At 39.5% G+C, this 144,179-nt stretch overlaps 9 protein-coding genes and 1 pseudogene across 9 annotated transcripts; 1 reads left to right on the top strand and 9 right to left on the bottom strand.

The window, feature by feature from the left end:
* Positions 1 to 9,139: 9,139 nt before the first annotated feature.
* On the top strand, positions 9,140 to 23,366 carry star.L (steroidogenic acute regulatory protein L homeolog). Its single transcript, NM_001174031.1, is given in 12 exon segments — positions 9,140 to 9,423; positions 12,823 to 12,936; positions 14,691 to 14,818; positions 14,925 to 15,083; positions 15,814 to 15,998; positions 16,216 to 16,309; positions 19,898 to 20,794; positions 20,928 to 21,088; positions 21,217 to 21,715; positions 22,142 to 22,294; positions 22,645 to 23,022; positions 23,165 to 23,366. Coding segments are annotated over 7 exon segments (858 nt in total). The 5' UTR covers positions 9,140 to 9,359; the 3' UTR covers positions 20,012 to 20,794; positions 20,928 to 21,088; positions 21,217 to 21,715; positions 22,142 to 22,294; positions 22,645 to 23,022; positions 23,165 to 23,366.
* A 6,162-nt stretch (positions 23,367 to 29,528) lies between these two features.
* On the bottom strand, positions 29,529 to 52,697 carry ash2l.L (ASH2 like, histone lysine methyltransferase complex subunit L homeolog). The gene is made up of 16 exons (XM_018253593.2): positions 52,548 to 52,697; positions 51,523 to 51,586; positions 49,349 to 49,491; positions 46,598 to 46,686; positions 44,245 to 44,339; positions 42,580 to 42,675; positions 41,642 to 41,737; positions 40,633 to 40,708; positions 36,990 to 37,083; positions 36,661 to 36,878; positions 35,618 to 35,785; positions 34,621 to 34,814; positions 33,380 to 33,472; positions 32,752 to 32,850; positions 31,696 to 31,755; positions 29,529 to 29,662 (listed from the first exon to the last, which is right to left on the bottom strand). The coding sequence occupies exons 1-16, from the start codon at positions 52,631 to 52,633 to the stop codon at positions 29,555 to 29,557; spliced, it is 1,779 nt and encodes a 592-aa protein (XP_018109082.1). The 5' UTR covers positions 52,634 to 52,697; the 3' UTR covers positions 29,529 to 29,554.
* Positions 52,698 to 68,475: 15,778 nt separating this feature from the next.
* On the bottom strand, positions 68,476 to 71,007 carry nodal1.L (nodal homolog 1 L homeolog). The gene is given in 3 exon segments (NM_001085796.1): positions 68,476 to 68,875; positions 69,265 to 70,046; positions 70,675 to 71,007. Coding segments are annotated over 3 exon segments (1,221 nt in total). The 5' UTR covers positions 70,961 to 71,007; the 3' UTR covers positions 68,476 to 68,722.
* Positions 71,008 to 72,408: 1,401 nt separating this feature from the next.
* Positions 72,409 to 77,084, bottom strand: nodal2.L (nodal homolog 2 L homeolog). The gene is given in 3 exon segments (NM_001087967.1): positions 72,409 to 72,755; positions 73,219 to 73,997; positions 76,752 to 77,084. Coding segments are annotated over 3 exon segments (1,218 nt in total). The 5' UTR covers positions 77,038 to 77,084; the 3' UTR covers positions 72,409 to 72,602.
* A 19,548-nt stretch (positions 77,085 to 96,632) lies between these two features.
* LOC121401279 lies at positions 96,633 to 98,350 on the bottom strand (annotated as a pseudogene).
* Positions 98,351 to 101,253: 2,903 nt separating this feature from the next.
* LOC108711650 (nodal homolog 3-B-like) lies at positions 101,254 to 103,639 on the bottom strand. The gene is made up of 3 exons (XM_018253592.2): positions 103,299 to 103,639; positions 102,148 to 102,920; positions 101,254 to 101,775 (listed from the first exon to the last, which is right to left on the bottom strand). The coding sequence occupies exons 1-3, from the start codon at positions 103,570 to 103,572 to the stop codon at positions 101,617 to 101,619; spliced, it is 1,206 nt and encodes a 401-aa protein (XP_018109081.1). The 5' UTR covers positions 103,573 to 103,639; the 3' UTR covers positions 101,254 to 101,616.
* A 3,887-nt stretch (positions 103,640 to 107,526) lies between these two features.
* Positions 107,527 to 109,912, bottom strand: LOC108711649 (nodal homolog 3-B-like). Its single transcript, XM_018253591.2, has 3 exons — positions 109,557 to 109,912; positions 108,402 to 109,174; positions 107,527 to 108,043 (listed from the first exon to the last, which is right to left on the bottom strand). Exons 1-3 carry the CDS (start codon positions 109,828 to 109,830, stop codon positions 107,885 to 107,887), a joined length of 1,206 nt encoding a protein of 401 aa, XP_018109080.1. The 5' UTR covers positions 109,831 to 109,912; the 3' UTR covers positions 107,527 to 107,884.
* Positions 109,913 to 114,157: 4,245 nt separating this feature from the next.
* Positions 114,158 to 116,389, bottom strand: nodal3.2.L (nodal homolog 3, gene 2 L homeolog; the record flags this gene model as incomplete). Its single annotated transcript, NM_001085596.1, is given in 6 exon segments — positions 114,158 to 114,623; positions 114,845 to 115,606; positions 115,608 to 115,611; positions 115,613 to 115,617; positions 116,111 to 116,147; positions 116,149 to 116,389. Coding segments are annotated over 6 exon segments (1,203 nt in total). The 5' UTR covers positions 116,385 to 116,389.
* Positions 116,390 to 120,039: 3,650 nt separating this feature from the next.
* Positions 120,040 to 121,798, bottom strand: LOC108710348 (nodal homolog 3-A-like). Its single transcript, XM_018251486.2, has 3 exons — positions 121,693 to 121,798; positions 120,444 to 121,216; positions 120,040 to 120,222 (listed from the first exon to the last, which is right to left on the bottom strand). Exons 1-3 carry the CDS (start codon positions 121,796 to 121,798, stop codon positions 120,055 to 120,057), a joined length of 1,047 nt encoding a protein of 348 aa, XP_018106975.2. The 3' UTR covers positions 120,040 to 120,054.
* A 2,959-nt stretch (positions 121,799 to 124,757) lies between these two features.
* nodal3.1.L (nodal homolog 3, gene 1 L homeolog) lies at positions 124,758 to 127,137 on the bottom strand. Its single transcript, NM_001085790.1, is given in 3 exon segments — positions 124,758 to 125,266; positions 125,488 to 126,260; positions 126,802 to 127,137. Coding segments are annotated over 3 exon segments (1,206 nt in total). The 5' UTR covers positions 127,076 to 127,137; the 3' UTR covers positions 124,758 to 125,107.
* Between the last annotated feature and the right edge of the window lie 17,042 nt (positions 127,138 to 144,179).

The following is a 144,179-nucleotide window of genomic DNA, read 5'->3' as shown; positions in this document are numbered from 1 at the left end:
TAAAACATGCTATTACATCAAGTTTAACCTTTCGCTGTATCCAATAGCATCACTAGCACAATCGGTCAAGGACAGCGTAGATCCGCGCCTTTATTCCGCCTGAGGCGGCCTTCCGTTGTCGCCCCGACCCCTCCTCACGGCACTCACATTTTCTGCGCAGGAGGGGGTCGGAGCAATGCACGATGCTAGTGCAATTGCGTTCTCTGCACTAGAAGAGCCGAATTTCCGGGTTGAAAACCGGAAATTCGGCTCTTAGTTACCAGGAGCGGCATTTTTGCCGCCCCTTGTAACCAGGGGGACGCTGCCGCCCGAGGCGAGTGTCTCAACTCGCCTCATTGGTGGAGCGCCCCTGGTCAAGGAGTTCTGCTGCTTTGAAGCCATTGAGGAGGAGCTTAACTTTGGGGTCAGGTGTGTGTCTGGGCATAACTAGAGGTGGCTGGGGAATATCAGAATATAGCAGTGCAAATAGTGTTGTAACTAGAGTGAGCAAGGCCCCTTGCAAAACAAATCTTCAGAGGGGCCCGGCGCACTCCGGTCCCCATACTTCCGCCCACTTCCCATCCTGCCTCCACTCTACCCACATCCTGCCTCTGCCCCACCCACTCAACACCCTGACCCCACCCACTCCCGCCTGACCTGTGTCCCTCTTTCTCACTGCAGGTAAGAGAACAGCTGGGGAGGATGGGAAAGAGGCTGGAAAGATTTGAGAAAGGTTTCAATTTTTTTCCTAACTAGAAGAACATCAGAGCATTCTTTTTCTTTCTCCTGACAACTTCCTTGACTACTTGGTGGTCAGACTGGTGGGAAAATGACCAGCAGGTGGTGCTGTTGTAACAAAATAAATAATGAATGGAAATTGCAAAATTTTACATTCACTTATTTTTAAGGTTTACTTATCCTTTAATCCATAGAGCTGCCTCATACAGCATGCTGGGCTTTAGAACTGACCCTAAGGGGCAGATTTAAGTTAACTTTAAGGATTTTGTAGAGAGTGAGATTCTGAGACAATTTGCAATTGATTTTTTATTATTATTAACCTGGTTGCTAGGGTACAAATTACCCTTCCATGCATTGATTTGAATAAGAGACTGGAAAATGAATAGAAGAGGAGTAATAAAAAGTAGCAATAACAATACATTTGAAGCTTTACAGAGCACTTGTTTTTTTAGATGGGGTCAGTGACCCCTATTTGAAAAAAGGCAAATAATTTTTTTTAAAAAAAACTATACAAAAAGGAAAAATTGATCAACGCACATTCCCTAGTCCCCCGTTTCACAAATTAATTTAGTAACTAAGCGAATGCATGTATTTTGCAAAACAGGATTTTTAGTTACAAAATTATGATCATAAAATTGATAAGCCACCATAGCACAACAAGGTAAACCCTTTATGGAGGTCCTAACTGTTACCTCTGGTCAAGATTTTTCTGGGTTAGCACCTCCCTGTACAGGGTTGGACTGGGGGGGCTTGGGGCCCACCGGGGCTATTGCCCTAGGGCCCCCCTCCGGCCCCTGCTGCTGCTCTAGCGTGCCGCATCGTGCTAGTGCGCATGCGTGCAGTGCCGTGTTTGCGTGCACGCCCGTGGCGCTGCGTTTGTGCGCATGCGCAGATCTTTTATTCTACCGCGACCCCTGACAAAGTGGGGTCTCGCCGCCCCACTAAGTAGCAGATCTGGGCCCACAAGAGCCCGGGGCCCACTGGGTTTTTTCCCGGTGTCCCGCCGGCCCAGTCCGACACTGTCCCTGTATAACTGTATATCTCAGGGTCAGTGTCTCCGGACCAAGGCATCAGCTCTTATGCAGAGATATGTTGGCTAAAATAAATACACGGACACTGAACTGGGAATTTTTTTTATCTGAATACATTTTATTTAATATATAGAGTGATGTAGTAAATATGTTTACTCGATAAACCCACAAAAGATGCAATAATATTAATTATTTTAATAGTGTGGTTAGGGTGTGCTTCCTATAGTTCTGTCTGGCCTGGGCCTATGATCCTCTCCATACATATACATCTGGAGTCAGGGTTTTCGCAGGTCCCAACCAGCCCCCACAGTCCTTGGTTTTGCTCCCCCTGCTGTAATGCCACAGGCTATGAGTTCCAGTCACTAGCATATGGCATATATTTCTACTGGAATGCGCACGGTTTATAAAAAGGAACAAGATGAAGTAACAGGGTTTAAAAGTTTCCAGCTAACCTCATTACACATCTGATGCCTGTCACTCGGAGTAAAAGTCATTCAAAGGGCAAGAATTGACGTCATGGAAAGTGCTGGTGATTTACACGGTCTGGGAACCATAACTCACCATGCAAATATTTTCTTATCCTTGAATTTTATCTCACAATGTCAGTCTACTCCTTCACCGGGATGTTGAATTTGCTGTACATTGGGCACATCTCATCATAAAGTAGTGAAACTGACATTTCAAATGTACTCATAATATATTCTAAATCTATATATCTTTATTTTTATCTATCTATCTATCTATCTATCCCTCTATCTATCCAGGGTTGGACTGGGCCGGCAGGACACCAGGAAAAACCCTGGTGGGCCAGACCCCCCCCCAATGGGCTTCCCTCCCCAAAATGAAATGCATCCGGCGGTTGCACATGCGGGGCCCCGGAAGTTTTGAACCCGCTGGGCCCCTAATGGTCCAGTCCAACTCTGTATCTATCTATCTATCCCTCTAGCAATCTATCTATTTATCTATCTATGTATCTATCATCTTTCTATCTATCATCTATCTATCTATCTCATCTTCTATCTATCTATATCTATCTATTATCTATCTATCTATCTATCTATCTATCTATCCCTCTAGCAATCTATCTATTTATATATCTATGTATCTATCATCTATCTATCTATCTATCTATCTATCTATCCCTCTAGCAATCTATCTATTTATCTATCTATGTATCTATCATCTATCTATCTATCTATCTATCTATCTATCTATCTATTTATCTATCTATGTATCTATCATCTATCTATCTATCTATCTATCTATCTATCTATCTATTTATCTATCTATCTATCTATCTGTATATATGTCTGTCTGTCTGTCTGTCTGTCTGTCTGTCTGTCTGTCTGTCTGTCTATCTATCTATCTATCTATCTATCCCCTCTAGCAATCTATCTATTTATCTATCTATGTATCTATCATCTTTCTATCTATCTATCTATCTATCTATCTATCTATCTATCTATCTATCTATCTATCTATCTGTATATATGTCTGTCTGTCTGTCTGTCTGTCTATCATCTGTATCTATCTATCTATCTATCTATCTATCTATCTATCTATCTATCTATCTATCTATCTATCTATCTCATCTATCTATCTGTATATATGTCTGTCTGTCTGTCTGTCTGTCTGTCTGTCTGTCTGTCTGTCTATCTATCTATCTATCTATCTATCTATCTATCTATCTATCTGTATATATGTCTGTCTGTCTGTCTGTCTGTCTGTCTGTCTGTCTGTCTATCTATCTATCTATCTATCCCCTCTAGCAATCTATCTATTTATCTATCTATGTATCTATCATCTTTCTATCTATCTATCTATCTATCTGTATATATGTCTGTCTGTCTATCTATCTATCTATCTATCTATCTATGTATCTATCATCTATCTATCTATCTATCTATCTATCTATCTAATCTTCTATCTATCTATCTATCTATCTATTTATCTATCTATGTATCTATCATCTATCTATCTATCTATCTATCTATCTATCTATCTATCTATCTATCATCACTTATCCTGTGAAATCCAGAACTGTGGAATCTAAAGTGCTGGCAACTGGGGATTGCTGGGGACCTGGGGTTTTCCAGATATGGAAAATTGTAATCTCTAAATCTGCTACAAAAATAATTTAATCAATGAATAAACCCAATAGGTTGGTTTTGCTTTCAACAAGGATCAATTATATCTTAGTTGGGATCAAGGAAAGGGTACTGTTTTATTATTACAGAAAATCAGAAAATCATTTTAATAAAAAAACAAATCTGAAAGGGGGACCAGGCCACGTTTTGCAAATTGCCAAAGTATGTAAAGCAAGAATTAGGGAAAAACTTATGTTACATATGCAAAAATGTACTTTACATAAGACACTTACATAACTTATGTATCAAGCAATGACAGGGCAGATAGGTGGGTAGGGTTTAATTTAGGCAAGCTCCACTGACCCCCCCCCATTCACCCCCCCCGGGCATGTACCTTCCTCTGCTAGTGGCCACAATCAGGGCTGGGCAGGAGGTCAGGTGTGGTCTTCAGGAGGGGAGAGGGTCTGAGTCAGCAGGACACACCCCCTGCCTGAAAACCCTGGCCAGTCCCAAAGGGTTTTTTCTGTGTCCCACTAGCCCAGAATGACACTGTTTACAGGTGGTATATGTAATAGCACTTTCTAGATAAGTGAGATAGATCTAGCTAGAAAGCACAGTCTGTGCTCTAACATGGATTGACAACTGGAAGTTGCTCTTCCATAGGCTTTGCTGGCCTAGATGATGTAACTACATTAGTATAGAGGAATTTAGTCTACAGTCTTCTCCTTGATCCACATTTCTTTCCTTCTATTGTGTACACATGGGCTTCTGTAGCAGACTTCCTGTTTTCAGCATAAACCTCCAGGGCACAGGCTTGAGCATGCTCAGTTTGCTCCTCTCCCCCTCCCATCTCCCCTCTCCCCCTCCCCAGGACCAGATTTACATAGCAGACACCCCTAGGCCCGCTGCCGTTCATCAACCCTGTTCAGTCCCCTTCATTTGGGCACATGAACAAATTTTCATCATTAGGTCGAGAGTACTGGTGATTGGTGCATGGGAAATTTAAAAAACAATTGTATCTTATGATCAGCCCTAGAGCTTCCAAACCAATGCAGGTGTGGTTGGGCTTCATGCCGCCCCCTAAAATCCTCCCTCCCTAAGCCCGGGCCTTGGTGGCCTTTCCACAAATCCGGGCCTGTTGTTAAGCCCAGAGCTAAGAGTGAGCAGAAAGGGACTAAGGCAGGAAATGATGTCACACCGAGTTAATACGGCAGCTGCTATCCTGAAAACAACAGAGAGAGTTTCTAGAGTTGTTTACTCAGGTATGGTAAAGTATTCTGTATAATAAATATAGTGTTATAGCTTGTACTATTGTGGCTAATCTATTGGCAATAAACTGCTTCAGTAGCTTTCCTTCTCCTTTAAGCCACTAAAAATATTTTCCATGTTCAGAAACAGATGAAAATGGTTTCGCAACAAAAAGCAACCTTTCACACACACTCGTATCATAATGTCAAAAAGTCTGTGCAAAACATTGATTTTGGTAAACTTGTCAGGCCTCCTGGGGATGCTTCCCTTAGAATATAATGGTTAGGCCCACCTTCAGGCAAGCAAGCGGGGTAGGTAGAAAATGGGAGTGTAGGTGCACAGATGAACTAATAGCAAATAATGGGATAATAACTAATAAAAAGTTATTGAGATTATAAAAAAAATGGTACTTTATTATTGTAAAGACAAAGGAGCTGACATTCTGCCCCACAAGCTTTTAGGTTATAAATATCATTCCCAGCTCTATTTGGGCCTTGTGTCAGTGTCTCAGCGAATAAATGGCCCTGCGCTGCAGCTGGTGTAGATAAATCCTGCACACTTGCCCTTTACTGGAACATGTACAGACTCACTGATTTTTATATGTTTTGCAGCAGGGAAACACAGCATTGCCTTCACTTATAGGGTCATCTACCCCCTATTTTCCTTGGACATCTATCATACAGGGCTGCTAACAGGCCGACATTTGCATTTTATCCCTTAAAGGTGTTATTCACCTTTGAGTTAAAGTTTAGTATGATGTAGAGAGTGATATTCTGAGACCATTTGCAATTGGTTTTCCTTTTTTATTATTTATGGTTTTTGAGTTATTTAGCATTTTATTCAGCAGCTCTCCAGTTTGCAGGTCCAGCAATCTGGTTTCCAGGGTCCAAATTACCGTAGCAACCATGCACTGATTTGAATAAGAGACTGGAATATGAATCAAAGAGGCCTGAATAGCAAGGTGAGTAATTAAAAGTAGCAATAACAATACATTTGTAGCCTTACAGAGTATTTGTTTTTAGATGGGGTCTTTGACCCCCCGTTTGAAAGCTGGAAGTCAGAAGAAAAAGGCTAATAATTAAAAAACTACACAAAATAAACAATGAAGACCAATTGAAAAGTGACTTAGAATATGCCATTCTATAACATACTAAAAGTTAGTTTGAAGGTGAACCACTTTTTTTTTTTTTTATAGATGACTTTCTTGATTTTAAGAATGAACTCTTTCTGGAAGCAGGCCAGGCTGACACACCACTAAAAAGACTAATTTTGGATAATCATTAAACACAGTTAAAAAAAATACATATATAGGTTCATTATTAACCTTGCGGGCACAAGTACAGGAGCACTAAGGGGAACAAGAGCACCTAATACTAACGCAGTGGGAGCTGTATTAGTGAAGGGACCCGCAGGTCTGTGCGCATCCATCGCCTGTAGGAATTTGCACATACACAATGCAGCATGCACAGTACAAAACAATATCACAATGCTGCATTCTTTGCACTTTGAATGCTTCACTTGGGTTCACTAATTAACCCTATTATCTTGGTGGGTGATTTCTGGACTATTTTGGACCCCTTTTGATTTCCAACATTTAGTAAAGGTGTTATATTAGCCATTTAGCCGTAAACAATTCCAAGAATATGTAAGGCAGGAACTAATGATGTGCGGGCCGGCCCGAGACCCGTGGGACCTGTGGGTCTGGCGGGTTCGGGCAGACCTTGCACACTCCTTTTCAGATCACGGGTTGAGCTCTTCTGACTGCTCTCCCTGCCCGCGACCTTCCAAATGCCGGCCTCCGACTTCTGGGTTGAGCTTTTATAGATGCGCATCTCTAGCACCGCCCCTTTAGTGATATCATCGACGGGTTGGGTCGACGCGGGTCTATTAAAAGAACCTGGAAGTCGCGCGGGTGATGGGAGGGCGTTTGGCGGGCGGGAGCGGGTCTGGAAAAGCCTGACCCACACATCAATAGCAGGAACCCATGAGACCAGGCTAGATGATTTTCAAAGCAGGCTTCTAGACAGCGTTGGACTGACCCACCTAGATACCAGGAACATTCCTGGTGGGCACAGCTGGGACCTCCTGCTGACACAACTTTTTGGCCTTTTATGACTATCCCAATGCCATTCCCCTTTTATGTACGAGAACAAAGAGGAGAAATGGAGGGAAGCACAGATAACATATAAAGTAGTGATGTTGAGTTTCCCTTGATCCGCCCCCTCCCAATACGAACCTGGCCCAGCCTTCTCCTTCTCCTCTATTGATAGACCCGCGCCTGCATCGCAGTGATGTCATACCTCCCAACATTTTGGAAATAAAAAGAGGGACAAAAAAGTTGCCGCACATAGCGTGGACATTTTTGACCACACCCATTTTTGTGGCCACACCCCCTAATTACCATGTTAATTTTACAAAATTTGACAGGTTTTAACATTTGTCTGTATTTTTTTTCAGTTATTACAGTTTTGCTAATGAAGATGCATTGCCCTTTAAGCTGTGAGTCTAACTTCTCCCAAGTGACCTGTTATCTTATATTGTTACAATTACTCATTTGCTTATCTCAAAATTGTTACAAAAGTATGTTATCTGCAGCTGTGGCTGTTCTGGACTCTCTGCCAAAAGTCAATGAAGTTAGAAACGTTGTTTCTTTTTCTGGCTGTTCAGTGCAGAGAAAAACAGGACTTTCCAGTACAAATGATTGACTGCAGGTTGAGCTGTCAAAAGAGGGACTGTCCCTCTAAAAACGGGACAGTTGGGAGGTATGTGTCACGAAATGGGCAGGGCAGGCACAAGTCTATAAATTCAGTGTGAGGACGACCAGAAGATTTTTTGCTGTAGCTGGCCCAAACCTGCCCGACCCCTGGGTTACATGCCGGCCTGCACATCACTAATATAAAGTGAAAATAGAAAATAAAATCTGGAGACAGGGCTGGTGGTCCGACACTGCTTCTAGGACTATCTAGGCATAAGCATTTTCAAATATCATCCTAACCAGCCTAGGCTGCCCCTTCCCCCTCCCACCAATGCTACAGCCCAACTGTTTAAAAGCAATGCTTTAAGGGCTAGTCCACACGAGGAGATTCGACTAATCACCTCGTCTTCTGAGCGACTATCTCCCGGAAATGCATGGCCGCGTGTGCATTAGCGCAGGCGACTTTTCATTGTAGTCTATGGGAAAACACGCTGAGGCAGTTCGGGGAGATAGTCGCTCAGAAGATGAGGCGATTAGTCGCCAGGCGACAAAATCTCCTCGTGTGGCCTTACCCTAAAGGGGTGGTTCACCTTTAAGTTAACTTTTAGAATGTTATACAATGGACCAATTCTAACCAACCTTTCAACTGGTCTTCATTTTTTATCTTCTATAGTTTTTTTTCATTATTTGCTTTCTTCTTCTCTTTTTTCAACTTCCAAATGGGGGTCACTGACCCCATCTGAAAAATCAAATGCCCTGTAAGGCTACAAATGTATTGCTATCGCTACTTTGTATTATTTATCTTTCTGTTCAGGCCTCTCCTATTCATATTCCAGTCTCTTATTCATATCAATGCATGGTTGCTGGGGTCATTTAGAACCTAGCAGCACAGATTGCTGAAATTGCAAATTGAAGAGCTGCTGAATAAAAAACTAAAAAACTAAAAAAACATAAATAATAAAAAATGAAAACCAATTTCAAATTGTCTCATCATACTAAACGTTAACTTAAAGGCGAACAAGCGATTTAATTAGCTCCTCCCATCAGCTGCTAATTATATTGTTAGACATTTTGCCTTCATGGAGTTGTATTCTGGGGGGTTAATGTACAAACTGGCTGTTGCCACATCTTTGCCTTGATATGTAACATCAGCAACTAATCACTGCTGACATATTTGTGCAACGCTTGTCCTTGCACCCCTCCGGCCTCCAGTGAATGATGAGGTTCCTTATCAGAGTCATTACAGCAGAGAATCCTTCGGGAAGGAGGATATAAGCAGAAGGCTGGACCCAGACCAAGTACAGAGATCAGATAAAGAGGGAGCTCAGGGTCCTTAGCAGCCACACACATCGGCTAGAGAACGAGCTTAGAGACCCAGATACAAAAGGAGCCCAAAGACCTGACCATCCTGAGGATATAAACTGAGCTGAAAGACACAAACCTGCCCGGGACATTGGGATAAGGATATAAGTTGGACACAGTCTTGTGCTTGAGGACAACAACAGATTTTGGAGTTTCTCATTGGCTGGAGACCACCGACCCACATATTGCTGCCAGCTCCCAACTCCTATACATCAAGCGATGCTGCCTGCCACCTTCAAGCTCTGTGCCGGAATATCCTACAGGCACCTGCGCAACATGACAGGTACAGTATGGTCTCCAGAGGGGGGACGAGTGTCACCTATAAGGGTTCATTTATCATCATCATCATCATTTATTTATATAGCGCTGTCAAGATCCGCAGTGCTTTATCAATATTGGTGCTAAATTGCTTCACTTGATGTTGCACTTTGTCCACGTGTTGCTCATATAGTGATACACTTTGCCTTGCAGGTAGGGTTGCCCCCTGGTCAGTATTTTATTGGCCTGGCCGGTAAAAATGATGGTTGACCCCAATGTTATTAATAGGAAAAAAAGCTAAATATATAGGAAGGCCCGTATTTTTTCCAGAAAAGGTGGAAACCCTAGTTGCAGGCATTCATATAGGTTCCAGGTCCTTGATGGACTTGCTTAATTGCTATACAGGTTTGGGATCCACTCTCCGGAAACCCGTTATCCAAATTACGGGAAGGCTGTCTCCCATAGACTTCATTTTATCCAAATCCTGAAAAAATGATTTCCTTTTCTTTGTCATAATAAAACAGTACCTTGCACTAAATCCAATGTAAGATATAATTAATCCTTATTGGAAGCAAAACCAGCCTATTGGGTTTATTTAAAGGGGAACTATCTGGAAAATAAAAATTGAATATAAGCTCCAGCATACCGAAATAAGAAGTTTTCTAAATATACACTTGAGAAAGGGTATGTAATGACCCGAAACATGTCGTGTAGTATCCTTGAATAAACACAACCGCAGCATTTTTTTTGCTGCTTTGGAGTGCTCTCCTCATTTGTAAATTAACACTTTTTCTAAATATAATCAATTATAAATTCTGTACAGTTTCTGGAATAATCAAGTTTATCTTCACTATTCCTCTCTCAGCATCTGTTTTTCTTCATTCTCTCTTCATGCAGCAGTTGGGTGTCAGATATTCATGGACAGTTAGATCCAATATATCTTATATGATTAACATGTATATATAGAGCACTTATAGGGGGGTTCTTTTTGCCTAGAAGATGTATTAGAGCTCACTCTATTAAAATCACCAGACATCATGTCTCTCTACATGCAGAATTTGTGCAAAAGGCAGTTATTTTGTTTAGATTTTGTTTGTACTGGAATCAGTTTTTTGAGTGAGCTCTAATACATCTGCTAGGAAAGGAGCCCCCCTATAAGATATATTGGATCTACAGTAACTGTCAATGAATATCCGACACCCAACTGCTGCATGAAGACAGAATGATGAGAAACAGATGCTGAGAGAGGAATAGTGAAGATAAACTTGATTATTTCAGAAACGATGCAGAATATTTAATTCTTATTTTAGTATGCTGAAGCTTATATTAAATTTTAATTTTTCCGGTAGTTTCTCTTTAATGTTTGCATTATTTTCTAGTAGACTTAAGGTATAAAGATCCAAATTACAGAAAGATCCATTATCCGAAAAAACCCTGGTCCCAAGTATTCTGAAATAATATTATTAACTTGTATTTATATGGGCAAACATTAAAGAACTTCATTCTGTCTTCATTCAGCAGTACAAACAAAATCTAACAAAATAACTGCCTTTTGCACAAATTCTGCATGTAGAGAGACATGATGTCTGGTGATTTTAATAGAGTGACCTCTAATACATCTTCTAGGCAAAAGGAGCCCCCCTATAAGATATATTGTATCTAACTGTCAATGAATATCTGACACCCAACTGCTGCATGAAGACAGAATGAGGAGAAACAGATGCTGAAGGAATAGTGAAGATAAACTTGATTATTTCAGAAACAATGCAGAATATTCTATTCTTATTTTAGTATGCTGAAGCTTATATTAAATTTTCATTTTTGCGGTAGTTCCTGTTTACATTATTTTCTAGTAGACTTAAGGTATAAAGATCCAAATTACAGAAAGATCCATTATCCGGAAAACCTCTGGTCCTGAGCATTCTGGATAACAGGTCCCATACCTGTTCTAGGGATATTACTGCAAAAAACATAGTTTCTACATCCTACTTGTCACCCCCAGCCCTGCAGTCCAAAACCACCTTTTAGTTCTCAGGTTCCGGGAGGGGGGGGGCTGGTTATAGGCGAGCAGGACGCAGAATTGTGTGAACAGTTGTAATGCAGATTTTGTCAAGGGGACACATTTTACAGCTCTGCAGTTGCCACTAGCAACCAATTAGCAGTTTTTTCTACCAGACGTCTACACATTAGAGAATGAAAACATTGGTTAATTGGGTTTATTTAATGTTTCCATGATTTTCTAGTAGACTTAATCATACGAAGATTACGGAAAGATCCGTTATCTGGAAAACTCCAGGTCTGGAGCATTCTGGATAACAGGTCCCATACCTGTACTTTGATCTAAGCTTCACCTACTGTGTGCAAGTTAAAAAAAACAGTTGGGCATTCAATCCTGCCATTTATTTGCCCATTGCAAACCAAAATACTTTTCGCCTTTTATTAGAATATTCTTTTTTTTGCGATGATCATCCCAAAAAATGTTTTTTTTAATTAGAGGTTGGCAAATTTCTGTTACTTAATATGTCTAATACGTGCAAAGTTCTTTCATTTGCCATGAAAAGTGTTTTTTTTTATCAGGTAAGACAAAGTTTTTCTGGTACCAGCGTATTAATTCCAAAATTCTGTAGATTCCAGGAGTTTGTGTCACACTCCCAAAGTAATCAAGGGTCTAACCCTAAACATGTAGGGGCAGATTTATCAAGGGGCAAATTTCGAGGGTTAAAAAACCCTCAAAGTAAAATACTTCGCATTAGAATATCGAATTCGAAGGATTTTAGCGCAAAAGCTTCGATTGAATGATCAAATAAAAATCATTTAAGCGATCGATTGAAGGATTTTTATTTGACCCAAAAAAAATTAGAAAAGTGCTGGGGAAGGTCCCCATAGGCTAATATTGGACTTCGGTAGGTTTAAAGTGGCGAAGTATGAAGTCGAAGGATTTTTTTAAATAGACAGTACTTCGGTTATCGAATGATCGACCGATTTTTACTTCGAATCATTCGATTCAATCGAATTAGACCAATTCGATGGTCGAAGTACCCAAAAAATTACTTCGAAATTCGAATATTTTTTTCATTCGAATTATTCACTCGGGTTTAGTAAATCTTAAGTTTACACTGCTAAATAAAGAAAGCACTTGCAGTTTGAAATTACTGCCTTTGAAGCTGTTTATTCCATACATATGTTTTCCTTTTTTTTATCTCAATCGCTCCGCTAATTAATTCTGTTTCTGGCTCAGAATCCTGCAGTGATGTAAATCATGGGCTTTAGATGGGAGCTGGGAATACTGTAGTCTGAAGGCTCTGGTAAAATATAGCTGCAATCTCAGCCATAAAGTGTGGCAGAAATGCTGCACTGTGACAGGACGGCTTTACACTTTACAATTCCCGAGCTTCCTGAATGTATATATTGCCTCTTTTTTTAGGACTCAGAAGAACAGCCGCTGTGGCACTCACCCATGAACTGGAAAAACTTGCCCTTGTGGGACCAGGGCCCGGCAAATGGATAAATCAGATTCGAAGGAAAAGCATTTTATTGAGTATGTTTATGTTTAATAAACCAAAATGTGAATATCTGCATTATATAAAATATTTCCTGTATTAACATATATGATACAATTTTGGAAGCTGCTACAAGAAGTATAATAACCCGTAATATACATGTCTAGTCGTTTCTCTCTTCCTCCTTCCTGTGACAACTGCCATATTGATCTTTATGGCTACTAAACACATATATGCAATCAATATGAATACTAATGGCATTCAGAATGTGGGACCAGATTATTTAACCTTGGGGAGACTAAATCTCTTAAAGTGATGATTCACCTTTAAATTAGGGATGCACCGAATCCACTATTTTGGATTCGGCCGAACCCCCGAATCCTTTGGGAAAGATTTGGCCGAATCTGAATTTGCATGCGCAAATTAGGGGTAGGAAGGGGGAAACATTTTTTACTTCCTTCTTTTGCGACAAAAAGTCTAGCGATTTCCCTCCCCGCCCCTAATTTGCATATGCAAATTAGGATTCGGATTCGGTTCGGCCGAATCCGAATACTGCTGAAAAAGGCTGAATCCTGGCCGAATCCCGAATTGAATCCTGGATTCGGTGCATCCCTACTTTAAATTACTTTATATGATATGATTAGACAAGTTACAGTTTGTCTTCATATTTTAATTATTAAGCTATTTTTTCAGCAGCTCTCCAGCCTGGAATATCAGCAGCTGTTTGATTGCTAAGGTCCAAATTACCCTACGAATCAGACAATGGTTCAAAGGAGAACTAAACTCCTCCCAATTAGTGATGGGGCGAATTTGTCCAAAAAAATCAGCGAAACGCATTGAAGTCAATGGGCATCAAGATTATTTTGCCAAATGCATTAAAGTCAACGGACGTCCAAATAATTTTGACGTGCGACAATGTTAATGCGCACAACTATTCTGATGCGCTCCCAATTTTTTTTTTGCTAGGCAGATTTTTCGCTGGCGACTTTTCGCCAAACTTTCGCAAATTTATTTGCCCACGGCAAAACGTGGAAATTCGTTGCAAATTCTCTCCTGGCGAATTTATTCGCCCATCACTACTCCCAATAAGAAAAGCCCCATCGACTACCCTAGATAGTACCCCCTCCCTACCTACCCTCATAATGTATTATTCCAGAAAGTGCCCCTGGACAGCATGCTCAATTATTTATGCAGAGTAGCGCAGTGTAGTTCATTTCGCTCTCCTTTAAGACTGTAAGATGTTTAGGAGAGAGGCCTGGAAGATAAGTAATAAAATTATCAATAACCAACACAGAACAATAGGTTTGTTGATTGCCAGGGCCTGTGACCCCCAACAACCAAACACCATTTTGCAAGCTGTAAAGAGGCAGAAGAAGAAGGTAAATCCTTCAACAACTATTAAAGTTAAAAAGACCAATTGAAAAGCTGCTAAGAATATGTTTATATAATAACATACTAAAAGTGAGGTCAAAGGTTAACTTCTCCTTTAATGTGTGTGGCCAGTGGCAGCAGACTGAAATTTAGAACAGAAAAATAGGTTCAGGTTCAAGAGAGAACTTAAGGGCAAGGGTCAACATATCTTCTTTACTATAAGGCTTATATGGATTAGTTGTTGCATACAAAGTTCTGCAAAGCTAGAGCTATTTATCATCTTGTATTTCATAAAATGAATTAGTACTGGCTTATAGGACAGGGCTATAACCATTTCCCAATAATATAGATATAGGCTTTTGTGCCATTTCTAAAGGCTGATTTATTCGAGAGTTATTCAGCTGATATCTTTTTAATCCAGGTTCAAGGCTTGAAGAGAAAACCTTGAATGACGTAGAGATGTCGTATATCAAACAGGGTGAAGAGGCTTTAAAAAAGTCCTTGAACATTCTGGGAGACCAAGATGGATGGAAGACTGAAATTGTGATGGTATTACTATTTGTTATATAAATTGTATCTGAAGTGTATCCCTATCCATCCTACCCTTTTGTATCCTCTCCCACCTACTCTTTGTGACACATGCCCTTGATCTTAGGAGAACGGAGATAAGGTTCTAAGTAAAGTTCTCCCAGACATCGGGAAGGTCTTCAAGTTGGAGGCAGTTGTGGAAAAGCCCCTGGACAACGTGTACGGAGAACTGGTGGACAACATGGAAAAAATGGGAGAGTGGAACCCAAATGTCAAGGAAGTCAAGGTAAACCTGGAATCTGTCCCCACTGAACTTTTTATTCTGACCATTTATTTTCTAGTTTAAAAGTTAGTAAGGGTATCAAAATATGTCTAAATGCCTGAACTGTTTTTGGTTTTTGCTGCATTCAACTCACTGTTTCCTTCTGGTCGTTTTTTTTCTGTTGTGCTCATGGAGTCTTGTTCTTTTGATACGCGGTCCCCAACCTTTTAACCCATGAGCCACATTTAAATATAAAAAAGTTGGGGAGCTGCACAAGCATGAAAAAAGCCCCAATAAGGGCTGTGATTGGTTATTTGGTAGCCTTCATGTGGACTAGCAGCCTACAGGTGGCTCTGTTTGGCAGTGAACATGGTCTTTATGCCTCCAAGTCAGAAATCCAAAAATGAGCACCAGCTTTGAGTCCAATGGGAGCAACATCAAAGGGCTCAGTGGTTGGAGATCACTGTTTTAATATATTTACACTGACATTGGCCTCTACTTTAAAGAATGCCTAAGAATTTCTTTAAAAAAATTATCCAACCCATTAGGGATTGGAGAAACAGTAGAAAGGGATTAAAACAAATTAGGTTGCTGGTGCAAATAGAGATAATAAGCATTACATAATGGACTCCTCCGTCACATCTCTACCTGTGCTCTCAGTGCCAAAGTCTGAGGTTGCCACTCGCTTATTTAATTGCCCAGGAAAGTGCGGATACATTAGAATGGCCTCCTCTAATCTTTGCTTTCTCTTTAGATCCTGCAGAAGATTGGGAAGGACACTATGATAACACACGAGAAAGCAGCAGAGACTCCCGGGAATATTGTAGGGGCCCGGGATTTTGTCAGTGTGAGGTGCAGCAAGAGGAGAGGATCCACCTGCATCCTAGCTGGAATGTCAACGAGATTTGGTGGAATGCCGGAACAGAAGGGATTTGTTAGGTAAAGGCACCTCGCCAGAATCAACAGATGGAGATCACTGAAAGCCTTGTGCATAGTATAAGTGTAGAGGAATGTATATAATATAATATTGCGACATTGTATATACCATTAAGTTTAGCCACCAGGATGTAGGGCACTCCCCTTTATTAAACCTATCAACAGTTAATCACACACGTGTTCTTATGCTAAGACTACTTCTCTGTTATGTTTATCTCAGGGGAGAGAATGGTCCCACCTGTATGGTCCTACGGCCCCTGGCAGAAGACATATCTAAGACCAAATTAACTTGGCTTCTCAGCATTGACTTGAAGGTGGGTACCTATAACTTTATTTACTCAACAATTTTGCTTAATGGAGACATTAAGGAGCAGATGTATCAAAATCCAAGTAACGTTCTCATTTGTTCTCTATTCATCTCACACATGAGACATTCAGAATTTTTTTTTGTTTTTTTTTTTGCATTTTTTCTTTCTTACTGAGAAGATGCCAGGGACAATTTTCAATTCAAGGGACATTCCTACAGGTTTCCTATTGAATGGATTATTAATTCACTAATTCTTCAATTAAGGAGATGCTGGTGGATAGATATACATTCCATCCAGTAGAATTTTCTTGGCCCCTCTGATCTCAAGTTGTTTACGTGAGAAAATGTTGGCGAAATAGCTCTGCCAAGGAAAATTATATATTTCAGAGAAATCTCCATCTGTGGGAGAAATGCATTTTTAGGGAGAGGTCTCAGTCTTTGATAAATCTACCCCTTGGAATTGAAGTGAAAATTACATAGTTACATAGGTGAGTTGGGTTTAAAACAGATCAAAGTCCATCAAGTTAAACCCTTCCAAATGAAATCCAATGCACATATATACTGTACACACACACTCACAAACTATATATATACCAAAGTTAGTGATGGGCGAATTTGCGCCGTTCGAAAAATTCGTGAATTTCGCGAAACGGCGAAAAATTTGTGAAATGTCGCCCGTTTTTTACGGTGAATTTTTGCCGGCGAATTTTCACGGGCATTTCGCAAATTTATTTGCTGGCGGCGAATCACGCTAATTCGCCGTGAATTCGCGCATGGCGAATAAATTCGCCCATCACTAACCAAAATCTATATTAAAGGAGAAGGAAAGTCTTCTTCCGCTTGGGGGTGCTAAATGTTAGTGTATAAAAATAGGGGTGTGGAAGCACTCTAAAGGCTTAGTAATAGTATATTTAAGTATAATGGAAGTGATAGTTTTAATGCACATTCCCTGGGCCCCTGTCTCAAAAGTAAGTTTACAAAACAGGGGTTTTTAGTTACAAAGTTATGATCATAAAGTTGAAAAGCCACCATACCACGTCAAGGTAAACCCCACATGGCGGTCCCTAACTTGTTTGCCTTTCGGCCATAGTATAAAAAGTCTTACTGCATAGTAGCATTCAGTGTAATCAGTGTCTGTTGAACCTTGGTTTCAGTGAAAAGGATCTATCCTCCCCCGCCAGTATGCGGCTTTTAAGGGAGAGGCATTGTCCAACCAACGCCCATTTTTAAAAGTATAGGGCCCCATTAGTTTAAGGGGGGTATGGGGTGCTATTAAAAACCACATGAAGCTCAGCCACAGCTTCTGGCTTTTCAACCCATACCCCCTTAAACTAATGGGGTCCTATACTTTTAAAAATGGGCGTTGGTTGGACAATGCCTCTCCCTTAAAAGCCGCATACTGGCGGGGGAGGATAGATCCTTTTCACTGAAACCAAGGTTCAACAGACACTGATTACACTGAATGCTACTATGCAGCAAGACTTTTTATACTATGGCCGAAAGGCAAACAAGTTAGGGACCGCCATGTGGGGTTTACCTTGACGTGGTATGGTGGCTTTTCAACTTTATGATCATAACTTTGTAACTAAGAACCCCTGTTTTGTAAACTTACTTTTGAGACAGGGGCCCAGGGAATGTGCATTAAAACTAGCACTTCCATTATACTTAAATATACTATTACTTAGCCTTTAGAGTGCTTCCACACCCCTATTTTTATACAGTGCTAAATGTTAGGCTGGGGTTTCAGGTAAGTATATACAATCACTTAGAGGTACCTAACATTTGGCACCCCCAAGTGGAAAAATACTTTCCTTCTCCTTTAATATAGGGTTATAATATTAAAATAGACTTGGATATTATGTTTGTCCAAGAAATCACCACCTAAGGTGCTTCAAATGAAAGTTCTTTTCTTCTAGTCTGAAGGGGAGGCCTCTGGTACGGTGATCCACTTTATGGGTAAAAAGGTCCCCTGCTATTTGTCTATAATGTCCTCTAATGTACTTGTAAAGTGTAATCATGTCCCCTTTACAAGCGCCTTTTTTCCAGAGAAAACAACCCCAACCTTGACAGTCTCCCCTCATAATTTAACTCTTCCCTCCCTCTAACCAATTTAGTTGCACTTAGTCTCTGCACTCCCTCCAGCTCATTTATATCCCTCTTAAGGACTGGAGTCCAAAATTTATAGACACAGAATGACACTGCCTAGAATTAGATAACTTGTTATCTACTTGTTATCTATAAATTAAGGAAACCCTCAACAGACAGACAATAAGGGGGTTATTTATCAAAAGTCAAGTTTGTGAGGTTTGTGAGTTTATTTCTACTCAAAATAAATCACAACTCAAATGTTTGCTTATTTATGAAAAACCCAAATGTAAAAAAGTCGATTGAATGCCATTGACTTCTATATGACCTCTATGAGTTTTAGCTGGAGTATTTTTAGATTCTGGCTTTTAGCAGCTTCAGGGCATAATAAATCTCCAAAAGTTCTATTTTTTTTATCCCGAAAAATTCCTGTTTTTAGTGAAACAGCCCTCGAAAAGCTCAGGAAAACACAACTCTACTTTTAATAAATAACCCCCTTGGTGTATAACTTGCATTCATATTATTTCTGCCAAAGTGCATAACCTGCATTTATCAACATTGAACCTCATTTTCCAGTTTGCTGCCCAGTTTTCCAACTTAGACAAATCACTGTGCAAAGTGGCAGCATCCTGCATGGAACCTATAGTTCTGCACAATTTATAATCATCAGCAAAAATAGAAACAGTACTTTCAATGCCCACCTCCAGGTCATTAATAAACAAGTTGAAAAGCAAAGGATCAAGTACAGAGCCCTGCGGTACTCCACTAACAACACTGGTCCAATTAGAAAATGTTCCATTTACCACCACTATTTGTAATACTGTATATCCTTCAGCCAGTTCTCTGTCCAAGTACAAATACTAATTTCCAGGCCAACATTCCTTAATTTAACCATTAGCCTTCTGTGTGGCACTGTATCAAATGCTTTAGGAAAGTCTAAGTAAATCACATCCACTGCCATCCCAGAGTTGAGGTTCCTGCTCACCTCCCCATAAAAGGCACTTAAATGAGTCTGGCAAGATCTATTACGCATAAAACCACACTGACACAAACTCATAGTATTATGATTTGCAATGAAGTCAAGTTTCTTATCCCTTAATACCCCTTCAAAATGCTTTCCTACTACTGACGTCAGACCAACCGGCCTATAGTTATAAGGATGAGAATGGGATCTCATTTTGAATAGCGGCAACATATTAGCAATTCACCAGTCTCTGGGCACCATGCCACACCTTAATGAATCCTGGTTTGGCAATCACAGAGCTAATCTCGTATAGTACCCTGGGGTGAATATCATCTGGTTCTTTGTTTAGTTTAAATGTTCTAGTCTCTTTTGAATTTCCTCATGTGTGAACCATATATCATTTGTTGTATTATTATTATTTGCTGAACAATTGCTCTTCAGCTGATGAATACTTCTCTTGATCAGTATCTGATGGTATTTGATATAAAAACATTGGTTTGTTTTCCAGTGTATGGTTACTAATTACTTGTGTTGTTTGTATATCAGGGATGGCTGCCAAAATCAATTATCAACCAAGTTCTGTCTCAGACACAAGTGGATTTTGCCAAACATCTCCGAAGCAGAATGACTTCTTCAAGCAACGCCCTGTCCCTCTGCTAAAATCTACATCGAATGCTACTACTGAACTCCCCAATAGTATATTCCCTATATTGTGGGCTGTGCCATGGACATCTGTCTCTGAACAACAAGGTGACCTATATTTACTCAGAACATCTTCAGGATTCTGGACCACGTAGGGACACTTCAAAGCACCATAAATCTCATGTAGAATATGATTCAATTTGATTATCTGTTGCAAAAAGCAAAACACACTGTTAATATCCTGGGATGACTTGGCAACCTATTCATGTTACGTTGGAGCCCACCACAGTGGAGAGAAGCAAAAGTTAGAACTGCTGTCTCTAGTTAGCCTACAGAGATGTTCTGCTGAAGACAACTGCAGGGTTGTTTTTCAAAATATAGGCTGCAAAAAACTGCATGTTGGGTAAATTCACTGGTCTGCTTTAAAGCCTTGGTGAACTCCAAACAGATGCATCCATACTCACAAAGGGATCTCTCGTCATTCCAAGAGCAGAGCAATTGAAGATAGCTTTGAACTTAACTTTTAATTGGACTTCATTTATATATGATTTCTAAATTATCTGCCCTCTTCTTCTGCTACTTGGTACATTATCCCTTATAAAACTCAGAATTATAATCCCTGTATTCCCTGTATAACTCAGCCTTCAGCCTTGTGCCTTTATATGGTCAAAGAACACCTCAGCGGGTTCTAATATCCTTATAATATACAGTCGGGGGTTACATTATCTCTTATAATACATGAGTGATACTCAGAGTCCCCTGTATAACGCAGCCTGCAGCCTTGTGCCTTTATATGGTCATAGAACCCCTCAATGACTTCTAATATCCTTATAATATACAGTCGGGGGTACATTATTCCTTATAAAACTCAGAATTATAATCCCTGTATTCCCTGTATAACTCAGCCTTCAGCCTTGTGCCTTTATATGGTCAAAGAACACCTCAGCGGGTTCTAATATCCTTATAATATACAGTCGGGGGGTACATTATCTCTTATAATACATGAGTGATACTCAGAGTCCCCTGTATAACTCAGCCTGCAGCCTTGTGCCTTTATATGGTCATAGAACCCCTCAATGACTTCTAATATCCTTATAATATACAGTCGGGGGTACATTATTTCTTATAATACGAGTGATACTCAGAGTTCCCTGTATAACTCAGCCTGCAGCCTTGTGTCTTTATATGGTCACAGAACAACCCCTCAGTGACTTCTAATATCCTCATTTACAGTAGGGGAATTCCTGGAAAAAAGTTACTGAAGATACTTTTTTGAAATTTACAGAATGTTCTGCTTTGGCTTTTGTACTTAAATGAATTTATATGTATTCCATTATTAACATTCAAATAACGTTACAAATAGAACGGAGTTTTGTATTTGCGCTGTGATATTTATGGAGTGATTTGAAAAGTATTTATTCATGACCAAAGTCTTGCCTGAATTAATGTTATTTTGTGTTATTTATTATTTATTCTGCCTAAAATAATAATAATAATGTAATTTATTTGTGTGAATAAGTTATTCAATTGATTTATTTCTTCTCGTTAAACTTTAGAGCTGATGTGCAAAAGACACAGCATATTGGCAACAGCTATTTATAATGATGCAGAGTATTTACTAGGTCCAAATAATAAATAAACCATAATAAACAATAAAGTTATTATATTTATACTTATTATGAAGATTCTACTCTATGATTATTACTCTCTCTATATAATAATGAGCATCTCTATACACTGATAATGACCAGGCTGCTGTGTATAATGATGCTGAGTATCTCTATACACTGATAATAACCAGGCTGCTGTGTATAATGATACTGAGTATCTCTATACACTGATAATGACCAGGCTGCTGTGTATAATAATACTGAGTATTTCTATACACTGATAATGACCAGGCTGCTGTGTATAATGATGCTGAGTATCTCTATACACTGATAATGACCAGGCTGCTCTATATAATGATGCTGAGTATCTCTATACACTGATAGTTACCAGGCTGCTCTGTATAATGATGCTGAGTATCTCTATACACTGATAATGACCAGGCTGCTCTGTATAATGATGTTGAGTATCTCTATACAATGATAATGACCAGGCTACTGTGTATAATGATGCTGAGTATCTCTATACACTGATAATGACCAGGCTGCTGTGTATAATGATGCTGAGTATCTCTATACACTGATAATAACCAGGCTGCTGTGTATAATGATACTGAGTATCTCTATACACTGATAATGACCAGGCTGCTGTGTATAATGATGCTGAGTATCTCTATACACTGATAATGACCAGGCTGCTGTGTATAATAATACTGAGTATTTCTATACACTGATAATGACCAGGCTGCTGTGTATAATGATGCTGAGTATCTCTATACACTGATAATGACCAGGCTGCTCTATATAATGATGCTGAGTATCTCTATACACTGATAATGACCAGACTGCTGTGTATAATGATGCTGAGTATCTCTATACACTGATAATGACCAGGCTGCTCTATATAATGATGCTGAGTATCTCTATATACTGATAGTTACCAGGCTGCTCTGTATAATGATGCTGAGTATCTCTATACACTGATAATGACCAGGCTGCTCTATATAATGATGCTGAGTATCTCTATACACTGATAGTTACCAGGCTGCTCTGTATAATGATGCTGAGTATCTCTATACACTGATAATGACCAGGCTGCTCTGTATAATGATGTTGAGTATCTCTATACAATGATAATGACCAGGCTACTGTGTATAATGATGCTGAGTATCTCTATACACTGATAATGACCAGGCTGCTGTGTATAATGATGCTGAGTATCTCTATACACTGATAATGACCAGGCTGCTCTGTATAATGATGCTGAGTATCTCTATACACTGATAATGACCAGGCTGCTGTGTATAATGATGCTGAGTATTTCTATACACTGATAATGACCAGGCTGCTGTGTATAATGATGCTGAGTATCTCTATACACTGATAATGACCAGGCTGCTGTGTATAATGATGCTGAGTATTTCTATATACTGATAATGACCAGGCTGCTGTGTATAATGATGCTGAGTATCTCTATACACTGATAATGACCAGACTGCTGTGTATAATTATGCTGAGTATCTCTATACACTGATAATGACCAGGCTGCTCTGTATAATGATGAGAAGATCAAGGCAGGCAGAGCAGACAGAGGTGGGTCCATATGTTTATTATACAGTTTGTTATACATGGTACTGATCATTAACCCAAAATCTACTTAAGGGAATCCCTAGCACCCAGAATGTAATTTCTGACATGTTTTTCTAGTTCTGCCCAGTAAATATTTGTATGAAAAAGCTATTGAAATAAACAGTGGTTCTGCAGTGTGTGTGTGTGCCGCTATCTTCCTTCTGTGTTTAAAGTGGAGAGAAAATGTTGCACAGGATTCTGGGATATTTCATTATGCCTAATTAGAGCCTTTTAAGGTTCCTTATACCTCTGCTGCCATCTGGTGGGAAAGAGTTAAACCACCCCGCTACCTGGCCCTGTTGCTAATACAGCTCAATAAGAAGTGACAGTTGCGAGCCACAGGGACTGCTGCTTGACAGGTATCCAATTAAAGGCAATATAAACCCTTAAATCCTATTAATGTTGTTGAATTGTTCAGAGCACTTGTCTCTCCCCTGTTTTCAAGATAGTAGCAGTTTTTACCATCTAATATAATGAACTTGAAACAACAGCTGCCTCCTGCTGGTCATTTTGGGCGACTCACTCAATTCTTCTTTGCTACAATTGTGACCTGCTGGGAGCCATTGTGTGTCCTAATAACAGTCTTAAGGTTAAAGCCACAGGGCGGCATGTTTCTGCCAGGAGATAATCCCCTGAAACTGCCCATACTGTCCTCCATAAAGCACCTAGAACTGCTGCTTTGCTCTGTCTCACACTGATATTACCATGGCAACACATAGCACGATAGTCTACTTCTGACAGACATAGGGTTAACGTTAATGGAAGACAGCAGGGCAGTTATGGGTGTTTTTCAGATAAAGAACCCACAGGGTGTGATGGCAGCCTTAAAGGGACTGAAGCAAAAAAATAAAATCCCATTTTTTACTTTCTTCAATGAAAAAGAAACCTATCTCCAATATCCTTTAATTAAAAAATGTGTACCATTTTTATAAGAAACCTGACTGTATGCAGTGAAATTCCCCCTTCATTTACTGCAGTGGATAGGAATTGTCAGACGGTCCCTAACTGCTGAGCAGGGAAACAATCATACTTATGTACAGCAGGGGGAGCCCCCGCCTTACTTCCCAGCCATGCAGAACTCAAGCAGCTTTGTTTGTTTCCCTGTAGAGTAGTCGGCGACTGTGTAGAGATTTCTATTGGATTTTATTTTTGCCTTTACATCCCCTTTACTGTTTCCAACTCCAGCTGCAGGGACAAAGATCATGGAGCCAGATTTAAACAGATCAACTCAGATTCTGTTTGGAGGATTATTTTGCTGCAGCCACTGGTTCTGCAGAGTTGGAGAAAGTTCGTATTTAATAATACAAAAACTATAAAATCCAGAGATGTTCATAATTCCCCTGTAATAAGGCGCACTGCTCACAATTCACAGCAGGGTGGATGCTGTGGCTCCCGGCACAGCTATTTTGAAGTGGAGTCCTGCGTGGAACGAATATGTTATACCCAACCCGAGACCCGCACCCGGACCCGCAAACTTACCTGCTTGGACTTGCTACCCTACCCGCAAGTACCTTATCCGCAACCCGCTCCGCCACCCATCAAGAAACAGGAAGTGCTGTCATTGTAAACCGGAAGTGCCATCATTAGAAGTAGGCGTAATCAGAAAAAAAAAGGAGTAAAACAGGAAGTGATGTCAATGTAAACTGGAAGTGACATCATTAGAAGTAGGCGTGATCAGAAAAAAAGGAGTAAAACTCTCTATCGAGTAGACCTGACCCACAAACCCGGAGAACCTTGACCCACGTCTATACCCATTCCCGAAACTTCTACATGCAACCTGCAGGTTACCTGACCGCGGGTACCCGACCCGTTGAAGGACTCTATGTTGAAGTGCAAGGACTGAGGTGAGTCACCTTTAAAGGGCACCTGTTGCCCAGAAATATTTTACGCAGCCAAAGGTGCAGGCTAATAGAGCCCTCACTCCAGTTGGGGGTAACAGTAGTTTTTTTGTTTTTTAAATTTCCCCCACCAGCGCTAGGACACTGATACAGGGAGGGAGCTCCTAGTTCGAGAGGCCATGTTGGGGCATAATCAGTGAATTCTGCAACTTGCTTTTAATTTTAAAAATGACTGTGACCCTCAGCTGGACCCTCAGCTATTGTTCATTTTATTTGGACTTTTCTATTCAGTCTCTCTCATGTTCATCTTCCAGTTTCCTAATCTTGACCCTGCCTGGTTGCTAGAGTAAATTGGAACCTAGCAACCAGATAGCTGCTGAACTAAAACTAAATAAATTTAAAAAAAAAATTAAAACCAATTTAGAATTTGTCTCAGAATACCACAGACTACACCACGCCGAGATTCATTTTAAGGTGATCTACCCCTTTAACGAATACAATGGACTGCGGAAAACTTGTGCAACCACAGCTGCAGTAGTAAATGGGTTATTTATTGTTTATGTTGTAGCAGCTTTGGCCATTTTTCCCAAATAAATTTGCCCCAGGCGGTTGATCCAATTATACTTGTGCACTTCATATTGTTAGTTGGGACCGTGACTAGAGCTGTGATTGGCCCAGAGACTAGAGCGGTGATTGGCCCAGAGACTAGAGCGGTGATTGGCCCAGAGACTAGAGCGGTGATTGGACCAGTGTAGCACATTCATGTTCTTGAGCCTCCAGTGATCCTTGAGTTTGGGATCATTACCCATGAAAGATCCTGCTTCTGGAACTCCTGGGCAGTATTTTCCTCCAATGTTTGTCCAACACGATGTCCCCTCTATAGTGATGAAATGCAGCCCTATCATGAAAGATTCCGCCAAATACCGAAGCAAATCGAAGCGAAAACGGAAAGGGAAAAAGTGTAAAAATCATTTTGTGACAAAAAGTTATTTCCCTTCCTGCACACCCAATTTACATATGCAAATTAGGATTCAGTTCACCCAGGGACAAGGATTTGGGCAAATCCCAGATTTGGTGCATCTCTACTCTATATACTTATATAGAAAGATGGTACTGATTGGTTTACTGGGAATCAATGGGCGAGTCTAGATGGAAATAAGGAAAGAGCACTGCACACTCTAACTCAAAAAATACCCTTAGAAATTAGCCCTGGCATCGAAAAAATTAGCCCAAGCTGGAAGAGCTGAACTAGAGTTCTGTTTGCACGTCTAACAATATAACTTAGTAGATCGGACGACTAACACTTAGGGGCAGATTTATCAAAGGTTCAAAAATTCAAATCAAAAAAATTCGAATTTCGAGCTAATTTCGACTATGGAATAGTCCAAATTTGAATTTAAATTTTTTTTTTACATTTATCATGTACAGTCTCTTTAAAAATTCAACTTCGACCATTCACCTTTTAAAACCTGCCAAATTGCCATTTTCGCCTATGGGGGACCTCCTAGAACCTATCTGGGGTCAATTGGTGGACTTCGATCAAATGTGATGTTATTTCGATTCGAACGAAAACTGACCTATTTGATAGAAAATGGACCTATTCCATCAAAAACGGACCTATTCGGCCAAAAAAAAAGAAGATATTTTTAATAAATTTATTTTTTAATTCGAATATCAAAGTTATGGGAGTTAAAAACAAAAAACTCCCATTACTTTGAAATTCGACCCTTGATAAATCTTTATGACCCTTTTTCACCTATTTCTCAGCACAATACCAGATTGATGCATTGTTCCTTGAGGAGTAACACAGAACACCAGCACAAAGATCACACGTGACTAGTGATGGGCGAATAAATTCGTCTGGCACTAATTCACAGCGAATTTCTGTGTTTCGCCGCAGGCGAATAAGTGCACAAATCTCCCGCCAAAATGTGCCGGTGAAAATTTGCTGGCGTCAATTTCCGATTTTCCCTTTTTTCCCGTGAAAACGTTCGAATTGCTTGATTTTTTTTTGTGAATTGCTTGATTTTTTTGTGAAAATGTTCGAATTGCTAGATTTTTTGTGAAATTTTTCAAATTGCACTATTTTTTTGTGAAAACGTTTGAATTTCACAATTTTTTCCCCAACTTTCTGATTTCACGAAAAAATGTGCCCTTTCGCGAATTTTGCGGGAAATTCGCTAATTTTTTAGAGGGAAGCGAAACGGGAGAAATTCGCCTACACGGGACAAAACAAACCAGGAACTACAACGTATTTATATATATTTTTTTATTTAAAAACAAAAATGGAGTCGTAGAAGATTAACAATATCTTACATCTAAGAACAACATACAATCCCGGCAAATGTCTGACCGGCCGCCCAGTGACCAAATGCTTCAATAATCCTGCGGTTTTGGACAAAAAGTGGTCACAATCTGTCACAAATGTGGGAGGCTGATTGGTTTCCAATCCTAGAATATTAGAGATCCCTGGGAGAGGGATGTCCCAAAGCAACCACTGTCATGTACATAGAGCAGGATGGGACAATTCTCTGCATGATACTCTGGGCGGCCATACCAAGGCAAATAAATGCTGCTGACAGATTGGGCAGCTTATTGGCCATGTTTTTCTTTCTAATGACCTTCCCAAAGGATATCTGGAATAAACAAGCCACATTAGATAATACGACTGGATGAAGGCTGAGCTTTGCTCCACATCTGGGACTTCAGACTCACAGTATGATTGGCTCATTTTGGCCGGAGGTAAAACAACGAGATCAGACAGATTTTGCCCGGTGCATAGGTTTTTTTGAATGGGGCAAACAATTTATTGACCTCATTAATGCCGAGCAAACTGCTATTTATTAAACTGGTTGTTCACCTTTAGATTAACTTGTAGTATGATGTAGAGAGTGATATTCGGAGACAATTTGCAATTGGTTTTCATTTTTTATTATTTGTGGTTTTTGAGTTATTTAGCTTTTTATTCAGCAGCCCTTCAATTTGCATCTTAAGCAATCTGGTAACTAGGGTCCCAATTCCCCTAGCAACCGTGCATTGATTTGAATAAGAGACTGGAATATGAATAGGAAAGGCCTGAATAGAAAGCAATAAAAAGTAGCAATAGCAACACAGGTGTAGCCTTAGCGTTTGTTTTCTAGACCCCCCCCCCATATTTGAAAGCTGGAAAGAGTCAGGAGGAGGCAAATCATTTAAAAACTATACAAAAGAAAAAATTAAGACCAATTGAAAAATTGCTTAGAAATAGCCACACTGTAACATACTAAAAGAAAACAAAGGTGAACGACCCCTTTAAAGGACCAGTAACAGCAAAGATTTTCTAAAAAAAAAATGGTTAGCATGCTATGAAAAAAAAGACGCCAACACATATTTAAACGTTAAAATTGCTAAGTCATTATTAAGAAATAACTTACCGAAACTCTGCTTGCGCTCCTCTTCAGAAACGGCGATGATCCATTGTGCCGCGTTCGATTTCTACTCCCTGGCTATCTCCTATAAGGAAGGCAGGGAGGAGAAATCGAGCGCCACACGATGGATTGTCGCCTTTTCTGAAGCGGAGTTTCGGTAACTTATTTCTTAATAAAGACTTATCGACTTTAAAGTTTAATATGTGTTGGTGTATTTTTTTCGTTGCATACTAACAAATTTTTTTTGCTGTTACTAAGATTGCCAGCTTGGCCTTCCTATATATTTATCATTTTTCCCTATTAACATTGGGATCAACAATCATTTGTACTGGCCAGGCTGGTATAATACTGGCCAGGTGGCAACCCTAGCTGTTACTGGTCCTTTAGGGTAAGGACACACGAGGAGATTGTCGCCTGGCGACTAATCGGCGATGCGTTTTCTATAGTCGCCCGAAGTTGCCTCGCAACTTTGGGCGACTATTGAAAACGCATCGCCGCATGTGCATTAGCGCAGGCGACTTTTCTTTCTAGCCTATGGGGAAAAACGCTGAGGCAGTTCGGGGAGATAGTCGCTCAAAAGACGAGGCGATTAGTCGCCAGGCCACAAAATCTCCCCGAATCTTCTCGTGTGGACTAGCCCTTAAAGAACAGCATTAGAGAGAGGGTGAGGAATTAGCATTTGCTAATACAGTTTAGTTGACAGTTGGGAGAGGAGATCATGTGACGGCAACATGAGAGAGAGGTCTCAGGTCCTGTGCATGTTGGGGGGGGCACTAAGACAATTTGGGGGGCTCCAGTATAGCCCTCAGGTAAGTAGAAGTTCAGGGCTAGAAGGCTCATGGTGTGACAGATTTGCAATAATGAGTAACTAGGTTAGTTTTTGGATTATTTAGACCCATACTGAGTCCAGTGCTGTTGCACTTAATATAAACAACTGCTGCTGCTGCTGCCAATACTGGAAGATGAAAAGAGGAGAAGACTTTTCCCAGAATCCAAGTTTCCTCTCTTTATGGCAAAAATTGCATCATAGTTATAAAACATTTTTTTTTTTTTAAACTAAAACTAAAGGGTCGGGCTCCGTTAAGGCTCCCAGGGAGGACTTCTCCTTCCATCGACTTCAGTCTCGACATGGTAAAGCGCATCAGCGAGAGTGTGTTCCACCACTGCTTCCCACGCCATGTCGCTCATCTGGGAGAGAAAATAAACAACACAGTGTGTTTGGTGTCACTGCTGTTATGAGACATTTAAAGTGGACCCGTCACCCAAAAAAATTATTTCAAATCCTATTTTATCATGTTAGTCAAGCAAAATTAACTTTAATTACACTGTATAAATTATTTGAATCTTTTTTCCTTCAGTCTGGGAATTCATAATTATAACAAGCAGGCAGGAGCCATTTTGTGGAGACTGTTATTAAGACAAGCCTTGTATCATCTCAGAATAATGTTTGTGCACCAGAATGTGGGACCTAATGTCCATCCCCATGTCCTGGCTACACAATTAAATGGTTAAGAGAACTGGGGGAATGTAGGGAGAGCAGTGACATCTAGAAAGTGCCTAATGGAAAGTGAAAGTAATTGCTTGACCCGCCTCTATGCCTAGGCATAGAGGAGGGGCAGGCAATATTTGATTGACAGCTGAGATTTTTAAATGAGTTTATAACAGCTATGAACGCTTTAATAAAAAAAAGAAATTGGATTTAATATTTAATTTGAAAAGGACTTTTATTATACAGATTTTTATGTCTGGGTGACGGGTCCACTTTAAAGGAGAGTTTAAAATGAAGTAAGTTTTATCAGAAAGGTCTATATAAATACACCAGTAAACCTTTAAATGAATGCTGCTCTGGGTCAAAAGAAACACCACATTTCTTTCCTTCTCTTGTGTACTCATGGGCTTCTCTATCAGACTTCCTGTTTTCAGCTTAAACCTCCAGGGCTAGGGCTTGAGCATGCTCAGTTTGTTCCTCTCCCCTCCCTGCTGTAATCTGAGCCCAGAGCTATGAGTGAGCAGGGAGAGACTCAGGCAGGAAGTGATGTCAGGACACTTCAAAATGAGGCTGGCACAAGCCTGGACCCACGAAGTAGTGAAGCCGGAGTCAGATTTGTAAAAGAGTTAAAAAAGCTTACATTTTATTTTTCATAATTAAGAACCAAGGCCTGACGCGTTTTGTGTCTACCAGGGACACAGTCATAGGCTGTGTCCCTGGTAGACACGAAACGCATCAGGCCTTGGTTCTTAATTATGGAAAATAAAATGTAAGCTTTTTTAACTCTTTTACAAATCTGACTCCGGCTTTACTTAGGATTACCCAATGAAAATGGTTTATTTACATGAAGCTGTTTTGTGCAATATCTTTTTATGGAGACCTACATTATTTAAGGGCTATAGTTTTCCTTTAAAGGAGAAACAAACCCTTAATAAAAAAAACCCCTACCCTACATAGACCCTCCTACCGCCTAGCTTAAGTCTTACCCCGGGCAAATACTCCTAACTCTTTACTTACTCCTCCGTACAAATTCTGTCCAGCGAAGTTCATGGTAGCCATCTTCTTCTCTTCAGTAATCTTCGGAATGAGACCGGCGAAGCGGCGCATGCACAGTTGGAGCAATTTTCTGTTTCTGCGACATCTGCGACATCTGCGCATGCTCCGAAACTCATGAAAATTGCTGAATCGCCGGTCTCATTCCAAAGGATACCAAAGAGGCTGAAGATGGCGCCTGTGAACTCCACTGGATAGAATCTGCACGGAGGGATAAGTAAAGAGTTAGGGGCACTTGCCCATGGGGGCAGCTAGGCTGGGGAGGAGGACGGGGGTCTATGTAGGGTAGGTTTTTTCTCCTATTAAGCATTTGTTTCTCCTTTAAGGCTCTGGCATTCAAGGTGCCTTATGGGCGAATGCAAGTGGGTCCCATCAGAATCCAATAGGCCCGAGCTCCTAACTAATGTGTGAAGTGTAGCAGCAGGGATTCCCTCCTAGTGCACTAAGCAAATACGGACGTGGCACAGCCTCAATACAGATAATGATAATCAAGTGCTTGATTTCCAATCTGTAGTCCGTTTTTGGTAGGAAATGTAATAACAGAGACACAGACTTGACCCCCCCACCCAGTCCCCACATATAACGACTCTCAGCTGCCACACAGGTAAGACTTCTGAAGTCCCTGCTTTTCAGGATAACTGCAGCGCTTTCCATGTGCGGGTGCTGATCGCTTACTTACAGGAAGGAAAGACACGTCTTTCGGTGGGTACTTGAAATGTGGTCCAAAATTTATGGACACCTGGGAGGAATAAGACAATAAATGTAAATTTGAGATTCGACATGCTCACAAGAAGATTTGGGTTCAGATTTGCATTAACAGCAATTGCCTGTTGACAAACTTATTACAAAGGATAAGCAGCAAAATCTGGGTTCAAAGACTTTTCAGCCAGCAGAACCCCCCCCCCCCAAATGTATGAGCCCTAAACTTTGGTGGTTCACTTTTAAGTTAACGTTTAGTATGTTATAGAATAGCCAGTTCTATGCAACTTTAAAATTGTTCATTTTTTTTTTAGTTTTTTAATTATTTGGCTTCTTCCGACTCTTAACAGCTTTCAAATGGGGGTCACTGACCCCTATCTGAAAACCAATACTCTGCAATAGTGATGTGTGGGTCAGGGTTTCCCCGACCCGCACCCGACCCTAACCCTCCCTGCTAATACCCGCCCGCACCAGCTTCCGGAGGTCCTTTTATAGACCCGCGCTGACCCACCTCGCCGATGACGTCACAAAAGGGGCGGGGCGAGCAGACGCGGCACTATATAACTGGAAGTCGGATGCCGGCATTTGAAGGTGGCGGGCGGGGAGAGCAGAAGAAGAGCTCAACCAGAACTGTGAGGTCGACCAGAACCCGCCCGCATCGGGTCGGCCCGCACATCACTACTCGTCTACAAATGAACTGTTATTGCTACATTTTATTACTCATATTTCTATTCAAACCCTCTCCTATTCATATTCCAATATCTTATTCAAATCAATGCATGGTTGCTAGGGTAATTTGCACCATAGCAACCAGATAGCTGAAACTAAAAACTGGAGAGCTGCTGCATAAAAAGCTAAATAACTCAAAAACCACAAAAAATAAAAAATGAAAACCAATTACAAATTGTCTCAGAATATCACTCTACACGTCATATTAAAGTTAAATTAAAGGTGAACATTCCCTTTAAGAGCAGATAATTTCTTTAGTTTCAGGGCTTTCAATAAACACAGGTGACGTCCTGTAGTAGTCAATTACCGTGCAGCCTCTGTACAGGGATATGGCAGGATAATACACTCCTTCAAACAGATCTTTATAGGCCACGCCTTTGTTTACACCATTTTTGTAGAACACAATCTGAAAGTTGGAGCAGAAAATAAAGAGAATGTCAATAGAAATACAAACCCACAACACAGGACAGTACAGCAGTAAAGAGTGACTGAATTTTATCAGAGCACAAGTCACATGACTGGGGGCAGCTGGGAAACTGACAATGTCTAGCCGCATGTCAGATTTCAAAATTAAATATAACAAAAAAAAATCTGTTTGCTCTTTTGAGAAATGGATTTCAGTGCAGAATTCTGCTTGAGCAGCACTATTAACGGATGTATTTTGGGGAAAGAAAAACAAAAAAATTCCCATGACAGTAACCCTTTAAATTACAGTGACACAAGTGGTATCTGTGGATAATGTTCTGCACAGCTCTTTTCCTAGAATTTTGATACAAAACGAGAGGGAGAACATTGTACAGAGTTGTCCCCAGGAACACCATCTGCACCAGTCAAAAGCTAAAAAGGAAAGAAATTGAAGGTACATTGCAGTAGTGCTCAGCATTGTGTTGGCAACGGCACGACAGATTACTGAAGAATTCCAAGATCTCACCTACCTCGCTACTAGGAGTCTGTTTTAAGCTCTTCTCAGCTTTGTCCACAAAATCCTTCTCTTCAAAATACAAGTAACTTTTAAATTTGATCAGTGCCTGAAGGGAAAAACAATATTTATTAGAACATCATAATTCAACATCAGTATATGAGCATGCAGAACTATAGCTTGCTTTGCCTGTCTCTCACTGGTCGGTGTGAATTCAGTACAGGGCTTTATATTCAGTGATATCAGGAGCAGTTTCAGGCAAAAAGGGTGTTTGACCCCCCACTGTTCCCCTTTGGGTGACAGCAGCAGTAAAAACACCCACGTGCCATAGCCATAGGAACCCTTTCCATATTACTACTATAAATTTATCATCTCTAGTTTGGTGCCAGAAATAACTGCTTAAAGGAAACGTAAACGTTAAAAATAAGTGAATGTGAAATTGATGAGGGGGCTATTCTAAGCACTTTTGTAATGTACATTCATAATTTATTTTTTTATTTAAATTCCAATATATTAAAGGATACATGTGCTGTTCATATGAATGAATTTTGTTACAGCAGCGCCACCTGCTGGTCATTTTCAGTCCAGTCTGACCACCAAGTAGTCAAGGAAATTGTCAGGAGAAAGAAAGAGGCTGCTCTGTTTTTCTGGTTAGGAAAAACAATTAGGGATGCACCGAATACAGGATTCGGCCTTTATCAGCAGGATTCAGGTTTCGCAGAATCCTTCTGCCCAGCCGAACTGAATCCTAATTTGCATATGCCAATTAGGGGCGGGGAGGGAAATCACGTGACTTTTTGTCACAAAAGTAAAAAATGTTTTCCGCTTCCAACCCCTTAATTTGCATATGAAAATTAAGATTCAGTTTGGTATTCGGCCGAATCTTTTGCAAAGGATTCAGGGCTTTGGCCGAATCCAAAATAGTGGATTCGGTGCATCCCTAAAAACAATAAGAAACCTTTCTCAAATCTTTCCTAAGCAGAAGAAGCCTCTTTCATCCTACTGACAACTTCCTTGACTACTTGGTGGTCAGACTGGTGGGAAAATGACCAGCAGGTGGAGCTGTTATAACAAAATTCATTCATATTAACAGGACATGTATCCCTTAATATCTTGCAATTAAAAAAAAAAAAAATAATGAATGTACATTGCAAATGTGATTAGAATAGCCTCCTCATCAATATTACATTCACTTATTTTTAAGGTCATTCCCTGTACGGAAATGTGTAACTTGTAGGTGACAAAGTTGCATTGTACCTTGTCTTTGTAGGTGTCGGGCAAAGCCTGTGCAGTCTCTGTAAGATCTGGGAGGTTAATATAGAAGCCCAAGGTATCGCCCTGTCCGTAGGACTCAGAGTAGTGTTTTCCAATGGACTGGTGGAACTTAGTGCCCTTCTTGCTTCGCCATGAGTAGCTGAACTTGTCATAACCGAGCGGAGCCTGGAGATTCCCTGGAGATTCGAGGTGAGTGAATTAGGCAGTGCTTAGAATATTAGTACCGGTATAGGATCTGTTATCCGGAAACCCGTTATCTAGAAGGCTCCAAATTACAGAAAGGCTGTCTCATAGACTCCATTATATTTAAATAATTCCGATTTTTAAAAATGATTTCTTTTTACTCTGTAATAACAGACGGTAGCTTGTACTTGATCCAAACTAAGATGTAATAAATCCTTATTGGAAGCAAAACCAGCATATTGGGTTTATTTCATGTTCAAAGGAGAACTAAACCCTAAAAATTATTATGGCTAAAAATGCCATTTTTTAAATAATGACCTTATTGCACGAGGCTAAAGTTTCAGCTTGTCAATAGAAGCAATGATCCAGGACTTCAAACTTGTCACAGGGGGTCACCATCTTGGAAAGTGTCTGTGACACTCACATGCTCAGTGGGCTCTGATTGGCTGTTGAGAAGCTAAGCTTAGGGCTCGTCACTAATTATCCAGCAGAAAATGAGCTTCCCCTGTAATATAAGCTGATGCTACAGGTTTGCTGATTATTAAATTCTGATGCTAATTGCACTGGTTTCTGTGCTGCCATGTAGTAATTATATGTATTAATTACTAATCAGCCTTATATTGTGACATTTCTATTCTATGTGTACTGTATATTGTGAGTGGGTCCCTAAGCTCAGTAAGTGACAGCAGCACAGAGCATGTGCAGTGAATCAGCAGAAAAGAAGATGGGGAGCTACTGGGGCATCTTTGGAGACACAGATCTTTACTGCTAAGATTTTAGGCTAAGCAATCCTTACCTAGGGCCTGAGACCAGCCCAGCCTGGCAGCTGTCTCTGGGGGCATTTCATCGACAAAGATCTCAAAGTACCAGGCTCCCTTCCGCACGCCGTGAGATGCCCTCACCATGGAGTATCCCTTCTCTCCCAGCACAGTCAGCCGGTCATCCGAGATCTTTAACTGAGGAGCTGTGAAAGGTTCCCTTATTAATGGAAATGCAATGAACTCAAACAGACGAGGGCTCGCTCGGCTACATACAGGGAGGGCTACACCAAATTCATTAGCATGAGATATGGAGATAAATGAACATTAAGCCCGAATTTAACACAAGAAGGAAGTACAGTTACTAACAATTCTATTTCTCAGGGGAGCATAAATTAAAGATGGGGAATGTGACAGCTTATGAATATGTAAAGGGGAACTCCACAAAAACATAACCTTTTTGAAAAGTAAACATAATTTCAAGCAACTTTGCAATATACATCATTTAAAAAATATGCAGACTTTTCATGATTTTTAATGGTTTCTGACAGTTCCCTAAGCCTAGCCAACTGCTCTCCTGCTGATCTACTTTGCTGAGCTGGCTGACTACTGTTACTTTGTATCAACAGCCACCTGTCCTCAGCCTGCATCCTCCAACCCCCACAATTCCCTGCACATGTGATTTCAATAAGGAACAGATCACAGTGCAATGCATTGTGGGTTATGTAGTTCCTGCATGCTGTCTGTAAGCTGTGGCGAAGTTTTTACAATTTGCTCCTTCCCTGCCAGGATTTCAAATGATGCAGAAAGAGAAGAACGGTTAAACAGCTGGATTTCAGCATAGAAAATGGCATTTATTCATACTTTTTGAAGAAACTAATTAATTTAAAAATTTAAAAATTAATTTAATACGAGCTTCAGAATACTGAAATAAGAAACAGAATATTTAATTGATTGTATTTAGAAAGTTTCTTATTTCAGTATGCTGAAGCTTATATTAAATAGTTCCCCTTTAAATAAACCGTGACTCAGAACCATGAGAATATAAAAAAGATTAAATCCAAGTGTCACACGTTCTTACCACGGTCATGCAGAGCAAGCAGGACCCTTTCATAGAGGCAGGCTCTGTACAGGTCCCCAGGGATGGGCTTCCCAGCCCAGCAGTCCAGCTCCAGCTTTTCTGGGTCAGGAGCATGAGGGTCGGGTTCTGCCAGGATGTATCTGTAACCATCTTTGTTAAACGGGTGCTCCAAAGGATAGCCATGCGGGGGGAGACGCTGGGCTGAAAACAGCGGATCACTAATATAAGAGCAAGAAAAAAAAAAAAAAAAAAAAAAAAGTAATTGTTCACAATTATCGTAATAATTAGGAATCCTGTCTGTAAATAAATTCAAGCAGAGACTTCATTACCTTCGCGTTCTTTTGGCAGTGCTGGTGGATCCGCCATCTTGCTGCTTACGTTTGGCTCCTCTCCCTTTAGCAGAGCTGCTGGCAGCAGCAGAACCTACAAAATAAGCAATTACTTAAACATTTAGTATGATGTAGAGAGGGATATTCTGAGACAATTTGCAATTGGTTTTAATTTTTTATTATTTGTGTGTTTTTTTATTTTTTTATATTTAGCTTTTTATTCAGCAGCTCTCCAATTTGCAATTTCAGCAATCTGGTTGCTCAGGTCCAATGTCCCCTGGCAACCATGCATTGATATGAATTAGAGACTGGAATATGAATAGGGAAGGGTCTAAATATAAAGAGGAGTAATAAAAAGTAGCGATAATCATTAGCCTTACAGAGCTTTTGTTTTTTTAGATGGGGTCAGTGACCCCTATTTGAAAAGAATCAGAAGATTAAAAGAATACTATAAAAAAATAAATAAATAGTGAAGACTGATTGAAAAGTTGCTTAAAACGGGCCATGTTATAACATACTAAAAGTTACATCAAGGGGCAGATTTATCAAGGGTCGAATTTCGAAGTGGAAAATACTTCGAAATTCGACCATCGAATAGAATCCTCCGAAATTCGAAGTCGGATGACTTTATTCATCGTACGATCGCATTCAGATCGTAGTACGATCGTACTTCGAATCGTACGATTCGAATGATTTTATCGTATCATCGTACGATTTTCCTTCGAATATAAAAAAACTTTGAAAATTGCTCTGGAAGGTCCCTATAGGCCAACATAGCACTTCGGCAGGTTTAAGTTGGCAAAGTATTGAAGTCTAATTTTTTTTTTTTAAAGAGGCAGTACTTCGATTATCGAATGGTTGAATAGTCGAACGATTTTTACTTCGAATCTAAGTCGAAGTAAATTCAAAGTCGTAGTAGCCTATTCGATGGTTGAAGTATTCAAAAAAAATTACTTCGAATTTCGAATTTTTTAACTTCGAAAATTCCCTCGAATTCACTTCGACCCTTGATAAATCTGCCCCTTAATGTGAACCACACCTTTAACAGAGGAAACAAATAGCAATGCATTTTGAAGGCTGGTGATTCAATAAGAATCCAAGATGGCCACAGTCTAGATCAAACTCCTGTGTTTCTAAGGGACAGAATTTTTCAGAGCTAAGTGATGGAGGCTGATAACGAACACCAATGATCCATTCTGAGGCACTTGATTTCTTCATCCTGACAGAGTGTCCCCCGAGAAGCCCAGCCTCATCTGTCGGGGGAAGCGTGGCTGCTGGCATATTCGTGAAGACCATGGAAAATTAAGTGGCCCGTGGTGTCAGCATGGGCTCCGGCAAAGTCCCCCGCGGCGGAGGCGAAAATACTGTACTGGCGGCCTCCCTGAAGCACCGGTTGCGGAAGAGAAAGTCCCGCAACTTTGAGACATCCAGTAGGAAGGTGCCGCTTCATCCAACTCTCCATGAAGGGCTGCTCCACCTGGATTTGGTTAGAGGCGCGGAAGGAGTAGGTCCCTGGGTGGGGGTGCTGCAGCTGAATGATGCCCCTATGGATGTCAGCCCCGTGTCCCCCGTGAGAGGAAGGATTGTGCTGCCCGTGTGCACCATGCTCTTCCTTCTACATGTTCTACTCGTGCCCCTCTAACCAAATCCAGGTGGAGCAGCCCTTCCGCACACAGCTGGGCACCTCTGGGCACAGGAAGGGGGCGAGAACCTGCCCCGGTGGTCTCTCCATAGATCTGGGGACATGGGCACCCCAATAGCTCATCCTGGGAGGTAATTGCACCCCAATTCCAGTTCTGTACCGGCGCAGACTTATCCATAGGCACTGGCGATTGGAAGTATTTACTGTTGGATCCCGGCAATCATAGTCTGATGCGCAAGCGATTTCCCTGCGACCTCCACGAGCTACAGTGGCAGCGGTGCGGCCTTTGAAAGGGGGTCCTGTCAGTCAGTCACTGTCATTTTCTCGGGTCCCGGGGGAGTTGAAGGCAACTCTGGAGTAGGAGCTGACATGGCCCGGTGATGATGGTGCCCCAGAGCGGCTGCCCTTTGGCCGCTTGACAGGCAATTCAAGGAATGCCCCTCTAAGTGACTGACAGGACCCCCTTTCAAAGGCTGCACCCCTGCCATTGAAGAGATAGCAGCACTCACTTGTACTAGGAAAGCCCAATTGTATGCATAGCAGTGTCGAGAAGCAGCGTCACGTTAGCACAATGGCACTTTGATGTGTTTAGCCTTACACCTTGGCTGGTATCACCTGTGGTACCAGGTAGATGGACCATGCTGGGGAAGGAGACTTTATGAAAGAAAATTCTAATTAGCAGGACATTTCCTAATATCCTGCGAGATGCAAATGAACATTCGGGTAATGAGCATTACATGATCATTGACCAAAATTCCCTTATGAAAACAAGTGACACAATCTCAGCCTGGGGACATGTATTTCGTTTCTTGACCTCAACATCGTACCTTTTAATATCATAAAAATGAGGTCACTTCTCAACCCAACATATGATTTGTGGAGCTGCCGGATACACGATAGCGATGTGACCCGATGTGAGACACATTTCAGGGAGAGTCGGATGAAGCGGCACCTTCCTGCGTCCTCATTTGGCTGGATGTCGGAAAGTTGCGGGACTTTCTCTTCCGCAACTGGTGCTTCGGGGAGGCTGCCAGCGCTCAGCACAGTCTTTTCGCTTCCGCCGTGGGGGCTTTGCCGGAGCCCACGCTGACACCACGGGCCACTTGATTTTCCCTGGTCTTCACGAGTATGCTGCCAGCCACACTTCCCCCAACAGACAGATGAGGCTGGGCTTCTCGGGGGACACTATCAGTGGAATAGCCAGGATGGAGAAATCAAGCGCCGCAGAATGGTCGCCCTGTCGCCTTTTCTGAAGAGGACCGTAAGTGGCGTTTCTGCGAGTTATTTCCTAATGAAGACTTTGCTATTTTAAATTTTAATTTGTCTTGGTTTTTTTTTCGATCTATACTAACGATTTTTTAATTTTTTTTTTTTGATGTTACTGTTCCTTTAAAGGGTTTGTTAACCATTGAGTTAACTTTTAGTATAATGTAGAAAGTGATATTCTGAGACATTTTGTAATTAAATTATTTAGCAGCTCTTCAGTTTGCACTCTGGTTGCTAGGGTCCAAATAATCCTAGCAACCCTGCATTGATTTGAACAAGAGACTGGAATATGAATAAGAGAGGATCTGAAAAGAAAGAGTAATAAAAAGTAGCAATACGAATACATGTGTAGCCTTAAAAAAAATTGTTTTAGATGGGGTCAGTGAGCTCCATTTGAAAGCTGGAACGAGTCAGAAGAAGGCGGCAAATAATTTAAAAATTATGAAATACATAATGAAGACCAAGTGAAACGTTGCTTAGTACTGGCGATTCTATAACATACCAAACGTTTAGTGTTTAATCACAGGCTAGTGCAGTTTTTTCCCAACAAGAGCACTGGGGCCAAAGATTAGAGCAATCTATTTCACTGGATGAGTCCTTACATTCTGGCATCCTTCAGTGAAATAGACTTTACATGTCCTCATTCTGCTGTTAGATGCCAAGCATCGTCCTTGAGAAAGACAAAGTTGTACTAAAGTAAATAGCAAGGCGGCACAAATGAAAAGAATTCCTTACCGTTCAGGCCTCCTCCAACAGAGACAGTGTTGCTTTGTTTCTGGTTATCATAAGCTGGCCCAACGTTACCCAGGTCCTACAAGCAGAAAGTTATTCAGTACTGGGATTTCCACTACACCTACTATAAAAACACAGATTATGTAAAAGCAGTCATTTACTCTCAGCTTTGCTGCGTATAATACTAATTTACTAAAGGGCGAAAGGACTAACGCTGGTGAAAATTCGCCAGCGTGACGTTATTTCAGAAATTCGCCGATTTACCAACGGTCGCCGTCGTAACTTCGCTAGCGGAGGAGATAGACTCTAGAGGTACTTCACTCCCTAACGCCTGGCGAATTTGCGTTCTGGCGAATGGACGTTACTCTGCAAATTCACGAAGGTGCGGATTTTACTGAACGTTTACCTCTTGCACCAAACTTGCCTTCACCACCTCAGACCAGGCGAAGTGCAATAGAGTAGATAGGAGTTCCTCAAAAAATAGTTGAAAAAACGCTAGCGTCTTTTCCTTTTTTCAGGGTGATAGGCTGCAAAAGAGCGTACATTTTTTTGGGGGTAACCGGCTTCCCCCCTACATTTCCTAACATATGGCACATAAACTATACACTGGGCTCATGTGTAGGGCAATATAACAACTCTATTTTCTTTTATTAAGGTTCCCTGGACTAATGTATTTGCTGCAACATATATGTCCATTCAACTTTAACGTCCCGCCGAATGCAAATTAGGCATTGCTAGTGCAACTTCGCTTCGCGCAATAACACTAGCGCAACTTCGCCAAGCGGCCGGCGCTCTGGACACAACTTAAGATTTTAGTGAATTAGCGTTGTCCTGGCGAATCTACGCCTGGCAAAGTGTTGCACTGTGAGCGAAGATGTCGCTGGCGAATTTTGAGAGGTTAATGAATTTGCCCCTGGGAATCATATTGGTAGCCCCAGTAAATGCGACTTTCCATTAAATTCAAAAGTCAAAGCTATGGAAGAATTAGGAAATGTACTATTTCCCTCGTTACCTGGTCAAGGAGGCCAAACCTTGGATAATCTTCCTCTGGATCTTTACTGCCTGGATCTGGGTGCTCCTTTACCAGAAACACGTCCCTTTCCTTTGTCTGTGGGTGACATATATAATGATGAACTACCAAACTGCTGACATTTTAATACAGCACATGCTGAAGCAGGGCCGTCCTTAGGCCTATTGGACCAATTGGGCCCCGCACCTCTGGGGGCCCCGCACCACAGATAATATTTCCCTCAGCACATGATGCTGCCTGGCCTGCCCCCAACTTTGAGAGTCCAGCCCACCCCCAACTCTGATAAGCCAGCCTATCCCCCAACTCCATAGGTCTAGCCTGCCCCCAACTCTCATAGGCCCAGCTTTCCTCCAACCTTGATAGGCCCTGCCTGCCCCCAATCCAACCAAGCCTGCTCCCAAGCTGAATCGGCCCAGTCTGCCCCAAACTAATTGGCCCAGTCCACTCTCCTATTTCCTCCCTCTCTCTCTTACCCTGTGTGCCCCTATTATGTGCCCCTATTTCATCCCTCTCACTCGCTTACCTTGTCTGCCCCTTTCCTTTCTATTTTGTGCCTGTATGCCCTTATTTTCCTAAATACTTGGTGTGTCAGTAGCCAGCAACACTTTGTCTAGGGGCCCCGCCAACATGGTCCCAATTGGGCCCCACATTTGATAGGATCAGCCCTGTGCTGAAGTATGATTGTTAAGTGTGGCAATAGCCATACACCAATCACAAATGTTCATATCCGCCAATATCCACAAGCCTTTGCATTGCTCGTGGAACTGTTAATCAGCGCTAGCTCCGTCAGACAGGGAGGCACTGGATGAACTTGTCACATATCTGGTCTGAGAAGCCTATGGAGAAATCTACTAATATTTGATCCAGACATAAGAGATATAATTACTAAGGGAGCGCTTGGTTCACAGCACAGTTCTTACCATGGTTTTCACAATACTATTGGGCCAGGTCATTTTCCCAGGTCTCTGCCTTGTGGTCAGACTCTCCCAGTACTTGTCAATGAATGGAATAATATCCTGCAAATGCAAACGTACATCCTTGTAATAAATGATGCTAAGATTGAGAACCAATTATTTGCACAATTATTTGCACCTTAAAAAAAAAAAAGCTAGAGGAACCACAAATGTGTTTATACAGAGTTAAAGTGGACCTGTCACCCAGACATAAAAAAAAAATGTATAATAAAAGTCCTTTTCAAATTTTTATTAAAGCATTCATAGCTGCTGTAAGCTCATTTAAAAATCTCAGCTGTCAATCAAATATTGCTTGCCCCTCCTCTATGCCTTAGGCAGACAATTACTTTCACTTTCCATTCAGCACTTCCTAGATGTCACTGCTCTCCCCACATTCCCCCGTTCTCTTCACCATTTAATTGTGTAACCAGGACATGGGGATGGACATCAGGTCCCCCATTCTGGTGCACAAACAACATTCTGAGATGATACAAGGCTTGCCTTAATAACAGTGTCCATAAAATGGCTGCTGCCTGCTTGTTATAAATAGGACATAACAGACTGAAGGAAACAAAATTCAAATATTTTATACAGTGTCATTTAAGTTCATTTCGCTTGATTAAAGTGATAAAATAGGATTTGGAATGGTTTTTTTTGGGTGACGGGTCCCCTTTAATGTTATACTAAGAGAATGCTGTATCAGTTACTGATGGAAAAACCTTGAGAGCATTGTGTGAAGGGTCGCATGCTGCTGTCAGTATTAGTACTCTACTAGTGGTCAAAGGCATATGCCTCTGTGTTGCATTAATTAAGCTATAATGTGAATTAAAACCCTAAAAATGAATGTGGCTAAAATTGTCATTTTACATACTGAACGTATTGCACCAGCCTTAAGTTTCAGCTTGTCAATAGCAGCAATGATCCAGGACTTCAAACTTGTCACAGGGGGTCACCATCTTGGAAAGTGTCTGTGACACTCACATGCTCAGTGGGCTCTGAGCAGCTGTTGAGAAGCTAAGCTTAGGGCTCGTCACTAATTATCCAGCAGAAAATGAGGTTGGTCTGTAATATAAGCTGATACTACAGGGCTGATTATTAAATTCTGATGCTAATTGCACTGGTTTCTGTGCTGCCATGTAGTAATTATCTGTATTAATTACTAATTAGCCTTATATTGTGACATTTCTATTCTATGTGTACTGTATATTGTGAGTGGGTCCCTAAGCTCAGTAAGTGACAGCAGCACAGAGCATGTGCAGTGAATCAGCAGAAAAGAAGATGGGGAGCTACTGGGGCATCTTTGGAGACAGAGATCTTTACTGCTAAAGGGATGTGGTTGGCTTGGGCTGGTACAGAAGCACAAAACATAATGTACAACATTTCTACCCTACTTCTTTAGTTAAGCTTTAGTTCTCTTTTAAAGGTGTCTTTTTTTCTATCAAATAAGTAAAATTGCTCTTCGTCTCTTAAAGCAGGCAAATCCCAAAAGTGTATTATTAGAGCTTAGAATTGTCCAAGATTTCTCACTTAGTGCAGTGACGGACATCTGTAGCCAGGAACAATACGACATATAGTGCCTTAGGCCAGTTACAAGACAAAGGGTCCCAGATGTGAATCAGCAGTGCATTTTACCTTGTCTTTCGAGAACATAGTCTTGGGGTGCTCGTCTTGGTTTCGAGACTGCCACGTTAAGTTCGCTAGAGCAGTAAGACACATTTCCTTCAGGTCTAAAGGAAAGAATATTGACTTTAATTGTTTAGTTCATCAAAAACAACAGACACCTCTGAATGAATCCATAGAGTATTTGTCACGCTCACAACAAACCAAGCTGCAGCATGCTGGCCCAAGTAGCCACTGACTTGCCTTATTCACAGCCCACAGGCAGGAGGCTCTGATAGCTGATCACAGCAATGCCTCCTGTCTGTTACATCTGAGAAAAAAACAAAAACAAAGCCCTGCTCCCTGTGTGACCAAATATAACAAAGGGATTTCTAATTAGTTCATTCAAAATGAAAACATGACATCATAGATGAGAGTTGAAGTGATTTTAAATGGATTCTCTATTGTACAGGGCTGCAGAATGTCGGCATGAGTTACAGTGTGTGGCTCTATTAGCATCAAGGCTTTTACTAGGCAGAGGCACAGACTATTCTGAAATATAGGAAGTCTCTGTCTAGGATGAATATCTGAATATATATTTAAAATAGTCACTTTGGAGCAAACTTTGTTTTTTTTTCTTTTTAATGGGATACAGCCCAGTAACTCAGTACGTAAGTTACTAAATCACCTGTGTATGTCAAACCAACCCAAAGCATATTGGAAGTTGAATTTCTTTAGGCTCATGGGAATTCTTTTTTAACAGCCCTTCACTTCTCTGCTCCTCACTAAATTTCTTCTCCTGTCTCACTATACGTTCCTTGTCTTCTCTGCTCCTCTCAGAGTCACCTTCTCTTCACACCATCCACTCTCATGTCAAACCCTTCTATCTTGCTGCTCCTTACCTCTGGAATTCCATCCCTGAATTCCTCCGTAAAGAATCCTCTTCAAGAAAAACTAAGGGGGGAATTCACCAAAGTGTCAGGAACAAAAAAAAAAAAAAAATGTCTTTTAAATGTCGTAGTAACAGCCGACAAATTAACAGAGCATTTACCTGACAATTTTCCACCGTGCACAATACTTTCGAAATAGTCTTGTTAAAAGTGGGCGTTGTATTTTCCGGCGCCACTTTTCCCGATATTTTTATGAATTGCTCGTAAACTCATGCGTTTTGCCGACAATTTTTCCAACACATTAGGCTCTCCAAAATGAAAATATCGGTCAAATTGTCTCTTGAAAACGCTCAGTAAAATGTCTGTCCGACAAAAAGATATACGACATTTTATAAAATTGTCGGACTTACGAGACATTCAGGGACGGTAACATCTGCCTTTGTGAATTTGCCGTTCGTACGGCATTTTAGAAATTTGTCGACCACCACTTCTGGGTTACTTATTTTACCGACACTTTTGTGAATTCCCCCCTAAGAGCCTACCTTTTGGAGCACTAGAACAATAGCCTAGTCCTGTACCTATTGAACAATGTCTTATCTTGTGCACTTTTTCATCTCCAATTTGTACCTGTATGTTAGCCTCCCATCCACTTAAGACTGTAAGCTCTACAGGCAGGGACCTCCTTCCCACTAGGTCTCTTACCACCTGCGGCTCCGTAACAGCACTTTACAAATAAAGTTATACATACATAAAAACACATAAAAAGCTCTGACACAGCACTTGCTCAGATTTCAGTACTGAGCCATACCTTTAAGTGTAGGACCCGGGACCCAATTTAAAAATCAGGGAAATTAAGAAAAAAAATTAAGTCCAGAGTCAGTTACCCCCCCCCTTACTTGAATTCATGTAAATAAAAATTATTAAGGGGAAGGGAGACCTAACCCACAGGTTAAGAATCTTTGCTTAAAACCCTCCCCGTATCCCATTATCTGTGATAAGCGCTTGCAAACTAGACAAGCTGATCATTCATAGTTTGAACACTTGATCTAGATTTATGATTAGTGAGGACTCTAGTGGACTGGCTCCCAAACAGTGAGTCTGATTCAATGCATGAGCAGGGTGGTATGGAAGTCAACAACATGGAAGTTAGGGGACAACAGCTTATTTACTGTGTTGGATGACCTTTAAATAATAGAAAGATGGCTGGTACTAGTAAAGCATGGATCACAAATGGAAGCTTGAATGCAAACTGTAAACATTAGGTATAGTAGCTTAAAAAGGTCATAGGTTTTCACCGTCATATTTAAGAAGAGTTTATATGCCGAGAACTTCCCACACCAGTCAGTTGAACTGAAGAAGCTGCTCGGATGAGTAGTGAAACGTCTTCATTGATTACTCAGCAAGTTCAGTTGTTTTGAGTTTACCTATACTAGATATACCATGACCTGGATGAATGAAAATCTTCATAGTCACACCGTCATATTTAGCTCACTCACTTGCTTGCTTCCTGAGAAAGTAGGTATTTCCACTATGATGGCACATGTTGCAGTGAAAGCTGTAGTTTGTCATGAAAGGCAGGCACAACCTAGAAAACAGAAGAAAGTACCATTGTTTCTCCTTGTGTTCGGCTACCATGATATTTTTAAATTACCATATTCATTAATTTAAAATGGTTTCATTCCCAGATATGCTCCTGGCTGCATATTCATTAGCACGCATTGGATGGGAGGCAGTGTGTGTTGTACAACCGAGAGACTGTGTCACATTATTGGGAATCAGGGCTGTGGAGTCGGTACAGAAATCCTTCGACTGACTCCTCGGTTTATGGTACCTCTGGCTCCTCTGTTTTTAGTATCAAAGTAATTAACTATAAAGTACTGTTGCCCTGCACTGGTAAAACTAGTGTCTTTGCTTCAGAAACACTACTATAGTTTATATAAACAAGCTGCTGTGTAGCCATGGGGGCAGCCATTCAAATCTGAAAAAAGAGAAAAGGCACAGGTTACTTAGCAGATAACAGATAAAACACCATTGTATTGGACAGGTCTTATCTTGTCCAATTAATGTGTATGTAACCTGTGCCTTTTCTCCTTTTTTCCAGCAGCTTGAATGGCTGCCCCCATGGTTACACAGCAGCTTGTTTATATCAACTATAGTAGTACTTATCTGTTATCTAATGTCTATCCTGTGCTTGAATGGCTGCCCAGTAGCTCGTTTATATAAACTATAGTAGTGTTTCTGAAGCAAACATACAGCTTTTACCAATGCATGCCATGCAATTACATGTTTGGTATTGCTGTTAATATACCAATGCATTTTACATGTTGAATAAAAGAAGTTAAAAGGCAACTTAAGTCTAAAATAGAATAATGTTAGAAATGCTGTAGTCTGTATACTAAAGATAAACTTATTGCACCAGAAGCCCAATTAAACAAATGTTTTATGCTTTTAAAGTAGGGGGCTGTCTTCTTGTAACTTTGTTAAACATCTTAAACAAGACTGTGCACATGCTCAGTGTGGTCTGGCCTTCAGTTTGGAGGTTAAGCTTAGGGATCGTCATAAACGATCAAAACAGCACAAGTCAAATAATTTCTGCCAGAAGCCGATACAGCAAGACTGATTAATAATCAGAATATACAGACTGCACTGGGTCTGTGGATACAAATCGACACAGTTGTTACAGGGAAACAAACAAAGCTGCTCCAGTTCTGGGAAGTAAGTGGGGGGCTCCTCCCTGTGGTTTGAAAGTATGATCGTTTCCCTGCACAGCAGTTAGGGACCTTCTGAAGTTTCCTAACTGCAGCTGTCAGAGCAAGTAAAACGAAGGGGGAATTTCACTGCGTACAGTCAGATTCCTTAACATCCCCTTTAAAGGGATCCTGTCATCGGAAAACTTGTTTTTTTCAAAACACATCAGTTAATAGTGCTACTCCAGCAGAATTCTGCACTAAAATCCATTTCTCAAAAGAGCAAACAGATTTTTTTATATTCAATTTTGAAATCTGACATGGAACTAGACATTTTGTCAATTTCCCAGCTGCCCCTGGTCATGTGACTTGTGCCTGCACTTCAGGAGAGAAATGCTTTCTGGCAGGCTGCTGTTTTTCCTTCTCAATGTAACTGAAAGTGTCTCAGTGAGACATGGGTTTTTATTATTGAGTGTTGTTCTTAGATCTACCAGGCAGCTGTTATCTTGTGTTAAGGAGCCGTTATCTGGTTACCTTCCCATTGTTCTTTTGTTTTGCTGCTGGGGGGGGGGGGAAGGGAGGGGGGTGATATCACTCCAACTTGCAGTACAGCAGTAAAGAGTGATTGAAGTTTATCAGAGCACAAGTCACATGACTTAGGGCAGCTGGGAAATTGACAAAATGTCTAGCCCCATATCAGATTTCAAAATTGAATTTAAAAAAATCTGTTTGCTCTTTTGAGAAATGGATTTCAGCACAGAATTCTGCTGGAGCAGCACTATTAACTGATTCATTTTGAAAAAAATGTTTTTTCCCATGACAGTATCCCTTTAAGTACGCAACATACAAGGTATTTTATCAGTGCCAAAGCTGAAAAATATAACCCATATCCTCTGGTAATTCTACACCAAAATAAAAGTTAAACTGCATTTTGGAAAACCTAAAAAAAACTTGTATATGAATTGAACCTGGCCTATAGCTGTAGAATAGCTATTAAATACAATCCAAAATAAACTAAAGTATTGTCCTTAGAAACAAAATTGTTTCTGCCATATCCTCCTTCATAGAAAGGCTTAAATCTGATTTGATTATCTTCATTGCTTGTATTTAAAGTTATGAGTCGGAGTCGGTACATTTTTGGCAAACGACTCCAAAATTGCTTCCAACTCCACAGCTCTGCTGGGAATGTAGGTATATGGTATGAGACAACCAGATTGCTGGGGATTGTGAAGTTTGGCAGATCTTGAGCAAATTGATTGATATTCATCGCATTTATGGCAGGTTTCTAGAAAATGCTGCCATCTTATGAGATCTCGGAGGATTTGTTAATGTGCCAAGTTAGTGGGTGTCTACACACCAAACAAACACAACTGAAAGTGGCCATAAACTTGTATTGCTACTTCTCTGGTATCTGCCTGCTGGCTGATAGCGGCAAATTAGAAACCACATAATGAAAAGGCAGAATCAACTTTACATAAGGTCAGTACATAGAAGACAAACATTGTGCGGTTTATTTAAGCATCATCTCACACCGTTCACATGAAAGATATGGATACCTACGTGGTGTCAAGTGCAAATGTATCTGCCCCGAACCACTTCATGCAGATGCCGCACTGAAGCTCGACGTCCCCAAGTTGCCGGCCATTCTCTTCATCAACCGAGCCAGTCTGAGTGTCCATTGCGTCACCCTCTCCTGCTGGATCCTGGGACAGTCACATACCAACACATAAATACCTTTAATACTAAGTACACTTCAACAAGAATAAGAGGGGATGTAAACCTAAAAAAAAACAATTGTTTGCCTAATAAAAGAAAAGCATAAAGCTGAGAAACTTTGTAATATACATTCATTACATTTTTTCTATGGTTATTTGTATATGTATTGCTATTGAAAGCAGTATTTGTCCCTTTTTATTCTCTGATGGCTCAGACTGTTGATACAATGTAAGAAAAGGCATCTGATTAACAGACCTGTCTTTGCTGGGGAACGAAGACCTTTGCAACATTGTTTAACAAGTATCAACCAGGGGGTAGTTCATCATCAAACACTTTTTCCAGTACAGTCAGTTTGAGATTGTTCACCAGAAATAAAGACAAATTAATCTCTATTTTTTGTGACCGTTTTTTCAATACTGAAGTGTAAAGTTTCATTTTTCACCTTCTGAAGCAGCTCTGGTAGGATGGGGTCACCATCTCTTTTGAGTTAACTTTTAGTATGATATAAAGAGTGATATTCTGAGGCTATTTGCAATTGGTTTTAATTTTTTTATTATTTAAGGTTTTTGAATTATTTAGCTTTTAATTCAGCAGCTCTTCAATCTTCATTATTAACAATCTGGTAGCTAGGGTCCAAATTACCCTAGCAACCATGCATTGATTTGAATAAGAGACTGGAATATGAATAGGAGAGGACTGTAGTAGAAAGATGAGAAATAAAAAGTAGCAATAATAATAAGTGTGTAGCCTTACAGGGCATTTGCTTTTAGAGGGGGTCAGCGACACCCATTTGAATGCTGGAAAGAGTCAGAAGAAAAAAACAACTAACTATAAAACTAAAAAAATAAATATTGAAAACAATGTTAAAGTTGCTTAGAATTGGCTATTATATTACATACTAAAAGTTTACTTAAAGGCGAACCACCCCTTTAACCGTTTTAAATGGATACATTTAGTTAATACGTTTGATATCTTTGTCCCTGCTGAGCAGAATCTCTGGGTTTCATTACAGGCAGCTGTTAGACTTGATACAATAGTTGCTAATACTCCAGAGATGCTGCTGAGAAATGGATCAACTAATTGTATCAACTGATAGAGCAACTAATTGTAACAGTTCAGAATGCTCCGGAGTAACTAAGCCACCCGAGACTCAAACAATAGGGACAGGAATAATACAATTTTAACGTAAAATTTGGGAGAAAGGTAAAAAAATTAAAGCTGAAAAGCAATTGAAAAAAAATCTTTGTTTATGGTGAATAATCTGAAAACAACTCAACTAAAAAAAGTGTTTGGAAGGTGAACAACCCCTTTAAGCAAATGCTGTTTTTAAAAGCAAATTACAAATAACTTTCAAAGCACTGAATATAATATGATGTATATTGAAATTAATAATAATAATATTAATAATTATATTATTATTAATAGTATGCTTAGAATTAGGTTTTCTTTTATAAGGGAAAACTTGCCCTTTAACAATCAGTGCCTTGGTTCCATGCAACCAAAGGGTAAAAAATAGCTCCTGCGCTTTATAATGGAAAGATATAATGCTAATGTTCACTCTAGACCAGACCACAACCTTTTTTTTCCACATGTGAGCAGCATTCAGAGATAAAAAGAGTTGGGGAGCAACACAAGCATGAAAAATGTTCCTGGGTGGTGCAAAATAAGGGCTGTGATTGGCTATTTGCTAGCTCCTATGTGGACTGGCAGCCTACAGGAGACTGTATTTGTCAGTATATCGGTTTTTATGGAACCAAAACTTGCCTCCAAGCCTGGAATTCAAAAATAAGCACCTGCTTTGAGGCCACTGGGAGCAACATCCAAGGGGTTGTTGACCAAAATGTTGCTCACAGGTCACTGGTTGGGGTTCACTGGTGCAGACAATGGCAGATGTGGCTGTACGTAGGGTAATATATGGTGCCCTGCTTTCTTTTGGGCCAAGTGCATTTATCGGAGTTGGGTGCAAGTATCCCGGTGCTGAAAGTGTTCAAGGGGCACAGCCTACCCAAGTAACATACCAAGGTCTCCTTTTCGTTAGAAGATTCGGGATCCAGAGATCCTGCGGTCAGCTGAAGTGTGTCTCTGAAATGAAAGAATAAAGGAGACAAACATTATTGCCATATTATTCACTTATTTTGGAGGAGCGTTTAGTATTGGCCATTTGGTTCCCTGCACCTACACTACCCCCCCTGCACCCACACTAACCCCCCCTGCACCCACACTAACCCCCCCTGCACCCACACTTATCCCCCTGCACCCACACTTATCCCCCTGCACCCACACTTACCCCCCCTGCACCCACACTTACCCCCCTGCACCCACACTTACCCCCCCTGCACCCACACTTATCCCCCTGCACCCACACTTATCCCCCTGCACCCACACTTACCCCCCCTGCACCCACACTAACCCCCCCTGCACCCACACTTACCCCCCTGCACCCACACTTACCCCCCCTGCACCCACACTAACCGCCCTGCACCCACACTAACCCCCCTGCACCCACACTTACCCCCCTGCACCCACACTAACCCCCCTGCACCCACACTTACCCCACCTGCACCCACACTTACAACCCCTGCACCCACACTTACAACCCCTGCACTCACACTAACCCCCCCTGCACCCACACTTACCCCCCCTGCACCCACACTTACCCCCCCTGCACCCACACTTACCCCCCCTGCACCCACACTTACCCCCCTGCACCCACACTTACCCCACCTGCACCCACACTTACAACCCCTGCACTCACACTAACCCCCCCTTGCACCCACACTAACCCTGCCTGCACCCACACTAACCCTGCCTGCACCCACACTAACCCTGCCTGCACCCACACTAACCCCCCTGCACCCACACTAACCCTCCTGCCCATTGTCCCACAGTAAGAGATACAGAGAAGCAGGTGCTGAGGCTACAGCTGGGGAAGCCCATGATATCCAGTATAAAACATTCCATTTCACGCTCCGCTCCATTCATTGAACACTATCGGTCCCCTTCAGTAAAAAAATTTAAAAACAAATACACTCCTTTCTCTCACCCGCTGCCGTTACCACCGGACCCTCCCGGACTGCTCCCACTCCCAGATCCAAATCCCGCTCCAGCATCTTTAGCCGCTGCCGCCATCTTCAAATAGAAAGTACGCGCAGGCGCGGTGGGCGCGCCGCGGTGAGCGGGAGGGGACGACGCAGTCGTATAAAAAGGCCATTTTTGTTGTGGGCGAAACTTACTCTATTGGAAAAATCATGCGGTGTAGCTCTGTAGTCAGACTATATATGTCTGCTTCTATTGTGTTGGACTATGCTTGTTTTTATATATATCCGTTTATTTAGTTTACTATACTATATGTTTAGGATAGTATATTGGGCATTGCTATTGATCCCAGTGTATTAGTGCTCCTTACATTTTACTATGAAGAACAAAGATGTCCTTGCACTGCAGCTCCCAGTAGTTGATGCCTGGACTGTCACAGACTGTACATACCTCAGCACTAACACTACTTTACCCTCAAATTGGGAAATCCTTTACTTTTTACTATGAAGAACAAAGAAGTCCAACTTGCAACCCTCCTCATTTGTCCTTCCTTGTACTGTATCTCCCAAAATAAGCACCTCAGTCACTTTAGTTGATGCCTGGACTCACAGGTTGGACATCCCTGATCTCTAACACTATTCTTCCCTCAAATTGGGGGCCCAGCTGCTTTCTGAGTGCCTCTTAACACTATTTTCCCTCAAATTGGGAAACCCTTCACTTTTTACTATGAAGAACAAAGAAGCCCAACTTGCAGCCCTCCTCATTTGTCCTTGTACTGTATCTCCCAAAATGAGCACCTCAGTCACTTTAGTTGATGCCTGGACTGTCACAGGTTGGATGTCTCTGAGCATAGGGATGTCCAACCTGTGACAGTCCAGGCTTGGAATGTGGTGGCACATGGGGAGCTTTAGTCGTCTGCAATAAATCTTCACTACTGTGGGCAATTAATCTCCCGAAAATTCCTTCCCACCTACAAGAATGTGAATATCCAGCAGGATGGCATACGTGTTGCTTCGGTTTTTTCGAAGTTTCCTTGTGAGGCACATTCAGGCGACTTCAGAAAATCGAAGCAACGCTTATGCCATCCCACCGACAATTCACATTCTTGCCGGTGGGAAGGCATTTCAGGGAGGTTAGTTGAGGCAAAAATAGTGTTAGGGGATTTTTATTGCATGCGATAAATCTTCACTACTGCAGGCGACTAAATCTCCCCTAACACTATTTTTGCCTCAAATTCAGACCCCAGCTTTCTGGGCTTTGTGTTGTTGGTGAGGTCAGTTGTGGCCATTCAGGAACTGCTGGAGGGCTCCAGGCTACAAAAGCCTGAAGTAAGAAAAAAAAAAGATTACGCTAATGCACAAAATGGCCCATCGCAGACTTTATGGAGCATGCCTGGACCTGTGACAACATTTTACAGGGCCACCACCTCCCTTCCAATGATCCAAGAAGGCTTAAAGTGATACTGACACTAAAAAAATTATTTTCTAAATATTTATCAAAGTTACCTATAGGTCATGTTGATTGTTTTTCGCTGATTGTTTTGCTTTTGTCACAAATTTTTACTTGAAGTTCCTAAACCTGACTGTTTTGCCAACCTGACTGTCCCTTCTTCAGTGCCGGGCTAAGTCAACCTGCCACCTTAGGCAATCCGGTCGACTACATGGCCCCCTAATGTTCACACATGCGCAGAAGAGCAGAATTGCAGATAAATCGTGAGTTCGCATGCACGGAAGAGCCAAGCCGCCAGTGCGCATCTGTGAAACAGCGCACACTCTGCATTCAGAAAGAAACAGCCACAACTTAAGGTCACGAGGGTCAGAAATAGGCGAAGGCGTCAGAAGAGCTTCTGCCTTTGCGCCCTAGGCACATGCCTCTTCTGCCTACCCCTAGTTCAGGCCCTGCCTGCTCACATAGCAGTGAACTTACCAGTATGTTGTTAGGCTGTTAGAGGAAATTCACAAACACAAGGGGAATATGCAAACGATACACAGATAGTAGTGCCCTCCCTGGAATCAAACCAAAGGTCCTAAGACTGGGAGGCAGCTAACCATCGGACCAACATGATCTTTTAAAAAGGTCGATTCAATTTTTGGATAGGACTTTTTTTTTGGAAAAAATGTGCAAAGACAGTTGTTTAAGGGTTGGGGTAGACTTGTTTGTTTATTCTCTTTGGCATCTTTAGAACACCAGCATGCTAATAAATTTGTAACTTTTGTAGTTAATGTGCAGCCTTTCTTTGGTTTAAGGGAAATGGTAATACATTTGCTCAATGTGAAAATGAAACTGGGGGTGGAACAATTCATTCTTGCCGTCCAGTAAAAATTCCAAGAAGTAAGTTCCAGGGGAAATGAGGGCAGTGTATATTTTGCTAACCCATCTGTTCCCAGCTGCACCATTGCCCACAATCCACATCCCTGATGTCTGGAGACAGGGGTCACAAAAACAAAACATGTCTGGTTTCTCTCTAGGAAATCCCAATTCTTCAGAATCCACTATGCCTGTTGTTTGGAATCCAGCCTGTAGGATGTGCTAGAGGTGCTAATGAGTCAAAGCCAAAGGAAGATTAAGCAAACAAATTGACTTTACTTCATATTATTTCCTCTTGGCCCACTCAGACAAACACAGTATAATTACTAGGTAATGGCACCGCTACTGTTCCCTACCCAGAAAGGTTTGCAAGAGCAGAAATAAGAATAATATTCTGAAGAAATATTATTCATCAGACACAGGGATTCTACATTTGGTCGGATTCAGAAGAGAGCTATTTTGTTACGTCTGTCAATGGTATTTAGTAGTTAGCAAAGCTGCCTTGCAAAGAGTTTGTATTTTTAGTGTTTTATGTAGAGAATAAAGGAGAATAACATAAACCTCCATGCAGAAAGGCTGGGGCTGAAATAAAAATGAATTGGGGCTGTCCAGCTGTCAGGGTATGTTGAGAGACGTAATTCAGAAAGCCTTTTTATTATGGTACCGGAATTAGGCTGAATCCCAAAACTTTCATAAAGGATTCAATAGAATCCCAAACCGAATCTGAAAGCGTGGGAAAAAATATGACAATTTTCTTGTCTAATAATTTTGAGATACCAGTGGTCGTTAACAAAGACTTGAGGCAAAGAGCACCCCGTAATACTAATTAAGGTCACAATTGTGCCAGTTCTCTGCACCATGCGGCAGATAAAAAATGCCCTCCTTTTTTAATGAAAAGGTATCTTTGGAATGCGTTGTTGCTAGTGATGTGCGAATTTATTCGGCAGGCATGGATTCGCGGCAAATTTCCACATTTGCGAATGCGTGCTGGCGAAAAATTTGGCAAAAAAATCGTCGCACACGTAAAAATTGTCACGCTTCAAAGTTATTCGGACACCCATTGACTTTAATGCATTTGGACAAATGGATAAAAGTTGTCTCTCGCATCAAAATAATTTTGACGCCAGTTGACTTCAATGCGATTCAGGAATTTTTTCGCCGTTTCTCGAGACAGATTCGCCCCTCACTATGTTACCTGCAGAAAAGGTGACCTTGTGCAGTCAACAAAGCTCGGTGTATGCCATTGCATTTTTTTTACAGCAGCTTTTCAGGCAGGTCTGAGTTAAGTGTCTATGTATTTGATCACCTGCTAATGGGAGAACTATACAGACATACCATTTTGCACCGCATGGGACACCTAACAGCTGAGTTAGGCCTGGGGGCTATGTTTAACTTGAACTAGTGTTGGTTTCGCCAACTGTGTGTCTGAACCTATCAACCTGGCTGAGAGTTCTAGTTTCATGAAGAGCTGTGTCAAAGCTTATCCATGATAACAGTGCTATTCACCTAGAGGTTGTCTCTGTCTGTAGAAGGACATGTGTTAAGGCAGGTAGTGCTTCAGATATATATAGTGATATTATGTAGAAGCCAATCAAAAGCAGAAGTGCCTGTTACAATAATAAAATATATATTGTTATTTTAATCGCATATTTATAAAGTTTCAACATATTATGTAATGATGAACATCAGAAAGGCATATCAAACATACAAATTGTGTGCAAATGTTTCCAACAGTTTTCCGTATAATGGCAGAATTTTAGATGCTGATATTTTTTTGGAGGGTGGAATCCATTTTGTAAAGCAATTGTCATTTCCTTACCGGTAGGGTGTAATCTACCAAGGCTTCCATGATTTTGGGTGTTTTACGGAGCATCATGGCATTTGCAGTTGCAATTGTGAAAATACCAGAAGCTCATACACACACGTATGAATCACATCACGCTGATTGTTGCACAAATTTCTTATTGTGAGGAATGGGGGAGATTTTGGAATTCTGATGCCACATTTCTAACTGAGAAAAAACACCCAAAAAAAGTGCCACAAACCTTAAGGCGGCCACACAATAACATTTGTGTGGCCCTTTCAGACCAAGTAGGCATCTTATTGGACTTGTATTGAATGGGTCTGTCCAATTAATGTTTGCCTGAAAATTACCCAGATATCTATCGGACAGTTTTTATTTTGCCGTCCAATGAGGATGGAATTGGCAAATTAATGCAATCTACATCCAGTGGGTCAGTAGGCCCTATATAATCCAATCATTGGGCCCCAGGTAGGGTTGTCACCTGGCCGGTAAAAATTATGGGTGATCCCAATGTTATTAATAGGGAAAAAAGATAAATTTATAGGAAGGCCGGTATTTTTTTCCAGGAAAGGTGGCAACCCTAGCCCCAGGCAAACAAACGGATCAGCCTGATTTGGCCCAGCCTGTGGGTGGCCAGCAGAGCCGCCATTAAAAATCACGGGGCCCCGTACAACAAAATTTTCTGGGCCCCCTTGGTCCCGGCCAGCCCCAGCCCCCAAGTCCCACTCCAGATTCTACTCCACACCACAGTTAAAAGACCACACAGACATCAGCGCTGATAAGGTTAACCCCACATACACAAGTTATAAAAAGCCATTGATGGTATAAGTTTAAAAAAACCGGTGGCACCAGTGCCCCCCATAAAGTTTTTTTAAAAAAACATTTATGGTCAGGGCACAAATACAAGTTAAAAAAAATAATTTGACCAAAATGACCAGGGCCCCCCATAAGTTAAAAAAAAAAAAAACATTGGTGCCAGGGCCCCCCATAAAAGTTTTGTTTTTAAAAAACATTGGCACTAGAGCCACCCCTAACAAGTTAAAAAGAAATATTGGGGACCCAGGCCTATAGAGTATTAAAATAATACTTTGGTGGCCACAGGTTTAATAAAATAAAAATAACACATTGGTTTTCAGTAGAACTGAACTTGTGGCTTCAGGACTTCAACTTCGGGTCTTTTTTTTGGGTCAGCTCCTTTTATAGCTTCAGGTCTTTTTGCGGCTTCGAGACTTCCGCTCTTTCCATGCCTTCTGGTCTTTTCACAGCACTTTGGCTCTTCAGGACTTCGGTGGTTCCGGCCTTCGGCGGCTTAAGCACGGCTTCGACGCTATCAAGGGGACCCGGCAAAAAGTGCAGCACAGCCGGGCCCCCTTTAGTCCCGGGCCTGGTACAATAGTATGCCCTGTGCCCCCTGATGGCGGCCCTGGTAGACTGAACCACCCTTAGGCCTCATGCAGAGGTGTATCCATGGACCAATCCATTCCTGCGCCAATAGAGTCCAGTATCAGTACACAAATGAGCTCTGTTCCGATTTTAATCATGAATAGATTATTTTTTGGCCTAAAAACAGCCAACTTGATCAGGAGTGACGACTTGCTCCCCTGTGTATATGCACGGTTACAATATAGTAAAGGTATGGGACCTGTTATCCAGAATGCTCGGGACCACAGAGACATCAGCGCTAAAATGGGTAACCCCACATACACAAGTTATAAAAAGCCATTGATGGTATAAGTTTTAAAAAAACGGTGGCGCCAATGCCCCCCATAAAAGTTTTTTTAAAAAAACATTTATGGTCAGGGCACAAGTTAAAAAAAATAATTTGACCAAAATGACCAGGGCCACTCTATAAGTTAAAAAAAAACATTGGTGCCAGGGCCCCCCAAAGTTTTCTTTTTAAAAAACATTGGCGCTAGGGGGTATCAATGGACCAATCCATTCCTGCGCCAATAGAGTCCAGTATCAGTACACAAATGAGCTCTGTTCCGATTTTAATCATGAATAGATTATTTTTTGGCCTATAAACAGCACAATAGTGACTATTTTGTGCAGACGGTCGGGGACAGCCGATAACCAGCGCTTATAAAATACAAGATTTCAGTAAAAACTTCTGCTCCCAATTTAGCATTGATGACTGTTTCACTTTCACTCCATCTTCAACAGAAAGTCTCCTACTACTTTAAAAATAGTTCTCTAGGAATTTATTATCACTTTATTTATCATTCTTACAGCTGCCTGATTCCTACCTGGGCTGGCCATTTCACACATACACAGTTCTGGCCCAGGTGTTGTACATCTCTGTGTTATTTGCCACACGTTTACATCCTTTTCAATGAGGTCTGAGCGAAACCAACTGTCTGAAGAGCCCAGTCACAGCAGCTGATGAATAGCCATAGTTATAGACCTGATACTTGCTATTTTTTTTTTTTTTTGGTGAATATTTTCCCCAATGCTTTATTGCATTGGGGGGAATTTCATATGTCTCTATGAACAGTAAAAGATGATACAGACAGTGGTTATACTGAGAAATAAGTATGTGAAAGATTAGCAAGAGGTGTGGATTCTGAAGAGGGGCAATAATGTGTAATCCAGCAGTATGTTATAGGGAGGGGATGTATGGAACAGTAGGACGGGGAAAAGAGAGCAATTAAAATGGAGGGTGGATTAAAGAAGAACGAAAAAAATTCACTTGGGGGGTGCCTATTTGTCAGGCACCCCCTAGTGACTATAATGGCTAACATACAAGTAGTGGTGTGTGGCTCTGTCATTGGAATGAAGAAATAATAAGTCTAAAGTAAAAAAGAAAAAGTAAGAAAAATCATGAATAGTTCCTCACCAGGACAATTCCCCAGTCCATGGGTTGTCAATCAATTTTCAATATGTAGGATTCCAAGTGGGGTGAGGTCCATTTGTGTTTCGTGCCTGAATGAAACACAATTCAGGCACAAAACGCATTAGGCAAATGTGCCTCACCCCACTTTGAATCCTGTGTAATCCTGTATAATCTCCCACCCTCTGCAGTTGCACCTCTTTCTTATAAAAAGCTCCGGTCTGGGGGACCTTTACGTAGGCTGCGCAGCCCCTATTCCTTTCCTGCTTCTAGGCACCCTCCGCTTTGATTCAGTTGGACACAGCACAGCAGTTGCCAATTAAAGTCTCTATTGTGCATGTGCCACCCAGGTCAACACAGGGGGACTCCTAGGAGCCTTGAGTAGACAATGGCTGCATGTTCTCGAACATCTTGAGAAAATCCAGCTTGTCTCTTTCACACCAATACATCAGGTGTATTTTAGGATTGACATTGCCTGTTTACTTGGGGCCCGATTTATTAATGTTTGATTTGAAAGTTTAAACTTTTTAACACTAAGGGGCAGATTTACTAAGCTCGAGTGAATAGTTCGAATCCAAAAATATTAGAATTTCGAAGTAATTTTTTGGGTACATCGACCATCGAATTGGTCAACTTCGATCGAATAGAATGATTCGAACTATTCGAAGTAAAAATCGTCCGACCATTCGACCATTCGATAATCGAAGTACTGTCTCTTTAAAAAATCCTTCGACTCAATACTTCGCCAAATAAAAGCTACTGAATTGAATGTTAGCCTATGGGGACATTGTAGATAGGTTTTGGGCACTTTATATGATCGAATAAAAATCATTCAATCAATCGCTTAAAATCGCTCGAACCGTTCAATTCGAACAATTTTATTGTTCGATCGAACGATTTTTATTCGATCAAACCTTTTGTGCTAAAAGGATTTTACTTTGATGGTCGACTTTGAAGGTTTTTTAACCCTCGAAATTCGACCCTTGATAAATCTGCCCCCAAATATCTTGTGATGTGCATGTAAAGAATGGTTTTAAAACGCAACATTTTCTATATCTTTTAAAGAGGTAGTTCATTTTTAAGTAAACTTTTAGTATGTTATAAAATGGTGAATTCTAAGCAACTTTTCAATTAGTCTTCCTTTTTTATTATTTGTAGTTTATTTATCTTTTTCTTCTGACTGTTTTTCAGCTTTAACTGACCCCATCTAAAAAACAAATGCTCTGTAAGGCTACAAATTTATTGTTATTGTTACTTTTTATTACTCATCATTCTATTCAGGCCTCTCCTATTTATATTCCAGTCTTTTATTCATATCAATGCATGGTTGCTAGGGTCATTTGGACCTTAACAACCAGCCTGCTGAAATTACAAACTGGAGAGCTGCTGAATAAAAAGCTAAATAAAACCACAAATAATACAAAATGAAAACCAATTGCAAATTGTCTTTACATCATACCAAAAGTTAATTTAAAGGTGAACAACCCCTTTAAGGGTAAAGACCATGAAAAACGAAAAGCCGTTGAGTTCATGTAAAAGTCAAGGGAATCTGTCTGTAGAATATTGTAAATTAGTTAATTAAAGGCTTTGCAGTTTTTCAACATTTTTCTCACATGTACATAAACGAAAAACGAGGATTTCAAGGTTTTCATATTCTTATATACATATTCTTAGATCCAATAAAGATTAAAATGGGCATTTAGTCAAGGTTACAAAAACCTCAAAAATGCCACAAATTCGTATTTTGATAAATAGGCTCTACAATAGGCTCTACATATTGTTATTGTTTTTGTAAATTGTGGAAATGTCGCTGGCACGTCACGCAAATCAACCAACGTTTTGAGAAATTGGCTAAAATGGTTACAGAGATGGGAAAAACCGCTGTATCAGCCAATGAGCAATAAACTTAAATAAAGCGAGAGTACTGCACCCAGTGCCAAAGTGCCAGTTCAGCCTGCTAGCTGACAGTTACAAAGTACCCTGCCATAAACTGTTATTTTTAGAGGGGCTTCCTTAGCCTGTTGCCCCACACAAGCAAATGACTTGCACCTATTGAGTAGCACATTTGCCACCGTTTCTGGAATGAGAGCACCACTGTGCTTTAAATGACGACATTCACACCTACATTGAGTGAAATAGAGGAAAAAGATTTACCGACGAGGATGCTAATTAGGGACACTTTGCACTTGCTTTTAAGCCTTATTGTTTAATATAAAGATTATGCTTCTACCTGTCGCAGGCCAGTGAGATACAAGCTGTTCTTCACGAGTCACGACTAAGCCAGATATTGGGCAAACAGTTGGTCATCCTTGGTATCAAGTGAAACTACCTGCTGCCCAAACTACTCTCAGCAGCTGAGTATCAACAGCTAAATGATATTTTGCTTTCACTTGCCCACCTGATAACAGATATTCTTGTTCTGCACATCCTAGGAACAAGCTAAAGGGCGAGTATCCCTGTAAAACAAGTGTTTAGAAAAGCTTCCTGATTCCTAAAGAGGTGCCGTGAGATGGAAGTACATTGTGTTAGTAAAAGTGCCTTCCTCCCTCTAAAATCCAACTGCATAAACTGCACTGGGAGGAAGAAGTGGTTTGTCCTCACCCGATTTATTTCCCATGAGCAATTAAAGAGCATTAACACAAAACATGGAACAAATCCTTTCACTTTATTCTCAGGATGTCATTCTGTTGCATGTGTTATTGAGCCGTGAGATATTTTCTCAATGTGTTGGTTGTGAAACATCCAGGAACAAAATCTATATGTGGTACCTGTGTGGTACCTGTATATAGGGGATATCAGAGACACCAGGGGTGTAACTACAGAGGAAGCAGACGCTGCGGCTGCAGGGGGGGACCAGGAGGTATAGGGGCCCATGAGTCCCTAATTAATGAGAAATTTCAACATATATTGGTAATACAGGTCAACCTCTGCATATGTTGGGGGCCTTAAAATTCATTTGCTGTGGGGCCAGTATAATCTAGTTAAACCACTGATGGACACTATTGAAAAGTATTAAATGAACCCATTAACTGAGCAGTTTTGTGTTCATATAATGGCATGGCCTCCAGAGGCAAATTGCTAGCCCCACCAGTCAGACCCAGTCCTTTGGGAAGATGATGTTTTTGCATACCTGTAATAAAACTTTGTGCCAATCAAGGCCCACTTGACCTTCTGTACTTCTGGGTCAGCCGGTGGGTCATTTCTCTCTATGGAAGGGAAAATATACAGGGGCACAGTGGGGAATGTTGACGAAATATTAATGTTAGAAATAGTTAAGGTATAATGGTTCAGCAGGATGTGAGAAAGCCAGTGTGTTATTTTGGGAATGGGCAAAATGTGGGGGTGCTAAAAATGAACAGGTTTGTTAGTAATGTGAGGGTTTATCCGAACCTGTGGTGACCTTTGAGTTGACCACAAGCTGGGCGAATTTGAGTTGAAATTTGGCCAACCATTGCGGGTTAGGGTTGGGTTCTGGTCAGACTGGGAAAGTCCACCCCTCCACTGCTGCGAAGATTCTCTGTCTTGGAACCAGACGTAGAATGGAGGGTGAGAAAACGCAGGTACAGGTTGGGTGCAGGTCCTACAATGGCAACATTTTGCAGGTTAGGGTTGGGTGCGGGTTGAGTTTTTCCTGACCTGTGCATCACAAAGGTTGGTGTGTAAGCTTCATGAAAGAAGTGAGTATTAAGAGGACATTTGCAAGTCTGTAGGACAGGGTAATGTCTGAGGGGATGGGGTAATAGTTTCCCACACACAGGATGATGTGCAAACAAGGGGGATTTGAGCTTCCCTTGATTTTTTCATAAACAGGTATGGGATCCGTTATCTATTATCCAGAAAGTTCCAAATTACGGAAGGCCATCTCCATTTTAATAAAATATTCTAATTTTGAAAAATAATTTCCTTTTTTTCTGTAGTAATAAAACAGTACCTTGCACTTGAGCCCAATTAAGATATAAATAATTAGTGATGAGCAAATTTATTCGCCAGCCATGGACTCGCGGTGAAATTCCGAATTTAAATCATGTGCAAATTTTTCCATGAAAAAATTTGCAGAGAAAAAACGCCCATAAGAAAATAATGCCCATTGACTTTAATGCGTTTGGACAAAAACGTCTCCATTAGAAAATCACCCATTGACTTTAATGTATTAGGACAAAAAAGTTTCCATAAGAAAAAACACCCATTGACTTTAATGCATTTTGAGTAAGAAAAATTGCTGCACGCATAAAAAAGTTGCACATAAAAACACCCTTTGACTTCAATGAGTTTTGCCCATTTTTCGGCGTTTCGCATATTTTTTCCCGCAATTTCATAAATTTTTCCACGAATCGAAATGGGACAGATTCGCTCATCACTATAAATGATCCTTATTGTTGGCAAAAAAAATCCTTTCGGGCTTAATCAATGTTTAAATTATTTTTTTAGTAGACTTAAGGTATGGAGATCCAAATTATAGATCCCTTATCTGGAAAACTCCAGGTCCTAAGCATTCTGGATAACAGGTCCCATACCTGTACATTTATATAGCAGCTTCCTATGGGTTGCTTTTAGCTGTAGAACCCTCAAAGTTAAAGAGTTCCAAAAGCACGAGTTGAATGGTTTGTGCACAGTAAAACCCTAGTCCTCCCTAGTCTTCAGCAGATTGGCTGGGAGCAGAAGAGCTTGGCTGCCCTACAAGTACCTATGGCATGAGATTGGGGTGAATAACACAAAGCACTTGAAAAACTGGTACAGGAGCTCCATTCTTTAATACAATGTAAACCCTTAGCAAACTGCTGAGCTGGTCCTCCTGGGGGTAGTGTGGACATTGCATTGAAGAGTCTGGGGAGACCCAGCCTGAAGGTGATTTAGGAAGAGATTATTTGCTCTCCTAGATACTCCTGAAAGCCAAACTAGAAGGGCAAGCATGCTGAGATTTTGGGTGAAAATGTATTTTCTGTCACTTATACACTATGGCTAAATGAAGGCTACTCCAATGTTTTCTCTATATTAATCTTGTTATGAGCTAGAGCTAATGGAGGACCTAACCAACAGTAAAACTTTCAATGGGGCTTGAACTGAAAAAAATCTGTTATCCAGAATGTTCGGGACCTGGGGTATTCCGGATAATGCATCTTTCCATAATTTGGATCTACATACCTTAAGGGACAGATTTATCAAAGGTCTAATATCGAATTAGAAGTTTTTTCAACAGATTTGGCAATTTGCCAATCAAACGATTTTTAGCGATCGACCAAAGGATTTTATTCGATGTGCAAAGACTTAGAAAATGGTTGTAGAAGGTCCCCATAGGCTAACATAGCACTTCAACAGGTTTATTTTGGCGAAATATTGAAGTCGAAGTTTTTTTAAAGAAACAATTCTTCGATTATCGAATGGATGAATAATCGAACGATTTTTACTTTGAATAGAAGTGGAAGTAAATTCGAAGTCGTAGTATCCTATTCGATGGTCGAAGTATTCAAAAAGTTACTTCGAAATTCGAACTTTTTTAACTTCGAAAATTCACTCGAACCTTAGTAAATCTGCCCCCAAGTCTCCTGTAAACATTAAATAACCACAATAGGCTTGTTTTGCTTCCAATAAGGATTAATTATATCTTAGTTGGGATCAAGTAAAAGCTACTGTTTTATTATTACAGAGAAAAAGGAAATCAATTTTAAAAATTTGGATTATTTGGATAAAATGGAGTCTTTAGGAGACGGCCTTTCCGTAATTCGGAGTTATATAGATAACAGGTTTCCGGATAACAGATCCTATATCCGTACTACTGTTTTTAAAAGATTTTTTTGTTTTTTAAGACAGAAAACTGGAAATGCTAATCGAATCTGCTTCACGAGCCCAAGAAGCCTTGAATGGGTGTCATTAGCTTTATATTTCACTAATAACTTGTGGTTCCAAAGGCAATGAATACAAAGAGGACATAAGTATTAGCACTACACTGTTTTACACACAGCTTGCTAGGTGCTAGTATGAAACTCCTGATTGTCAAGTAATTAGGGCCTGTCAGTCACAGAGAGAAAGCATGTGTGGGGCAAACTGGCCTGACTGATGTGGATTGGGACTAGTCAGACGAGGCTGCGGAGGCTTGTGGCCTTCTCTTTGTTTTTCTTAATAGTTCAAGAAAAAGTCAATCCACATTGTATTTCTAATGATGTCTCACAGAGCACCAAGCCGGCAAAACTCAGACACACTGACAAGAGCATGGCCTTTCTTTTGATTGCAGCAATATATCCTTTTGGGAATGCCTGTTGGAAGAACTATATAGAGTCTGTACAATACTTTAAATTAGTATTTTGATGTCATTTCTGTCACATAACTATAACAAACAGGGGAAAGTTGTGCTCACCACTAGTTTTTAAAATCATTAGGCGGGGGTGCAATGAGGGTGTGACCACAAAATACATATAGACAAATACAAGATTCCTCTGCACTCAACCCATTTTATAAAAGGGACGAATACGTTTTACCTGCAACTTACTAGCTGCTTTTCAAAGTAAACAAACAATCCCTGTTTTGTTTAAAGGGTAAGGCATTTTTCAGTAGCAGTATGCACAAAATGTCTCTGTCTTAAATATATTGATAATGGGTTGAGTACAGAGGAATCTTGTATTTGTCTATATGTTTTTTGTGGTCACAGCCTCATTGCACTCCCGCCTAATGGTTTTAAAAATTAGTGGTGAGCACAACTTTCCCTTGTTTGTTATAGTTATACAGGAGCAGTGACCAGCTCCATGTTGTAGCTCCCACCCTTCCCAGCTATAGTCAGGTGATCCCACTGGTGTCTAATAAAAGGGCAGCCAAGTTTGGGAGTTTTACTTTGAAAGCAGCTAGTAAGTTGCAGGTAAAACGTATTCGTCCCTTTTATAAAATGTATAATTAAACCATAGAATTCTTAATGAATCAGATGAAAATTGAGCATAGGACTGGCCAGATATGGGATGACTTTGACGTAGTTGGCCAGCTTAAATATATTGCAATATATGGACAAACAATCCCTGTTTTGTTTAAAGGGTAAGGCATTTTTCAGTAGCAGTATGCACAAAATGTCTCTGTCTTAAATATATTGATAATGAGTTGAGTGCAGAGGAATCTTGTATTTGTCTATATATATATATATATATATATATATATATATATATATATATATATATATATATATATATATATATATATATATATATATATATATATATATATATATATATATATATACAGTAATAGGTTCCACAAGTGTTAGGCTGGTAAAGCAATGGATGGGACGCCAGACTGAAAGCAAATAAGCTTAGAGTCTAATGCTTTTAGCTGTCAATATATTTACCCAGACTTAGGCCCATGCAGTTGATGTCTTAAACAGGTTCAAACTGAGCTTCAAAGAAAGGCCTGGAATTTTAGGTACAGAGGCCCCAAAAGCCCTTCGCAGCCCATAAATAATGACTGTCTATGGCATCTTACAGCAGAATCTTTGGCATTTGACCGACTCTTCATATTGCCAGGTCCTTTACCCTACTTGTTTCAGCCTGGCAGGCAAGCAATGTTACCTCTAAACCATGTGATGACAAGGGATGAAAAGTTTGTATGGTTCATACCACGCATTACTGGTTTGGACACCACTTGGTACACAAAATGTGCAAATATTTTTTTTTTGCACATGGCCTACAAGAAATTAGAAAGAACAGTGCATTTAAAGCTATGCCATATAGTAGGACGCATGGCCAACAACCATTGTGTTATCCCTGGCTATTAGGTAAGAATTCAGAGGCAGTTTGAAACAGATAAGTGTTGCATTGCAACTGACTGGTACACCATCAGCACCTAGTAATTTACTATGGCGGGCGTAAGAGCCTAAGTGCCTCCCCCCACCTGGCCCTTTTGAATAAAGTGTGGTCTTGGGAACTTTGTTGTATACATCCAAATGTAAGTATTTTCCTCCATGTGTAGCTTATTAAAGTAGGAATATCGCCAGGTGGAAACCATAAGTTTCTTGCCTTGAGTCTCATCTTTCATACATTCAGGCTAATCGCTTATTGCTACATTTGAGGCTTAACTGTCTACAAGACAGTTTCATTTGCACAGGAGAAGTAGGGTATTTGTGCCTTTATGTAGGTGTATGTATGGGGTGTACAGCCTGTAGCATGTGGCCTCTATATGAGCCTTGGGACATATATCTTGGATATATATTTTTAGTATATTGTGGCTGCCTTTTGGAACTGGGGCAAGTCCCTCTGGCTCAGCTTGGATTCACAGGAATCAGTTATATGGACTTCCCATTAGGAATAGAGAATTATTTGCCTCTATGTGTCCCAAATGTTGGGACCTACTAGGAAGTCTTTTTCTGCTGACTGCCCTGGTTTTATGGAGATTTTCTTCCAATAGACAGCACTCCCGTTTCAGTAAAACCATCTTTATTGTTTCTAGGACAGCAGCATGATGCAACGTTTCACTCCACTCTTTGTCAAGCATAAAAGCTGGTTTTATGGAGTCCAGCAAAATGCTCATGTGAACACAGATAGGGCCATATTTCTCCAAGACTTACTCCAAACATCCTATACAATTTTAATAGATTTGCAAAGTCTTTATTTGCATTCTCTCTTCCCCTTTTGTAAGATGCTTCATTCAGCACCTCCTAACATTTGTTTTGCTGGAGCACAGGAGTAAGAAATGCAGGAGCCTGTTGTTTAAAGGTAATGGAGAAGTTGGAATGAGGTGCCAAGTGAAGAGCAGCTTTCTTTTATTAGAAGGTTTTGTGTTGTGCTATAATCCCGAGGAGCCACAAGTGAGACCCCTGAATTCTTGCATGTTGCCCACCACCACCAATACAGAACCTCTATAGCCCATGCTAAACTGAAGATAAGAACATACTTTTATATGTTTATGTGGCGCTGCTATGTATTTGTTAACAGGGAATTATTTGTTCCCACCAACCAGAGACTCCCAGGTTGATATATCCCTTTATATTGAAGTGTAAAGTCAAATTCAGGAATCAGAAAATATGTTTTATAGTTTATTGCAACAAAGCCAAGGCATAACTTATCAAAACAGCAAACATAATACAAATGTTTCAATACACATACTTTAATTTGACACAAATATTTAATTTGCTTATCCCTACCATGAATAAATACCAAATATACATCTCAATTATTTACATATCTACATACACATTTACACACATTTTTTTGCAGAAGGGATTATTAGATATAAATGGCAGCTATTGTTTTGTAGGCCAGTAAAATCATTAACTGCACCCACATTCCTCTACAATCATCTCTTGGTGGTGCCTCAAAACAACCTCATCTCCCTCATAATACAACATGGAGAGTGGGCTCATCTTCACCGGGACGCACAATGGACACTCCACTCGTTCGGGTTGGTACAACTTGACCACACTCTGCAGAGCAAAATCAAAGAGAAAATCATAAGTTGCTGTCGATAAATGGACTATGTGGATATAGAAAGAAACAATTCTAGTTCAGGGTTTGTAGAAACTTCACATAAAATGTCATTGTCTCATTAACAGAAGCCCAAATGGTGCCCACTAATCCTCTGAAATGGGCAAGTAAAACCTGTAGTGTGAACTAATTCTATCTATCAGGGATATGGTTGGGAGCTGTAAATCAAATACAGATAGAGGACCACAGGCAATACATATGTTTTCTAAAAATGTCTTATATGTCAGCCCATGAAATAAAAAAAGGGTGGTTTGAACCTAAAATTTCTATTTAGCAGATTTTTCAGGGATACTTTATTCAATTCAAGAAGATAAACTGGATTACTTACTTTCATATAGGCATGGTTTGTTGGTTTGAAGGTCTCATTTAGTGGAATTGGACAAGCTCCCTCGCATCTATAAGCATTGTACTTTTTTGGGTAGACAATCCAGCTGCTCCATCCAATGTCCTCAAAGTCCACAATCATGTCCACTCTCCTACAAAGAGGTTTCCCATTTTCGACATGCCTGGAAGGGATGCTTCCTATTGATAAGTGATGGTTTTCATTCCTGTTCCTTCTGTGTCTCCTAATACCAGGCACTCTACTAGCTTTCTCTATGTCAACGTATTTGGATGACTCTGCTGTCTTGATGAGGCTGGGAAAGCCAATATGGTTGGCAGAGGACTTGACTTTAGTAAACAACACTAGCATGACTCCCTTGGTATTGAGGTATGTAGGGACAGATGTTTGATGAGGATTGTATTGTTGGGAAGGACCTGGGGCATCTATGAACTCTGCATTGCTCATACCTGAGCCTCTCTCTGCCCTTTCCTTTGCTTTTAGGTGTTCACTATCAATATCCCTTCTTTCCTTGAAATAAGGCTGTAGGATCTTGGTTACGTTAAAAACTTTCCATGGTGAGCCTTTGGTAGAAGGAGGGTTTGCATTAAATGATCCCAGGTAGAGATTGTCTTCACCATCCCTACTGTGGTACATATCCATGGTAATATTGTGTGATGGTTCAGTGTGAGGAAGTAGAATTCTTAGTTCTGCCAACTTCAGTTCATTACTCCGGGAGACAGCCGACATGTCAAAAGACAGTGTCCAACGGTTCTCACTTTCGGTGCACTCTGTGGTAGACACAAGCACAAAGACAACATGAGCCCTCTGTTACCTCTCAACAATGTGGATTGAAGTGCTGTTTAGATACGGATAGACTAAACAAAAACGCTTGGCCAAATGTCAAAACACTGACTATGTGTATTGACTTGAGGTTGGTGGGTGCTATTTTAACAGAAAGCTGAAGCCCAATACACAAACCTTAGGGGTAAAATAAGAAGATTAATGAGCCCTGTCAACTGGGAACGGTCTGGTAAGCAGTCATTTGTCTTTATCAGAGGAGAAGAATCAAGAGGCCAGCATTCAGGCAAGCAGTGGTATATGAAATAAACTGCAGGATAATAAGATTCAAGACAGCTTCTACTAAAAGGGACCTTCAAATATTGTCTTGCTCTTGCTCTTTAAATCTATGTTGGAGATGCCATGACAAAAGTAATTTTAACATTTCTGCTTTGGCTGCTGGATAGTTTCATTAGAAGGTTCATAGAGTATACTTTCCATTTATCCAACAATTTAAGGTGCAACAAAGTAATATAAATGGCAACAGTATCATCTATCTGTCTACTATTATGCAACACATCCTAATTGGTCCTAATTTTCACAGAATTTGAGGCTAAACTATACAGATAATTTACTCACTTTTTGCAAAGAGACTCAGAACGGTATCATATTCCTTCGTGGCAGTGTTTGGCCGATTGGCAAGACCTGTATCATTTCCCGTGACAAGATTCTGGTACAGCTGCATCATATATAAAGGATATCTCATATCTCTATGATGTCTGTTTCCATCCAGTAGGCTTGGGAGGTTTAACGCCACTCTGGATCCGAAGAGAGGATTCCTGCTCTCTACTCTATCTGGCCAGGTGGGCAATCCTTGTGATATGCATGCGAAACCTAAGTACAGGACTGCTGTCAGAAATGCCATGCTTGCACTGCTGATCTCTCTTTCAGGGAGATGTAACACTCTCAGAGGCTCACTCCCAGACTGAACAAACAGAGCATTCCCCTGACTTTATATAGGAGTGAGCTGCCATTGCTCTTCACACCTACGACCTTTTGATCTACATGACCTCCCATCAAATGGCCAAAGCATCTCCAGCTAATGTCCCTACTGTTATGCTAATCGCCTCATCAAGGAAATCCTGTAAAATAACAAATTTATATGTGTCTAAAATAATAATAATCTGGTGTTTAGTTGAATCATTTGCCAGGCTGTCTTCTCCTAAAATGGTTGCCTAAAAAAGTGCCGGGATGTACAGCCTGAAAACGAGTTAGCCCCATATTTGCTTATTTTATGCCCCTGGAACTAAAGAAAGTAGACTTTTACTCCAATATTTCTATACATTTATAATATTGCTACCTAGCATAACATTGCCCCTAGCAAACTGGACCCCTGGTCCTGGTTGGGTTACCTATACCCCTGGGAGGGAATTGCTTTTTGTTTATATATTAATAGGGAGCTTGGGGCTCTTCCCCTTTGGACTCCATCTTTTATCAGGGGTGAACGCTGCTGGAGAACCTGGAGCCTAAGGTGCCAGTAAGAAGATTGCGCCCTAATAAAGGAACCAACCCCTTTGAGAAGCTGAGGAGCAGAGACCCTGTTAATGAGGTTTAGTTAGTGACAGTTACAGCTCCTGTCATAGTACCCACTGGGGTGTAAGAGCAGCACTTGGCTCCACTGAGGATTGAAAGACTTGGGGTAGCTCTCCCAGGCAATACTAAAGTGAAGGGACACTTGGCTAGAAAATTAATCAGGCTAGTTGTAAACCCTGACAGGTTTCTACTGGAGGATACCACTAAAGGGTACGTTTCTACTGGTTACATTAAACCCCTACAAGTCCCATCTTCTAAAGGTTAATGGTACCTGTAATCTTGTGCTAGATCACTACTTTTTTCTCATTGTACTAAATGTGTATCTCATATATGTTGACTTAACATCTAACTCATAGCCACTGTTGTCCTTTAGCATCTACGTTGTAGTTCAACTGCACCATCCCTTCCTCCAAACAGCCCAGGGTCACATAACCTCACTTTGCTTGTTTAACAGCTGTGGCCAAAGTAGGGAAAGTATCTGCCCCCCACTTGTTACTATGGAATTCAGGCAAAAGTGCTGCATTGTGGTTAAAAAAATGGCAATTTGAGCAAAAGTTGAACCCTAAAACCTCTGTCTTACATTTCTATTATAATTATATTATATATCCCAAGAGTGTGGCTTTCCCCCCGCTGGTTACTCTCTCCGAATTGTATGTTACCCCCACACTTGATCCCCCTCTGCTGCCTACCCCTAGTTACAGCTTTGCAAATCAAAAACTTTGATCAACAGAGAAGCTAAATACCAATTACATAGCAAAAAAATGACAGAGAGTAATAAACTGAATTCAATATTTTATTGTAGAGTGCTCAGACAATATATAACTCAATAGAATAAATATTTTTTTCTTGCACATTATATAAAAAAAACTTTTTTATAATATCTACACTATATACAAGGAATGCGACATGCCACAAAACAGTTTATGGCATATATATATATAAAGAAACGCCCATGCACGTATATCTCAATTAATTCAGTTACATCCACACTCATCCACAATCATATCCTCGTGATGCTTCAGTACAACTTCTCCGTCTTCATACAGTAACATGGACAGTGGGCTCATCTTTACAGGGACACAGGAGGAACATTCCACTTTCTCTTGATCGTACAACTTGACCAGACTCTGCAAAATAACAGACACAGAAAGTTGTTAGGAAAGGAAATCCAGTGGTTTCCGTTGCTCTTTTTTAAGATTATCGTTTTAGTTGATATATTTTTAACCTAACTTGAAAATATAAATTCTGAATAGTTACTGTATCCTGCCACTAGGTGGAGCTTGTAGTGCTAAGCATCAGCTGAGAAATGTCCTGCTAAAATCCTTGGATAATGGCAATGCTGTAAAGATTTCAGACATAAATGAAACCAGCACTGTATGCATTCATACCTTTCCCTTCTAAATAAATTACAATACTTTGGTTTAAATATGAGAGTAAATAAATAAGAATTGTAAAGTAAACTCTAGATCTAATAACCCATAGCAACTAAAGCTGACCAAAAATGCAACTGCCCATTTCTAGGTGCCTTTTATTTAATTTCCCTTTATATGAAGCGGTTCTGAGAACAGAAAAATGGAGCATATGTCTTACCTTGATGTAGGCATGGTTCGTTGGCTTGAAGGTTTCATTTAAAGGAATAGGACAGGCTCCCTCACACCTATAGGCATTGAATCTTTTGGGATAGACAATCCGATCACCCCATTCAATCTTTTCAAAATCCACTATCATATCCACTCTCCTGCAAAGGGTTTTCCCAACGCTTCTGGAAGGGATGGTGTTCATGACAATGGTATTTTTCGTTTTTTGGTTGCGCCGGGGTCTTCTGGTATCTGTCACCCTGACTGTGTTTTCACTCATGACATACTTGGAAGACTCCACAGTGTGGATGAGACTAGGAGATCCAAAATGACTAGCAGTGGGCTTGTCCCTGGTGAACACAACCAGGACAACTCTCTCTGTAGGAAAACTGGATGCAGGGGTATTGTCTTTATTCCTTTGTAGACCTTCTTCAACCTCAGCCCTTACTCCTCTCTTAATGACATGTGGCTTGGCTCTCTCATGCATGTTCTTAACTTCTATGTATTCAACGTTGGTGAATGGCTCCCCTTGATGGAGATAATACTGGAGCATCCTAGTTAGGTTAAAGATCTTCCACGAGGAACCCATTGCAACAGAAGGGTTTGTCTTAAAGGATCCCATAAAGAGATTTTCCTGACCTTCCTTGGTGTGGTAGATCTCTACAGTAACATCCTGAGATCTTTCAAATGAAGGGAGGCGGATTCTCAGCTCAGCCAATTTCAGCTCATTGCTGCTGGATATAGAAGACATGTCAAAAGATAATGTCCATCGATTGCCCACTACAACACAACCTGTAACAGAAAAAAAGGGAGAAAGACATTGTTAGCCTCTGGCCCAATTCGTTAAAGTGTGGAGTTCATTTAAATGAGTCTTTTGTATTTTAATGTCCATTGGGACCTGATGTTCTCCAACAGCATTTGGATATGAATAGCTATAGTAGAAACTGCTTTGCCTACATAGAGGAATACTGTAAGTGTGTATCGAGAGAGCTATTAAACAAAGGGGCTGAAGTGCAATACACAAATGGAGTGGAATAATGAGTCTTTTTACACGCTGTCCCTGCAGGAGGCAGACTGACAGAGAGTCGTTCATCTTAATCACTTGAGAACAAGAACACGTGGTGAAAACATCAGCCCAAACATAGAACCAACTGGCTGCACATTTTATACTAGCAATGGTTTCATGCTGTCTAAATTGTTAAAGTTGGCCATAGATGCACTAATAATATTGTACAAAAAAATTTTGCACAATATTCGGTGTGTGTATATTGGGAGATGAGACGACCGATATCGGCAGAAGACTTGATATCGGTCGGCTCGTCGTTCCGGCTGGCTGGAAATGTATTATTTGGGCGCCTTTGAAGGGACCCGAACATCTCCCATGGTTAGTGATGAATCTATTGTTTCTACCTGTATATCTGACGATTCAGCTGTACACATCTGTATTGAAACGAATGATCTTTCCTGGAACCAATGGTCACAAGAAGGATTGTAATTGTTACATCTATGGCCACCTTTAGTCTCCTTGCTAAACAGGGTTCTTTTTCTGGATACAACTATTGAGATAAAGACAGCTTTGAAATTATCCTTATTCGAACACAGTACTAATAGTTAAATATATCTCTCAATGTAACTTTTTCTTGTGCAGTGAGATGCCAAAAAGCTTACAATCTTAAAGGTGACCATATATTTATGTCAGTTATTGCTTATTTATCAGCCCCTCAGGGACAAATTGTCTTGCCATCCCATGGGAACAATTTGTATCCATAATATTTGGCCATGTACATGGATGAAAAAGTTAAACATTAAGGGGGTTATGTAATGTAAGACACTAAGGGGCAAATTCACTAAGATGCGAAGTTGCGCCAGGTGCAACTTCGCCGCACTTTGCCAGGCGTAGTTTCGCCAGGGCTCCGCAAATTCACTAAAATCCGAAGTTGTGCACAGGGGTAGCGTAAGGTTGCGAAGTTGCGCTAGCGTTGATTCTCTATATAAAGCGAAGTTACGCTAGCGAAGGCTAATTTGCATACGGCGCAAAATTCTAATTTCAATGGAGGAACACGTATCTGCACTACAAATGCCTAGAAAACCTTCAAATCAGCAAATAAAATTTTTATTTTGCCCTACACATGTGCCCACTGTCTAGGTAAGTTGCCACGAGTCAGGAAATGTAGGGGGGAGGAAGGGGAGCCCCCAAAAAATTTTCGATCTTTTTCAGCCTATCACCCATCATGTAGAAAACACGCCAGCGTTTTTTGGGACTTAGAAAAAAAATTGACTTTTTTTTAAACAATCCCTATCTACTCTATTGCGCTTCGCCAGGTCTGAGGTGGCGAAGGAAGTCTAGCGTAAAAGGTAGCGTTCAGTACACTGCGCAAGTTAGTGAATTTGCGTAGTTTCGTCGCTAGCGAAAATTCGCCTGGCGTAAGGTTGCGAAGTAACACTAGCGAAACTACGCCAGCGTTCGTTAGTGAATTTGCGCAGTAGCGAAAATGCCAAACGCTAGCAAATTAACGCTAGCGTTCGGCGCTTCGCGGCTTAGTGAATTTGCCCCTAAGTTTGCCCAAGAGCAGTATCCCATTGCAACTATTCAGCAGGTAGGATTTACTGGTCACCTGTTAAGGGCACAGACACATGGTCAGATTTGGGGAGATTAGTCGCCACTGCGACAAATATACTCTTCTTCGGGGTGACTAATCTCCCGAACTGCCTTCCCGACAGTTAGAATGAAAATTGCCGGCGGGATGGTACTTGGAGCGCTTAATTTTCCAAAGTCGTCTGAAGTTTCCTCATGAGGCAACTTCGGAAAATGAAGCTTTCCGAGTGCTATACCGCTGGTGATTTTCATTCTAGCCGGCGGGAAGGCAGTTCGGGGAGATTAGTCACCCCGAAGAAGGAGATTTGTCGCCGGGCGACTAATCTCTCAGAATCTGACCGTGTGTCTCTGCCCTAAAAAGCAAACATCTTATTGGTTACTGCTACTGGGCAAACGTAGTGCCTTTTATTACATATGGGGGGATCTGCCTTCTGGGCCAATTAATTTGAGGGAGGGGTAAGGGGTCAAAATGTTGCCCTTTACAGCATCATACCCTAAGCATGTGCACCTAACCATGAAAGTTGTGCTCTGTCCTGAGTTTTAAAAAAAAAAACCCTGTACCTGTACAATTGCCCCAAGCAGGGCCAAACCTCTGCATACATCTAGTACCTGTAGGCACTCCTACTATAACTGACAGGTATGTAGCCACCCCTTAAACTGAAGGTTTAGGATTCTTCTCAGGTGGCACAACCCTTTGTGTTCCATACTGGAGGTGCGAATAGTTGATACTGACACCTCTAAGAAGTTGGAACAGGGTGGACCAAAAAATCACGAAGGTTTGTACTTTTAATCCTCTCAATAGCCTAAGCATATACATATTGTGAAAAGCAAAGAAATTGGTGTCTGTGAAACTTTTGTAAGGCACCAATTTCCGCTCAAGAGTGAATATACCTGAGAATTAATTAATTTTACATTGACCCATAATGAAGTAATAAAGTCCATATACTTACTTTTTGCAATGAGGCTTAGAACGGCATCAGATTCTTGCAGGACAGGATATTCCAGGATTGACAGGTCTGTATCATTTCCCAAAATCAGGGTCTGGTATAACTGCATCATGGAAGGGGGGTATCTCATACCCTGGGACAGTCTGGAGCCATATATATTGTTGGGTTTCTTGTATCCCAGGTTAGAGCCTTCAAGAGGGATCTTAGCTGCTTTTCTCTCTGAATGAATGGGTTTCCCGTGGATAAGGGAAGCAATGACGAAGAACAAGATGACTCCTAGGCTTGCCATCTCTGGAGAGAGGTATCTGTATTGATTGTCTGACTCTTCCAAAGCAGGAGATATGAACACGTTAGAGGATCTCCAAGACTAAAGAAGAAACCTTTAAATCCCTGCCTTTATATAGAGGATGGATTATGAGTTTCAATGGTTCTTCACACCTAGACGTCTTTGATCTGGCTGACCTCAGCCTCCCAGTAGCCCTGGGCCGATCCCCTGCTGCAAGGTTAATGACACCTATAAGAAATTCTCTTGTGGGGGGCTCTTTATATTCATTCGATAAAAATACCTATAGGTTTCATGCACAAGTAACACAGGATCATTAGTGGTGCCTTTGAAACTTGATAATCCCATTTCAACCATAGAAACATATCATTTGGTGCTAAATACTCTCCATATAAGGTACTAATCCATAATGGCTTTGTTTGGGTTGATTTGGCAGAAGGATGTCAATGGGGTTTATACTTTTGGGAAACTATGACCAGAATGGCTCATTTTCCAGGGGAACGGGGTTTGCTGTGTGTGGCTACCAGTAGAAGACAACCATTGGAGAACTAATAATTATATATGAATTTAAATAGCAGTCAGTTGGTCTCTTTTTGGGGGAGGCTAAACCTCCTTAATCTCTTATTGCTTTCCACCAATTCTCTGTTCATGTATGTAGGCCCCAAACCAACCAACTTCTAGTATCTCAACAGCTTTATAAATTATCCTTAAACTTATAGTCAGGGGTAAAAACTGATTGAGAGCACAGTTGATTTTTGCTAGGGGCAATATAAGGTGATTTGGGGTTTTTAGACACTACTTGTCTAAGAAGCAGAGGACCATTATCCATATGTTACTTGAATGAATGCTACAGTACATTGTCAATGGAGGCCAGGCACAAGCCAGTGTGTATATTATGCCAATGGACCTGAAATAACAGTCTGTGACCAATCAACATTCTGGCCTTTGTCTCTTCCAGTAAGAGTCTATTCAAGGTGTTATCTTTTTTTAATGTTTAAGTTTGCATTGTATTCGTTTTAATTGCTGTCCGATGATAGTTCAGAAAAAATAAACTGACAATTTTAAAGAGTGCCAAGAGCAACCTTGACCCAAGTGCTATGGAAACTAACGGTTCATAGGAGGACACCATGACCCAGTATCACCCTTATGATTCATGATGGCATCTGAATGGAAATTTATTTCATTTATAACAGGGAGGAGAAGATTTAAAATTGGGTGAGTTGCTCATCTACATCATAAATTCTCATCAATGATACACATCCTGGCACTATTCTATGGCAACCCCATGGAAAGGATACAGTTCCCATCATCCTTATCCAGTCAGCTATGGTGAACTCAAGTTCTCATAATATTCATCCATCCAGCTATGGTGAACTTCAGTTCTCATAATCCTCACCCAGCCAGCCATGGTAAACTTGAATTCTCATAATCCTCATCCAGTCGGCTATGGAGAATTTAAATTCTCATAATCCTCATCCAGCCATGCCAACCCCATGGAAAGGATACCGTTCCCATCATCCTTATCCAACCAGCTATGGTGAACTCAAGTTCTCATAATATTCATCCATCCAGCTATGGTGAACTTCAGTTCTCATAATCCTCATCCAGCCAGCCATAGTAAACTTTAATTCTCATAATCCTCATCCAAATATATGGAGAATTTAAATTCTCATAATCCTCATCCTGCCACGGCAACCCCATGGAAAGGATACAGTTCCCATCATCCTTATCCAGCCAGCTATGGTGAACTATAGTTCCCATCATCCTCATCCAGCCAGCTATGGTGAACTCAGATTCTCATAATATTCATCCATCTAGCCATGGTAAACTTCAGTTCTCATAATCCTCATCCAGCCGGCTATGGAGAATTTAAATTCTCATAATCCTCATCCAGCCGGCTATGGTGAACTACAGTTCCCATCGTCCTCATCCAACCAGCTATGGAAAACTTCAGTTTTCATAATCTTCATCCAGCCAGCTATGGAGAACTACAGTTCCCATCATCCTCAGCCAGCCAGCTACAGGACTGTGTAATTGGTACCCCTGGTTGACACAGCATGGAAAGCTCCTTATTCAGATCTACAGCAACTCTTCAACATAATATTTGAGCACCAAAAAAGGTGAATAGCCTATTCCATTTGAACAGTTTTCTACTGTAATGGGAAGTACCAATGGTTTAGAGTGGGGGTCCCCAAACTTTCTTTTTTCCCATGAAATTATGGGCACAAAACATTTTGCATTAACATATACTGAAACTACTTATCGGCCAGGGCCCCCTTTAACACCTCAGCCCCCCCCCCCAGCAAATGCTGGAGGAGATGGGGCTACATTAATTTATATTTATACCCCTGTTAAGCTTGCTGTAGAGGCAGGGGATAGAGAGGTAGAGAAAAAAAAGGAGCAGACAATGCTATTAACCTGCCAGCCAGCAGTGCCAAATTCCACTCTCAGAATAGAGGTTTTGTATGGTAATTCCCCATGTGCTCCTCACGGCTTGTTAGACTAAACAGAAACTCCTTGTCCAAATGTCAGAACACTGACAATGCGGATTGTGGACTGGGTTTAATTTGTGTTGTGAGTTTAAGTTCAATACACAAAAGGAATGAGCAGGGTACAGCAGCTCATTCACACTCAGCAATTGCTCTGTATCAGTCCATAAAAATGATATAGAAGGATTTTTAATTAAAAGTTTATTTGCTTATATTACAAAAGAGCCATGAAAAAATGTGTACAATCTTATAAACGTGTTCTATAATCTTATAAACAGCCCTTAATCCAGCTGTGGGCAATATGATGGCGCTCTAAAAATACATGATAATAATAATAATAATGATAGTGATGTCATTGAAACTAATGTCTTTCATAATATTATGTTGGAGTTTAATGATCTGCCCCTTGTGCCTTTCATGAGACTCCCAGTGACTTCTTATATCCTTATATGTTACGACATTCTTCTGTAATTCAACCTGTAATTTGTGACATATATTCATTCACGGCTGTGTCATCAAGACTGCTCATATGGCTGTTAGAGGATTCTGGGAGTTGTAGTTGTTATTGGAGGGAGCTGCCATAGTGTCTGCTTCACAGCAAGGGAGAGGAGGGTTTTTGTAAAAAAAAAAAAAAAAAAAGAAATACCACCTATGGGGGTGTTTAAGCTTTTTCCTGACACAGACTAATGCCCTTTTTTTAATCAGAACAGTGACATATATTTTAGACAACTAGGTGGTACTGTCCTACTGATATTTCTTTGGACTGAAAGCACTACATGTGATATGTCTCATATATAGGAACACTAACACTATGCCAGACCTGCAGCCCCATTGGCTAGAGTAGAACTATCTAGTCCAACAGGTAGACCAATATCTAAAATAGGAATATAAAATTGGAACATGTTCTTCAGGGGAATTCGATCCACTATATGGAATAGTATTGAGTATAGAATAGAGTATTACATGTATCACTTTTCCTGGTTCAGCAATTCAAGTGCAATGTGATAGGCTGATAATAATTACACATTCTAAACAGTTTCATCCAAATTCATTCATTCGCTATGACAGTTGGGTTACGTAATATCCCTCCTGGGGCAGCCCCTCGGGATACAGAGAAAGCCATCCATGGAGGAGGTCTAAGCAACAGGCAAAGGGTTATTATTGCTATTATTATGCTTTATTTATGTAGCACCAACATATTCCACAGGGCTCTACTGATATTATACACAAACTTGGACTTGTTGGGTCTGGGTCCCCCGGGTCTTCCTACTCAGGGGCCCCCACACCCAGCCACAATCCTCCTTCCCCTCTTCAACCCTGCCCCCAGCTTCTGCAACCCACTAACTTGTACTCTTCCTGCTGCCATGATCTGGGCTGGGGGGAGGTCAGAAGGCAGCGCAAAGACGTCTCAGACAGGAAGCTTGGCTAGGCAGGGCCGGACTGGGCCGGCAGGACACCGGGTAAAAACATGGGGGGCCTCTTGTGCCCTGCCAGTCCATAACTGTTCTCACCTGCTTGCTGCTCCCCGATCTCTCCCCGCCCAACCAATAGAAGAAAATTGTAGCCACGCGCTGGTCGGGCAGAGGCGGATGGAGAAGAGTTGCGATCGGCTTTTGAAGGGGACAGTTCGGGCCTAGGACGGCAAGACTGTAGGGGCGGCATGCCACCCAGCCGCATTCTAAGAAGCGCTAATCACAGCTTGCGCACGCATATTTTGCCGCCCTAGGCATGGGCCTTTGTGGCCTCGCCACAAATCAGGCCTGATCTGGGAACCCATTATCTAGAAGCGCCGACTTACAGTTTAGGAAAGATTTGAGAAAGGTATCAAATGTTTTTGCTAACCAGAAAAACATCAGAACAATCTCTTTCTTTCTCCTGTCCAACGAAATGGCCAGCGCCGTACGGCTGTTAATATCACACCATTCTGCCCACCAAGTAGTCAATGAAATTGTCAGGAGAAAGGAAGAGGCTGCTCTGATGTTCTTCTGGTAAGGAAAGGTTTCAAATGTTTTTTCGTAAACAGAAAAACACCAGAGCAGCCTCTTTCTTTCTCCTGACAACTTCCTTGACTACTTGGTGGTCAGACCGGTCAGAAAATGACCAGTAGGTGGCGCTGTTGTAACAAAATTCTGTTAATATTAGGGATGCACCGAATCCAGGATTTGGTTCTGGGTTCGGGCAGGATTCGGCCTTTTCCAGCAGGATTCGGATTCGGCCAAATCCTTCAGGTGGCCAGCAGGTGGCGCTGTTGTAACAAAATTCATTCATATTAAAGGAACAGTAACGTCAAAAAATAAAAGTGTTTTAATGTAATGAAAATATAATGCAGTGTTGCCCTGCACTGGTAAAACTGGTGTGTTTGCTTCAGAAACACTACTATTGTTTATATAAATAAGCTGCTGTGTAGCAATGGGGGCAGCCATTCAAAGGAGAAAAGGCTCAGTTTACACAGCAAATAGCAAATAAGCTCTATCTGTCTAATGGTGTTATCTGTTATCCATTCGTTAACCTGTGCCATATAGCCATTTTTCAATTTCCACCATTGCTCCACAGCAGCTTGTTTATATGAACTATAGTAGTGTTTCTGAAGCAAACAGACCAGTTTTACCAGTGCAGGGCAACCGTACATGATATTTTCATTACTTTAAAACACTTACATTTTTTGGTGTTACTGTTCCTTTAACTGAAAATACTTTGGTTTGTGCTACTGCCACATAACAAAAAGTGTCTATGGTACCACTCAGCATATAAATGTTAAATGAGTAAAGATACAAAAATATATAATAGAAGAAATAATAAGGAGAAAACACTCACAGTTCACCTCAGTCCCAAGGTGCAAAAACCAAAAACACTGTATCCAAAGGATGTGAGGATCTCCAAAAATAAAGAGACAAATATAAAAAGTAGAAAAATTTATTAGGACATGAAGACCTAACGCATTTCGTGCCTATAGGGGCACTTACTCATAGGCTCACGAGTAAGTGCCCCTATAGGCACGAAACGCGTTAGGTCTTCATGTCCTAATAAATTTTTCTACGTTTTATATTTGTCTCTTTATTTTTGGAGATCCTCACATCCTTTGGATACAGTGTTACTGTTCCTTTAACAGTACATGTATCTGTTAATATTAGGGATGCACCGAATCCAGGATTCGTTTCAGGATTCGGGCAGGATTCGGCCTTTTCCAGCAGGATTCCGATTCGGCCAAATCCTTCTGCCAGGCCGAACCGAATCCAAATTCTAATTTGCATATGCATATTAGGGGCGGGGAGGGAAATCGCTTGACTTTTTGTCACAAAACAAGAAAGTGTAGGGCCCTATAGGGTTTAATAGGCCCTAAAGAGTTAGGGGTTATTGGGTAAGAGACCCTGTAGTAGAATAACCTTTAGCATTATTGGCTGAGAGGTGTAATGACACTCCCCTGTTACACTCCTATATAGTGAGTGTAGGGAGTGGCCACTTCCTCTTTGGCTTGTGGATGGTGATCCAGCTGGATGTGCTCAGGGGAGCCTGGGTACAACTAGGCCCAGAAAGACCCATGTGCTTTGGAGAAGAAGTCGGGGACCAGGTAACCCCGTGAATGAGGAATAGTTACACTAGGGCAGACTTGTCATAGTCTCTCTAGGAGAGAAAGGCAGAGAGGTGAGAGAGAAAGAGCAGCTGAAGCTCCAACAAGGATTTGCAGTAAGGGAGGAGCTTCCCAGAGGCTTTATGTGTTGCCTCCAGTCAGGGACCTCAGTGAAGAGAGACTGTAGGGTACAAGCTGCTTTCCTGACAACTTCCAGGAGGGAATGTGTGTGAATTCTGCATATGCCTAATGGAGACCTTTCCTCTGTGCAAAATGCCTAATGCCTGCAGCTCTGTGTGAGTAAATGTTACTATTGCCTCAGCTCCTGCGTGACTACTAAACCTCCTGGCGGCCGTCTTTTGTATGTTTTGTGTGCACAGTAGCCTGGGGGAATGTAGTTGCACTACACCGTAGAGGGAACACTTCCACATGGCACAGGCCCTGACCCTGTTGTGTAAGTGGCATGTAGCAATGCTCTACCCTGCTAGTGGGTTTTTGATGAAATACCGCCAAATAGGTGCTACAGAAGTAAACAATGTTTTTTTACTTCCCACCCCTAATTTGCATATGAAAATTAGGATTTGGATTCAGTTCGGTATTCGGCCAAATCTCAAAAGGATTCGGGGGTTCGGCCGAATCCAAAATAGTGGATGTGGTGCATCCCTAGTTAATATCTTGGAATAAAAAAAATAAATAACGAATGTACATTGCAAACTTTCTTAGAATAGCCTCCTCATCAATTTTACATTCACTTATTTTCAAGATTCCAATTTGGGTCCTTTAGACCAATTCAGCAGCTTATTTGCCCTTGTATGGGGCCCTCCAACAGACCTCCCTGATCTACATATGGCCGAAAATCAGATCTCAATCTTGCAGGTTTGATTTTTCTGTCGGATCGAAGACCACATCAGCTCATTGATGCTTAATCCTTGCTCCGACTTTTCGTATGTATGGAAACAAATACATTGCCGGGCAACATGCGTTGTCTTGGTGGAATCGGACCCTGGCAATGAAAGGTTTAAATTGCCTCTAATTCCAAAGCTGACCCCATACAGATAGACTTTCATGAAATCTCTCTCTAAATAAGTTCAGTGCTGTCCTGCTTTGTAGCTCTTGTGGGGGACGACATTGCACACAGAGAACAATGTAATGCTTTTCTGAGCAATGTCGTAATTTAACTTATTTACATATATTTGTTGTCAAGATACTTTCATTTTCTACCAAATGTCAGCGGTTGGAGAACATGAACCCTACTCCTAATACCCACTTGATTAGTTTGCTTAATTCAGATTTCCTATAAAATGGAATTCACTGAGATTTGAAGGGCATGTGAAGTGGTACCCACCCGAATGTGGCCTTTGACTAATAATAGTCCCACGTTCATGTGGCAGCCTGTATGTTCCCTCCTAACCATACTTGTGGCCCTAAAACCATGCTTCATTGACTACCACTCTTAGTCCTTCCCACTTACCTGATTCCACATCCCCTGCATGTTCCATTGTATAGTGAAAATTTTCAAGATGTCATTTTTCTCATTAATTTTAAGAATTAAAGGAGTGGTTCATCTTTAAGTTAACTTTTAGTGTGTTATAAATGGGCTAATTCTAAGCAAATTTTCAATTGGTCTTCATTTTTTCTATAGGTGTTTCCCTGTCTAAAAACAAATACTCTATAATGCTCCAAATTTAATGTTATCGCTGCATTTTATTACTCATCTTTCAATTCAGGCCTCTCCTATTCATATTCCAGTCTCTTCTTGAAATCAGTGCAAGGTTGCTAGGGTAATTTGGACCCTAGCAACCAGACTGCTGAAATTTCAAATTGGAGACAGGGTTGGACTGGGCCAGCAGGACACCATGAAAAAAACCCGGTGGAGGGGGGGGGGTGGAATTTGCAGTGTTGGCGGGGATTCTCAGTTGGAGTGGGGGGGCGTGGTGATTTTTGGCTGGGGGCCTGTGGGGGGAGGGAGAGGAGCCCTGGTGTGGAAGCCCCAGTGGGCCCAGACCCCCCCCCCAGTCCAATGCCGAGATGCTGAATAAAAAGCTAAATAACTGAAAAACCAACAAATAATTAAAACTAAAAACCAATTGTAACTTTTCTCAGAATATCACTCTCTACATCATACTAAAAGTTAACTCAAAGGTGTTAAATCAGCCTATGGTAAATCTGGTGTTGGGCTTCTTAAGAAGCATTACATTAAAACCATAGCATTTGTGATTATGCTGAACTCTGGTTTAATACAAAGCATCTCTGCACATAAAGTAATGATTTCAGGCACTTGTAGTACTGACATATGTCCACATGGTGGCAGATATTTACAGCAATCAGACACAAAGTACAGAAATAATATAACAGATTAAACACTAGGGGGCAGATTTCTCAAGGGTCGAATTGAAAAATCTAATTTTTAAATTCTAATTTTGAGCTAATTTTAGAATACTTCAACTAGGGAATAGTCCAAATTGCCGAATTCCTGTTTTAGCCTACGGGGGGACATCCTAGAACCTATTTGGAGTCATTTGGTGGACTTTGAAAAATTGAAGGTTTTTGTTAAAAACTTCGAATTTGATAGAATTCGATTTGAACGATCGAATACAGCTTACTCACTCAAAGTAAAAAAAAAAGTTTTTTTTAATACATTAAATATTAATACATTAATATTTAATACATTTCGGTTGGTCTTTTTTATTCAAATTTCGAGTTGATGGGAGTTTAAAAAAACTCCCATCACCTTGAAATTCGACCCTTGATAAATCTGCCCCTAGGTGTGTCTAATTTGACAATTAACCACAGTCAGCGACTCACAGCATGAGTGTGTTGGTTCTAGTCAGAAGAACAAGGTTTGGTTGAGCAACTCACAAACAAGTCTTAAATAAATAAACAGTTAAAAAAAATTAGTGATAACAATAAAACTATTTATGAAATAGAATTATGAAACTTCCAAATTCCATTTTTTTTGTTCTCCATTGTGTAATCCCTGCTAAAAAAGTTACCTCAATTTTTTTTTCATTTTAACTTTATTACAAAAACATACATTTTCCAACACGGTTCCATGTATTCTTCCTCCATGTATATTTCATCAGACCCAAAATCAGTTATTACATTCATTTATATAAATAAACATAAAAGAAGGGGCTTGGTCCCATCGTGTAAAATTATATCAGCGCCTTTAATCAAAGAAAGATATATTGCACTTACAATTTAACAGAAAATGATTGTTCATCAATAAAGTCTGTTAAATCTGTTTCCAACGGATTTCGTCTTGTCCCGACTTTCTCAAGGGTGATGGAGTGATGGCTAGAACCTCTGCGGGGTTGGTCTCGCCCAGTTATATACTATATTTTTCATGCATAAAAGATTAGTATTAATACTTTAGTTGACGTTGTGAGTCTTTCTGCTATACCAAGTAAACATACTTGGGGAGATGCTCAGGACCTGGTATTTTCTGGATAACGGATCATTCTGTACTTTAGCTCTTCATACCTTAAAGAAGAAGAAAAGCTACCAAAGCAGTTGATTGCCAATAAATTAGCCACAATAGTGCAAGCTATAACACTATATTTATTCTGCAGGATGCTTTATCATACCTGAGTGAACAGTTTTAGAAGCTCTCTCTGTTAGTTTAGGATAGCAGCTGCCATATTAGCTTGGTGTGACATCACTTCCTACCTGAGTCTTTCCCTGCTCACTCATAGCTCTGGGCTCAGATTACAGTGGGGGGGGGGAGAGAGAGAGGAACAAACTGAGCATGCTCAAGCCCTAGCCCTGGAGGTTTAAGCTGAAGGCAGGAAGTCTGATACAGAAGCCCATGTGTACACAATAGAAGGAAAGAAATGTGGTGTTTTTGTGAAAGAGCAGCATTACTTTGAGGGTTTACTGGTGTGTGTATATATATATAGACCTTTCTGATAAAGATTACTTAGTTTTAACCTTTCCTTCTCCTTTAAATCTGGCCATGCATGGGGCCCTTAACCTGTGGCTCTGGGCTGGCGGGACACTGGCAAAAAAACAGACGGGCCCTGGTGGCCCACACATGCTCACCACGGCTGCTTGAGTTTGTACTGCTCCATAAGAAGGTTCTTGTTGGCGTGGGAGAAGGAATAGAGGGGGGGGGGGTTGTAGCTTGGGCAGAGGACCCATGGGGGTGTCAGAGGGCCCAGGGGTGTGTTTTGGTCCGATGCAGCATTTCCAGTGAGCCTGGACCCTCCATTTTGATGCTATAAGAGACAAGGGGCTATTATTAATATGTAATTGTATTTTGCAAAAAATAAATCACAATTTGTTTTATGCAATTGCACACCATCCCAAAATGCTTGTGCCCTAGGCAAGTGCCTCTGCTGCCCACCGCTTGTTCCTAGTGATTCCTTAAATTAAACCTATCCAAAACTGAAATATTTCTCTTTCCTCCAACTAACACCAGTAACATCCCCGAAGTATCCATCATAGTTAACAATTCCACTATCACCCCCTCTCCCCAGGCCCGGTGCCTTGGGGTTATCCTAGATTCTGCCCTGTCATTCACTCCTCATATCCAGTCACTTATTATATCATGTCACTTCCACCTAAGAAACATATCCAAAAAACAATCATTTATCACCCAAGATGCTGCCAAAATTCTTATTCACTCTCTCGTCATATCACGTCTAGACTACTGTAACGCGCTTTTAAGAGACTATCACCTCTCCAGTCAGCAACCGCTCCTCCTCTGCCTCGCCATTCTGTCAATCCCTGCACTGGCTTCCAGTAAATTCAAATTAATGACCCTGACAAAGCACTTCATAACTCTGCCCCACCCTACATCTCTGAACTCATCTCTATATACTCACTCAACTGCTTTCTACGCTCCTCTACTGACCTGCTACTCAACTCTTCTCTCATTACCTCCTCACATGCTCACATTCAAGACTTTGCAAGGGCTGCACCCCTCCTCTGGAACTCTCTCCCACGATCTCTCTGACTTTCTCCCAACCTTTCTGTGTTCAAGAAATCTCTTAAAACGCACTTCTTTCGAGAAGCCTACCCTCACTCTGCTTAACTACCAAACGCAACACCACATACAATACCACATTTCTCACCCACTTAATTTGATCTTGCCCACTCCCACACCTTGTGTATTACTCCCTTCCCATTAGAGTGTAAGCTCTTTCTGCATAGGGCCTTCCTCACCTTTTGTACCGGTATTGATTGTGATGTATGTAACTCCATATGTTCTATGTATATAATTCATGTGATTTAGTTGTATAATCACATTTACTTTACAGCGCTACGAAATATGTTGGCGCTATATAAATACATGTTAATAATAATAATAATAATAATTCCTTGTGCACCTGAGCAGTGACTGCTGTTTCATCCATGTTAATAAGCACAAAGATGCCCTGGTGTTATTTTCCCAAAATATACAGCCAATATGGGGTTGGATTTGCTAAAATTTGAAATAATCTAGTTTTTTTTATGAGAACAAAGTCGACCAAACTCCCTTCCATGAATTGAAATCATTTACCAATAATTTTTCAGCGGCTTTATGGTATGATGAATCTATAAAAAATGTAGTTTTTATTTTTCCGAAAAAAATTTTTCCTCTTAAAACTTCGATCACAAAAAAAATCAAAGTTTAATAAAAGGACCCTAAATGTGATATAGAACACTGGAGCATGTACATAAGAGTGCGACATTACTAAAATAATAATTTAAAATTAAATTTAATGATAGAATAATATATTTTGTGAAAATTTAAAAACATAGGGGCAAATTTACTTACCTGCCAGCACTGGCTTTGCGCACATCGCAACATTTCGCCAGGTGTAAATTCACCTGGACAACGCTAATTCACCAAGATCTGAAGTTGCGCACAGGGTACCGAACGCTTGTGAAGTTGCGCTAGCAGCAAATACATTACACTACACATGCCTGGGAACCTTAATAAAATGATATAAAGTTGTTATATTGCCCTACACATGTGCCCACAGTATAGTTTATGTGCCATATGTTAGCAAATGTAGGGGGGAAAGAGGGTACTAATCTTTTTCAGCCTATCACCCTGTAAAAAGTAAAATACGCCAGCGTTTTTTGGGACTTAGAAAAAATTTCAACTTTTTTTTGGACCAAGTCCTATCTACTCTATTGCACTTCGCCTGGTCTGAGGTGTCGAAGGTAAGTCTGGCGATAGAGGTAACGGTCAGTAAAAACAAAATCTTTATGAATTTGCGTAGTAACGCTCTTTCGCCAGAGTGAAAATACGCCTGGCGTTAGAGTGCGAAGTTGCGCTAGAGACTATCTCCTTCGCTAGCGTAATTTTTGCCAGCGTTAGCCACTTCGCCCTTTAGTAAATTTGCCTCATAGACATTATGTTAAATGCATCAAAAAATTGAAAAAACATGAAAACAAACATTTGTGATATTATTAAATAATAATAAGGGGAAGCACTTACACACAAACTAAATATGGTTGCAAATGATTAAAAAGTATATCTTGATTAGGTTCAGGTACTTTTGGCAATAAACGTTTGGATGATATCAGATTCCTGGAGCAACAGATGTTCCATGTCGGAGGTACCTTGTCTCTTCTGGTATTCTGGTCCAGCTGCATCATGAGATGGGGGAATTTCCTTTCCATTCTATTGAATGAGTAAAGCTGTCCACAGACGCAAAGATCTGATCGTACGAATCATCGTACGATCGGACTTTCCCATCTCCCAACCCTCCACTAACCATTCAGATCAAAGTCTTACAATTCCGACCAAATAAATTAGTTAAAGAAAAGATCAGCCGATGTTCTGCCCCTGACAGCAATCATACAATAGACAAAGCTAGTGATAGTCTCCCACTGAAAATCGTACGATCGGCAATACACGCAGAGATATTATCCGCAGCCGACAAATTTTCTAACCTGTCCGATCGACCAAACGACCGATCTCTGCCGGACGAAAAATTTCGGGGCCCTCCACACACGTTCCGAAAATCATACGAATCCTCGATTCGTACGATGAGATCTTTGCGTCTATGGCCAGCTTTAGGGTCCTTTAAACCCACTTAACCCTTGGACTATTAGCCTATTATAAGAGGTTAAGGAAGATCATTTTTCAGAAGATGCAGCATGTTCAGAGATCTCTGTAGACTGATGTAGAGTCTTGGAATTTGCTGACTTTATAGAAAGATGGACAGAGATCAATAATAAAATCTATTCTGTTAAGCTAGCACTCAAGTAGAAGCCATATAACTTCTTCTCGTTTTCTGTTGAGGAACACTGAATTTACAGAATAAAAATCACATTTAGATCAGTGATGTGCAAGTAAACTTTTTGTTAACCCATACCTGCCTGTTCCCAACCCCAGCCCAACCTGACCTGTCACATCACCTCTATTTATAGAACCATGTCGGACCTGCCCACAGGCCTAGATTTGTGGAAAGGATTTTAGGGGGCAGCATGCTGCCCAACCACACCTACATTGGTTCAGAAACACTTGGGATACAATGGTTTTTAAAATTTCCTATGTGCCAATCCCCATTGCTCTGGTCCCTATGATAGAAATCTGAGCGAATTAAATGGAGGGGACGGATGCGATGAACGGCAGCCGGCCTAGGGGCATCCGCTATGGAAATCCAGCCCTGCCTGTCCATCTCTGATGTCACAAAGGGGTATATTTATAAAAGAGTGAAGTTAATAGTGAAGTTCCGCCACTAGAGTGAAATGCCGCCACTCCCCATTCATTTCTATGGGATTTTTAAAGGCATATTCATCAAAGGGTGAACTTTCACTTTCACCCATTGATAAATATGCCTTTCAAAATCCCATAGAAATGAATTGAGAGCTGCGGAATTTCACTCTAGTGGCGGAACTTCACTCTTTGATAAATTTACCCCATAGTGAGAAGGGGAAAGGGCTGCTGGAAGCAGAAGCGGAGCATTGTAAGGTCGAATGTGGGGTGGGCACTTCTGAAAGTCCACAAACATGTCCACCTTCTTCCACTTGGGTTTGATCTCTTCAATAGATTTAGGTGGAACGGTGCTCACGTGACTTTGTGTTTTCTCTTTCTTCTTAGTCTCTGAAATCCATTCACCGTGTTGACATTATCATCAACACCATACATTGAAGAATAGCTTCTTGCCAAGACTGTGCAATCAAGTTTAGCATGAGACTGTTCTTTAGCAAACACAACCAGCATTATTCTCTCTGCGGCAAAGTCAGATACATGATATTTATCTTTTTTTAATGTATCAACATTTTATTTTTCTGTGACACTCTTCTCTAGATCTCTCGGATGGCGACCCTTTGCCTGTATGTATTCATCCTTTATTAACTTCTTTATTCTTATCAGATAGTTCTACAGCACCATGATGAGGTTGAAGACCTTGCATCTAACGCGTTTCGTGCCTGCTGGGGCACTTACTCATAGGTTGAACTAGGTTTACTTAAATTTTATTTTAATTTTCTTAATGATTTATTTTTTAAGATTTATAAATAGTTGTTGTATTTAGTCCATTCCTTTTCTATCTTTTTTTCTTTTTCTTATTATTCATTAATATCATTGTATATAAGGATGGTTGTTGTGTTTTTTGAGGAGCACGTACATAATATATTATGTTGTTATTATCTTTTTCTTTTGGTTTTATTCTTCTTTATTTCTTCTTTTTTTCTTTTTGCACATTGTATTGCACAGATATGTTGGTAACACTTAGCACTTTAACCACTAGGTGGATCATCATTGATTGTATAAAGTGATAACATGTGGTTGCTGTTTTGTGATTGGTTACAGTTGCTTTATAACTTGTGAACAGGGATGTGCCATTCAACCTATGAGTAAGTGCCCCAGCAGGCACAAAACGCCTTAGGTGTTGCTCTGATGTCCTAATAAATTTTTCACTTTTTTAATGGTTTGATTCATTATTTTGGGGGATACTCACATTTTTCTTTTTTGAAATGTTGACTTGGACCTACACCCTAGGACTGGGGTGAATTGTGAGTATTTTCCCCATGATTAACTTTAATCATATTTGATTATGTATTACTAATTAGTTTTGTAGTAGTATCTATATAGACTTTTTGGCACCAACATAATACTGTATTATTAATGAAGACCTTGCAGTCAGCATCCAGTGCAGAAGAAAGCTTGGTCTTAAATGATCCCATGAATAATATACCAAAATAAAGTTTGGTATATTTCTACCGTCACATTATGGAACGTTCCAAAGGAAGGGAGGCAAATACGTAGCTCAGCCAACTTTAGCTCATTGCTTCTGGTGATGGAGGACATATCAAAGAACAAGGTCCAGTGATTTCCCTTTGTAATATAACCTGCAGGCAAAGGGATCAAAATGAAATGAATATATTTCAGTCTACTAAACCTAAACCATAATTTTATACTGTAGCATTAAACACAATATTAATATAGTGTTTATATATTTTATATTTCTATCAAAGTAAACATGACACTGTTATATGACAGGTAAAGAGATGTATATTGCGTTTTTTATAATGAATCAAAGTGATGATGTTCAATACACGTTTAAGAGGAGACAATTTAAATATCCAATTTCAGCAGGGAACAGCCTTCTAACCAAATCTACCACTACTATAAAAGGAAAAAAACCATAAAAGCATATGGCATTATATAATTGTTGACTTTGTGACCAGGAACATTTTAACATTTTGTGATAATGGATGATCCTATGCATGTTGCTCTCAGACTCTTCTGACTCTTCTGCTTTCAGAATGTTCTGTTTATCAAACAATATCAAGGCATGAAAACTAAACTGGAATTAATAGCACTTAATGGGGAACAAGATGGTTCTTTTTTGCTTTTTTGCTAATAATGGAATTGCTACTAAATTCATGAAATGAAATTAGGCAATTGCGTGTTTTATGAATCTCATCAGACAGGTACAGCGAATAAAAGTAATATTAATTTAAATTAAAAATAGTATCATGCTAAAGTACTCACTTTTCTACCTCCATCTATCTCTACATCTGATGATATTCTGGTACAGCTGCATCATGAAATTGGGGAACTTCCTTTCCTTGGAATTCTCTGATTCCATTATCTGTGGACGTGTCCTTTAGGACAGAATCTGGACTCATGGTTTTTCTCCCCTGTAGGATTGGAGGCATCGCCATCAGTGGGGAGCTAAACACAAGGCAGTAGAAGACTTTCAGAAAGGTCATCTCTGGGTAGTGGTGACTTCCATCTGAGAAGATGCTTCTTGTTCAGAGCTCCTCATATACAGACTCCTAAGGGTCAGGGCACACGCTCAGATTCGGGGCGATATAGGCCTGACAACAAATTTCCTCTTCTTCGGGGCGACAAATCTCCCTGAAATGCCTCCCATTGGCTAGAATGTAAATCACCGGCGGGATGGCACTCGGAGCCCTTCATTTTCTGAAGTCGCCTGAAGTTTCCTCGTGAGGCAACTTTGGAAAACAAAGCGATCTGAGTCTCCGTAGTCAGGGAGATTAGTCGTCCCAAAGAAGAGGAGATTTGTCACCGAGCGACTATTCTCCCTGAATCTGATCGTGTGCCCTGACCCTAACAGTTTCCTGACTTTATACTGGGACAGACAGAGACCAATCAAGATTCTTCACTTCTTCTTAACTTTGAAGTGTACGATCCAAGCAAAAGTCAACTCTTTCTGTTATGCTAATGACCCAAATAGAAACCATTTCCCTGCTGTTCATTTTCAGTCTGGTACATTGATGAAAGGATTTAAGTGGAATAATAGTTTTTATATTTTCCATGGCAATAGAAACTTGGAAATGTAGTCAAAAATAATTTTTAGTTATTCACCTATACATGTTACACCTGAATAAGTAGACACTATAAAAAGAAATAGACTGTACATCATAGTAAAACACGTGTTTATCTGCTATTTTAAGTAAAATATTAAAATGATTATTACTAATAATGATATTATATTGCAATTTCATATTTTGAAACCCTACTTTTTGTGTAACTCCCCGCTAAAAATTATTTATAAAATCATTTTATGGTCTAGGAGGTTTTGGGTTTTTTGGTTGCTGTTTTTTTTTATTAGGCAAAGGGAGAAGATGGAGGAATTAAACAAGAGAGGTGGAGGCCTGTTTATCAAAGGTCGGATTTTAGTGGTTTTAGAAGTTTTTTAAACCTCGACTAAACTCACAAACTCTAACACTACAAATGTCATGACATTTATTAAAAGATCCAAATAAAATAAGTATGTCACAAAATTACACTGAATGATACACAAAAAAATAAGAATACCTTTGAAAACCTCTAAGAATAGGAGTTTTTGGACAATTCCTTGCAAAAAAAATACAAAAACCTCTAAAAGTCTGAATTGATTTCAATGGTCCAAGAGGATCAGCGCATCTCCCATTGACTTCTAAAGGACCTTGAAAACTTTTTCCTGGCAAAATGCTGTATTAATGGTTTTCATGGTTATAACTCTTAGTAGATATTGCCCATCGCTACTGCCAATGTTTTTATTTGTTACAAAGGCAATTTGGGGAAAATTAAGGAAATTGCAAAGAATGCTATCTATCATAAATAGATCCACTAGTCTTTAGTGTAATTGTATTTCTGTTGATTTGTCATTATTGTCATCTTGTCCTGAACCTTTCTCAAGAAATACATCATCCGAAAATCATTGGAATTTAAGTTGGTTTATTCCTATTTGTAGCAGTGACAATTATGCTCCTTTTTCCATAACTTCTAAACTTCAGACCGGGGGTTAGATGCCTCTGATACAAACATACACAGCCCTTATATGTGGAGTTTCATTTAGGGGCCGATTCACTAACTTCGAGTGAAGGATTCGAAGTAAAAAAACTTCGAATTTCGAAGTTTTTTTTGGGCTACTTCGACCATCAAATGGGCTACTTCGACCTTCGACTACGACTTCGAATCGAAGGATTCAAAGTAAAAATCGTTCGACTATTCGACCATTCGATAGTCGAAGTACTGTCTCTTTAAAAAAAACTTCGACCCCCTAGTTCGGCAGCTAAAAGCTACCGAAGTCAATGTTAGCCTATGGGGAGGGCTTGGCTAAATTCTTTTGATCGAAGGATATTCCTTTGATCGTTGGATTTAAATCCTTCGAATCGTTCGATTCGAAGGATTTAATCGTTCGATCGAAGGAATAATCCTTCGAACGTGCGATCGTACTATCTGTGCTAAATCCTTCGACTTCGATATTCGAAGTCGAAGGATTTTAATTCCTAGTCGAATATCGAGGGTTAATTAACCCTCGATATTCGACCCATAGTGAATCGGCCCCTTAGTCTCTTTAACAGTTTGGACAAGAAATATAACTGTTGATAACAATTAATATTTTTACACTGCCATTAATTAGTTAAATAGGGGCACATTAGTTATTAGTAGTTATTAGTTATGGCACGCACACAAATAAGTCCGTAATTTGAAATAATTGATAAATGTTTAGGATTATCAAAAAAAATTAAATATAGATCTATCTATGCCATACAGCATTTTGTAGTCTTTATTTTCACTTTGCTGACATTTTTGTGGCTTTTTTCCCAGATCACTCAATTCTTTCAAGCTTTTTCCAAAAACCCTGAAAAAGTAGGATTTTCAGGCTAAACCCAGCACAGACCACGATAACTTCAAATTGAGATAGGTACTTCTCCCATTGACTTATACAGGACCTCAACAGGTCTGAGATGTTTTTTTTTAGATTCAGGCTCTTTGCAGCATCAGGGTATAATACATCTCGAAAAATTTGAGTTTTTTCCATGAAAAATTCGAGTATTTGTCCCAAAAATCCTGACCAGATAAATGCTAGGTTTAGTAAATAACAACCTTAATGTTTAAAGAAGAGAACAAGATACTCTTTTGAATGAATATTAAAGGAGGTTTATAATTGGGAAATGGCCAGTATAAACATGTAGATAAGGGTAGAAATCTTAACAAAACATTTTTTATTCAAATCCATCACAATATACAATATTTCATGGCAGAATTAATGTACCCAAATTCAAAATCAACATCACCTATATTTATTATTTCATTAAGAAAACATCACATAAAATAATTTGAGTTTTTGGCCCAAAAAGCCTCACCAGATAAATTCTAGGTTTAGTAAATGACCCCTTAATGTTTAAAGAAGAGAACAAGATACTCTTTTGAAATAATATTAAAGGTGGGTTTATAATTGAGAAATGGCCAGTATAAACATGTAGAAAAGGTTAGAAATTCTAACAAAACATATTCTTTATTCAAATCTATCACAATATACAATATTTCATGGCAGAATTAATGTGCCCAAATTCTAAATCAATTATTATTTCAATAAATAAGAAAACACAACATTAAATAATGTTTTAACTTGAACAGAGAGCAAGGCTAGCTGTCTCATGTGTGCAATAAATAGAAGAACAAGAAGTGTTGTTCTGTATAATGGGAGTGGATCCATGGATCAGCTTATCAGTACAACAGATCAAAATAAAAAATGGATAACCTTGCATAAAAAAGTAAAATAGGTTCAAAAACGGCATAAATAATGTATCACTGCAGGAGTTGGTTAGATGTGGTAAGAAAAGTCTGAGAAACACAGTTAAATGTCTTTTAATCCACACTCTTCACATGGATGGGTTTTTGTTTTCTTGTTCCTTCTAAGTATCCTAAATCCATTCACCTTGTTGGCATTATCATCAATACCATACTTTGAAGGGAACAGCTTCTTGCCAAGGCTGGGGGGGATCAGGTTTAGCATGAGACTCTTCTTTAGCAAACACAACTAGTATGATTTTTTCAGGAGTGAAGTCAGATACACAATGTTTGTCTTGTTTTAATGTATCAAAATTTTCTGCTCTTATGTCTATGACACTCTTCTCTAGATCTCTCAGATGGAGACCCTTTGCCTGTATGTATTCATCCTTTATCAACCTCTTTCCCCTGATGAGAAAGTTCTCCAGCAAAATTGTGAGATTGAAGACCTTGCAGTCAGCATCTAGTGCAGAAGAAACCTTAGACTTGAATGATCCCATAAATAATTTCTCCTTATCATCCTTTGTATGGTAGATTTCTACGGTCACAGTGTGGAACTTTCCAAAGGAAGGGAGGCAAATACGTAGCTCAGCCAACTTCAGCTCATTGCTTCTGGAGATGGAGGACATATCAAAGAACAAGGTCCAGTGATTTCCCTTTGTAATATAACCTGCAGGGAAAGGAATTGAAATACAATTTAAATTTATTTTATTAAAACCAAATAACAGGAAGATGTAAATATACATAAAAGGAAAAATTAGCTGATATTATCTAAATTTTGTTTTACACCATGAATAAAACATTTATAAACATGACATTTTGAAATACTATGGGGCACATTTACTAAGGGTCAAATTTCAAAGTGGTAAAACTTCAAAATTTGACCATCGAATTGTAGAAAAAACAATTTTTTTTTTATTCAATTTAGCCGTTTTCGATCTAATTCAAATAGTTTGATCGAACGTAGAAATCGTTTGAATCGAACGATTTAATTGATCGATCGAACGATTTTCAAAAAAAACTTAGACTTCTAAAAAGAGACTTTTTTTTAAAGAGACCTTTTGAATGGTCGAATATTTTACGTTTTTTCAATTCAAATCGAATTTTGGCCTATTTGATGGTCGAAGTTCCTCAAAAACTACTTCGAAATTTGAAGTTTTTGAATTTGAAAATTCACTTTAAATTCACTTCGACCCTTAGTAAATGGGCCCCTAAATGATCTTGTGCATGTTCCAACTTAGCAATAGTAAGTAAACTTGAGAAATAGTAAAGACTTAATAAAACTATAATTAATGGGCAAACTAGTTATTTTTAGTTGTGCATCCTTTACATGTGGATTTATTTAAATAGGTACAGTAATTAAATGAACATCATACCGGGTAGTATAGAATTAAATAAAAAATGGGAATTGGGTGAATCAGGATAAGTCACTTACTTTTATCAATGAGGCTTTGGACGGTATCAGATTCCTGAAGAGTTGGATGTTCCAGGTTAGACAGATCTTTATCTCTGCCTCTGATAATATTCTGGTACAGCTGCATCATGAAATGGGGGAACTTCCTTCCTTGCAATTATCTGGCTCCATCATCTGTGGATGTGTCTTTTAGAAAAGAATCTGGACTCATGCTTTTTCTCCCCTGTAGGACTGGAGGCATCGCCATCAGTGGGGAGCTAAACACAAGGCAGAAGAACAGGTTCAGAAAGGCCATCTCTGAGTAGATCTGTGTTGACTCCAGATATCTTCGAGCTGAGGAGATGCTTCTTGTTCAGAGCTCCTCAAAAACAGTCTGGGAGTTCCCTGACTTTATACTGAGATGGACAGAGGCCAATCAGGATTCTTCACACCTTTGTTGCTTTGATCTGTATGATCCAAGCCTAAATGTAATAAACTCTTTCTGTTCTGATAATGGTCCAAGCAGAAATCACTTTATGTAGATTGTGGCACATTAAAGCTATAAAATAAATTAGTAAGGATTTAAATTGATATATTGTTTTTGTATCTTTAACTACTGCAGCAGGTAGAACATTGTAAAAAATAAACGTTCATATTTTATTAAATATAATGTAAGTACTGAAATAAAATAACTTGTAGCAGGAATCTTCCAGTCATTCACCATTACATATTACATCTGGTTAAGTGGACAGTCTAAAAATAAATAGACTATACATGATAAATATGTATTTTTTGAGCAAAATATAATAATATTTACTTTACAGTTTCATATTTTGAAACCCTGCTTTTTATATGGATCTTTTTGTTTTTTGTTTCTAACACGGCTGTCAGCTCTTTGCATTGACATAAACCGATTCAAGTCATTCATTAATTATATGGTCTGGTCTGGTTACTATCTTCCCATAGGTTTTTGGCTGTTGTTTATTTTTTACATGGCAAGGGGAGAGGATAAAGGAATTACAAGGCAGAGTAGGTTATTCCTTGTAACATCTTGCAGAAAATATTAAACTGCAAATCATTGATAGTTTAATGATATTTTCACATTCCCTTTCAATTTAGTGATATTGGGACACATTAGGGGGCAAATTCACCAAGAGTTGAATATCGAGGGTTAACTAACCCTCGATATTCGACTGTGAATTAAAATCCTTCGACTTCGAATATCGAAGTAGAAGGATTTTAGCGCAAAAACTGCGATAGAAGGAATAATCGTTCGATCGAACAATTAAATCCTTAGAATCGAACGATTTGAATGATTTTAATCCAACGATCGAAGGAATATCCTTCGACCAAAAAAACGTAGGCAAGCCTATGGGGACCTTCCCCATAGGCTAACATTGGGTTCGGTAGGTTTTAGATGGCGAACTAGGGGGTCGAAGTTTTTTCTTAAAGAGACAGTACTTTGATTATCGAATGGTCGAATAGTCCAACGATTTTTAGTTTGAATCCTTCGATTCAAAGTCGCAGTCGAAGGTCGAAGTAGCCCATTCGATGGTCGAAGTAGCCCAAGAAACACTTCGAAATTCTAAGTTTTTTTACTTCGAATCCTTCACTCGAGCTTGGTGAATTGGCCCCTAGGTATTGTATATTAATAAGTAAGTTGATGCAGCCTCAACAATTCATCACAATAATGCATTATATTGATAGAGTAAACTGTTATTTCCCCCATGATTGCTTTGGATTGAAGCAATTATACATACTGTATGCAGGTGCAGCTAACTCGCCATAATGATAGCTCAAAGTCAAAGTAAACTTTTTTGTCATCTCAGCAGTATACGAATACACCGTGAGATGACACTGGGTCTTCATGCTCCACGTTCACTGGGCGATTTGAAAAAATGTAGGTATGGGATGCATTTGTTGTAATTTAATTAAATTATGGGGATGCACATTTATTTTGTGACAAGGAGTGTGATTTATATGTTGACGTAGCTTGTGGACAAAGCCCAGAACAATATAAACCAAGGCCAAGTTGAGAAATACAAGAGGAAACCTATGAAAGGGGGGCCTATTTATTAAGCCTCAAATTTTTCTGGTTGAGTTTTTAAGGGGAAAATCCAAATTATTAGAGGGGAAATATAACTAAAAATGTTTGAGATTTATTATGCTCCAAAGCTGATAAATATCTGAATACAAAAAATACTCCAGCTAAAACCTGTCAAATCCATTAAGAAGTCAATATCAGATGTCCCTTTTACAACTGGAAGATGTTTTTTGCATTCATGATCTTATTGGGTTTCAGACATTGTGATGCTAGTTTTTGTGGGTTCTGGGTGACAATTCGAAAAAAGACTTTTCCCACACATACAATTTTCGTTTGTATTTTTTTAGTAAATTAAGCCAAATCGTGGTTGGAAGTTAGGTCCAATTCTTATTTTTAAAATAATGAGAAAAATGTGAGTTTAAATAAATACCCCCTAGGAGTTGCACCCCTGCCAAACAGCAATATGCTGTATTAGTAAAACATTAATCTAAAAAGCACTTTCTTGGAAAAACAAAAAAAACTTTAAATTTATTGGATCAAGCTTTCAGTCCCACTCGGGGGGGGGGCAGCACAAATGCCACCATGATTAGATAAAAATATGTTGCAAATGTATGAGAGAGAATCAGGAAGCATGTGTAACAGGTGGATGGGTTAGGGTCTGCCTTTACCTTCCTTGGGTTACTATATACTGGTTCCAGAACCCAGGCAAGGGGTCCAACTTCCAGTAACTCCTGGGAAGGCACAATACAATTAGACTCTATTGGGGTTATATAATATAAGGCACTAAGTTTGCCATGGGGCAGTAACCCATAGCAACGAATCAGCAGGTAGAATTTACTAGTCACCTGTTTAAATGCAAGCATCTTACTGGTTGCTATGGGTTACTGCTCTTGGGCAAACTTAGTGCCTTATATTACATATGGGGGTATATCTTCAGATGGCTCCTGCTTATGGAATGGAGCAAGGGATACCACTCTGGTATAAGCACATGGCAATCACTCTTTAGCAAATTACTTTGGGTGCCAGTGGTTCTTTAAAATAATGATCACAATGGTAAAAGGAACAAGATGCTACAGTACAAAATTTTAATATCTCACCAGATAGTTGATGTGGTTCAGGTGCTCCAGACCCCCTTCTTTATGGAGCAGTAAACCAGGATATACAACAAAAATAAACGTCTTGAAATGTATATGAATCCTATATTCGGGACTACTACATTTGTTTTAGATGACAAAAGAGAAAAGATGGAAATTTCACCAAACAAATTTTATTCATATCTATCACAATATACAATATTCTGTGCTTGAATTAATGTGCACACATTGTAAATCACCATTGCCTATATTACTTATAATTAAATAAGAAAACATTACATAAAAAATATATAGAGCAAGGCTAATTGAGACAATATCATGCGTACATTAAATAATGGGACAAGTGCTGATCTAAATAACAGGCAGTGGATCCATGGATCAGCTTCTCAGATCAAAGTAAAATTTAAAAAAATATATAAATGTGTGCCTCAAACTATAATGTAAAAAACATGGGATGAATAAGGAATCCAAGATGGATTAGTTGGATGTGGTAAGAAAAACCTGTGATTCAAAGTCAATGTTACATGTCCTTAAAACCACATTCTTCTACAATCATCTCTTCATGGTGCCTCAGAATAAAATCTTCATTCTCATAGTACAACATTGACATGGACATCATCTTCACTGGGACACAGGAAGGACACTCTTTTCTCTCCATGTCGCTCAGAGGGAGCAAACTCTGCAATCAAACACAAAGAATTCATATTAATACATTGCATGATCATAAGCAGCATAAATGTATATATTACCCATTAACATCCAGGGCAATAATACAATATATTCCCAATATAAATATATATAAAGGGCACCGTGCCTTATTACATAACAGTTCATATAGTTCATGCAATTCATTATCATCTTAACAAAAATATATAGGCACTATCCCTTTTTGTAGGTACAATAATTTCATAATATTGATCACCACAGGTTAAAAAAAGTACCAATAATTTGTCTTAAACAAAATATACAATATTAAGCAGTTAAAAATACTGAAGTTTTTATTAGATAATAGATACTATAAGACATGCCAAAAATAAAAATATACACGTACCTTAATGTAGGAGTGGTTTGTTGCATTCTCCATCTCATTCAGTGGAACTGCACAGGCTGATTCACATCTATATGCATTATATGCCTTGGGGTAAACAATCCAGCTGCCCCATCCAATCTTCTGAAAGTCCACAAACATGTCCACCTTCTTGCACTTGGGTTTGATCTCTTCAATAGGTTTAGGTGGAACGGTGCTCACATGGATTTGTGTTTTCTCTTTCTTGTTCCTTCTAAGTCTCCGAAATCCATTCACCTTGTTGGCATTATCATCAATACCATACTTTGAAGGGAACAGCTTCTTGCCAAGACTGGGGGTTTCAGGTTTAGCATGAGACTCTTCTTTAGCAAACACAACTAGTATGATTTTTTCAGCAGTGAAGTCAGATACATGATGTTTGTCTTGTTTTAATGTATCAACATTCTCTGCACTTATTTCTATGACACTCTTCTCTAGATCTCTCAGATGGAGACCCTTTGCCTGTATGTATTCATCCTTTATCAACCTCTTTCCCCTGATGAGAAAGTTCTCCAGCAAAATTGTGAGATTGAAGACCTTGCAGTCAGCATCTAGAGCAGAAGAAAGCTTAGACTTGAATGATCCCATAAATAATTTCTCCTTGTCATCCTTTGTATGGTAGATTTCTATGGTCACACTGTGGAACTTTCCAAAGGAAGGGAGGCAAATACGTAGCTCAACCAACTTCAGCTCAATGCTTCTGGAGATGGAGGACATATCAAAAAACAAGGTCCAGTGATTTCCCTTTGTAGTATAACCTACAGAAAAAGAAATTGAAATACAATTTTAATTTCTTTTATTTATACCAAAACTTTTATTACAGGAAGATGTAAATATAAAGGAAAAATTATCTGAAATCATTTAAATTTTGTTTTACACCATGAATAAAATATGTATAAACATTATGACATTTTGAAATACTAAGTGATATTGTTCCACTTAGCAATAGTAAGTAAACTTGAGAAATAGTAAAGACTCAATTAAACTATAATTAATGGGCAAACTAGTTACTTTTAGTTGTGCATCCTTTACATGTGGATTTATTTAAATATGTACAGTAATTAAATGAATATCATACCAGGTAGTATAGAATTAAATAAAAAATGGGGATTGGGGAATCAGGATAAGGTACTTACTTTTAGCAATGAAGCTTTGGACGGTATCAGATTCCTGAAGAGTTGGATGTTCCAGGTTGGATAGATCTTTATCTCTGCCTCTGATAATATTCTGGTACAGCTGCATCATGAATTGGGGGAACTTCCTCCCTTGGAAGTCCCTGGCTCCATCATCTGTGGATGTGTCTTTTAGGATAGAATCTGGACTCATGCTTTTTCTCCCCTGTAGGACTGGAGGCATCGCCATCAGTGGGGAGCTAAACACAAGGCAGAAGAACAGGTTTAGAAAGGCCATCTCTGAGTAGATCTGTGTTGACTCCAGATATCTTCCAGCTGAGGAGATGCTTCTTGTTCAAAGCTCCTCAAAAAACTGATATACAGTCTGGGAGTTCCCTGACTTTATACTGGGATGGACAGAGGCCAATCAGGATTCTTCATTCTTTTGTTGCTTTGATCTGTATGATCCAAGCCTAAATGTAATTCACTCTTTCTGTTATGCTAATGACCCAAGCAGAAACCATTTGCCTTTATGTAGATTGTGGCACATTAAAGCTATAAACTAAATTAGTTAGGATTTAAATTGAGATATTATTTTTGTATCTTTAACTACTGCAGCAGGTAGAGCATTCTAAAAAATAAACTTTCATATTTAAAAAAATAATAATATATGCACTGAAATAAAATAACTTGTAGCAGGAATCTTCCAGTTATTCACCTTTACATATTACACCTGGATAAGTGGACAGTTTAAAAACAAATAGACTATACATCATAAATATGTATTTTTTGAATAAAATATATTAATATTGATATTATGTTACAGTTTCAAATTTTGAAACCCTGCTTTTTATGTGGATCTTTTTGTTTCTTTCTAACACTGCTGTCAGCTCTTTGCATTGACATAAACTGATAATCAATGTAATGGTACTTGTACTATATGACGTATTAAAGACTTGAGTATTGTGAAATATAACTTGACCCTAGAATATGAGTATATCGGATATCACCTTAAAGGAGGATTAAGGACTAACTAAAGAAGTAGGGTAGAAATGTTGTACATTATGTTTTTTACTTCTGTACCAACCCAACGCAACCACAACCCTTTAGCAGTAAAGATCTGTGTCTCCAAAGATGCCCCAGTAGCTCCCCATCTTCTTTTCTGCTGATTCACTGCACATGCTCTGTGCTGCTGTCACTTACTGAGCTTAGGGAGCCACTCACAATATACAGTACACATAGAATAGAAATGTCACAATATAAGGCTGATTAGTAATTAATACAGATAATTACTACATGGCAGCACAGAAACCAGTGCAATTAGCATTAGAATTTAATAATCAGCCCTATAACCTCAGTTTATATAACAGACTAATCTAATTTTCTGCTTGATGATTTGTGACAACCGCTAAGTTTCTCAACAGCTGCTCAGAGGGCACTGAGCATGTGCATGTCACTGACACTCCTAACAAAATCCAAGATGGAAACCTCCTGTGACAACTGAATCATTACTATAATAAATATGTTGGACCTTTAGGCTGGTTCCTTAAATTCAGTATATAAAATATGGCATTTTCAGCCATATTAATTTTTAGGGTTTAGTTCTCATTTAAAACTCATGAAATACCAGCCTGCATCCTCATCACTTTATAGAATTCTTCACAGTCTTATTTCCAATCCAGTCAATATTTTCCAATCCTCTCCTAAATTAATATATATATCAGTCTCTCTTAATGTGTTGGCACTCTCCCTCAGCCTTTGTTTTACTCCTTATGGCAAATATGCTAAATAAATCCTCTGTTGTGCAAAAAAAAAACAAAACCAGACAATTTATGCATATTTTTTGAAGTATGTATTGAGAAAAAAATGGAATTCTTTGATGAGCTGCCCTTTCATCCCTGAGATGAGATATGGCTGCCAGTGGTTCTTTTGTTTCATTAATGGCAATGGATGGAAACTTCTTTGAAGTTTGAATGGACCAGATACCAATACCGGATTTAAAATACTTTATCAACTTTATTTCCTAATACAGGTACAGGAACTTTTATCCAGGAAAAATTAAGGAAAAAGCCATTTGCCATAGACTTCATTGTAATTGAATAATTCAAATAATAAAACAGTACCTTGTACTTGATCCCAACTAAGATATAATTAATCCTTATTGGAGGCAAAACAATCCAATTGGGTTTCATTAATGTTTAATTGATTCCCTAGTAGACCTAAAATATGGAGATCAAAATTATCGAAATACTCCTTATCTGAAGAACTCAGGTCCTAAGCATTCTGGATAACAGGTCCCATACCTGAACCATAAAGTAGCTTGCAGTCATGCACCATCTAGATGAAATAGTATCTAATTTGTCACAGTCTATTATCAAGACATTATCGAAATCAATATATAGCACTTAACATTCAAAAAGTTGTGTATATGAATCTGTAGACATTTACACTGCATTACTTTATCATTTATACAAATATAGTAATCTATTAAGACTGGACCACCTTGATCATTTTTGGATTCAGCTAAATACTAAATTCTCCTGAAAAGATTTGGGAGAAAACCAAACCAAATGCAAACCCTAATTCATATTCACATTTGAGAAAAAGTAACTACATTCAGTAGATTTTGTCCAGAATTTCCGAGGCATATGCTATTATCCTTCAGTTTTGCTTAGATGATCTCAAATATATAAAATGTGTTACATTCATGGGAATCCTGGTTCTTAATTGCTTTATCTGTTTTAAATATATAATGAGTTTGGGGGCCTATTTATTAAGCTTAATTTTTTTTCTGGTTGAGTTTCTAAGGGGAAAAAGCCAAATTTTTAGATGGGAAAAAACCTCAAATTTTTGGAGATAAATATGCTCCAAAGCTGATAAACATGTGAATGCAAAAATACTCCAGCTAAAACCTGTCAAAGCCATGTAGAAGTCAATAGCAGATTTCCCTTTTACAACTGGAAGATGTTTCTTTCATTCGTGATCTTATTGGGTTTTAGACATTTTGATGTTGGTTTTACGTTCAAAAATCTGAAAATGTTGTGGTTCAAAACAATTCAATTCAAAAAAGACTTTTCCTACATGTACAATTTTCATTTGGATTTTTTTCGTAAATTAAGCCAAATCGTGATTGTGAGTTAGGTCCAATTTATATTTTTAAAATAATGAAAAAATGACAAATACGACAAAAAGAAAAGTATTGAAATGTATATGAATCCTATACAGGTATAGGATCCCTTATCCAGAGACCCGATATCCAGAAAGCTCCGAATTATGGAATGGCTGTCTCCCATTGACTCCATTTTATCCAAATAATCCAAATTTTTTAAAAATGATTTCCCTTTTCTCCGTAATAATAAAACAGTAGCTTGTACTTGATCCAAACTAAGATAACATAAAAGGGATCCTGTCATCTGAAAACATGTTTTTTTTTTTTCAAAACACATCAGTTAATAGCGCTGCTCCAGCAGAATTCTGCACTGAAATCCATTTCTCAAAAGAGCAAACAGATTTTTTTATATTCAATTTTGAAATCTGACATGGGGCTAGACATTTTGTCAATTTCCCAGCTGCCCATGGTCATGTGACTTGTGCCTGCACTTTAGGAGAGAAATGCTTTCTGGCAGGCTGCTGTTTTTCCTTCTCAATGTAACTGAATGTGTCTCAGTGGGACATGGGTTTCTACTATTGAGTGTTGTTCTTAGATCTACCAGGCAGCTGTTATCTTGTGTTAGGGAGCTGTTATCTGGTTACCTTCCCATTGTTCTGCTGTTAGGCTGCTGGGGGGGGGAAGGGAGGGGGGTGATACCACTCCAACTTGCAGTACAGCAGTAAAGAGTGACTGAAGTTTATCAGAGCACAAGTCACAAGACTGGGGACAGCTGGTAAAATGACAATATGTCTAGCCCCATGTCAGATTTCAAAATTGAATATAAAAAAATCTGTTTGCTCTTTTGAGAAATGGATTCAGTGCAGAATTCTGCTGGAGCAGCACTATTAACTGATTCATTTTGAAAAATTTTTTTCCCATGACAGTATCCCTTTAATGCTTATTGAAAGCAAAACCAGCCTATTGGGCTTATTTAATGTTTAAATGAATTTCTAGTAGACTGAAGACCCAAGTTACGGAAAGGTCCGTTATCCGGAAAACCCCAGGTCCCGAGCATTCTGGATAACAGGACCCGTACCTGTATCTGGGACTACTACATTTGTTTTAGATGACAAAAGAGAAAAGATGGAGATTTTAACTAAATATATTTTATTCATATCTATCACAATATACAATATTCTGTGCTTGAATTAACGTGCACACATTGTAAATGACCATTGCCTATATTACTTATAATGAAATAAGAAAACATTACATAAAAAATATATAGAGCAAGGCTAATTGAGACAATATCATGCATACATTAGATAATGGGACAAGTGCTGCTCTAAATAACAGGCAGTGGATTCATGGATCAGCTTCTCAGTACAAAAGGTCAGAGTAAAATAAAAAAAAGATAAATGTGTGCCTCACATTATAATGTAAAAAACATGGGATGAATAAGGAATCCAAGATGGATTAGTTGGATGTGGTAATAAAAATCTGTGAAACAAAGTCAGTGTTACATGTCCTTGAAACCACATTCTTCTACAATCATCTCTTCATGGTGCCTCAGGATAAAATCTTCATTCTCATAGTACAACATTGACATGGACATCATCTTCACTGGGACACAGGAGGGACACTCTTTTCTCTCCATGTCGCTCAGAGGGAGCAAACTCTGCAAACACAAATATTTATATTAATACATTGCATGATCATAAGCAGTATAAATATATATTTTACTGAATGACATCCAGGGCAATAATACAATATATTTCTCAAGATAAATAAAGGGCACTGTGCCTTATTATATAACAGTTCAAAAGTACATATAATTCATGCCATTTTTTAATAGAAAAATTCATTATACCATCTTAACTAAAATATATAGGTGCTCTCCTTTTATTAGGTACAATAATTCACAGCATTGATCAACACAGGTTAAAAAAAGTACCAATAATTTGTCTTAAACAAAATATTCAATATTAAACAGCTAAATAAAGACATGCAAAAAAAAAACAAAACTATACACGTACCTTAATGTAGGAATGGTTTGTTGCATTCTCTGTCTCATTCTGTGGAACTGCACAGGTGGATTCACATCTATATGCATTATATGCCTTGGGGTAAACAATCCAGCTGCCCCATCCGATCTTCTGAAAGTCCACAAACATGTCCACCTTCTTGCACTTGGGTTTGATCTCTTCAATAGGTTTAGGTGGAACGGTGCTCACATGGATTTGTGTTTTCTCTTTCTTGTTCCTTCTAAGCCTCCGAAATCCATTCACCTTGTTGGCATTATCATCAATACCATACTTTGAAGGGAACAGCTTCTTGCCAAGACTGGGGGGATCAGGTTTAGCATGAGACTCTTCTTTAGCAAACACAACTAGTATGATTTTTTCAGCAGTGAAGTCAGATACATGATGTCTGTCTTGTTTTAATGTATCAACATTTTCTGCTCTTATTTCTATGACACTCTTCTCTAGATCTCTCAGATGGAGACCCTTTGCCTGTATGTATTCATCCTTTATCAACCTCTTTCCCCTGATGAGAAAGTTCTCCAGCAAAATTGTGAGATTGAAGACCTTGCAGTCAGCATCTAGAGCAGAAGAAAGCTTAGACTTGAATGATCCCATAAATAATTTCTCCTTGCCATCCTTTGTATGGTAGATTTCTACGGTCACAGTGTGGAACTTTCCAAAGGAAGGGAGGCAAATACGTAGCTCAGCCAACTTCAGCTCAATGCTTCTGGAGATGGAGGACATATCAAAGAACAAGGTCCAGTGATTTCCCTTTGTAATATAACCTGCAGGCAAAGGAATTGAAATACAATTTATATTTCTTTTATTTATACCAAATCTTTCATTACAGGAAGATGTAAATATAAAGGAAAATTATCTGAAATTATCTAAATTTTGTTTTACACCATAAATAAAACATGTATAAACATTATGACATTTTGAAATACTAAGTGATCCTGTGCATGTTCCACTTAGCAATAGTAAGTAAACTTGAGAAATAGTAAAGACTTAATAAAACTATATTAAACTACAAACTAGTTACTTTTAGTTGTGCATCCTTTACATGTGGATTTATTTAAATAGGTACAGTAATTAAATGAATATCATACCAGGTAGTATAGAATTAAATAAAAAATGGGGATTGGGGAATGAGGATAAGGTACTTACTTTTAGCAATGAAGCTTTGGACGGTATCAGATTCCTGAAGAGTTGGATGTTCCAGGTTGGATAGATCTTTATCTCTGCCTCTGATAATATTCTGGTACAGCTGCATCATGAATTGGGGGAACTTCCTCCCCTGGAAGTCCCTGACTCCATCATCTGTGGATGTGTCTTTTAGGATAGAATCTGGACTCATGCTTTTTCTCCCCTGTAGGACTGGAGGCATCGCCATCAGTGGGGAGCTAAACACAAGGCAGAAGAACAGGTTCAGTAAGGCCATCTCTGAGTAGATCTGTGTTGACTCCAGATATCATCCAGCTGAGGAGATGCTTCTTGTTCAGAGCTCCTCAAAATACTGATGCACAGTCTGGGAGTTCCCTGACTTTATACTGGGATGGACAGAGGCCAATCAGGATTCTTCATTCCATTGTTGCTTTGATCTGTATGATCCAAGCCTAAATGTGATTCACTCTTTCTGTTATGCTAATGACCCAAGCAGAAACCATTTGCCTTTATGTAGATTGTGGCACATTAAAGCTATAAACTAAATTAGTTAGGATTTAAATGGAGATATTGTTTTTGTATCTTTAACTACTGCAGTGGGTGGAGCATTCTAAAAAATAAACTTTCATATTTTATAAAATAATAATGTAAGCACTGAAATAAAATAACTTGTAGCAGGAATCTTCCAGTATTCACCTTTACAGTCTAAAAATAAACATGAATTATATGGTCTGGTCTGGTTACTGCCTTCCCATAGGTTTTTTGGCTGTTTTTTAATTTTTTAAATGGCAAGGGGAGAAGATAAGGGAATTACAAGGCAGAGTAGGTTATTTCTTGTAACATCTGGCGGAAGATACTAAACTATTACAGTTTAATGATATTTTCAGTTTCCCTTTCAATTTAGTGATATTGGCACACATTATATATTGTATATTAATAAGTAAGTTGATGCAGCCTCAATAATTCATCACAATAATGCATTATATTGATAGAGTAAACTGTTATTTCCCCCATGATTGCTTTGGATTGAAGCACCTATACATACTGTATGCAGGTGTAGCTAACTCGCCATAATGATAGCTGGGTCTTCATGCTCCAAGTTCACTGTGTGATTTGAAAAAATGTAGGTATGGGATGCATTTGTTGTAATTGAATTACTTATGGGGATGCACATTTATTTTGTGACAAGGAGTGTGATTTATATTTTGATGTAGCTTGTGGACAAAGACCAATTTTTAATTTGGTTTAAACCCAAATTCGAATTTGGACTATTCCCTAGTCAAATTAAACTAAAATTAACTCAAAATAAAAAAATTAAAATTTTCAATTCGACCCTTGATTAATCTGCCCCTTAATATCTTTTCTATTATAAATAATAGTCATAAATAAATAAATTCTATTCTTATAAATGGTGCTTAGTAATGTTGTGCAATCTAATCAATGCGTGCGAATCAATGTAATGGTACTTGTACTGCATGACATATTAAAGACTTACTGTATGTATTGAGAAATATAACTTGACCCTAGAAAATGAGTGTATCAGATATCACTTTAAAGGAGAACTAAAGCTTAACCAAAGAGCAAACCCTAAGATTCTCAACAGGGCACTGAGCATGTGCATGTCACTGACACTCCTAACAAAATCCAAGATAGAAAACTCCTATCACAACTTGAATCATTACTACAATAAAGACACTGAACCTTTAGGCTGGTTCAATGAGTTCAGTATAAAAAATATGGCATTTTCAGCCATATTCATTTTTAGGGTTTAGTTCTCCTTTAAAACTCATGAAATACCAGCCTGCATCCTCATCACTTTATAGAATTCTTCACAGTCTAATATTTTTTAATCCTCTCGTAAATTAATATATGGTGCATCAGTCTCTCTTTATGTGTTGGCACTCTCCCTCAGCCTTTGTTTTACTGCTTATGGCAAATATGATAAATAAATCCTCTGTTGTGCAAAAAAACAAAACCAGACAATGTTTGCATATTTTTTGAAATATGTATTGAGAAAAAAATGGAATTCTTTGATCAGCTGCCCTTTCATCCCTGAGATGAGATATGGCTGCCAGTGGTTCTTTTGTTTCACTAATGGCAATGGATGATGCTTCCTTGAAGTTTGAATGGACCAGATACCAATACCAATTTGAAATACCTTATCAACTATATTTAATTAGAATTCTAATACAGGTACAGGACCTGTTATCCAGGAAGCTCCAAAATTAAGGAAAGGTCATTTGCGGTAGACTTCATTGTAATGGAATAATTCAAATAATAAAACAGTACTTGATCCCAACTAAGATATAACTTATCCTTATTGGAGGCAAAAGCAGCCTATTGGGTTTAATTAATATTTAATCAATTTCCTAGTAGACAAAATATGGAGATCAAAATTATGGAAATATTCCTTATCTAGAGAACTCAGGTCCTAAGCATTCTGAATAATAGGTCCCATACCTGAACCATAAAGTAGCTTGCAGTCATGCACCATCTAGATGAAATAGTATCTCATTTATCTCATTTGTCACAGACAGTCTATTATCAGGATATTATCTATACCAATATATAGTACGGTACTTAAAAAGTTTTGTGTATGAATCTGTAGACATTTACACTGCACTACTTTATCATTTATACAAATATAGTAATTTATTACGATTGGACCACCTTGATAATTTTTGGATTCAGCTAAATACTAAATTCTCCGTAAAGATTTGGGAGAAAACCAAACCAAATGCAAACCCTAATTCATATTCACATTTGAGAAAAAGTAACTACATTCAGTATAAAAAGAATACATTCTTTTGTCCAGAATTTCCGAGGCATATGCTATTTATTATCATTTAGTTTTGCTTAGATGATCTCAAAAATATCAAATTTGTTAGATTAATGGGAATCCTCAGTTCGTAATTGCTTTATCTGTTTTAAATATATGAATTTGGGGGGCCTATTTGTTTAGCTTAGATTTTTTCTGGTTGAGTTTTAAGGGGAAAATCCAAATTTTTAGAGGGAAAAGATTTTCAAATTTTTCGAGATTTAGGGGCCCATTTACTTAGCTCGATTGAAGGAAAACTTCGAATTTCGAATGTTTTTTTGGCTACTTCGGCCATCGAATGGGCTATTTCGACCTTCGACTTCGAATCGAACAATTCGAACTAAAAATCGTTCGGCCATTCGATAGTCGAAGTACTGTCTCTTTAAGAAAAATCTTTGCCACCCCTAGTTCGCCACCTAAAAGCTACCGAAGTCTATGTTAGCCTATGGGGAAGGTCCCCATAAGCTTTCTAAGCTTTTTTTGGATCGATCGATGGATTAAAATCCTTAGCGGAGTTTTTAGCATAAAATATTGAGATAAATTCAGACTTTGCTAAATAACCCCCTATATCTTCAGATGGCCCCTGCTTATGGGATGGAGGAAGGGATACCACTCTGGCACGTTGGGTGCAAGTGGTTCTTTAAAATAACAAAGCAATTTATTAACAGGTGTTACACTTTAAATGGTCATTTACTTCCAGTATTCAAGGTTCATGCTCAGATGGTACAATCCATGAACAAGTAGTGGCAGCAGGTCATTTATACAAATACAGTACTGATGGATCCTTCCTGATCTTTGTTAGTCATCTTTCCCACTGGCTTGCATTGCCTGCCTTGTGCACCACAACTTCCCATCCCTACACGAAGCCCGCAGAGGTAAATTACGTCAGGATCTCCCTAATCCTGAGCCTAACTTCTCAGGTCCCTATAATGGCAGTAGAGGTGCCACAGGGTACTAACCCTTCACTAAATTCTTCATTGGAGCCTTAACTGCTCACTAACTTCCCTAAACCTAATTGTCACTCCTATAGTGACCTATTACAGTATCTGACGTGACACGTGCTTGCTCCTCTACTGAGCCTAGCCTAGCTGACTAACAAAATCCATGACAATAGTCAGAAGAAACATGGTGCAGAATAATTGGTAGATAACTCACCATATAGTAAATGTGGTCTGGGTGCTCCAGACCCTCAGCTTTAGGGAGCAGTAGAACTCTGAGCCCATGACTAAGTGCCCCGAGTGGGTGCAAAACGCATAGGGCGGATGGAGATGATATACATATTTTAACTTTGTATAAATAAAAATATTTTTAAACTAATTTTCTCTGGTCCTGTAGATCGTTTGAGTGCCGGTCGACCTTGCTTCTACTTATCCTTAACTAAATCCATGGGGCATAGAAAAACCTTCACCCTCCTACACATGCTGTACAAGTTTATGTGAAAAAACTTTGGAATGGAGTTATAAAACTTTTAGTTACAGAGGAATACAGTTCTGCCTGCCTAACAATAATGCAAAACACAGCAGTGGCTGCACTGTATCTTCCCTTTGTATACTGAGAAATTTGCGTTGAAATTTCTCATTATATTTAGAACAGAGTTAAAGACACTCTTTTATATAACTGTTAGAAGATGACCCCCATAATAAAGGGGTTTATAACAAGGGAAGACCAATATACATGAGCCTAGAAAATGTTGAGGTTATAGGTTCAACCAGCCCAGGGGTTTTATATATACAACTGATTGCATTTGTTTTAGATGACAAAAGAGAAAAGAGAATTTTAACTGAACATTTTTATTCAAATCTATGACTATATTCCATGTTAGAATTAATATTACAATTGTCAAACATTGTCTTTTTTCATAAAAAATATAAAACATTGCAAAAAATATAGCTTTAACCTGAATACATAGCCAATCTCATGTGCACAATAAATAGTGGGACAAGAAGTGCTGCTCTGATTTAAAAACAAAACTAAAAAACAAAAGATAAATATGTGCCTAAAACAGAAATGTGAAAAACATGGCATAAATAAGGAATCCAAGAAACGATGTAGTTGGTTGGATGTAGTAAGAAAAGTTTAGGAGACAGTCAGTGTTACATGTCCTTGAATCCACATTCTTCTACAATCATCTCTTCATGGTGCCTCAGGATAAAATCTTCATTCTCATAGTACAACATTGACATGGACATCATCTTCACGGGGACACAGGAGGGACACTCTTTTCTCTCCATGTCACTCAGAGGGAGCAAACTCTGCAATCAAACACAAATATTTATATTAATGCATTGCATTGACATCCAGTGCAAGAATACGATATACTTACCAGCTAATCATCACAGGTTTAAAAAAATTACCAATAATTTGTCTTAAACAAAAAATACAAAATTAAGCAGTTAAATTGATTGAAGTTTTTATTAGATAATAGATACTATAGATATTATACGGCATGCAAAAAATAAAACTATATACGTACCTTAATGTAGGAATGGTTTGTTGCATTCTCTGTCTCATTCAGTGGAACTGCACAGGTGGATTCACATCTATATGCATTATATGCCTTGGGGTAAACAATCCAGCTGCCCCATCCGATCTTCTGAAAGTCCACAAACATGTCCACCTTCTTGCACTTGGGTTTGATCTCTTCAATAGGTTTAGGTGGACCGGTGCTCACATGGATTTGTGTTTTCTCTTTCTTGTTCCTTCTAAGTCTCCGAAATCCATTCACCTTGTTGGCATTATCATCAATACCATACTTTGAAGGGAATAGCTTTTTGCCAAGACTGGGGGGGTCAGATTTAGCATGAGACTGTTCTTTAGCAAACACAACCAGCATTATTCTCTCTGCAGCAAAGTCAGATACGTGATATTGATCTTGCTTCAATGTATCTACATTTTCTGTTCCTTTTTCTGTGGCACTCTTCTCTAGATCTTTCAGATGGAGACCTTTTGCCTGTATGTATTCATCCTTTATTAACCTCTTTCCCCTGGTCAGAAAGTTCTGCAGCAAAATGGTGAGATTGAAGACCTTGCAGTCAGCATCTAGAGCAGCAGAAGGCTTGGTCTTAAATGATCCCATGAATAATTTCTCCTTGCCGTCATTGGTATGGTAGATGTCTACTGTCACACTGTGGGACTTTCTAAAAGAAGGGAGGCAAATACGTAGCTCAGCCAACTTCAGCTCGTTGCTTCTAGAGATGGAGGACATATCAAAGAACAAGGTCCAGTGATTCCCCACTGTAGTATAACCTGCAGGCAAAGCAATTGAAATAACATTTTTATTTTTCAGTCTACTTAACACAACCTGCAATTTTATACTGTAGCATTAAACACAATATTAATACAATGCTGATGATGACATATTGTGATATTGTAATTAGAGTAAAACCAAAACTGCCTTATTATACTGTAGTATGTATATTGCAGCCTATACATAGTATCAAAGTGATGATGCCTAATACACATCATATCATGAGACAATGTATATATCCAATTCTATCAGGGAGCAGCCTTGTAACCAAATCTTTACTTATAGCAATATGTAAAAAGAATATATATATATACATATATATTGAATATATGGGCAGACAAATGTTTCTGTCTTTGTAATGTAATTGCAGCTAAATCATGAAGTGTATTTGTGTGTGCTTAGCATTATGAATTTAATCAAATAGATGCAGTAAATTTAGGAACACATGAGTATAGGATAAAATTAAAAATGGTTGAAGGATAAGGTACTTACTTTTAGTGATGAAGCTTTGGACGGTATCAGATTCCTGAAGAGTTGGATGTTCCAGGTTGGATAGATCTTTATCTCTGCCTCTGATAATATTCTGGTACAGCTGCATCATGAATTGGGGGAACTTCCTCCCTTGGAAGTCCCTGGCTCCATCATCTGTGGATGTGTCTTTTAGGATAGAATCTGGACTCATGCTTTTTCTCCCCTGTAGGACTGGAGGCATCGCCATCAGTGGGGAGCTAAACACAAGGCAGAAGAACAGGTTCAGTAAGGCCATCTCTGAGTAGATCTGTGTTGACTCCAGATATCTTCCAGCTGAGGAGATGCTTCTTGTTCAGAGCTCCTCAAAAACTGATGTACAGTCTGGGAGTTCCCTGACTTTATACTGGGATGGACAGAGGACAATCAGGATTCTTCACACCTTTGTTGCTTTGATCTGTATGATCCAAGCCTAAATGTAATTCACTCTTTCTGTTATGCTAATGACCCAAGCAGAAACCATTAACCTTTATGTAGTTTGTGGCACATTAAAGCTATAAACTTAATTGGTAAAGATTTAAATGGAGGTATTGTTTTTGTATCTTTAACTACTGCAGTAGGTAGAGCATTATAAAAAAAGAACTTTCATATTTTATAAAAAATAATGTAAGCACTAAAATAAAATAACTTGTAGCAGGAGTCTTGAGACTATACATCATAAATACATATTTTTTGAGTAAAATATATTAATAATGTAAAGTGAAAGTAATTGACTGCCCCTCCTCTATGCCACGGGCATAGAGGCGGGGCAGGTAATATTTGATTGACAGTTTAGATTTAAACACCTTTATTACAGGTATGGATGTTTTAATGAAAACAATTTTTAGGGTTTCATATTTAATTTGCAAAGGACTTTCATTATGCAGCTTTTTATGTGTAGGTGACAGGTCCACTTTAAATGGGATTCTAACAGGACCTGTTATCCAGGAAGCTCCAAAATTATAGACTTCTTTTTAATTTAATTATTCAAATAATAAAACAGTAACTTGTACTTGATCCCAACTAAGAAATAATTAATCCGTATTGGAGGCAAAAACAATCTTATTGGGTATAATTAATGTTTAATCAATTTCCTAGTAGACCAAATATGGAGATCCAAATTATGGAAATACTTCTTATCTCGATAACTCAGGTCCTTAGAATTCTGGATAACAGGTCTCATACCTGTACCATAAAGTAGCTTGCAGTCCTGCACCATCTAGATGAAATAGTATCTCATTAGTTCACTGTGTCTCAGTCTATTATTAGGCTATTATCTATACCAATATATAATACTTTGAATCTTTAAACATTTACACTGCATTACTTTATCATTTATACAAATATAGTAATTTATTAAGATTGGACCACCTTGATAATTTTTGGATACTAAATTCTCCTGAAAAGAGAAAACCAAACCAAATGCAAACCCTAATTCATATTCACATTTAAGAAAAATGAACTACATTCAGTATAAAAAGAATTCACAGTGTCGGGCCAAGGCGGTCGGGCGCCCTAGGCAACCTGGCTGACCATGCCTCCCCTCCTAGTGCCATGCCCAAATAAGAGCATGTGACGCTCGCATGTGCAAAAGAGGAGACACACATGCATGCATGGAAGACGAGACACTCGTGCATTCGAGGAAGAGGAAATGCACGGAAGAGCACACATGTCAAAGCACGCATGTGCAGAAGATCGCATTGAAGATGTAGTTGGTAAGGACAAGGTTCCAAACTACTGAAAGGTATCAGAAGAGGTACGTGCCTGGTGCCCATCTGCCTTTGTGCCCTAGGCACATGCCTCTTCTGCCTACCCCTAGTTCCGGCCCTGGAATTCATTCTTTTGTTCATAATTTCTAAGGCATATGCTATTATCATTCAGTTTTGCTTAGATGATCTCAAATATATCAAATTTGTTAGATTCATGGGAATCCTAAGTTCTTATTTGTTTTATCTGTTTTAAATATATAATGAGTTTAGGGTGGCCTATTTATTAAGCCTCAAATTTTTCTGGATGAGTTTTAAGGGGAAAAATTATAATTATTAGAATGAAAAAAACCTCAAATTTTTCAAGATTTATTATGCTCCAAAGGTGATAAAAATCTGAATACAAAAATACTACAGCTAAAACCTGTCAAAGCCATGTAGAAGTCAATGGCAGATGTCCATTTTACAACTGGAATATGTTTTTTGCATTCATGATCTTATTGGGTTTCAGACATTTTGATGCTGGTTTTACGTTCAAAAATTTTGTGGTTTTTGGGTGACAATTCAAAAAAGACTTTTCCCACACGTACAATTTTCATTTGGATTTTTTAGTAAATCAAGCCAAATCGTGGTTGGGAGTTAGGTCCAGTTTTTATTTTTAAAATAATGAGAATTTTTTTTATTAAATACCCCCTAGGTCCGGAGTTGCACCACTGCAACAGAGCAATATACTGTATGAGTAAAAACATAAATCTGACAAGCACTTTCTGGGAAAAATAAAAAAAGTTTACATTTATTGGATCAAGCTTTCTGTCCCACTCGGGTGGGGGGGGCGGCACAAATGCCAGCATGATTAGATAAAAATATGTTGCAAATGTATGAGAGAGAATCAGGAAGCATGTGTAACAGATGGACGTGTTAGGGTCTGCCTTAACCTTACTTGGGTTACTATATACTGGTTCCAGGACCTGGGCAAGGGGTCCAACTCCCAGTAAATCCCGGGTAGGCACAATACAATAAGAATCTATATCTTCAGATGGCCCCTGTTTATGGGATGGAGGAAGGGATACCACTCTGGTATATGCACCTGGCAATCACTCTTAAGCAAATGACTTTGGGTGCTAGTGGTTCTTTAAAATAACGAAACAATTTATTGAACAGGTGTTACACTTTCAATGGTCATTTACTTCCATTATTCAAGGTACATGCTCAGATGGTACACTCCACAAACAAGTAGGGGCAGCAGGTCATTTATATAAATACAGTACTGATGGATCCTTCCTGATCTTTGTTAGTCATCTTTCTCACTGGGTTGCATTACCTGCCTTGTGGCCACCAACTCCCCATCCCTAGATGAAGCCTGCAGAGGTGAATTACTTCAGGATCTACCTAATCCTGAGCCTAAATTCTTGGGTCCCTATAATGGCAGCAGAGGTGCCACAGGGTACTAACCCTTCACTAAATTCTTCATTGGAGCCTTAGTTGCTCACCAACTTTCCTAAACCTAACTGTCACTCATATAGTGACCTACTACAGTGACTCTTGCTTGCTCCTCTACTGAGGCCTACCCTCACTTCAGGCCCTAAAAGCAACACACCACCTCCTCCAGCGAGTGGGAGCACCAGAAAGAGGCAGAACATATGGGGATATCCCTTTTTATAACCTCTGGGAACCACAACCTCACCCCTCTGGGAAAAAGGACCCAGCCTAGCTGGCTAACAAAATCCCTGGGGCATAGACATAATAATAAAGGGGGTTTATAACAATGGGAAGACCAATATAAATGAGTCTAGAAAATGTCAAGATTAGAGGTTCAACCAGCCCAGGGGTTTTATATATATACAACTGATTGCATTTGTTTTAGATGACAAAAGAGAAAAGAGAATTTTAGCTGAACATTTTTTATTCAAATCTATCACAATATTCCATGTTAGAATTAATATCTACAATCGTAAATCAACTTTGCCTTTTTTCATAAAAAATTTAAAACATTGCACAAAATATAGCTTTAACTGGAATACAGAGCCAATCTCATGTGCACAATAAATAGTGGGACAAGAAGTGCTGCTCTGTATAATGTGGATCCATGGATCGGCACAACAGATTTAAAATCAAAATTAAAAAACAAAAGATAAATATGTGCCTAACACAGAAATGTGAAAAACATGGCATAAATAAGGAATCCAAGAAACTATGTAGTTGGTTGGATGTAGCAAGAAAAGTTTAGGAGACAGTCAGTGTTACATGTCCACATTCTTCTACAATCATCTCTTCATGGTGCCTCAGGATAAAATCTTCATTCTCATAGTACAACATTGACATGGACATCATCTTCACGGGGACACAGGAGGGACACTCTCGTTTCTCCATGTCACTCAGAGGGAGCAAACTCTGCAATCAAACACAAATATTTATATTAATACATTGCATTGACATCCAGTTCAAGAATACAATATACTTACCAGCTAATCATCACAGGTTTAAAAAAAAGTACCAATAATTTGTCTTAAACAAAAATACAAAATTAAGCAGTTAAATAAATTGAAGTTTTTATTAGATAATAGATACTATAGATATTATAAGGCATGCAAAAAATAAAACTATATACCTACCTTAATGTAGGAATGGTTTGTTGCATTCTCTGTCTCATTCTGTGGAACTGCACAGGTGGATTCACATCTATATGCATTATATGCCTTGGGATAAATAATCCAGCTGCCCCATCCGATCTTCTGAAAGTCCACAAACATGTCCACCTTCTTGCACTTGGGTTTGATCTCTTCAATAGGTTTAGGTGGAACGGTGCTCACATGGATTTGTGTTTTCTCTTTCTTGTTTCTTCTAAGTCTCCGAAATCCATTCACCTTGTTGGCATTATCATCAATACCATACTTTGAAGGGAATAGCTTCTTGCCAAGGCTGGGGGGATCAGGTTTAGCATGAGACTGTTCTTTAGCAAACACAACCAGCATTATTCTCTCTACAGCAAAGTCAGATACATGATATTGATCTTGCTTCATTGTATCTACATTTTCTGTATCTTTTTCTGTGGCACTCTTCTCTGGATCTTTCAGATGGAGACCTTTTGCCTGTATGTATTCATCCTTTATTAACCTCTTTCCCCTGGTCAGAAAGTTCTGCAGCAAGATGGTGAGATTGAAGACCTTGCAGTCAGAATCTAGTGCAGAAGAAAGCTTGGTCTTAAATGATCCCATGAATAATTTCTCCTTGCTGTCATTGGTATGGTAGATGTCTACTGTCACACTGTGGGACTTTCTAAAAGAAGGGAGACAAATACGTAGCTCAGCCAACTTCAGCTCGTTGCTTCTAGAGATGGAGGACATATCAAAGAACAAGGTCCAGCAGTTCCCCACTGTAGTATAACCTGCAGGCAAAGCAATTGAAATAAAATTTTTATTTTTCAGTCTACTTAACACAACCTGCAATTTTATACTGTAGCATTAAACACAAAATTAATACAATGCTGATGATGGCATGTTGTGATATTTTAATTAGAGTAAAACCAAAACTGCTTTATTACAGTATGTATATTGCAGCCTGTACATAACATCAAAGTGATGATGCCCAATACACATCATATCAGGAGACAATTTATATATCCAATTGTATCAGGGAACAGCCTTGTAACCAAATCTTTACTTATAAGAATATGTAAAAAGAATATATATATATATATATATATATATATATACAAGTGTAATGTAATTGCTGCTAAATCATGAAGTGTAGTTGTGTGTACTTGGCATTATGAATTTAATCAAATAGGTGCAACAAATTTTGGAAAATGATGCCAGTGGTTATAGGACTCAATTAGAAATGGTATCAGGACAAGGTACTTACTTTTAGCGATGAAGCTTTGGATGGTATCAGATTCCTGAAGAGTAGGATGTTCCAGGTTGGATAGATCGTTATCTCTACCTCTGATGATATTCTGGTACAGCTGCATCATGAATTGAGGTGCATTTAAAATATATTTATGATGATGCTATGTTAAAATTGTTAATATATTTTAAAATATTATTTTTGTAGCTCCCTATGTCTTTCTAACTTAATTACCAACTCTCTACATTGGCATAAACTTGTTATTGTTACTAATAAATTCACTATATAGTTTGGGAATTCCTCATTGTACATCCGCTTTCCATGGGTTCTTAGTTGCTGTTTCTTTTAAATGGCAAGAGAAGAAGATATCAGAATTACATGGCAAGGTAGGTTCTTCCTTGGACAGGTTAAACAAGAAATTGAACTGGGTATTAAAGTTTAATGATTTTTTGATAATTGCATTAGTGATATAGGCAGTGCTGTAATTGGGGCGGGATGAGGTGGGATGCCATCCCACCACTTCTTTGTTTTCACTAAATTGCATCCCGCCAGGGATGCAAAGATCTTGCATACCGGCACTGTTAAAGTTGCAAATTTGTGTTGGTCCGTGTCCCCGGAAGTTGGAAGATGAAGCTGCACATCTCAGACATGACAGGGATTTAGGGGCGGGCCAGTAAGGAGGAGCCCCGGCTGCAAGCCTGGCAGACAGGTGGGACGGTGCAGACGGCAAGGACTCCTGTGCTGTTACTACCAGCCAATCACGTCTATGAAGATTTTCATAGACGCGCACAACGAGTTGGAAAATGTAACTTCATCATCCTTGGCGGGACCTTCCACTTCCTCCCCCACAAAGGAAGTTAAAAAGCTTGGGACTCTGACTGAAGATGCGATCAGTGCCACTGCCAGACCAGGATCATCAATCACTGTGTACAAAAAAAAATCTTTGTGCCGTACAAAAGGTCACAAGCTGTCTTTTCTTTTTTTAATTACTTATATTAGCTGCCTCACAAAGTTTTTTTTTTTAGAGTGCCCAGCCTGCACACAATGATTGATGATGCTGGTCTGGCACTGATCACATCTCCAGTCAGAACCTCCTGCTTTTTAACTGTCTGTGTCCAGCATGCATGGGGTAGAGCAAGGGGAAGAGAGGACAGGAACAAGAGCAACAGAAGAGCCAAGTGGCTGCAGACTTACTGCCCCGACTTATTTGAATTTCCCGCCCACACTGGCTCTGTAAGCTGCCTCTGGACTTGCTAAAAGCCAAATTGGTGGCTCAGTGACCCCCGTCCTGTTTCAGCACAGAGAGATAACTGGTAAGGACATGGACTGTTTTTTTTTTCATTTTACTAGCTGGCACTGTTTATTTACAAAAAATTCCCACTTCCCTAATCAAAACACATGTTGCAGGGATCTGGCTTGTTCCTCTCTGTTTTCCCACAGTGACACCATTAACTATTTCTTTGCTTTCATTAGCCATTTTTAACCCATGGAAATTTTATATTTATTATACTATATGTGCTAAGGTTATCTATGAATCCACAACTGTGTCATCTTGCCATGCGTTCTGGGGGTATTTATACATGGAATTGCCACATGCCATCTTGTTGTGAGTTCTGGGGGCATTTATACATGGAATTGCCACATGCCATCTTGCTGTTCTGGGGCATTTATACATGACATTGATGCTATGCCATCCTGGTTTAGTTGGCGGTGTGGCCACGAAAGGGCGCATGGTCTCTAGAAAAATGTTTGCGTCGCATTACGCACCCCACCAGCTTCTGCCTGCCACTCCTTTTGTCTGTAGGCAGGGCTACATATGTCACACCCCCATACCTTCACCTTTTTGTTCCCAATTCAAGCACTGGATATAGGGACATATTAGACATTATTTACTATTGACTAACCTGATACACTAAATTGAACAATCACATTGATATTTTCTAATATGTTATAAATGGTGCATTATTCTCTATATATGTGTTAGATTTCTTCATCAGCCTTACTGTAAATAGGCTAAATATATCCTCTGTTGTGCAAAAACCCAAAACCAGACAATTTATGCATATTTTTGAAATATCATTGAAAAAAAATAGTGTTTGAAATGGAATTGTTTGATCATGTGCCACAATGTTCCTTCATCTCTGAGATGAGATTGGTCTTTTTGTTTCACTAAAGGCAATTTATGATACTTCTTTGAAGTTGGAATGGACCAGATACCAATACCTGTTTGAAATAATGTGTAAATGACTAGGACTTTTAGAAAGAGAGATTTGTCAATGCCATAAAGCAGATTGCAGTCCATTCAAATCTTTTTTTACTAGTTTTGAAAGAAAATCCACTGAAAAGTCAAAATTAAACAAATAATATGAATGTAAAGTTACGGTTAGGTACAATTGTATATATTTTCTTTTTTATTGCATCATGGTCAGTTATCCATGCCAAGATATATTACTATAATATATGAATTTATTGGAAATAACCTAAATACAGAATTCTTAAAATCAGGTGAATACTGAATCTACCAGAAAATATTTGGGAGAAAACCAAACTGAAAGTAAATCCTAATTCATATTAAAAGTTGACCAATGTGGGCTAAAAAAATCATCTGTAAAGAGAGATGGTGCTCCTCTCCACTTAGCAGCTAGGCCCTGATAGCAGAGCACTCTCCATAATATACATAATGAGCTGCCATATTTCTGGGTAAGAATATATATTTTCAGGTGGCAGTCACAGACCAAGGCCTACTTGCAGTGATTTTAATCATTGTCAATATGAAGGCACCTGTAACTATATATAGGGCTGATTCTCAGTACTGGTGATCAAACTGCATCATGTGCCTTAGGCCTAAAACAGCAGTATCCAACTTTTTCACAGTGGGCCAGTTATCTACCATACCCAATGTTTGAGGAATCCGTTGTTTATATCATACACACTCTTTTATATAACTGTTAAAAGATGACCCCCATAAAAAAGAGGGTTTATAACAAGGGGAAGACCAATATAAATGAGCCTAGAAAATGTTGAGGTTAGAGGTTCAACCAACTGCATTTGTTTTAGGTGAAAAAAGAGAAAAGAGAAACTTTGCTGAACATTTTTTATTCAAATCTATCACGATATTCCATGTTAGAATTAATATCTACAATTGTATATCAATGTTGCCCTTTTTCATAAAAAATATAAAACATTGCACAAAATATAGCTTTAACTGGAAAACAGAGCCAATCTCATGTGCACAATAAATAGTGGGACAAGAAGTGCTGCTCTGTATAATGTGGATCCATGGATCGGCACAACAGATTAAAAATCTAATCTAAAAAACAAAAGATAAATATGTGCCTAAAACAGTAAAGTTTAAAACATGGCATAAATAAGGAATCCAAGAAACGATGTAGTTGGTTGGATGTAGTAAGAAAAGTTTAGGAGACAGTCAGTGTTACATGTCCTTGAATCCACATTCTTCTACAATCATCTCTTCATGGTGCCTCAGGATAAAATCTTCATTCTCATAGTACAACATTGACATGGACATCATCTTCATGGGGACACAGGAGGGACACTCTTTTTTCTCCATGTCACTCAGAGGGAGCAAACTCTGCAATCAAACACAAATATTTATATTAATACATTGCATTGACATCCAGTGCAAGAATACGATATACTAACCAGCTAATCATCACAGGTTAAAAAAAAGTGCCAGTAATTTGTCTTAAACAAAAAATACAAAATTAAGCAGTTAAATTAATTAAAGTTTTTATTAGATAATAGATACTATAGACATTATACGGCATGCAAAAAATAAAACTATACACGTACCTTAATGTAGGAATGGTTTGTTGCATTCTCTGTCTCGTTCTGTGGAACTGCACAGGTGGATTCACATCTATATGCATTATATGCCTTGGGATAAATAATCCAGCTGCCCCATCCGATCTTCTGAAAGTCCACAAACATGTCCACCTTCTTGCACTTGGGTTTGATCTCTTCAATAGGTTTAGGTGGAACGGTGCTCACATGGATTTGTGTTTTCTCTTTCTTGTTCCTTCTAAGTCTCCGAAATCCATTCACCTTGTTGGCATTATCATCAATACCATACTTTGAAGGGAACAGCTTCTGGCCAAGACTGGGGGGATCAGGTTTAGCATGAGACTGTTCTTTAGCAAACACAACCAGCATTATTCTCTCTGCAGCAAAGTCAGATACGTGATATTGATCTTGCTTCATCGTATCTACATTTTCTGTATCTTTTTCTGTGGCACTCTTCTCTAGATCTTTCAGATGGAGACCTTTTGCCTGTATGTATTCATCCTTTATTAACCTCTTTCCCCTGGTCAGAAAGTTCTGCAGCAAGATGGTGAGATTGAAGACCTTGCAGTCAGAATCTAGTGCAGAAGAAGGCTTGGTCTTAAATGATCCCATGAATAATTTCTCCTTGCCGTCATTGGTATGGTAGATGTCTACTGTCACACTGTGGGACTTTCTAAAAGAAGGGAGACAAATACGTAGCTCAGCCAACTTCAGCTCGTTGCTTCTAGAGATGGAGGACATATCAAAGAACAAGGTCCAGCGATTCCCCACTGTAGTATAACCTGCAGGCAAAGCAATCGAAATAAAATTAATATTTTTCAGTCTACTTAACACAACCTGCAATTTTATACTGTAGCATTAAACACAAAATTAATACAATGCTGGTGATGATATGTTGTGATATTTTAATTAGAGTAAAACCAAAACTGCTTTATTACATTATGTATATTGCAACCTGTACATAACATCAAAGTGATGATGCCCAATACACATCATAGTCAGTAGACACTTTATATATCCAACTGTATCAGGGAGCAGCCTTGTAATCAAATCTTTACTTATAACAATATGTAAAAAGAATATATATATCTATATATATCTATATATATCTATATATATATATATATATATATATATATATATATATATATATATATAAACAGACAAATATTTCTGTTTGTAATGTAATTGCTGCTAAATCATGAAGTGTAGTTGTGTGTACTTGGCATTATGAATTTAATCAAATAGGTGCAGCAAATTTAGGAAAATGATGCCAGTTGGTATAGGACTAAATTAGAAATGGTATCAGGACAAGGTACTTACTTTTAGCGATGAAGCTTTGGACGGTATCAGATTCCTGAAGAGTTGGATGTTCCAGGTTGGATAGATCTTTATCTCTACCTCTGATGATATTCTGGTACAGCTGCATCATAAAATTGGGGAACTTCCTTCCTTGAAATTCTCTGGCTCCAATATCTGTGGATGTGTCCTTTAGGATAGAATCTGGACTGATGGACATTCTCCCCTGTAGAATTGGAGGCATCGCCATCAGTGGGGAGCTAAACACAAGGCAGAAGAACAGGTTCAGAAAGGCCATCTCTGGGTAGATTTGTGGTAACTCCAGATATCTTCCAGCTGAGGAGATGCTTCTTGTTCAGAGCTCCTCATGGACTGATGCAGAATCTGGGAGTCCCCTGACTTTATACTGGGATGGAAAGAGACCAATCAGAATTCTTCACACCTTTGTTGCTTTGATCTGTATGATCTAAGGAGAAATGTAATTTACTCTTTCTCTTATGCTAATGAACCAAGGAGAAACCACTTGCCTTTCTGTAGAGTTGCACTGTGGTTCATTGAAGTTATAGAAGTAAATATGTAAGGTTTTAAACAGAGTAATAATTTTTGTATTTTTAATTAGGATCAGATCATTTTAAAAAAGAAACGTGCACATTTGTATGCATTTATGAAAAAACATTTTAACCACAGGGAAAAATATAACTTGTAGCAGTAATCTTTCATTCATCAGTGAATCTTTCAGGCTTTCAGTGGACACTCTAGAAAAATAGACTGTACATTTATATTTGCTGTTTGGATTTAAAATATATTTATGATGATTCTATATTAAAAGTGTTATTATATTTTAAAATATTATTTTTGTAGCTCCCTATGTCTTTCTAACTTTATTGTCAGCTCTGTACATTGGCATAATCTTTTTATTGTTATTAATAAATTCACTATATAGTTTGGGAATTCCTCATTGTACATCAGGCTTTCCATGGGTTCTTAGTTGCTGTTTCTTTTAAATGGCAAGAGGAGAAGATATCAGAATTACATGGCAAGGTAGGTTCTTCCTTGGGACAAGTTAAACAAGAAATTTAACTGTCTATTAAAGTTTAATGATTTTATTATAATTGCATTAGTGATATATTAGACACTATTTACTACTGACTAGCCTTATACACTTAGGGGCTGATTCACTAAGGGTCGAATATCGAGGGTTAATTAACCCTCGATATTCGACTAGGAATTGAAATCCTTCGACTTCGAATATCGAAGTCGAAGGATTTAGCGCAGATAGTACGATCGAATGATCAAAGGATTATTCCTTTGATCGAACGATAAAATCCTTCGAATCGAACGATTCGAAGGATTTAAATCCAACGATCGAAGGAATATCCTTCGATCAAAAAAAGTTAGGCAAGCCTATTGGGGACCTTCCCCATAGGCTAACATTGACTTCGGTAGCTTTTAGATGGGGAACTGGGGGGTCAAAGTTTTTTTTAAAGAGACAGTACTTCAACTATCGAATAGTTGAACGATTTTTACTTCGAATCCTTCAATTCAAATTCGTAGTCGAAGGTCGAAGTAGCCCATTCGATGGTAGAAGTAGCCGAAAAAAAACTTCGAAATTCGAAGTTTTTTTACTTCGAATCCTTCACTCGAAGTTAGTGAATCGGCCCCTACATCGAACAATCACATTGCTATTTTCTAATATGTTATAAATGGTGCATTATTCTCGATATATGTGTTAGAGTTCTTCATCAGCCTTACTCTTTATGGTAAATAGGCTAAAAATATCCTCTGTTGTGCAAAAACCCAAAACCAGACAATTTATGCATATTTTTGGAATATACATTGAAAGAAAATAGTGTTTGAAATGGAATTGTTTGATCATGTGCCACAATGTTCCTTCATCTCTGAGATGAGATTAGTCTTTTTGTTTCACTAAAGGCAATGCATGATGCTTCTTTGAAGTTGGAATGGACCAGATACCAATACCTGTTTGAAATAATGTGTAAATGTCTAGGATTTTTAGAAAAGAGAAATTTGTCAATGCCATAAAGCAGTTTGCAGTCCATCCAAATCTTTTATTTACTAGTTTCGTAAGAAAGTCCAATGAAAAGTCAAAACTAAACAAATAATATGAATGTAAAGTTACAACTATATTTTCTTTTTTATTGCATGATGGTCAGTTATCCATGCCAAGATATATTACTATAATATATTAATTTATTGGAAATAACCTAAATACAGAATTCTTAAAATCAGGTGAATACTGAATCTACCAGAAAATATTTGGGAGAAAACCAAACTAAAAGCAAATCCTAATTCATATTAAAAGTTGAGCAATGTGGGCTAAACGAAATCATCTGTAAAGAGAGATGGTGCTCCTCTCCACTTAAGAGATTTTCAAGATGGTGGTGCCCATATGGGTCACAGTGCACTGTAGTGGCATCTAGTGATGGGCGAATCTGATCTGTTTCTCTTCGCCAAAAATACGTAAAACTGTGAAAATTTACCGAAATGCATTGAAGTCTGTGGGCAACAAATTGCGCAACAAATTTTTGATGCGCAACAAATTGTGTCATTATTAGTCTATGGGCATCATTTTAGTGGCAACATTTTTTTCTCATCATCGGTGGCATCATTGCGTCATCGCCAAATTTGAAATAAAAGAATGCCAAAGACCTGGGTTCAATGCCCTGAATATAGGTCTTTATTGGTAATGTTCCTGGGTGCTCCTAAATTGATAGTTTGACTAGATTCATCTGTTTCTGACTTCCCGCCTTGATTCTGACTTGGCTTTTCACTGCCTGACCTGATCTTTTGCCTGGATACTACTATGAGCTTTCTGAACCTTTTGGATAATGCAGATTGGACTTTCTGTGTACAGCTTCCTCCTTGGTCCTGACTCCAACCTTACTAAAGCCATAGGCCCTGACAGCAGAGAGCTCCCCATAGATACATAATGAGCTGCCATATTTTTTGGTAAGTATATATATTTTCAGGTGGCAGTCACAGACCAAGGCCTACTTGCAGAGATTCTAATTTGTCAATATGAAGGCACCTGTAACTATATCTAGGGCTGATTATCAGTACTGGTGATCAAAATGCATCATATGCCATAGGCCTAAAACAGTGTTGTCCAACAGCGGGCCAGTTATCTACCATACCAAATGTTTGCGGAATCCATTGTTTATATCATATTAAAAAAATCTATGGCTGACAAAGGACCATAAGCAATTGGTTGGAGGGTCATATAAAGACCATATTATTCCAGTAGAACAGCCTTAGCTTAAGAGATTCATCAAGTAATTACAAGAGGGTATAATTTGCACCAGTCCTAGTAACCCAATAGCTATCAATTGACAGACAACAAGGCAAACAGTTGTTGATATTGGTAAGTAGGTCTGGTGCAAACCTTTTGAATCATATTTCGTTCTCCCCATGATTTTTATTTGACAGTGTCTGTCTGGGGGTAACAAGTCTACAGAATGACTTGGGTGCGAAGCATACAATGCACTACTGCGTGTAATCATCAGGGCTACTTTCAGATGAAGGGTGGTGGCTGGCACCTGGATTGCTCCCTAACTTACATGTCATTAAGAACAGGGGGTGCAAAATGCACAAGAGCTCATGGCAGACAGTAAGTGTATTGCTGCTTTGCACTCAAGAGTGCTAATATTCTGTGGGCTCCAGCTCTTGCACTGTTTGATTTGAAAGTGAGTTAATGCTTTAACTAAATAACATGACTAAAAAGCAGCAAAGGCAATAATAAGAGCTAACTGGAATGATTATCACAGGGCTGCTCAAGGAACCCATTGGCACAGCAGTCCTATGGAACCAAGGATCATGAACTACTGATCTTGTACCTCTGAGCATTTACACAGCCTGCTGCCTTGTGTCTAAGGGATGAAGCAGAATTATGTGCACTGGGCCACTATTTCTTATGAGGTCTACTGAACCTTGTGATGTTTATTGTTGAGTCTGAGAGTTATAAAGTGGAAAACCAGTTATAGAGCCTGAATTCCATCTGGCCTATGAGGGGAACTCAACAAGGTTCAGTTAGAAAGGCCTGCCATATTATACCCCCCCAATCAGTTTCATTTGGTGATGGGGTCACCATCTGAATTTTCCTACTATTTTCCCACAACATATCGTGCAGCGCTGAGAGTTAGGTTGACTTTGTTTTTGTAAAAAAAATACTATACCCCCCTTAATGTGACACATCTGTTAAGATCACTGCTTCAACAGTTCAATGACTTTGTAAGTGGCATAAAATTTATGGGCATTGAGTTGCTAGAAATTGTAACTACTAATGTTCGGCTTTTAGGGTGCTTTGGGGCATGTGGTTCCATGCATCTGGTTGGCCACCATGGCCGCTAAGCCAACATTTATTTTCTGAATGCTGGGTTAGTGGATCTGACTTCAGTGAGTGTATTTTATTGAATGATAAGTTCAACATTCTGGCTGTATATCTCCTCTCATTCATTTCAGACAATGCTTCGCTCTTGCTTATGGGTTTGTTCATGCTTGGCCACAGCAGAGTTCTCTTGGTAGTATTTCCCACATGCTCGAGAAATGTGTATTGTTACCCCAACATTAGATGTCCATCACCTGTGCTGAGAGTCTAGAAGGCCCCTTAAGAGTTTCATTCTAATCTCTGCAGACAAAGAGGTTGTATCCAGTGTGACTTCTCTGATGAATAAGTAAGTTTGACCCTCTAGTGAAACTCTTCCCACAGTCAGGGCAGACATTGGGGTTCTCCTTTGTGTGTGTGTTGTTTGATGCCTATCCAGATAGAACTTATAGTTAAGGAATTTTCTTCTATGGGTTTTCTTACTTCTACCAAGATGCACACCCTCTACTTCCTGCACACGCAAGGTCTTTCATTTGTGTGGATCCTCTGATGGACCTCTATTGTAGAGTGATCCTAAAAACCACTTCCCACATTCTATTCATGAATGTAGCAGCTCACTGGTGTGACAGAGACGATTCAGCTACACATTAAATAATTTTGCTCAAAATGGAAAGAAACACAATAAAGGTCAGATATAGAAGAAGTACATTTAAATCCAAAAGATCTAGATCGATTTTACATCTTAAAGGAGAGTTAGCAAATGACTAATTTACTAGTTGTCCTGGTAGAACTGTCCAATTACATATTTCACTTTAAAGGGATACTGTCATGGGAAAAAAAATTTTTTTCAAAATGAATCACCCAGCCAGGGATACTGTGAAGAACACTGCCGCCATTTAATAGTGCTCCTCCAGCAGAATTCTGCACTGAAATCCATTTCTCAAAAGAGCAAACATATTTTTTTATATTCAATTTTGAAATCTGACATGGGGCTAGACATATTGTCAATTTCCCAGCTGCCCCAAGTCATGTGACTTGTGCTCTGATAAACTTCAATCATGCTTTACTGCTGTACTGCAAGTTGGAGTGATAACACCCCCCTCCCTTTCCCCTCCCAGCAGCCAAACAAAAGAACAATGGGAAGGTAACCAGATAACAGCTCCCTAACACAAGATAACAGCTGCCTGGTAGATCTAAGAACAACACTCAATAGTAAACACCCATGTCCCACTGAGACACATTCAGTTACATTGAGAAGGAAAAACAGCAGCCTGGCAGAAAGCATTTCTCTCCTAAAGTGCAGGCACAAGTCACATGACCAGGGGCAGCTGGGAAATTGACAAAATGTCTAGCCCAGTGATCCCCAACCAGTAGCTCGTGAGCAACATGTTGCTCTCCGACCCCATGGATGTTGCTCTCAGTGTCCTCAAAACAGGAGCTTATTTTTGAATTCTAGGCTTGGAAGCAAGTTTTAATTGCATAAAAACTAAGTATAGTGCCAAGTAGAGCCTCCTGTAGGCTGCCAGACCAAATAGGGGCTACCAAATAGCTAATCACAGCTCTTATTTGGCGCCCCAAGGGACTTTTTCATGCTTGTGTTGCTCCCCAACTCTTTTTACATTTGAATGTGGCTCACGGGTAAAAAAGGGTTGGGGACCCCTGGTCTAGCCCCATGTCAGATTTCAGAACTGAATATAAAAAAATCTGTTTGCTCTTTTGAGAAATGGATTTCAGTGCAGAATTCTGCTGGAGTAGCACTATTAAATGGCGGCAGTGTTCTTCACAGTATTCCTGGCTGGTGTGTTTTTTTTAAGAAAAGGATTGTTGGCTTCAGGTAGGTGGTCAGCGTTTAGAGCCACTGGGTGGAGGGTAAGAAGTAATTGGATTTATTTCTTCTTTAAGCCCAGAAAGAAATATGCACAGATCTATCTTTATCTGTACTGGCCGCTCTGACTCTGTTGTTTATATCACATACAGAATAAGCTTGATAAAATAACTTTTTCCCTTATCTTCATTTATTTAACATTTTAAAAAGCTGAAGGTCCTTGAAGATCAGTACAAAGAGCGGCCCTGCCATCTAACAAATTGCAGCCTTGATGGGATTATCAACAAGGAAGAAAAGAACAAAGATTGCCTTTATCCTAAAATAGGCCCCATTGAACTATTTCTGTAGCTGTGTAGCAGGAGCTAAATTATGGGTAGACGTCCCATGCTGCTGCATCCTATCTATTATGTCTAGTCTCTGGGGGTCTCTGTGATCAAGAAACTACCTAGTAAGCAATGAACTACCAGGGACTTTTAGTTCTGTCCAGGAGGCATTTAAACCTGAGAAAAACTACAGCATAATAGCACCCAGAGCAGGTTAGGAGACTGAAGGGAGAAATAGGTGCTAAGGGAATGCAATGGGAGAGGGCTATTACTGGAGCAATGGTGTTCAACTTTGTGACACTGGGAATGATTTATCCATAATGGACACACGGAAGAGTGTAAAGGCCTCAAGCTGTGAGGGTGTGTTGAGATCAGTGTGAGACCCACAAACAGTGTGTGATGTTGTTTTGACATTGTCAGACGCTGCTGTGGGTCAACAGGAAACCCCAGTAGAAATCATTATGAGAAACCCCTGCCGACTAACCACAGATACTGGGATTCTAACCAGACCAGGGTGGGAAACCAAGGCAATAGGAGCACATTGGTATGGTGGACAGATGGTATCCTCCACCTGCATGAAAAAGAGGGTCCTGTCCACTTTTTTGTGGAACAATTGATACAGGGTTCACCCCTATTGTAGATTCCACTGTTTATTTTAATTGTACGAATAAAGCGACGACTCTGCCTTTTCAACCAATTGTGTCTGGTTTCTGATTACTTATCTACGTGTCTGGTTCAAGTTAAAAAAGGAACGTTTATCAGTATTGCAAAGGTTTTTCAGGATACAGTCCAAACAACTAAGGTAAATTGATATTATGGATTGTACAAGAAATGATGATACTGGTTAACCAGCCAGGTTAGAGCCATGCCCGTATTTCAGTAAAGTAAAACCAGACTTATCTGAACAACCTTCTTATAATCTGACAGTGTAATTATATTAGCGGAAATATAGCACAGATGCTCGTGGACTAACTGCCATATTTACCAGATGTCTCTAAAGCACAATTTTCATTTCTTTTTCAGTTCAAGCCCCAACAATTGATGTGGAACCCTTAGCTCACAACAAGGTTCCATACATATAAAAACACTACTTTATCAGTAATGAACCTATAGTTTCAAAAAATATCTAGGGCTTGTTATTAAGGTTGCCACCTTTTTGCGGCGTGATTTCTCAATACCGTCACCAGCCGTAACTGGCAGTTTGCCAGCTATGCCGGTGAAATACCAAACAGGTGGCAACCCAACTTGTTACACTCATGCATGTGCCCAAACAGAGCTCCCTCCTAGTTAGGGTTGCCACCCGGCCAGCAGTTTATTGGGCTAGCCCGTAAAAAACACCTGCCAAGGCCAGGGTCGGTATTACAAATTTACAGGCAATGTAGTTGCTGGTAAATTTGTAATACCCTTAAAAAAAACATTGGCCCAGCCCACTTTTTGCATCATGGAACGCGCCTTTTGTTCCCCCCCCCCTTTAAGAAAAGGTGGCAACCCTACTCCTAGTGTAGGCAGTGCTTTTTTGCAAGGACCAGGACCGGTATTACAAAATTTACCATACCTCCCAACTGTCCCATTTGTAGAGGGACAGTCCCTCTTTTGACAGCTCATCCTGCAGTCCCTTATTTGTACTGGAAAGTACAAATGAGCCAGAAAAAGAAACAACGTTTCTAACTTAATTGGCTTTTGACTGAGAGCCCAGAATAGTCACAGCAGCAGATAAGATACTTTTGCAACAATTTTGAGATAAGCAAATAAATCATTGTAACAAGATAAGATAAAAGGTCCCTTGGGAAAAGTTAGACTCACAGCTTAAGGATAAGGCCAGACGAGGAGATTCGGGGAGATTTTGTCGCCTGGCGACTTATCGCCACGTCTTTTGCGCGACTATCTCCCCGAACTGCCTCAGAGTTTTTTCCCCATAGGCTAGAATGAAAAGTCGCCTGCGCTAATGCACACGCGGCAATGCGTTTTCAATAGTCGCCCAAAGTTGCCTCACTGAGGCAACTTTGGGTGACTATTGAAAAGGCATCGCCGCATGTGCATTAGTGCAGGCGATTTTGCGCTGTAGCCTATGGGGAAAAGACGCAGAGACAGTTCGGGGAGATAGTCGCGCAAAAGACGTGGCGATAAGTCGCCAGGCGACAAAATCTCCCTGAATCTCCTCGTCTGGCCTTACCCTAAAGGGCAATTCACCTTCATTAGCAAAACTGTAATAACTGAGGAAAAAAAACCACAGAAATATGTTCAAACTTTCATAACCTGGCAAATTTTGTAAAATGAACATGGCAATTAGGTGGTGTGGCCACAAAATGGGCGTGGTCAAAAAAAATTGCCGCGCTACGTGGCAACTTTTTTTTGTCCCTCTTTTTATTTCCAAAATGTTGAGAGGTATGAATTTACCAGCAATATAATTGAAGTTTTCGTTAGTGATACAGATCTCCACGTGGTCCCGATCCGCCCACTTTCCATCCCCGGCCTGCCTTTCTCCACCCCCTGACATCATTGTTCTCCATCCACATCATTGTCCCGCCTCCCTGAAAACTGGACGGTTAGTTTTAGCCAATAAGATGGCAATAATAATTATAAGGGATCTCAAATGTCAAAGATTCAGTCGGATAATGGGACTTATTCACTTAGTTGTGCCTACTCACTTGTCCAGGGGACATAGGGCTGCTAACACCAAGAAACTACGGTATAATGCTTGATTTTTTATTATAATATGGCTATAATTTCAGCTGTAAAGTGTGGACACTTCTCTATTTACCTTCTGTTTAAAAATGTATTTTAAATGTAAAATACACAGTGGCATTTAAGCATTCAGGTCCTCTCCTACTTGTCCTTCAAACCACTGCTTGGTTGCTAGAGTAAGTGGGACCCTAAAAACCTGATTCCATCAAACATTTTAAAAGGAAAAAGCAGTAAAACCAAGTTATAAGCTTTGGAAAATGCAGAGAAGGAAAAAATAAAGACCTGCTACAAACTGTCCAGTGTAATGATTTAATCCCAAACCAAGGCTTATAGGAAACGCACCCATGTACATTCCAGTAGGCATACTACAAAAAAGTGAACTTCCCCTTTAAATAATGTTCCCCAAACGACTCTACTAGATATTTCCCATTACAGCCCGTTGAGAGCCGGCAACAATACACATTGAAGTACAGTTCTCAGTCCTACTTTTTGGGAATAAATAAATGATCATCACATTGAGAATTTTAGGCTTGATGTAATAACTATGTTTTCCAGTAGATGGCACCAGTACAATAAGTTGGTGGCAGAAAGTTATTCTCTTCCATGTACAGCTGGGGGTAATATCAAGTACTATAATATATATCTATATATATATATATATATATATATATATATATATATATATATATATATATATATATATATATATATATATATATATATATATATGCATTTTATATTTTATAATTCATCTTTTGTACATGCCTCAGATTGGCTTTGCTCAACATTAACAAATACTGCCAGTTCACCTTTGTAGGTGCTGCTCCCATTTGCACTAACTCACATAAGCCCCCTCTTTTATTACTGTTCATATTATACATTACTAATCAGCTTATACTGATCTGAACACTAACTAGACAAACCTGTAATTCACTCATTTATGCTAAAAATTTAAAGGGATACTGTCATGGGAAAAACATTTTTTTTCAAAATGAATCAGTTAATAGTGCTGCTCCAGCAGAATTCTTCACTGAAATCCATTTCTCAAAAGAGCAAACAGATTTTTTTATATTCAATTTTAAAATCTGACATGGGGCTAGACATTTTGTCAATTTCCCAGCTGCCCCTGGTCATGTGACTTGTGCCTGCACTTTAGGAGAGAAAAGCTTTCTGGCAGGCGGCTGTTTTTCCTTCTCAATGTAACTGAATGTGTCTCAGTGGGACATGGGTTTTTACTATTGAGTGCTGTTCTTAGATCTACCAGGCAGCTGTTATCTTGTGTTAGGGAGCTGCTATCTAGTTATTTGCCATTGTTCTTTTGTTTGGCTGCTGGGGGGGGGGGGAGGGGGGTGGTATCACTCCAACTTGCAGTACAGCAGTAAAGAGTGATTGAAGTTTATTAGAGCACAAGTCACATGACTTGGGGCAGCTGGGAAATTGACAATATGTCTAGCCCCATGTCAGATTTCAAAATTGAATTGAATATAATATGCTCTTTTGAGAAATGGATTTCAGTGCAGAATTCTGCTGGAGCAGCACTATTAATTGGTTCATTTTGAAAAAAAATTTTTTTCCCATGACAGTATCCCTTTAAGAAAATATTTTAGACCAATGCAGTTTGGGCTCAGATGCCGTTTCTGTGCAGTGAAAATGGGGCGAGTTAGGGACAAGTCCATGTTAGGCTTAACAACAGTGGTGTAAATATTAGGGGAGAAGACCCCCCATGACTGTGGGGATTTGCTAAGCCCTGCACTAGCGTTGTCTACTTTTTATACAAACAGTCAGGTTTATATATTGGTTGCTCAGAATTCAGAAGTCTGAAACCCGGAGATCACTCTGCCCTGAGAGACACACAATTTGGTCAGTTATGGGCCACCGCTTCATAGTCCTCTGCTGGCATCACTGACCTGCTCCTAAACGTTTCTATGTGGCACCTCCCAATCTGTCCAGGACATCCACCCATCTAGGGTGGCAACTAGTGATGAGCGAATCTGAGTGAAAAATTTGTCAAACGCATTGAAGCCAATGCCCATTATTTCTTATGGTGACTTTTTTTGTCCTAATGCATTAAAGTCAATGGGCATTTTCTTTTATGGCGACTTTTTTTGTCCAAATGCATTAAATACAATGGACGTTTTTTCTTAGTGACTTTTTCCACAGCGCAAATTTTTTTACCGCAGTTTTGCGAAAAATTTCCACATGTCGAAATTCTGAATTAAGCCACAAAGGGGAGGGCCACTGGTAGTGGTGGGAGGTAGAGTTGCCACCTGTCTAGTTTGGAAGCAGAGAGCCCTGTTTTCCCTTGGACTGTCGGTTCAAAAATAGAGGATCCAGATTTCAGAAATCTGGGACCCCATATCTGTCCATTCCTCATCTAATCATTCCTATTTCCCCTCTCCATCATGCCCTCACTTGCCCCTCAGCGTAATTAGACCCCTACACACATTCTCACCAGAATTACACAGTGGCAAAGATTTTGGGACCAAAAGCAGAAAACAAAATTTGGGGAAAAATAAACTTATGAAACTGCTTAGCAGTCAGTGCCCCACTGGGGTCCCTCAGTAGTTGTAGGTTCTGCTTGAAATTTTATTACACCCCTGACTAGGGTTGCCACCCGGCCGGTATTTTACCAGCCTAGCCGGTAAAACACCTGCCAAGGCCAGGGCCGGTTTAAAAATTTACCGGCAATGTAGCTGCCGGTAAATTTTTAATACCCTTCAAAAAGACCCCCGGCCTGTCCCCAATCCCCTGTAAAGCTCCCCATTGACGCGACGATTCTTCTTGCCGAATGACCGATTTTAGTGAAATCCGACCAATCCTTCAAATTATCGTGTGGTTAGTGGGATTCGAACGATCGTACATCTTACGATTTTTCGGCCGACATCTGTCAGGAAATTGATCGGCCAGGTTAAAAAATCTTTGTCGGTCCCATCCATCTATGTTTGCAGGGCCAAGCAGGCAGCTCCCCTTTGTTTTCCTGGCAAATTGGTCTTTTTAGTTGACGGTCAATTCGTACGATCGTTCCGAGAAAATCGTGAGGATCGGATCTTTTAAAAATCTCAACATCTATGGCCAGCTTTACTTATCTTTTCTCCTCAGTCTTCGGTTCTCCGTGCTGTGGTCCCGCCCCTTTTGACGTCACGGCCCACCCCTTTTGTTCCCGCCCCCCACCAGCCAGTAAAAAATATAAGAAAAGGTGGCAACCCTACCCCTGAGCCTACATTTGGAGTGACATTGTGGCACAGTGATCAGCCTTAAAGGACCAGTAACATCAACATTTTATTTTAAAAAATTTGTTAGTTTACATTGAAAAAAAAAGCAAGACAAATTAGACTTTAAATTCTCAAAGTCTTCATTATGAAATAACTTACCGAAACTCTGCTTGCTCTGCTCTTCAGAAAAGGTGATTGGGTGATCCATCGTGCAGCGCTCAATTTCTCCTCCCTGCCTTCCTTATAGGAGATAGCCAGGGAGGAGAAATCAAGTGCTGCACAATGGATCAAGAGGAGCGGAAGCAAATTTTTTTTTTGGATGTTACTGGTCCTTTAATGGCTTCAGTGCTGGGGTCTTAGGTTTGATTCCAGCCAGGGTCCTATCTGCAAGGACTTTGTATGTTCTCCCTATGTCTGTGTGGGTTTACTCCAAAACATACAAGTTAAATGACTCTCAATGAAATGGAACAAAATATGTGATAGTAGACTGTAAGCTCCACGGGGCAGGGAATGATGTATAATCTCTGTAAAGTGCTGCAGTTTATGTCAATACTATACGAATTAATAATAATAATAATAATAATAATAATAACTGTGGTCAATTCTCTGCCACTGAATTATGAATGACATGTTTAGCTCATTCTCCCTTCAGTGAAGATAAATGTTTTTCTCAATCAGTGTTCTGTCCCTATTCATGTGAAAAGCACATGTTACTCTCCTGATCTCAAATTTCCATGACAACCCAAGAGATGGAGCCAATCTGCGTTTGCAATAAACAATCTTTTCAGACACTCAGGGAATGTCCCTCTCATATGATCCTGGCCCATATCTAAGAGGAAATTTCTAAAAATAAGTTTAGTCTTTTTTTTTTATTATTAGTAATGTACAGGAACAAGTATTAACTGGCCCATTAGAATCCATTGCACTCACATTTGTATAGGAAAGAGAATTCTCTTTATTCTCAATGGCCTGGGAGCTTTGGAAGAGGATGTTTGTATCTTTAAGGTAAGTCTACTATTTCATATCAATATTTCTTTTTAGCACTTACACTATGGGGCTGATTTACTAACAATCAAATTTTGGGTTTATTTTCCACGAATCTCAAAAAATTCATGGTTTTCCGATTTTTTTAAAAGCTCTAAAAATTTGAGATTTATCAAAGGTCTATGGAAAAATCTAATTTCGAGTTAATTTTAGTGTACTTCGACTAGGGAACAAACCAAATTTGAAAAAAATTCAATGTACTGTCTCTTTAAAAAATTAACGTTGACTATTCACCATGTAAAACCTGCCGAATTGCTGTTTTAGCCTATGGGGGACCTCCTAGAACCTATTTGGAGTCATTTAGTGGACTTAAATACTTAAGTACTTCGAATCGAATTCGATCGAATATGATCTGAATTAGATTCGAAATTTGATTTTTTTTTTAAACTAAATTTCGGTTGGTATTTTTTTATTAGAATTTCGAGTTGACGGGAGTTTAAAAAAACTCCCATCACCTCGAAATTCGACCCTTCATAAATCTGCCCCTAAGTGTAAAAAACACAAAAAACTCTAATATCAAATGTCCTCAGGTAAGTTGAGGACCCATAGAAGTCAATGGGAGCTACACTGATCCTATTGGACTGTTTCATATCAATAGACGATTTTTTTTCACTAGGAATTGTCAGAAAAAAATCTAATTTTTAGAGGTTTTAGAGGTAATCCAACCTTTAATAAATAGGCCTCCACTAGGCAGATTTATCAAAATGTGAGATTAGAGCTCACTACAAAAAAATAATTAATTCACTTTCTAATTATTCCTATGGGATTTTTCGAATCCTGTCTATCATTGGGTGAAAATTAGAGTTCACCCTTTGATAAATACAATTTCATAAATACAATTCTAAAAGAATCTCACATTGTGATAAATCTGTCCCTTTTTTTTGTCATTATATAAGCAGCAGTTAGTGACCCATACGACTATATTTTGTCAGTATTTTTGCTTTTTCCAAGTCATTTAAGTCACCTTTAATGAAACTGACTCATCTCATGATTTTTATTTTTTTCTCTTGCCCTCATAAAAACACAAAACAAATTTCTATGAATATTATTATAAAAACGATGTAATGGGAACATCCCGATTTGCACTTCTATCCAGTGATTTCATATTATGGGGCAGGTTTGTTGAATATCGAATTGGGGAATTTGGAAACATTCCCAGCAGTGCAATATTTTACATCAGGAGTGCCCATTCTTTACTAATGTGAGGTCTACTTTTAGTGATGTTGTCCCATTATGTTTTACATCCATAAAAGCATTGTTAGTAGTAATGTGCAGGCCGGCCTGATACCCACGGGATCCGTGGGTCGGGTGGGTTCGGGCCGACCTCGTACTCGCGGATGATGGAAGGGTGCGGGTTGAGCTCTTCTCCTGCTCTCCCTGCCTGCCATCTTCAAATGCCGGCTTCCGACTTCCTGCTTTATAGCCGTGTGCCTGCTTGCCATGCCCATTTAGTGACATCATCGAAGGGATGGGCGGGTCTCTAAAAGGAACCCAGAAGTTGGATGTGGACGGATGCGGCTGAGGGTGGGCGGTTAGGGTTGGGTGCGTGTCGGGAAAAACCTGACCCGCACATCACTAATTGTTAGCATTCTGTTCCATGGGTAAATATCATTAAATATTGATTTATGGGAAAATATATATTGTTATATTTAACAAACAACTATTTCTTATGTAACCTTAACATAATAAATATCTGAAGGAAAAGCATGAAACAGGAGGGTGATTTAAACAAGCTGTTTGTTGACAGTGTCTTGAGATCTACTGATCACCAGCTAAAGGTCTACTGGTCGATCTACCTTTTGGGCACCCGTGATTTACATAGTCATGGAAACTATGTTTGTGCATTGATCAAAAAAGATGAAGGTTCGGGATGAACTCCATTGGCCGATAAGCGCGCAGTGACGAAACGCAGGTGACAAGTGGGATTCAAATGCAGGTGGCAAAATATTATTGGACTCAATGAAAAGTAGTGCGTTCAACTATAAGAATAAGCTCAGTTTTAACCTACAATTCTTATAAGGCATAAGTTTACATAAATATTCTTATCTGGGAAATGTCTCAATCCCGCTATTTAAAATTTGTATATTTGTAAAAGCAACTAATTGCTTCCTTTTAGCTGTTAACATGCTCACCCTTTTTATCGGATGACCTGGGTGTATATACCCCAGGTCCCACGCTCCTGGGTTCACAACCCGTTTCATCCAATAGGTTTTAGGAAAAGCCGCACTCACCAAAGTAGACGAGTGGCCCAGGTGCATCGCCCCAAACCCGAAGCTGTAGGTGATGTGCAATCGAAACCATAAATACTGGCAAGCACTCCATAGTCCACTCATAGGGTAAAATCATTCAAGTTTATTTCAGCAGATTAAAAACATTTCAATCCTGGCGCGTTTCGTATCAAAGATACGTAGTCAGGTGAAAACGAGATTACATCCCACACGACTGACGGATGTGAACGCAGAAAGCAGTGTCTTCATCCGATAGTCTAACCGTGTAGTTTTTACCTGCTACTTTTCACTGAGTCTAATATATATATTATATTATATATATATATATATATATATTTTGCCACCTGCGATTGCATCCCACTTGTCGTCTGCGTTTGTTGCCGAGCGCTGATCCACCGAAAAAACGCCCATGGAGTTCAGCCCTTAGACAGAATGTGTTTGAGTGCTTTGAGCAGCCGAAGCCCATTATGCAATGTGGGGTGTTAGAGTTCAGTGGAAGGGTTTCTTTGTTTCATCTTTATACTGCTACATAATACACTAGATGACTCATTTATCATTTAACATTGGGTGTGGGCACTATTCATGCTAAATGGTGCTAAACTGCAGCCATCAATGTGCAGTGCTTTAGCCTTTTAATCTGTGTCCTGGTTTTTCTTTCAATTGGGCATCCAGTACAAGTTGCAGATACAAAAAGGGAATCTTGGGCATAGGTTAAACTCAGGACTCTATGCCATGAATAACATGCAATAGAGGGGTGTATAAGAAACAACCAGCTTTCACCATTTCTGCATGTAGCACTGTATGCATAGAAAGAAACAAAACCTGCACTCCATTATAGGCAGATCTGTAGCTGGAGGGACACAAAACCACATGCTATATACTGGTGTATGTTAGTTTTACCCTCTGCAATATCCTCTTGTGACTATTTGTAACACAAAAAACATCTCCTGGGAATCCATTCATTCATTTAGTTGTACAAAGCAGTTCTCTTCTTTCTTCTCCTTTAGTCATTTGAGGAGCCCTCCAAAGTGGTCGGCAGGGATTTTATAAAATGACAGATTGAGACTTTTATTGATAAACAAACGCTTTCCCTTTTATAAGGAAACCCTCACAAAACCCAGTAGGGGTCTCCACCTTCATTTTTCTTTTTGTATTCTTGTTGCATGTGATGGACATTTCTGGAGTCTCCTTCATATTCCACAGGTCAAGTCAATGAGGCAAGATGGAAAACTCAGGTGGCACCGCTGAAAGTGTTACCAGGGGCAACAAAATGCCGCTCCTGGTAACCTTAAGAGCCAAAATTCTGTTTTTAACTGGAAATTGCACTCTCTACACTAGCGATACGCCCCCCCCCCCCCCAGCGCAGGAAAGGTAAGCTCTGCGTGCAGCATTGCAGGAGCTGCCTCAGGCATACACAATTGTATACATATGAAATTGTATATGATTTGGGGTCTCGTAGGGCCCCTATACCTCCTGGTTCCCCCTGCAGCCACAGGGTTTGCTTCCACTGTACTTATTTCCCTGACTGTGGTGCCGCTGGAGGAGGGGGTTCCTCGACAAAGTCTGGGCAGTTGGGGATGGCAGTCACAAGCAGGAGTGGAAAGGGAGGAGTATGAAATGTGGTGGAATCTGTGGCAAAATGTTGGCTCAGGGATGGGCCCCAATTTCACATTCTTACTGATTGTTACTGTCTTGATATTCACAAAATTTGCATCTCTATCAGTAACTTATGGAACATTTTGC

The sequence above is a fragment of the Xenopus laevis genome, chromosome 3L, assembly GCF_017654675.1.
Source record: "Xenopus laevis strain J_2021 chromosome 3L, Xenopus_laevis_v10.1, whole genome shotgun sequence".
NCBI classification, from domain to species: Eukaryota; Metazoa; Chordata; class Amphibia; order Anura; family Pipidae; genus Xenopus; species Xenopus laevis.
Note: the sequence above shows the minus strand (reverse complement) of the source record. Positions and strands in the feature narration are given on the sequence as shown.

Bases quoted from the DNA above. Each gene is read 5' to 3' on its own strand.
- ash2l.L (XM_018253593.2), bottom strand. From the start codon at position 52,633: ATGGCGGCAGCGGCTAAAGATGCTGGAGCGGGATTTGGATCTGGGAGT. The intron at 51,587-52,547 runs GTGAGAGAAAGG...CTTTCATTTCAG, and splicing joins TCCGGTGGTAACGGCAGCGG to AGACACACTTCAGCTGACCG. The intron at 29,663-31,695 runs GTAAGTAAGCGA...TTTCTCTCCCAG, and splicing joins AAGACGTGTCTTTCCTTCCT to ATGAGCGACATGGCGTGGGA.
- LOC108711650 (XM_018253592.2), bottom strand. From the start codon at position 103,572: ATGGCCTTTCTAAACCTGTTCTTCTGCCTTGTGTTTAGCTCCCCACTG. The intron at 102,921-103,298 runs GTAAGTACCTTA...CTTTTTCTGTAG, and splicing joins CCAAAGCTTCATTGCTAAAA to GTTATACTACAAAGGGAAAT. The intron at 101,776-102,147 runs GTACGTGTATAT...GTTTGATTGCAG, and splicing joins CAAACCACTCCTACATTAAG to AGTTTGCTCCCTCTGAGCGA.
- LOC108711649 (XM_018253591.2), bottom strand. From the start codon at position 109,830: ATGGCCTTACTGAACCTGTTCTTCTGCCTTGTGTTTAGCTCCCCACTG. The intron at 109,175-109,556 runs GTAAGTACCTTA...CTTTGCCTGCAG, and splicing joins CCAAAGCTTCATTGCTAAAA to GTTATATTACAAAGGGAAAT. The intron at 108,044-108,401 runs GTACGTGTATAG...TTGTGTTTGCAG, and splicing joins CAAACCATTCCTACATTAAG to AGTTTGCTCCCTCTGAGCGA.
- LOC108710348 (XM_018251486.2), bottom strand. From the start codon at position 121,798: ATGCAGCTGTACCAGAATATCATCAGAGGTAGAGATAACGATCTATCC. The intron at 121,217-121,692 runs GTAAGTACCTTG...CTTTGCCTGCAG, and splicing joins CCAAAGCTTCATCGCTAAAA to GTTATACTACAGTGGGGAAC. The intron at 120,223-120,443 runs GTAGGTATATAG...GTTTGATTGCAG, and splicing joins CAAACCATTCCTACATTAAG to AGTTTGCTCCCTCTGAGTGA.